Source organism: Salvia splendens, chromosome 15 (genome assembly GCF_004379255.2).
Source record: "Salvia splendens isolate huo1 chromosome 15, SspV2, whole genome shotgun sequence".
NCBI classification, from domain to species: domain Eukaryota; kingdom Viridiplantae; phylum Streptophyta; class Magnoliopsida; order Lamiales; family Lamiaceae; genus Salvia; species Salvia splendens.
Window position 1 is genome coordinate 13,255,399 of NC_056046.1, and position 121,391 is coordinate 13,376,789.

At 37.4% G+C, this 121,391-nt stretch overlaps 7 protein-coding genes and 1 non-coding gene across 14 annotated transcripts; 4 read left to right on the plus strand and 4 right to left on the minus strand.

Moving 5' to 3' along the window:
• The first annotated feature begins 2,241 nt into the window (after nucleotides 1–2,241).
• Nucleotides 2,242–9,247, plus strand: LOC121768280 (pyruvate kinase isozyme G, chloroplastic-like). Of its 3 annotated transcripts, none has more exons than XM_042164719.1 (12): nucleotides 2,242–2,676; nucleotides 3,229–3,480; nucleotides 3,872–4,037; nucleotides 4,766–4,900; nucleotides 5,011–5,121; nucleotides 5,211–5,299; nucleotides 5,952–6,014; nucleotides 6,786–6,961; nucleotides 7,384–7,486; nucleotides 7,951–8,102; nucleotides 8,741–8,849; nucleotides 8,948–9,247. In XM_042164719.1, exons 1-12 carry the CDS (start codon nucleotides 2,413–2,415, stop codon nucleotides 9,059–9,061), a joined length of 1,734 nt encoding a protein of 577 aa, XP_042020653.1. In that variant the 5' UTR covers nucleotides 2,242–2,412; the 3' UTR covers nucleotides 9,062–9,247. The 3 variants fall into 3 exon arrangements, with proteins under 3 accessions (XP_042020653.1, XP_042020654.1, XP_042020655.1); XM_042164720.1 differs by having other exon boundaries at nucleotides 7,954–8,102; XM_042164721.1 differs by having other exon boundaries at nucleotides 3,279–3,480.
• A 185-nt stretch (nucleotides 9,248–9,432) lies between these two features.
• Nucleotides 9,433–13,492, minus strand: LOC121768279 (protein NRT1/ PTR FAMILY 7.3-like). Its single transcript, XM_042164718.1, is given in 7 exon segments — nucleotides 9,433–10,604; nucleotides 10,688–10,872; nucleotides 10,874–11,196; nucleotides 11,199–11,244; nucleotides 11,313–11,530; nucleotides 13,180–13,291; nucleotides 13,374–13,492. Coding segments are annotated over 7 exon segments (1,776 nt in total). The 5' UTR covers nucleotides 13,398–13,492; the 3' UTR covers nucleotides 9,433–9,736.
• A 27,180-nt stretch (nucleotides 13,493–40,672) lies between these two features.
• Nucleotides 40,673–44,602, plus strand: LOC121768479 (probable methyltransferase PMT14). The gene is made up of 7 exons (XM_042165021.1): nucleotides 40,673–40,818; nucleotides 41,255–41,943; nucleotides 42,117–42,327; nucleotides 42,751–43,033; nucleotides 43,247–43,633; nucleotides 43,749–43,826; nucleotides 44,180–44,602. The coding sequence occupies exons 2-7, from the start codon at nucleotides 41,290–41,292 to the stop codon at nucleotides 44,415–44,417; spliced, it is 1,851 nt and encodes a 616-aa protein (XP_042020955.1). The 5' UTR covers nucleotides 40,673–40,818; nucleotides 41,255–41,289; the 3' UTR covers nucleotides 44,418–44,602.
• A 232-nt stretch (nucleotides 44,603–44,834) lies between these two features.
• On the plus strand, nucleotides 44,835–50,747 carry LOC121768480 (zinc finger protein 830-like). The gene is made up of 8 exons (XM_042165022.1): nucleotides 44,835–44,975; nucleotides 45,205–45,377; nucleotides 45,906–46,005; nucleotides 46,968–47,178; nucleotides 49,035–49,329; nucleotides 49,918–49,993; nucleotides 50,132–50,178; nucleotides 50,263–50,747. The coding sequence occupies exons 2-8, from the start codon at nucleotides 45,286–45,288 to the stop codon at nucleotides 50,441–50,443; spliced, it is 1,002 nt and encodes a 333-aa protein (XP_042020956.1). The 5' UTR covers nucleotides 44,835–44,975; nucleotides 45,205–45,285; the 3' UTR covers nucleotides 50,444–50,747.
• Nucleotides 50,748–57,612: 6,865 nt separating this feature from the next.
• Nucleotides 57,613–57,719, minus strand: LOC121769568. The gene has a single exon (XR_006043598.1). It is a non-coding gene; the product is annotated as a small nucleolar RNA Z279/snoR105/snoR108 (small nucleolar RNA).
• Nucleotides 57,720–67,088: 9,369 nt separating this feature from the next.
• On the minus strand, nucleotides 67,089–75,796 carry LOC121769198 (tobamovirus multiplication protein 2A-like). Of its 3 annotated transcripts, none has more exons than XM_042165923.1 (7): nucleotides 75,660–75,796; nucleotides 74,994–75,262; nucleotides 73,811–73,910; nucleotides 71,348–71,428; nucleotides 71,167–71,271; nucleotides 70,501–70,713; nucleotides 67,089–67,487 (listed from the first exon to the last, which is right to left on the minus strand). In XM_042165923.1, exons 2-7 carry the CDS (start codon nucleotides 75,230–75,232, stop codon nucleotides 67,380–67,382), a joined length of 846 nt encoding a protein of 281 aa, XP_042021857.1. In that variant the 5' UTR covers nucleotides 75,233–75,262; nucleotides 75,660–75,796; the 3' UTR covers nucleotides 67,089–67,379. The 3 variants fall into 3 exon arrangements, with proteins under 3 accessions (XP_042021857.1, XP_042021858.1, XP_042021859.1); XM_042165924.1 differs by lacking the exon at nucleotides 75,660–75,796 and adding an exon at nucleotides 75,376–75,653; XM_042165925.1 differs by lacking the exon at nucleotides 75,660–75,796 and adding an exon at nucleotides 75,332–75,653.
• A 1,793-nt stretch (nucleotides 75,797–77,589) lies between these two features.
• LOC121768205 (regulator of nonsense transcripts 1 homolog) lies at nucleotides 77,590–88,981 on the plus strand. Its single transcript, XM_042164615.1, has 29 exons — nucleotides 77,590–78,302; nucleotides 78,503–78,754; nucleotides 78,834–79,004; nucleotides 79,107–79,157; nucleotides 79,893–79,985; nucleotides 80,061–80,156; nucleotides 80,354–80,404; nucleotides 80,493–80,611; nucleotides 81,369–81,477; nucleotides 82,126–82,248; nucleotides 82,346–82,417; nucleotides 82,817–82,888; nucleotides 83,020–83,086; nucleotides 83,916–84,058; nucleotides 84,169–84,240; nucleotides 84,310–84,438; nucleotides 84,794–84,949; nucleotides 85,329–85,442; nucleotides 85,527–85,625; nucleotides 85,701–85,778; nucleotides 85,977–86,111; nucleotides 86,336–86,410; nucleotides 86,518–86,632; nucleotides 86,747–87,117; nucleotides 87,210–87,272; nucleotides 87,357–87,428; nucleotides 87,543–87,671; nucleotides 87,977–88,096; nucleotides 88,268–88,981. Exons 1-29 carry the CDS (start codon nucleotides 77,787–77,789, stop codon nucleotides 88,397–88,399), a joined length of 3,795 nt encoding a protein of 1,264 aa, XP_042020549.1. The 5' UTR covers nucleotides 77,590–77,786; the 3' UTR covers nucleotides 88,400–88,981.
• A 1,213-nt stretch (nucleotides 88,982–90,194) lies between these two features.
• LOC121768451 (lon protease homolog 2, peroxisomal-like) lies at nucleotides 90,195–99,735 on the minus strand. 3 transcript variants are annotated; one of them, XM_042164969.1, is made up of 17 exons: nucleotides 99,409–99,735; nucleotides 99,188–99,303; nucleotides 98,957–99,065; nucleotides 98,697–98,866; nucleotides 97,391–97,482; nucleotides 97,075–97,254; nucleotides 96,905–96,988; nucleotides 95,723–95,850; nucleotides 94,681–94,882; nucleotides 94,395–94,601; nucleotides 93,303–93,433; nucleotides 92,666–92,879; nucleotides 92,029–92,331; nucleotides 91,653–91,847; nucleotides 91,161–91,406; nucleotides 90,586–90,687; nucleotides 90,195–90,474 (listed from the first exon to the last, which is right to left on the minus strand). In XM_042164969.1, the coding sequence occupies exons 1-17, from the start codon at nucleotides 99,513–99,515 to the stop codon at nucleotides 90,391–90,393; spliced, it is 2,670 nt and encodes an 889-aa protein (XP_042020903.1). In that variant the 5' UTR covers nucleotides 99,516–99,735; the 3' UTR covers nucleotides 90,195–90,390. The 3 variants fall into 3 exon arrangements, with proteins under 3 accessions (XP_042020903.1, XP_042020904.1, XP_042020906.1); XM_042164970.1 differs by lacking the exon at nucleotides 99,409–99,735 and having other exon boundaries at nucleotides 98,697–98,891; XM_042164972.1 differs by lacking the exons at nucleotides 98,957–99,065; nucleotides 99,188–99,303; nucleotides 99,409–99,735 and having other exon boundaries at nucleotides 97,391–97,504; nucleotides 98,697–98,820.
• Nucleotides 99,736–121,391: the final 21,656 nt, after the last annotated feature.

Sequence of the window (121,391 nt, forward strand, 5' to 3'; positions counted from 1 at the left end):
GATTATTTGGATAATAGGGGAGAGAGCAATTCTAAGAGTGTCCACTATAAGGTGGACACGCCCAATAACCCCGCCCCAGTTTTTTGTCCATAGCCCCAGTTTTTTGTCTATAGCCCCAAAATTCTATTTCCGCCACTATAGTGGACAACTCCAATAGCCCCAAAATTTTATAATCAATTTTCATATTTAATCAAGTGTAATTTAAATAATCGCAGTGTAAATAACTAGAATACGAGGTAATTAGGCCGAATATTCATTGTATTGCATACTGGTAAAATTATACAACGAATAATGAGATGGAGGAAGGGGTGGACTCGATGCCCACGGTGGGGGAGATTGATTCCAACTCCAAGACTGTGACGGAACCGCATATCCGCCAAATCCCGACGGCTGAGAAGCATATCCGCCAAAACCCGACGGCTGAGATGGATTGCTGTCATATCCCGATTCCTCAGTGTCGGGTGATTCGTCGTCTCCTCGGTGCATTTTGTAGAGAGTGTTTTTGTAGAAAGTGGGTGTATGGATGTTGTGAAAATGGGAGTGGGGGAGGAGGGAGAGTGGTATTTATAGATATGAAAAACGAAAAAAAAAAATAAATTCAAACCATGCGGCTATCGCCGCGGCGGATTTCCGCCACTATAATAGCCGCGGCTATAGCCGCGCCTATACCATGCACGCCGCGTCCTCGCCCCACTCGCGGCGAAGCCTCGTCCGCCGCCCTCCACCCCTTCCGCCGCGTCCACCCTCGCGGCGGACACCCCATCCACTATAAGCGCCGCGCCTTCCGCCCCGCCATCGCCCCGCTCGCGGCGACCGCCGCGTCCACCTTATAGTGGACGCTCTAAATCAATGTGCAAAATACACGGCATATTCAAATTTTGTAGCAGTTTCTTTGATGGCAAAATGACTAAAATAGCCATACAAGCAATATGCTAACGCAGACAGGCAATCCGGACTCGATTCCTACAATTCAATCTCATCCATCCACTTAAGAAATCAGATGTTTATAATAGTAGTATTTAGGTTGTCATTATAATTATGGTCTCATCAGCTCATAAACCTTATTTATATACATAGGACAAGTGTGAGAATTAGAGTCCCACTCGTTTTTTTGTGTCATCTTTTCATTATGTTTTGTAAAATTAAAACCTCTTATAATATTATAAATTATACTACTAGTAGTAATACTTTTATTTTTCAAGACATGAAATGATATTATTTCAAATTTATAACCTGTAACAGTAAATCACTCACTATTAAAAATAAAATTAAATACTACTAATAAAAAATGATTATATACTTTGATTGGATGGAAAAAAATTCAATTAATGATTATAAACAAAATTAAAATTTGAAAACACTGCAAAAAAATGAAATTCGGTACAAACAAAATGGGTGTGAAGATGGTCCCAACTAAATTGTAAGACACCCACGGTGGGGCGGACGATATGCCGTCCGATGCCTCGAGCGCGCCATCATCCGCTACTGTAGGTGCGCGGACGATGGACGGTGCGTCGTCCTCGCCCGACAGATAGTCCGCGGAGGAAGCACGGATGATAGGGCATCGTCCGCGCCATCGTCCGCCCACCGTGGGCGACGCGGACAATGCAACATGTTTTTTTTTTTTAAATTCAAAAAATTCATTTATATAAATACCCCTACCCCACCTTCATTTGTAACATTTTCATTCGCATTTCCACTCTCAATTTACACTAGAAAATGGATTCCAGTGATTACTCAAGTCTCAATAGTCCGATGTTTGGAGGTGGTGCACGTTGGCCGGGTACACAACCTGGCGAATATCGGTCGTTCGATCCCGACCCCGTCGGCACTTGCCTACGCGGAGTTGGCAACGGCCTCGACGGCGCGGACGTTGTTGGACACACATAACGCCCTCTTGAAGTGTACGGACTCGGCCAGAGCCGAATACCTCCAGGGGTTGATCGATGAGCTGCGTTGGAAGTTGGGGCTTTTGTAGAGTAGTCCACTTTTTTTTATTTCTAACTCGTGTAATTTTTTTAATCAATGTAGTATTTGCCGTTTTATAGTTAATCGACACTTAAACTAATTAACAAAACAATAGTAAAACCTAAAGCGCAAACTAATGCAAACTAATTAAAAAATACAACCATTAACTAAAAAATGACAAATGCTACATTGGGGCGACCCACTGCAGGTGAAAGGGTAGGAGGATAAAATGCTGACGTGGTGGTGCATAGGGGGCGGGCTTTAGTGCGCGCCTTAGGGCGCCCCACTGATGCCCTAAACCAACCAAAGAGGAGTCGACGGAGAATCTTCATCTTCCCGACTCTGCGCCTGTGTGATTGCCGCCATTATTGCTCTATTTTTATACGTCGCTTATAATATATAACCGTTTTTTTACCTAGCTCACAATTCATAACCATTTTATATATGCTCTTTTTTGCGATGGCGACGACGGCAATGGCAACGGCGACCGTAAACCTGCCTCCTTCTTCCTCTTTCATGTCTTCAACACCTGATAGCCTCACGTCTTCCGGCAACACGGTCACCGATATTTTATTCCACTGCCAATTACCTAGACCACCACTCCGCCTTCGTCTCTCTTCTACCAGTACCCGCTGCAGCTATGACGACAAAGCTACGGACTCTGATTCCATCGTTACTGCCTTTCCGCCCAACGGTTTTGCATTCCCCGTACGTATTCAATTTCTCTCCGTACCCGCACCTGTGTTTTCATTTGGAATTTGGAATATTGGGTGATTTGAAGAAAAAAGGTTTATTTTCGACATTGGAGGAATTAATGCATGTGATTTGAATATTTGTTGATGATTTATGTCTATAATGGGGAAAACATGTTTAATTCATTAAATTTGGACGGTCTTATCTGATTGTGAATCAAGTTTACCTAGTTGCTCTGTTTATTTCGTGATCTCCTGAAGAAAGTCGATTACTCATCATGCAGAGGTACTTGTTGCATATATAACATTAGTGCATTGTATCTCGTTCATGATGCATAGCTGAATGTATAAATCTCTATTGACAATGACCGACTGCAAATTAGGATTGCCCAAGTTGCCTGCTCCGTCATTTACTTCCTCGATTTAATACAATAGAAAGTCGGTTCAGCTGTGCTAAATGTTTGAATGATGGCATGTTGCCATTGTATTACTGGCATCTCTTTAATTTTTTTTTCCAACATACTATGTGTTTATCCTAAAAGGTAACTTGAATTGTTCTGCGTTTCAGTCTATTGATAACAATTGGAGGCTGACTCGGGTTAATTTAAATTCTCAAAGGAAAACGAAGATCATCTGTACTATTGGCCCTTCAAGTAGCTCGCGCGATATGATCTGGAAACTGGCTGAAGCTGGAATGAATGTGGCTCGCTTAAATATGTCTCATGGTGATCATGCATCACACCAAAAAACTATAGATCTGGTCAAAGAATACAATGCACAATTTGAGGACAGAGTTGTTGCCATAATGTTAGATACCAAGGTAACGGCTGCATGTCTCAACGTTTTGCATCTGAACTATCTACTTATACAGAATCCTACATAGTTACTGGCACATAATAAAGGATAATCCTAAAATCTGTTCTCATGTCCATATCACTGCATAATTAGTTTATATTTTTACAGGACAACTTAAATATGGACCCAATTTTTTTACCTTCGTTAAGCATGATAATATGATTCTTTTTTGCATGTGATTGCCATAAGCTCGTCTTGAGTTGTCTACTTAATTTTTTCCACTTTTGCTTTTTCTTTGTACTTTCCTATTATACCATAAACAACATAAAATTGTTCTTTTTGACTCAAAATGTAAATCAGTTATAAAACAAAACATCATGATGAACTCTATATAAACCTTAATGATCTTCATTTAGGGCCCTGAGGTTAGAAGTGGGGATGTTCCACAGCCGATCCTTCTCAAGGAGGGACAAGAGTTCAATTTTACAATCAAAAGAGGAGTCAGTACAGCTGACACAGTTAGTGTTAATTATGATGACTTCATAAATGATGTTGCTGTTGGAGATATTATACTGGTTGATGGTGAGTACTATCTGTTATATGGTGAAGTCAGAAGGTGTACTTTTTTCAGTCATTTGCCCATATTTTATTCTTAAGTAGCACAGATGGTGTTTTTACTTTATATAGGATGTGTTTTGTATATAACATTGTCTGACGGGTCAAGATCTTGATCCAGTCACTAGCAAAATATCAAAAACAAAGAAAAATGAAAGAGAGAATAACTATAAATATGTCTTTATATATGAGTTTATGGGCACAGCCTCATGGATCTTGACCCATCAGACAGGACACAAGCTTTTACGCTTTTTATATTGATTTCTGTATACCTTCTGAAAGTTACAGTTATAAATTGCACTCGAACCATGTGAATCATCCTCCTTACATGCCAACAATAGGATGCATTAGGTATCTTTTATAATTGGAATGTTCTTTTGTTTCACTTCTATTAATTAACTAATTATATATTTATATATCACAAGAGGAATTTAAATATGAGTATGATATAGGGAGGAATGTTTAATGCCTTTTAGCTTTTTTATGCATTTGTAGAATGGGTATAACTTTTGTATAGAATTCATGGGAGTTAAGGTTGTTTGAATGTATAAGTGAGATTGTGCATGCAAGTTAATTGCATCACAACTGGATGTATGGGGTAAATATGATGCTTATTCTGCAGATAGTTCCATTGCAGTATCTATTGATTAGCTTTGTTACTAAGTAAACTTACTACGGGTGACTATCTTTTATAGGTGGAATGATGTCTTTTGCTGTGAAATCAAAGACAGAAAATTTGGTAAAATGTGAAGTAGTTGATGGTGGAGAACTGAAGTCAAGGCGTCATCTGAATGTGCGCGGGAAAAGTGCGACACTCCCTTCAATAACAGGTTGGTTGAGTTTTTCCAATGCTCTGATTTGTAAGTATCATTTTCTGTTTTTCTAATATACTTACCAGAATGGTAACTCTTCAACTGTGTGGCATTTGCAATTGTCACAGACAAAGACTGGGAAGACATTAAGTTCGGTGTGGATAACCAAGTTGATTTCTATGCTGTTTCTTTTGTCAAAGATGCCAAGGTTGTCCTTGAACTAAAAGATTATCTCAAACGTGAGTTCTCTGACCATCTTATCCTAAATTGTAGGATGTTTTGATTGCATGCTTAACTGGACTTAAAAGACCTTTTCTGCACTCTGCAGGTTGCAGTGCAGATATTAGTGCAATAGTAAAGATTGAAAGTGCTGATTCCATACCAAATCTTCATTCTATCATTTCTGCATCTGATGGGGTTAGTGCTACCTTTGTGCTAGAGGAAGTTGTTACGTTACAAGAACTGGAGACTAAGAAAAGTCTTCTCTACTTTACAAGAATTCTATTTACTGACGATAAATGGTTGATTGAGCAGATTAAGGAACGACATCTAATAATTACACAAAATATGAATAATTTCTTAAAGTATCTTGTTGGTGAATTAATGTTAAGAATTACATCTGTAAGATACTCCGTATTTGTTAAATGTGAGAGTGTAAGTTTGGAAAAGATTTTTGGAAAGTCAGAATAAGGTATTCTTTAAATTGGCTTATTCTTTTGAAACAGTGGAGTCAACACAGAAACTAATAGATCCTGCTCTTATGCCATCAGATTTTTTCTAACACTACAAATCTGTGGAGCTGAGATGTGTGAGTCGGTACTCTGTAAGATTATAACAGCTGCTGAAGTTTAACCCAATCACTTAATGTATAACACTGACCTAATTTATAGTACATTCCCATATCTGCAACCCTAGCCCACCACCCAACAACTCTTTGAGATTACTTGGATTCTTTTAAAAGTTAAATTCTTAATATTTTTTCTCTTAGTTTATCTGTGACCTCATCATAATATGTTCATATATTGTCTTAACTGTGGGTTTATTAATTCTTCAATAATGATGGTGATAGGCAATGGTAGCTCGTGGTGATCTTGGAGCTGAACTCCCGATTGAGGAAGTTCCCTTGTTACAGGTACTTAATGCTTAAGATGGAATTTAGTATTGCTCTTTATACATTTCTTGCTTGCTGTATTGTGAATTACTACAATGAACTTTCTCAAAGGATATAGATCTCCAAAATTCCACGAGATGGGAGAAAGAAGGCAAAACATGACATGGTTTATATCATTTAGAATCAAAATTTTAGAAGAGCAATTGATGGTCTGAAAAATTAGAAGAACAGTTTATCTTGCATGATTATAGTTCACTTATGCTCCTTTTTTTTCTCTTCATTGCATGTAGTAGTTTCCTCTTCTCCTGTTGTTCATTTTTAATCTTTCTGTTCTTCTGTAGTATACATGTACTCTTTACTGGTCCCAGTACTGTAATCAGGCTTGTCAAGAATCTAGGTATTCTTAATGCATATCAAAATAAGTAGAGTTAATCTTGGCATGAGCTAAATATTGCCTTCATTTTCTGGTAATTTATTTGGAGAAACAGCCTAAGCACTGCGTCAATGGGACTGAAGGTGTATTCAAGGCAGAGGCTTGAGTGAAAGAGGCACACCAGTCTTAGTTATTTTTATTGACCAATTCTTAAATTATTATTATTGTTTTGATTACGTTACAGGCTTTATGTGTTTCGCATGGGTCTGGTTAGGTTAAAGCATTTTCAATGCCAAGGCTTATGTTTTTCTGGATTATCTCAACGGCTTAGGCTGTTTGCAGAGCTTTCTAGTCTGCTGACCATATTTGGAGTGATAGTTCATTTAATCAGGTGATTATGATTCCCTATTTGTATACAGGAGGAAATCATAAGAAGGTGTAGAAGCATGCAAAAACCAGTTATAGTAGCTACAAATATGCTAGAGAGTATGATTGATCACCCAACACCAACAAGAGCTGAGGTTTCTGACATTGCGATTGCAGTACGAGAAGGTGCGGATGCGATAATGCTTTCAGGAGAAACAGCTCATGGGAAGTGAGTTATCTTGATCTCAGGGGACACACGCTTGAAAGTTGTCGCTCAAGTTCTTCGTTCGAATTTCCAGTTGTTATGTCGCCATTTTCTAAACTGCTGATGAAACTGATAGTTTAGGCTTGCTTGGGTTATCAGTTTATACCAACTTAAATGGCTGTGTTTACTGGAACTGATACTTCTTAGCAGGATATTGAATATGATCTAACTTCTACTTTCTTAAATTTACTTTCCTTCAACCAAACCATAATCTTATGAACAACTTGAAATTTCTTATTTCAATCATTGAACCTTGAATTAGCTAGCACCTTAGCAAGGCAATTTAATACATGATTATGCTATTTGTTTCTGTTTAAACTGATGAAAAAAAATAGTTTACTAATGCTTTATATTCTTCATTACATTATTTTTTATTTCCATATTAGATTTCCATTGAAGGCAGTTAAGGTGATGCATACTGTGGCCCTGAGGACTGAATCAAGCTTACCATTTACCAGCAGCTTACTAAGTGGAGCTGCTGCTTATAAGGTGTGTGTAGTTCTTAATGTCAGGATTTCTCTAGCAGAATTAATGGTAAATATTTGTAAATGAGATCGTAGTTTACGTGTTTTTGGTGACCATATCTCTAAGTTCTTTCCTTGATTTCTAACGGGATGTTACAAGTAGATCATTTTTCAGTCCATAAGGCTGGTCAAAGTCACAACCTTGGCCAGGCTATGAACCCTCCTGTATTAGCCAATAAATAGCCAGATAACTAATTTTTCCTCTTCCTATTCCTATCCCTCTTCTTGCCTTTCTCTTTGATTTTCCTCCTCTGTTAGCTTCTTGTTCCTCCTCCCACTACTCTTTTATTTACATCCTCTCCGAGCTCAAGATTTTTGTTGTGAACATAATTTAACTTCTAATTTACAATGTTTAAGTGGTTAGCTTTTGACTTGGCATTTTCTTGAGTTAATTTTTCTTAGTGTTTGAGTTATTTCTGTTTGATATAGCAGATCCTCATGAGTGATAGGTTTGCCCTTCATGCCACCGAAATGGCCAACTCTCTGGGTACACCAATCATAGTTTTCACAAGAACAGGTTCTATGGCAATAGCTTTGAGTCATTATCGACCATCTTCAACAATATTTGCTTTTACAAATGTGTAAGTTTTTATAGTATCAGCATTCCCTAATAACATGCATGAATTTTGTGATTCTTAACAGCTATAATTTGACACAACCATATCCTCGACGCCATGTGTCTATCTCTCTAGAAGCGTCTCTTGGTTCATACTCTGAATAGTCTTCCTTATGATGCGTTATTGCTAAGTTTCCTTTTGTTTTAGGACAATTTTGTTTTACGCCCAGCTTTGAAACTTCTCTGATCGAATGTTACCATTGCCAACACCAGTTCCATAATTTAAAGTGCAGTTGTATTTATGCTACCACCTTTGTCCTTTCTGAGTAATGATACAATAAACATCAGACCATAACTTTACTTATTATGGGGGCAATAGCAGTTGTTTTGGTGTGAGAATCCACTAGTATGGAAACTGAGAGGAGAGACTCGTAGATTAAAAAACATGAAAATGCGTATCTGATAAGATATCCTGGCTGTGTTCATGATTATGTAGACAATAGGTAGAGGTGGACTATTTTCAATTTATGCCTATGCTCATAGTCATAGATAAATTAATGCATTCAGAATGACTGGGCCTTAACATATCCATAAGCATCTACATTTCTGCTAAAGTGTCTATAGATATTTATTTGTTGGTAACTGAGCCTGATTTTCTTGCAGTGAAAGGGTGAAGCAGCGTCTGTCCCTTTATCACGGCGCAATGCCCATACATATGGAGTTTACAGATGATATTGAGGAGACCTTCTCTCAAGCTCTGAAGCTTCTATTGGTGACAAAATGATATTTTTATGATTTTTTTAGCTTGCTTCTTGGTTTGTTACTGATGTATACTGCAAGTTACATGTTTTTTTTGTATTTTATCTACAGAACAAGGGTCTTGTGGCTGAAGGGCAGTATGTAACTCTGGTCCAAAGTGGAGCACAACCAATTTGGCGACGAGAATCCACGCATCATATTCAAGTACGCAAAGTGCAGAGTTGATGCACGGATAAGAGGGAAATGAAGCTTCTGCTGTGTAGAGATATCGCTAGATAATAAATCTTCAGTTGAGCTAAAATCGGGGTAAATATGTTTGAATTTACTCTTACTATAGTAATAAATCACATTGTCACTGTTTTACAACGTTAATGTTATTGCTTGCAAGCTATGATATATGCATTTATAGAAGGGTGATTGGTGTTATTGCTTGCAAGTGGTGCTCAAATTTAAGGTGCTAGTATTAGTGAAATTCAAGACCAAATGTGATAGATTGGGATTGAGGATCTATCTACAGAGAAGTAGAAATAGCATGTATAGAAGGGTGATTGGTGAGTGTTGGAGATGATACCCTTAAGTTAGGTGCACTTTTCTCCTTTGGGAATCACTTTGCGAAGATGAGATAAATATGATAAAGAAGCTTAGTCAGCATCAAAATACACATAGACATCTGTTAAAGAAGTTGCATAATTATTTTCATGAGAGCAGCACATCAATTGTGGAACCAAATTAAAGAGCCTTGTCACAAGTTGCCCTTGATTTCAAGCCGTAGGCACGTGAGTCGCAGACGACGAATCTCTTCTCTTCTCCTCCAATTCTTGAGTACGAACAAAGCGTGACTTGGATAAAATCATCCCCAGATTGAGTGAGGCAGAGTTGCAGCACAAGTTAGATGATGTATTACACCTCATAATCCTCATCATCCTCCCCTTCACCCTTCCCTGTGAACTTCATGCTCTTGTACCATGACGCACACGCTATGTATATCATGAGATCAATGGCCGTTAGCCCTGCGAGAAGGAAGTAGAACCTCTCCAGATGCCCCTTGTTGAGGTTCCCCGGTATCCACCCGGGCATGTTGTCCACTGTCGATATCTTCATCACTATTGACACCAGCAGGCTGCTCACGTAGTTCCCCAGCGAGATGGACGTCATGCACAGCGCGCTCCCGAAGCTCTTCAGCCCATCGGGTGCCTGAGCGTTAAAGAACTCCAGCTGCCCCACGTACATGAACACCTCCGATGCCCCTATCAGGGCGTATTGCGGGACCTGCCAGAATATGCTCAAGGAGCTCGACCCTTGGCAGTGTTTGCAGTCCTTTCTTGCGTATTTCAGCCTGTAGCACTCGACTATCCCAGCCGAGACCATTGCCATCACCGCGATCACGAGGCCAATCCCCATCCTCTGGAGCTCGGTGAGCCCATTGGAGTCCTTCCTCACCCTGCGCACGATGGGGTCGACCACCCTCCTGTATAGGAATATGAAGAGGGCCACGCTGAGGATGTCGAAGCTGGACATGCTTGCAGCAGGGATCCGGAAGTTGGAGATCTGCGTGTTCATGGCGTCGCCCTGCTCGACAAAGAGGGAGGCCATCTGCGTGAAGACGACGGAGTAGATTATGGTGCAGAGCCAGATGGGGAGCAGCCTTAGTATGCACTTCACCTCCTCCACTTGGGAGATGGGGCAGAGGCGCCACGGATTGGTGGACTCATTCTGCTTCAGCTCGTCGAGATCTTGCTGTGTCACAAATGCTGCCCTGTCCAAGAATCTGCAACAAAAACTCATGTCAATAGATGATACATAACTTTATGTTAATAAATTTCGCTTGTGTTGAAGTGTGTCACAGCTTACTTGATCCCCTGCGTGTGGAGCATCTTCCGGCCACCGTCCTTGGACCCCTTGGTCTCGTACAAGTTGGCGTCCTCGCCCGTTGGGATCCTCACGCTGCACTTCTTGGTGGCTGAGACCAAGACCTGGGAAATGCGGGAGAGGGGGTTGCCACTGGGCTTGAAATGGCGGTAACGCTTGGTGCCCTCCGAGGAAGAGGAAGAGCGCGAGGGTGGCAGAGGCCGTGGAGGCCCAGAAGCCGAGCGCCCACAGGCCTTCGTCCTCAAAGTATCCCAAAATAGTGTTGGAGAAGAGCGAGCCAAGGTTCAATGCAAGGTAGAAGTAGCTGAAGAAGGCCACTTTCGAATATCCCTCAATCGGATCCTCTATATCGAATTGATCAGCACCAAATGTAGCTATGTTAGGCTGGTAGCCGCCATTGCCAAGAGCAATCATGTATATAGAGATGTAGAAAAGCCCCAGCTCCCAACTCGAATGCGTGTTGCATTTCGTGTTCTCGTCCCCACACCCCCGGGCTTGAGCAAGAACACCTGAGTTGATAATGACAAGAGCACTAAACCCTGTTTGGAGAAAATGGTAAGCAAAGTTTCTGATCATGTGAAGTATTTAAAAATAGAGAGATGCTTACAATGACAAAGATGGACTGAAATATGGCACATGTTTTGTATCTTCCCCAATAAGAGTCACTAAGGAAAGCACCAACAAGAGAGAATATGTAGACAGTCCCGGTCCATTTGCTCACGCTGTTAGCTGCTTCCGCGTTGTCTTGCTGCAGCACGCGAGTTAGGAACAACACCAGATTCACTCCCACCCCGAAAAATGCTAGCGTCGCTAGACCTTGATTCACTGCATATACATCAAATTATTCGTCAAACTAATTTATTTAGTCCATTTTCTTTCTCATTATTATTAGAGTGATTTCAAGAACACATCCATTGTTTGCTAATACTCACAAAGCAACATATCTTATGTTGATTTGGAGATTGTCAAGAGTTATTCTATTTGCTAGACTGATTTAGGTAATGAAGGTGGAATGATTATTCAATGTTCACGTGCAATTTTATCAACATTCCTTATGTAACATACTGCCTAGATTCGTGTAGAGAAAATAGTTTGCTTAATTTCCACTTGCTGCAAAAAATTAGACGTGAACCCTTTGCTTTAGTCTTTCCCAAAAAATACAAGCATTACAACTGACTATTGAAAGGTTCCCATCCCTTGGCTTTCCATGGATCATCACCCACACAAGAAAAAGACCAATATTATAATGTTTCAATTTCTTTCAAGAAATTAATTAAGGATGGTAGAATTGAACATGGGAGAGAGAGATGGAGGGAAAAATAACCTAACAAAACGACTATGATATAGAGGCTTTCCAAATTGACATCTAAATATTAAGATAATGAAACAGAGATGGGAATTTGGAAGTGCGGTATAGCTAATTGATGAAATTGACAAAGATCCAACTTTTTTTTAAAAAAGGAACACATTTTACGTCAAAATATTTAGTTTGGGAATATTTTATCTTTAGTGGAGGCATTATAAGATACAACCTTTTAAAACCTAATTGTGGTAATATCAATAAAAAAAATTAATGAAAGTTTACAAGAGTGATGAAGTCTTGAGTTCGGTAAAAGTGATAAGAGCGCATTTATTTAAACTAATTTAGTCACCCTTTTGAAAGGAGACTAATTAATTTGGAGAAAATAGAAAACTCATGTGATTCGCAAATAATGCTTAGTGCTGTCATCGATGCACTCATTATCATATTTTGCCAAAAAGCAGTGATATACTATACTCCCTCTAATTATATTAAAAAAAATAATTTCTACTTGCGATATATGTTCTGTTTAGTTGTCGATCATTTTCCATTTCTAGTGGTTACGAAAAAAAAACAAGAAAAAGCAATAAATAGATTTATCCCTTGAGTGAGAGAGAGAGAGAGAGAAATGCATAAGCAAGTTAATGAATGAGCCAAAATAGTGTCTTCCTATACATATGAACTCCTCCATAAATCCAAATTTAAGCCTTATCGAATAGAGAAGAACAAGTGGCACCTCCCCTCTTCATGCAAACAATTAGTCTTGGATTACGTGTCATCTTAGTCTGTTTCTTTTGTTACATTTTGCTTCATCTCTTTTGAATAAAATTTATTAGCAAGAATGTTACTCAGCTTAAAACGGTGAGTAAAATTTTAGTGGACCAGAATTGGCTATTTATATGCATAATGTTGATGTGGGTGTGATAGGATTTGCGTGCCACTACACTAGGACACTTGCAATCTCTCTTTCAACATTAATTTCCTCCACAACCCAAATTGTCAATTTCAAGAACGTCAATTTTGATCCATTTGAACTTATAGAATGTTTAGTGCATATGCAAAAAGACACAAGTTCTTTGATGTGAAAGTAGACCAAGATTGAATTCACCCTTTATTTTGAGGCATTACATATAAAAACTTATGCAAATATATGTGATAGAAGAGGTAGACTTACATAGTATGATGGTCCCAGCAGACCATTTTCCAGTTCGGTCTCGAATTGCTAGTTGTCCATGAAAATCAACACTTCCATCACATGTGTATTCTTCTTCCTTCAATTTGTGAGCCTAAAAATAAGATAAATCAAGTTATTATGCATGCTTTAGAATGTGATGCATATTGTGATGAGAGGAGGATATGATTAAACACCTTGGATAATTCTAAGGATCCCATTTGAAGGAGAAGATGAGGGATTGTGTAGTGAAGTTGTGTGAGTTAAGTTGATGGGGAGAGTTGTATATATGAATATTGTTGAAGAAGGAGTTGAGAATATATGGATGCAAGAAACAGGTAGGGTATATATAGAGGTGGGAGAGAGGAATGGAGGGCTGAGATTTAAGGATGAAAACATAATGGGAGTGACAAAATCCAGATGGCTCAGCATTTTGGAACACTGGTGTTGTCACACTCTACATATCAATTTACTCGATTTCAATTCATGGTATATCCAATAACATTGGATTAAAACCAGTCAAAAATTCCACTATTCCTCTAATTGTGGCTATATTTTTAGGGAGTGGGAGAGAGTGGGAGAAATTAAGTGATTCACTTTAATTAATTAGTTGAATTTAGTAGTAGTAGTAGTAGTACTCCCTATTAATTATCAAGAGTTTATTGCACCAAATAGATTATATAATTGTATTTTAGAAATTATTGTCTCATAGTATTAAACAAAACATAGTTACATGGTTGATAAATTAAAAAATAGGAGTATAATTTTTTCTCAAATAAGTGCAATTTTTTTTTCTCGAGGAGTTTTTTTTAAAGATGATATTTATATTGTTTTCTTTCAGGTGAAGATTATATGAAATAATGAAATCATTATTATAATCCTTTCATGGTGAATTTAATGAAATGTTGCATAAATTATTTCTTAGACACCCAAAGAATTTTTAGTGGTCTCTGGGGAAAATGGTAAAAATATAACTGAAAAGAACTAAAAAAGCCTACTCCTCATATTCTTAAAATGTATTTCATCATTTCATTTGATTTTCCATCTCTTGTAGCAATTCAATGTTCAAGAATATGAAATGAACATATTATGTAGGTGTAGAAATGACATGTTTGATTGGATTTGGACCTGAAGAAAACAAACATAATATCTAGGGGCTATAATCAAAATTTTATTGAAAATGTATTTTAGTGGTAAATAGTATAGGCTAGATTTAAATTGTTTTATTATAAGTTTTTTTGTCTTATTAATTTCCTTTTATCTCTATGGTGGAGAGGGACAAGCGAGCTCGGTTGAGCCACAAGGAATTAATGTTACTGTTTATAAGTCAACAAAAATATATGAGAATTGATAGGGGCTTTTTGCATGTACTATTCTCGCTAATAAAGTTGATTTTCTCCTACTTGAATGATAGTAGTATAGGAATGTATTAATATGACAATATTTTTTATTGTAACACCATATTACTAATATTGACCGTTATATCTGAAGATCGTGTGATTCTCAAGCTGCCACGTGGCCGCCTATTTTAATTAAATTGGAAGATAAAAAACGCTGAAGGGTAAAATTAGTATTCTCTATTTTCATTTTGTTACCAGATTACAGTCTTACTCTATGAACATTGCAGTGTTACTCTATGAATATTGCAGTGTTACGTGTCTGCATAATTCGTAATAGTTTTTTACCTTACCAGATTGCAGTCTTACTCTATGAACATTGCAGTCTTACACTATGAACATTGTAGCATTACACTATGAACATTGCAATGTTACGTGTCTGCATAATTCGTAATAGTTTTTTACCCTACCAGATTGCAGTGTTACTCTATGAATATTGCAGTTTTACACTATGAATATTGCAGTATTGCTAAGTAGTATTTGCAGTTTACATATTATCTAGATCTGTTTACCAAATTACCCCTACACAGCAATATCCCCTACATTATCCAGCAATCAAGACTCTATTTCAATAAATTAATCTCAACCGTCCATGTACCAGATCTGACGGATTAAATTAGTGGTAGGATGTCACTCTAACTATGGTGGCACCCTAATGCTCCCCTAGCTGTATATATTATAAATTCATAAGTAGCCGAATATGTCGCACAAGATTTATATAGGGACATTTTATATAGGGACATATAAAGTGAAATTTATCCATATGGCATAATTTATGTGCATCGAACTTCTCATAACGTATTATATGTATTATCGAATGTTGTAAAATCAAATGTTCTAAACATGGCCTTTTCATATTAGTAATAAACTTGTGCGTATTCACCATCCTCATTTCAAGTTTATTTATTTACTAATCAAAATGGTTATTTAATTAGAATATTGGATGTATCCAAATGTTTCTCTTTACATGGAATATTAAATGATAGTGTTCGATTTGATGGATTATTTACACAAGATTAGTATTTTGTTCAACAGATGTGCTCAGATACTTAACTTAATTCGAAACAATGGCACATAAAATTCATCTTGCATTAGCTTATGAGTCTCGACTTTCCCCTGTGCCAATCTTAATCTAGGATAATCTCGAGTCAATTCAACTATGATAATCTCGTGACAATTTAATATTGAGCAACTAATCGCCCAAGTAGTATTAAGTTTGATTGTCTATAACTATTTCCCTAATATACAATATAAAACTAAAAATACGATATATGAATATTCTAGAAAAAGATACTATAAAATTCAGAATAAATTAAAGATCGAGTGAGGCTAGAAAGGTATACTAGTACTCCTACAAGCTATCAACCACGAACGGATATGATTGAGCTGTTGCACCAGAGAATAAATATCAAATACCTAATTTTCTATCATTATTTGTCTCTCACGAGTACTATCATCTATATCAATAATAATATCTGTAAAGAATAGAAAGAAAAAAAAACAATAAAAAATTGGAAGATCCCGTATCCGTACAAATGTACAATGTAAAAGAAGACCTGCACTTTGTTTCACTAATTATAAAATCAGACACTCCCTCCGTTCCTCAATAGGAGTTCTATTTAGTTATAGCATGAATTTTAAGAAATGTAAATAAAAATGAGTTGAATAAGTTAGTGGAATAAGGGTCTCACTTATTTATAAAAATGAGTTGAATAAGTTAGGAAAATGATCAATACAAAACTTGATCTCAATACAAAATCCAGACCAAATCCTGACCATGAGATTTGACAATCCAATGGTCAATAATTAAACAAAAACACGGATGGTCATTGTAAAGTAGTTTTAGGTCATATTATAAACTTTGGGTTTGAGGTCATGTTAAGATCATTTCATGTCATCCTTACTATAATGACGTAAAATAAGCTTACAATGACCTAAAAATGACTTATGTATGTTTGGTTCTGCATTTTTGTATTAAGAATGGTTTTGCATGGATCAAAACCCTATATATATATATATATATATATATATATATATATATATATATATATATATATATATATATGGATGTATTCATTTCCTTTTTGGATCTTTTGTTTTATTGTTCTTTTTAATCTCAGCCCCACGATTTTGTCATCCGGCGGTTAGATTGATGTCACATGTCATTTAATAATGCAGCTTTTCAGTTGAATAATGCACACCGACTAATAATGCAAATTTTCGTCAAATAATGCAGATCATCACAACCCTCCAATTCAAGGATCCAAGGGTTGTGATTAAAAAGAACATTGGACTGAAAAGCTGCGAAGGGCCTTATATATATATATATATATATATATATATATATATATATATATATATATATATATATATATATATATATATATATATATATATATATATATAGGATTGTGATCAATACCGAACCACTTTTAAACCTTAAATGTCGAACAACATCATTATATGATAACATGGAGTTCATTATAATGAACTAATAACAAACATATAATGAACTTCAGATTTCTAAATTATGCATGATGATGTCATTGTTTTTAAATCTTAGAATTCCCTATAATGAACTACAAATAAAGTTGTAATGAACTCCGCATTACTATATAATGATGTGTTTGGCGTTTAGTTTTAAAACTAGTTTGGTATATAATACAACCCTATATATATATATATTAATTTTATAATAAAATGCGAGTGAAATAAGCTGGTGGAATGTGGGGTCTACTAACCATTTATGGTAAAAGTGAAATAAGACTCTTATTGTGGGACGGACAAAAATGGCAGAACATGACTTTTATTGTGGGACGGATGGAGTATTTCTACATCGACTGGCATATTGAATGAACTTCATAGTCCTGACATTATAATTTCATTCCCATGTTTGACATCTAAATTAATTATTCATTTTAGTATTTATTAAAAAATAAAATTTATTATTAATATAATAAATCGTAGTACTTAATTAATTTAATTTTGAAAATTTTAAAATTTTAAAATTATACTAGTAGGGGAGTATAAATTTTGTGTAAGTTTTTAAATTAAGCCATTTACTATCAATTACTAATACACAAAACTTTAGAAACAAATAAACAATATGTTTAAACTCGTCAATTGCTCTGAAAGGGTTGCAACAAAGATTAGGAATCTAAGATGCCTTAAATTTAAATTTAATAACACGATATAGTGATATAACTTTTCTAGGCAAAATGACATTGATCTAAAATTACCAATAACTAAGTATTATACACAGTTCAAATGTACACGTAACAATTTATATAATATATACTACTTTAAAACAAAATCCAAATAAAAAACTGATGTGCGAAATTAAATTGATCTATGATTGAAATAGCACGTGAACAAATTTGGACTACATTGTTAAGCTTGCAACTATATATCTACATAATTTTGATTTTAACATAATATAGTATACGTATATTTTTTTATATCAGCCATTCAGAATTTTTTTAACTGTCAATATTGTAGATATAGGATAGAATTAGACTAAATGTGTAAATGTTAACATTATTATTTTACATAATAGTACATGTGGATATTTTTATCAGTAATAAAACAGCTAATGACTTGACCTTTCAAGGAAAAAAGTAGATTGCCTTAGATTTTTGTCGTGTGTACATAATTTCCTCGAATCAAATACGGGAACACAAATGAAGTAGGTTTTGACATTAGAGTTGAACATAAATAAAAAATAGGTGAGTTTAACAGTAATTAATTAGGTAATTAAAATAATCCTAGTTTTTGTTTCATTGAGATATTAACGTTGGGTTGTCTTATGGATATAAAGTCGGTGAGAAACATCATGTACAGATAATAAATACTACAGAGATTCGATGTCAATAAATAGTTGTTTGATAAGGTAGGCAACACAGTAGGAACAAATTGCATCCATCAATACAGAAGTTCTTTAACAGCTAAATAAAACCATTTTTTAATAAACAAATTAAAACCATTTTTGTTTGATCAATTTGTGTATCTTGTTATCTGTTATAATCTGCAGCGATTTGGGGAATTTCTTTTCAAGTCTAACTTGAAATCTCTTTTACCGACTGATTAGGCTCTCCTGGATATTCCTTCTCTTTGGGAAAGTTTTAGTTTTACAATTATATTCGTACCTAAAATTATAGAATAATATCTAGGGAGATCGAACAAATTATAACTAATCTTAAATGAACAATTAGAGAATACAAATTTAGTTCGCTATAATTTATAGTAAAGGATTTAGTTTTCTATAATGACATTTTAGTTCAATCCGTGTTTTCAAATTCATGTTGTGAACTAAAACGCTTTTATAGTGAACTAAATTTGTGTTCTCTAGTGATTGCTCTATATCACCACTCTTAATATCTATATATTGGCTTTAAGACCATGTTTGGTTGACGGAAAAATTAAGTTGGCAAGGAAAATGATTCATGGGAAAATGAATCCCGGAAATATGATTCCTAATAACTTTACTTTTCAGTATTTAGAAAATATCAAGATTTTATATTTTATATTTGATTTAAACACAAAACTAAAAATATAAAATTTTTAATAAATTATTAATTACAAATAATAATTATATTATTATATTATTATTACGATGGATAGTTTAAATATGGATCATCATCATAATATACAATAATATAATTATCATTATAGTGACATGGAGTATTATAATCGTAAATTATTATAATAATAAATATGATTATTATTATTATTATTATAGTATTCTAGATATTATAATTAAATATTTAAAATTTAAAATTTCACTACGATTTTATTGACTAATTATTAATTTATATAATAATTATTTATTATTTATTATTATTATATGATTTATATTATATAATTATTCTTTAATTATTTAATAAATTATTAATTATTATTATGATAATAAAATTTCTATATAATAGTATAACATCAATTTAATTATAGTTATTTATTATACTGAAATTAAGTATGATTTATAATTTTAAAATATTGTTAAAAATATTGTATTTAATAATAATAATAATAATAATAATAATAATAATTACATATTGTATTAAATACATGTAAGAATCCTAAAACTGTGAAAAGAATATCTAAGAAAAGCTATGATTCAGAATCCTGTAAAGTTGTACTAACTTTCCTTGTTCTCGGGATTCTGATTATTTTCCAGTTTGATTATAAACCGAACAAACACATGAATTTAAAATGTAAGGAATCATATTACTTTCTCAGACAGAATCCTGACAAACAAACATGGCCTAAATGATATTTTTACTCGTACCAAATGATACTTTTATCTATAACATGATATATAATTGATAGAGTAATTTTTTTTAATGTAATTGATTTTTTTATAGAAATATATGGTACTTATTAATGCTACTTTTAATTCATGGAAATGATGCATTTAATAGTAGTAAATGTACTTATTTGATGATTTGGAATTGTAGATCGGATCGCAGATAGTGTCCGCATGGTGCGACCATATGCATGGAATTTTTTCTTGAGAAAAACATATATAGATTCCCAGTAACATTTGCAATTTGTTTCTTTCATTATGAGCATACTCGGTGTAGGTCTACAACAATATTAGGGCATCAATAACCTTTTAAGCACTACATTGTTGGCACTATCAGTTAACACTACATTATTCATCTATTTTTCTTGATTTGCATTTTTAATTATTTTATTTATGACTCTCAGTTAAATAAATTAATGAATAAATGAAAAATAGTAAAATTTCATTATATAGTTGAAAAAAAACTATAAAATTTTAAAAAGTTACAGAATTTAAAATTAAAATTATGAGAGAAAAAAAAATGGGAATGTGTGAAGAATGAAGTGAGGACCGTGTCTACTTACACGTGATCAAACTAAATTAGATTTTCAATTTTTTATAAAAAGTAATGTCGCATTTCGTTGGTCAAGCACACACATACACTTGTTTATATAAAAAATTATCAATAATGGTTTCCCGTCTAATGATCAATAATGGTTTCCCGTCTACTGCCTTGATGACTTGAACTCTCGACCTATCCCTAAACCCTTTAGAATAATTTGCAAATTAACACTGATGAAGTAAATTTTACTTGAAAAAATGACATAACTGTGCATAACAAGTAAACATATTTGAAAATCTTCGAAGATAAACTATACTTGACGTTCATCTGTCATACTACTCAAATCCAATCTAGGTAGGTTGTTATAGACAAAATCATTTAGATTGACTTCACCGCAACTAGCAAAAAAATATCTTTATAATTGATACCTTTTCCTTGGATATAAGCACTCCTTAAATTTTCGGTAAAAGTATACATCATTAAATGCATGTGTTTATGCTAGATTGGGTCTTATTGTTCTTGCCATATTTTACTTGTAACCATTTTTTTATGTTTAGTAGATTTTTAGTGTTGTGTTTTAGATATGTCCAGATTTATAATTATATGTTGTATTTTGTTACGTATAATTTGCATAGTATTGGAGTACTTGGTCCGTCAACTGTGAGACAGGCCATTTCAGAGTACCTGGTAAAAGAGATCTCGGTTAACAAGTGAACTTTGTGGGTGATTTTTACCGCTATTGAAGTTAATAATGAAACTGTAATGTTGGAACTATAATGTAGACAATACTCCATTACAAAAAAAATGATTAGCTCCATAATGTATATGATCAATGAACTTTAGTATGAGAAAAAAGTAATGGAAGTAGAAATAGTCCGCATAGTAGAAATTATGTAGAAAGATATCAGGTGACCTAACTGAGTGATGTGCAACAGTGCAGGTGTATAGAGAGAGCCAATGAGTGTGTGAGACTGTGGTAAAGACCAGACAACCTTCTAGTCATTGTCTAACCAATCATATTCTTCCTCTGACGTACCTAAGTTAGTTCTTCATTTATTTTCAACAATAATTTAATTAATTGATCTTAATGGAATCTGACTCGCAATTCCAGAAAATGACTACACAAGAAAGAAAAGGGAAAGATATGTGGACATACAAATTTTTATTTAGTCATGGCTCGTATCACCCATGCCTTTCATGATACAATGAAAATATGTAATAGTAAATCCAATAACTTATAATGCTACCAGTTGCAATCTCATGAAAGCTCGTCTGATTTTCTATAACCTAAATGTCCTAATTTTTCTATTTAGTGTCATACCACCATTAAACTTTGTTATTTGAGTAATCATTTGGCTTTCGTGGTTCAATCCTTCTTTTAGTGAGGGTAAATGATCAATCTTCTCTAAATTTTTTTTCATGCAAAAGCTCAAAACAAAAAATAGCAAGCAAAGATCCAACGTATAAATTTAAGGCACATTAAGACAATAAAAACAACAATTGACAAAAAGCATAAAAGCAAAAAACAATACTAAGCCAAAATCTAAAGACTGACAAGCTAAAGATTGCACATAACCTATCAAGAGGAACCCCAAAAGAACAACCAAAACAACACCAAAAAGCACCCCAAGCACCAAAACACCCCAAAAAGCAACCACGAACAATTGTAAAACTAGAAAAGCACGCATCCGAACTTCACCATCTCTAATTACCGGTTCGAATTGAGTAAAGGGTCCAAAGTCTCATCATTTGAGCGTTTACCCAAAAACGACCCACCTTTTACGTAATTACCATTTAATACTTGTCGTTTCATTTTTAGAATAAAAACGTCCAACAAAAAATTTTCAGTAGTTGAAATATCGACGTGGCAACTGAAACTACATGTCCATTGACTAATCCATGTGTAATTTTGGGATATGTAGTTTGGATACTCACGTGTAAATTTTCTTTTATGTTAATATTTTGACCGCCGAAAATTTGTTGTCGATAATTTTATTTTTAAAAATGAAACAATGTACATCAAATGGTAATTAGTTAAAAGATGTGATATTTTTGAATAAACGCTCCAAACGATAGGAGAAATTTGACCTTTTATCCCTTCGAATTCAAGTTAAAAAATTGCTTGGGGTCAAGAATATTGATATAAAAAAATTTTGAGTTGAAAATTGCAAATAAATAAAAGTGAAAGAGGGTTTACTCTTATCACTTTCAACTGTACTATAGATATTAGGTGCATCTCATTGTTGAGGAATAAGTATGATATGAGTTGTTAATGAGATATTGGACGGAAAAAATAGGTTGTAATTTGTTTAGTAACTTTGCCTATCGCAGTGAGGTCAAATGATAAAGAAAAATGATTAATCCCACAACGAGATCACAAAATTTGTTGTTTGAATGATGAATAATTGATGGAAGGAAAAAGTAATAAAGACGGTGTCACTTGTGTTTTACTTAATTCAACATTAAATAAAAAGGAAGAAATGTTGGCAAAAGTACCTAATTTTAAGTAGTTTTTTTATTCTTTAAGAAGCCATTTGTTCTGTGATAACAAACACCTAATAAGATTGGAATTATAGTGCTCTACACGTCAATTGTAATTTCAAAGTTGAGTTCTAGTCCCCTTAAGTTGAATTATAGGTGTTCTAGCTTACAATGTTACAAATAAAGAGCGATTTGGAGTATATAATTTTTATGTTAGCTTTAATTGATGTAACTTGTTTATATTATTAACATAGTTCACATATTAATATTGTATATCGAAATTAAAGAAGAAAGGAGAAATTTAAGAGGATTTTTTGGATACATTGATTTTGTTTATATTGTTAGCTTTGAGTTTAAAATATGTAGACATTTTTTTGGCTAATCCTAGTTATATATTTTCAAATTTTTAATAATAAACAAAATGTTTAAATAATTTGTAAGACAAATGCTCAATAAAATAAAATATGAAACTATAAATGTAAGAGCATCCACAACCGTGCTCTTGCCAACGAGTACGGTTATGGGCCCGACCCCACTTTTTCTGCCTGCTCTTAGGCAAGAGCACAACGCCCACAGCTGTGCTCTTCCGCAACGACGAGCACAAGGGTCTCACCATTCCATTATTCAATTTAAATAAAAACATTTCCACAAAATTAAAATACATTAAACATACCCGGAATAATATTACAAAATACATTAAAAATTAAAAATTAAATAATTAAAATCCTAAAAAATAAAAATTACATAATTAAAATCCTAAAAATTAAAAATTACATAATTAAAATCCTAAAAATTAAAATTTTCATAATTAAACTCCTAAAAATTAAAATTACATAATTAAATTCGTAAAATTAAAAAAACCCACTACTCGTTGCCGAATTTCGCCCACGTGTGTTTGATTAGGTATTCTTGTAGCTCAACGTGTGTTCGGGTGTCGCGCATTGTGTTCCTTGTTTCGATCCTCTCACCCACCGTCGTATGCACACCTCGGCGTGGGGGAGACCTCGCGGTTGAGCTTCCGGCTTCATCCTCGCCGTAGAAGCTAGCCGTCCTCGGTCCTTCGTTGGCTATAATCATGTTGTGTAAGATAATACACGTGTACATGATGTCGGCGATATTATTCACGTACCACAGCCGAGCCGGGGCCTTCACAATGTTGAATCGGGCTTGAAGGACCCCAAAGGCTCTTTCGACGTCTTTCCGCGCGAACTCTTGACGCTGCGCAAAAAGAACCCGTCTCGGGTCTTGCGGGTTGCTGAGCGTCTTCACGAAAGTCGACCACCTTGGGTAGATACCATCGGCGAGATAGTAACCCATGTGGTATGTATTTCCGTTGACAGTGAAGTCGATCGCCGGTGCTACACCATTCAACACATCATTGAAGAGGGTGAAGAATAGAGAACGTTCAAGTCGTTGTTGGATCCGGCAACGCCGAAATATGCATGCCAAATCCATAGGCAGTAGTCGGCGACCGCTTCAAGGATAAGTGTTGGGCCGCCACCTTTGTGGCCGCTTAAGTGTTGCCCCCTCCAAGCAGTCGGGCAATTCTTCGACCTCCAATGCATGCAGTCAATGTTGCCAAGCATTCCGAGAAAGTCGTGGACTGATTCGTGAAGACGAAGCAACCGTTGGCAATCATCGGTGGTGGGTGCCCGAAGGAATTCATCACCGAAAGCTGTACGAACGCCCTCGCAAAAATTTTTCAGACAAAGGATTCCAGTGGACTCACCGACATGCAAATACTCGTCGAAGAGGTCGGCCGTTTGCCCAGTAGCGAGTTGTCGGATGGCACACGTACACTTCTGCAACGCCGAGATACTTTGCCGACCGGCTGCATCTGGACCTGTTTGGAAGAATTCAACACGGGCGGACAATGTGTTGACAATACGCATAAACAAGCGCTTTGACATGCGAAAACGGCGCCTGAAGTAATCTTCCAGAAACCGCGACGGGTCGGCAAAATAGTCGGCAACGAGCCTTTCGTGGGCTCCCACCCGGTCACGATGGATGTAGCGGCGAGTTGATCTAGTTGGTTGAGGAGGAGGGGCGGGGGTATTCGCTGCGACATATGCTTCATAAGCGGCACGATGTTGTTCGTAGTATTCTTGTTCTTCGCGCTCCGCTTCCGCAATAAGATGGGTGAAATCCATTTGAGGTTTTGAGTGCGAGATGAAGGTGTAGATAAGTTGTATGAAAAATATGAATGATAGATGAATGAGAGATGATTTGATGTGAAAAATTGATGATGAATGTGTGTATTTATAGATGATTTTTGGGGAAAAAATAAAAAAAAAATTAAAAAATACAGAAAAAACGGGAAAAAACGGATATTTTTGGGATTGGGAAAATATTTTTTTTTATTTTTGGTATTATTTTCGATTTTAAAAAAATATAAAAATGATTTTCCAACGGATAAGCCGTTGGCCAATCAGACGCTGCCACGTCGCCTGCTCGTTGGCACGGACGTGCTCGATGCATCGAGAAGCGTCGTGCTAGCGGAGCGAGCGCAGCAACGGACAGCGTCTCCGTGCCGCTGGCACGGACGAACGGACGCGGCGGTGCTCACCGTTGCAGATGCTCTAAGGCAATTGTGGTGAAGCAAACCATATCCCAATCGGAGAATGAACAAGAGTTGCAAGCATATAAATGGGCTAACCCAACTCCATTAGTATGAGGCCTTTTGGGGAATACCCCAATAGCAAAACCGTGAGGGATTGTCTCAAAGCGGACAATATCATACTAATGTGGAGTTCGGGTGTGCACCACCGGGACCCAACAGTGGTATCAGAGCCCTGGTTCAGGGGCTGGGCCTGTGTGGCTCGGGGTTCGGTGGGTTGCGCTTGCAAGTTCTTCGATGTCTCTGCGTGAGCTCGACCAAGACTTGTGGTGACCTAGTGACCTGTAACATGGGGGCACAGACATGTGGTCTTGATCTGGTGGTCTTGGTTTGAGGGGAGGATTGTGGTGAAGCAAACCATATCCCACATCGGAGAATGAACAAGAGTTGCAAGCATATAAATGGGCTACCCCAACTCCATTAGTATGAGGCCTTTTGGGGAATACTCCAAGAGCAAAACCATGAGGGCTTGTCCCAAAGCGGACAATATCATACTAATGTGGAGTTCGGGTGTGCACCACCGGGACCCAACAGCAACAATTAATAGAACATGATAGAAGGAATCGCCGCCAACAAATCAAGATCACAGTAGAAGCTCCAACTACTATCCAGATTTATGCGTAAATCAACCCATGTGCGAATAGCTAGAAAGTGAAGTTGACATACAGTGGCGGACACACAACCAAGGGAGGAAGGGCTTAAGCCCTCCCCAAATTACTTTTTTAATATTTTGTATTTCAAAAAAATTTGAAATTTTTGAAAAATGACTTTTTGCTCTCACCAAACTTATGTATTTGAAGTCTAAAATGTAAAAGATTGAACAAGAAGGAGGGGCTTAAAGTTGAAATTATACAAGGAATTTTTAAAAAAATGGCTATCGTTGCTGCTTGAGGAAGAAGATGAGATGAGATAACAAGACTAATTAAATTAATAAGAATAGTAAAATTGGTAAATGTCAGTCCCCTACCTATAGGCTACGCCTATATCACATGTTCTACTTCTATTAGTACGCCTATATCACATGTTCTACTTCTATTAGTACTTTTTAGTGTATTAAAAATGTTTAATTGTTGCACTGTAATTTAAAAATGTACTAAACATGTTTTTACTACTCTTATAAATACAGTAAGTTCAAATGTTTATCATTTTGATTCATTAGTTATTTTAAAATTTTAAAATCTTTGCATCACTTATTATACTACTAATGATGTAGAGTTCACTACAACTAATACTATTTCAACTAGTTTATCAATTTTTGTTTCTAACTATACCAGTTTCATTTTAAAACTCGTGCCGCCATAAAAATTTCTACTTTTAACAGACGAGAGAAGTGTATGTTAACTAAAAAATTTATTGTACAGCCCCTGCCATAAAATATTTCTGCGTCCACTACGGTTGACATACCAATATTCATGATTTTAGTGTGTCCCATCTTTTTAAATCTCTGGTCTTATCTAATTTCTAACGTCGTTCAAGTTTTCAATCACTAATTCCAATGTAAGTTTTGGTATCAACCTTTAAAATAGGATACTTATCACTATGATTTAATTAATCTTAATTGAGATGATCATGTAAAAAAAACCTTTTATTATAACAACCAAATCCAAGCTTCGATGAATAAATTAACCATGACAACATTCTTAATTGTAAGGTTCAATCGACCTCAATTGCAAACATGCATTGCATTACATTACTCAATTTTACAAATGAAGTGAGATTAATTACTTTTTAGCTCTAAAAGCATTTAATGAAACTTCAAACAAGTAGGTAGTATTAAGAGCATCCGCAACGGTGGCGACGGTCGCCACCGCCGTCCGCGCCGCTGGCAAGGCGAAGACCCGCCGCCGCTGCCCTCGCGACGCGCCAGCGAGCAGCTGACGTGGCGGCACGGGATTGGGCAACGGCATAGCCGTTGCCTTCAAATTTTTTATTTTTTTTATTTAAAATCGGTTTTTAATTAAAAAACCCGATAAAAAATAATAATAATAAAAATTCACTTCCCAAAAAAATTATAACCATTTATTACCGTTTTTTACACTTATTTTTTATTTTTTTTTATTTTTTTCCCCCCAAAAATATACACTTTCATCTATAAATACCTCCACTTTCACACCCAAAAATTCACATCAAACTACACAATTCTCATCTTCATTCTCCAATATTCATTCTCATCTTCATTCTCCCATATCCGTTTTCATCTTCATTCTCTCATACCCTAACAATGTCCGGCCAAGGCGATGACAACCCGCCCTCTCACGGTTGGAACCCCCAATGGTTCGGGGGACAACCGTTTCCTAGTCCGGAAACGGAATATTCGGCCCCTCCTCTCACCCAAGATTCGGCCGTTCCGGGTGGCTACCGGCCATACCCAATCGATGACCAAGGTGCCTCCGAAGGGCGATAAGGGTGGACACCGGAGCCTAGGTCGACCGCCCCTTCCCAAACTCCGACTCCTCCTACTCGCGCCGGTGTCCGCACACCGTACACTCCGGCGGAGATGGATATATTGTTCAAGGCGTACTTCGAAATCTCCGAAGATGCGGCAGTTGGCACGAACCAATCCGGCGATCACTTTTGGTGGCGCGTCTCTCGCCGGTACAATGCAAACCGGCCGCCGGGAACGATCGAGCGCAACGAGAGTATGGTGCGCAAATGCATCGGCCGAGCCAACGAAGAAATTGGCAAGTTCAATGGCTATTTCCTCCAGGAGTAGCGGAATGCCGGGAGCGGCCGGAGCGAGGTCGACATCATCACTGCCCGCGCTGAGCACCTACCAATCCTTGAACGGTAAGTCGTTCAAGTACCTCAACGTTTGGCAGGAAACGCGGTTCCACCCGAGGTATGTGGGAGGCGTAACATCCTCCTCTAGCGGCTCCTCCAAACGGTCAAGGTCGGTATCCCCTATCCGACTCCGGCTCCGAAGAAGTGGCTAGCCAACTCGCCGGAGTTAACTTGGGTAGCCCCGACGCCGGACCAAGCGGTTCCCAACGCCGACCGCAAGGAAGGAAGAAGGCGGCGGCCGACCGCCGACGCTCCGCGACTCCATAGGCCCCCGCCCCCGAACCCGCACCCTATGTTCCACCTCCACCCCCGAACAACTCGTTGTGGGCCCTTTTGGCCCAACTCAATATGGCCGATATGTCAACTATGACCCCCACGTAACTTCAAACGCACGAGGACATGATATTGGGTCTCAAAAATAATTGGGGTTGGTGCCGCCGGATGCGTAGTCTTCCTCGGGTAATATTAGCCAATAATCATGTAATTTTTTATTTTTAGGAGTTTAATTATGTAATTTTTAATTTTTAGGATTTTAATTATGTAATTTTTAATTTTTAGGATTTTAATTAGAGTAAAGGCCAAAATTGGTCCTGAACATATAGTCATTTTACGATTTTGGTCCTAAACATTAACTTTTGGATTTTTTGGTCCTGCACATATGGACATTTGATCATTTTGGTCCTGCACATATGGAAATTTGATCATTTTGGTCATCCGTCAACATTTCGTTAAAAACTAACGGTCAACATTATCTTTTGGATTTTTTGGTCCTGCACATATGGATATTTGATCATTTTGGTCCTCCACATATGGAATTTTGATCATTTTGGTCCTCCGTCAACATTTCGTTAAAAACTAACGGTCAAAACGGCCGATTTTTTTACTAAAACAATGGGTTGGGTCGGGTCGTGTTTGGGTCGGGTTTGGGTTACACGTTAAGAAAAAAATAATTATTTTTTATTAATTAAAAAATTATAAAACTTTAATTTTTAGTTATTTTTGTTGATTAAAAATATTATAACGACTAAAACATGATGTTATTATACGATTTAAACATGATATTACACGACAAAATAAAAAATTACCAAATTAAAATAATCATTTTTTAATCAAAATAATAAAATTAAAGTATACTAATATTAAATCTATATAATAAAATTAAATAATTAAAAAATTATTTTAATAAAATCTATACTTTAATTTTATTAATTAAAAAATATTAATTAATTTTTAAGAATATTATGCTTAGATTTAACGAAAATATTATGCTTAGATTTTAAGAAAATATTATTTTTTTCTTAACGTGTAACCCAAACCCGACCCAAACACGACCCGACCCAACCCATTGTTTTAGTCAAAAATCGGCCGTTGACCGTTAGTTTTAACGAAAATGTTGACGGAGGACCAAAATGATCAAAATTCCATATGTGCAGGACCAAAATAATCAAATGTCCATATGTCTAGAACAAAAAAATCCAAAAGATAATGTTGACCGTTAGTTTTTAACAGAAATATTGACGGAGGACCAAAATGATCAAATGTCCATATGTGCAGGACCAAAAAATCCAAAAGATAATGTTTAGGACCAAAATCGTAAAATGGCTATATGTTCAGGACCAATTTTGGCCTTTACTCTTTTAATTATGTCTTTTTTATTTTATTGTAATTTGTAATATTTATTGTGGTTTTTTAATGAATTTTAGTATTATGGAAATGTTTTTGTGTAATTGAATTTTAAATTAATTGTGCTCGTCCTTGCGGAAGAGCACAGCTGTGGGTGTTGTGCTCTTGCCAGAGAGCATGCAGAAAAAATGGGGTCGGGCCCACAACCGTGCTGCTGGCAAGAGCACGGTTGTGGATGCTCTAATGAGCTGTACGCCATATTTTATAATATAAGTACAAATGTAGTCTCCTACTTCGAGACCAACAATCACCTTTCTACCAATGTACTATGATAGTTCAATCTTTGGCCAATTGCATTCCTATTGGGATGATTAAACATTCTCCAAGATCCATATATAGCATATGATCATCACAACCACGTGTACATCTCATCATTTTTGTCCACATTCTAGTAGCAATATATATTATGTATCTCGCCTAAAATACAAAATTAATAATTGAAATCTGGATGTATCCCTTTTAAAATTAGATATCCATATATATTGTATCTCGCCTAAAATACAAAATTAATAATTGAAATCTGGATGTATCCCTTTTAAAATTAGATATCCATATAATTCTACATATGGATGCACGCAAGTATCCATTAATAAAATACTATAGTCAAATAAATAATAAATTAATAGCTAACCTATTTAATACTAGGAAACTCGATAAAATTTAAAGACAATGAAACTGGAATAAGTGGTGTACTTTGGTGCAGCTTATGGCAATATGCAGACGTAACACAAACATTAAGAATGATGAATAGAAAGTGTAAAATGACTCTACATATTAATTATATACTATAGTATTATGATAGTGGATAATCCAGTTTTATAAAATTAAGCGTGTTTGGCTAGATAGCTGTACTTGATCAGCAAATCTATTTATGGGTGCCGCCTCCGCCTCCTCGCGAGCTATTTATGGGTGCCGATAAAACTCGCCGAATTAGGACAAGGGAAAGTCCGATCCCCAAATTAGGACAACGGAAAGTCCGATCCGAGCGATAAAACTCGCCGAATTAGGACACAAGACGAGTCCGGTCAAAGATGTTTATTTCATCAGACCAAAGACGAGTCCGGTCAAAGATGTTTATTTCATCAGACCAAAGACGAGTCCGGTCAAAGAAAAGTTCACTTCATAAGACCGAGGACAAACATCAACTTACCCCGTACCTTTATCCAGAATGCCGAAGTAATTCACTTCGCTTTCCGGGGGGGGTAGTGATGGAGTACGTACTAAACAAGCCCAACAGCAGTAAAGCCCATCAGCCTAAAGCCCAAGAAAGAGTATCAGTTCGGCATGAGCCCAAGAAAGAGTATCAGTTCGGCATGACTAAAGAGTATCAGTCCGGCATGACTAAAGAGTTCAGTTCGGCACAACCAAAGAGTTCGGCCCCAGCCTACAGCTCGGTAAAAGCCAACCAATCAAACTCTGCTCTCAGGTCGGCATCAAGCTCTACTCTCAGATCGGCAAAAGCTGCTCGGCAATAATTCAGCAGTTCGGTCTCAGTATTCGACCGAACTAGGAGATAGTGGACTCATGCAGGATTTCCACCTCCACTACACCCACGATCTATTTAGTGGTGTCAAGCAGTCATTAACTCATGCAGGATAGTGGACCCATGCAAGATCGCCACGATCTCCACGACATCCACTACCTAGTAATGGCTGCATGCCACGATCTTGGTTCAATGTATAAATAGAACCTAGATCAGATAGATAGGGTTAGTCTCTCTCGCTCTCTAGAGATCAAATATAAAATAGCAAGTCTGTATTGTAAGCTGTAGAAAACAGATCAAGCAATACAACTCTGCCCTCTTTTCTTCCCGTGGACGTAGATTTACCTCAGTAAATCGAACCACGTAAATTCATTGTGTCGTGATCTTTATTCTCTACCAGCATTCATCACCATCAAAAATTCGCGGATTCATCACTGGCGCCGTCTGTGGGAAACAGAGAACCAAATTTGTGATAAAGCGAATTTTGACCCTTTTTCCACCCCAAAAAAAAAAATGCATACCAGATCACACACTACCCGTAATACCGTTCGTGATAACCGTGAGGAAGCTAGTCCAGCTCGCAGGTCTGAAAAACGGCCTCGGGAGACATCTACCTCCGGTTCTCACGAAGAAGGAACAAGCCACTCCAGGAGAGATCGCACCGAGTCTTCCCAGCAGCCCGATTTAAATGAAGCTGTCAAGCTGTTCTTGGCCGAGAAGCAGGAGGAGTTCTTAACCTTCCTGCAGAAGAGCCAACAGCCGGAGAAGACAACGGCGGATTCTCCCTCCTCATCCAGACATGAAAGTCACTACCGCAGTAGTGACGTGTCTTCCAGGAGAAAGAATCCTCAACCCCGACATGTTCCTATTCCTCCTCGGTACCGGAACCACAGGAGAACTCCCTCTCCTCCGTACCGAAGAGATGTCGGGTTCGCCATGTACGGAGCATTAAAGACTCCGTTCTCGGACGATATCACCCGAACTCCTTTGCCGCGGAACTACCGGACACCGTCAATGACTTATGACGGGCTAGTGGATCCTCATGACTTCTTGGGACGCTATCAATATAATATGGCGAACCAGGGTCTCAATGAGGTCCATATGTGCAAGTTGTTCCCTGAGCTGCTCATCGGGAACGCCAGAAGGTGGTTCGACAGCCTTCCCCAAGGCAGCATTAGATCCTACCGAGATCTAATGGATGCTTTTCACAGGAGGTTCTTTCAGAAAGCGGAAGCCCGAAGCACTTCGGCTCAGCTGCTTTCTATACGTCAAGGTTGCGACGAAAAGATCAGCGACTTTTTGACGAGATTCCACAAGGAATGCCTACAAGTAGATGATCTCAATGATCTACTTGTCATTTCAGCATTCCAAAATGGAATCCTGCCCGGAGCTCTCTACAGAAAACTCGTGGAATGCAGTCCGCAAACAGCTCAAGAGATGTGGGACATTGCGGACCAGTTCTCCCGTGCCGATGAGGCAGACCGTCGAAAACGGTCTTTAGACAGCTCATCTAGAGGAGACGAAAAGAAGCCCGATCATAGCGATCAGAGGTTTCCTCGCCGAACTCCTTTTGAAAGAATTCAAAGGGCACCGGTACAAGGCAGATTGGGACCACGTCTCAATCCTGAGAAGCCGCCCGTTCAGTTCGTACCATTGAACAAGTCAAGAGCGGAAATTTTCGAACTGCATTCCGATATGTTCGAAAAGCCAAGGCGGATGACGAAATCGGCCGCGCGCCGACCTCAGGATCAATATTGCTCCTTCCATCAAGACTACGGTCACGATACCGAGGAGTGCCGACATTTGGCTGCAGGTATTGATGCCCTTGTGAAAGCAGGGACGTTAAAAAAATACCAAAGCAAGCAGCCGAAAAGGAACAAAAAGCAGGGAGGTGCGAACTGCGCTCCTCAGGATCCGAAAAGGCAACAGGATCCCGAAGACGATAACGAGCCGCAATATGATGGAGTAATCCTAACTATTGACGCTCTCCCTGCCGGGAAGACTAAATCGTCTCTGAAGTCATAGAGCAGAAAAAGGCTTTTGACGAGCTCAAAAGTTATTTAGCCGAGCTTCCAATTCTCTCTGCTCCAACAGATGCCGAAGTGATTTTCTTATACTTAGCGGCATCCGATCAAACCATTAGCGCGGTGCTTGTACGAGAAGAAGGCCTAAAGCAGTTTCCCATCTACTTTACAAGCCGAGCATTAAGAGGTCCAGAAACAAGGTATCAACCTCTGGAAAAAATTGCTCTGGCGTTAGTAAATGCAGCAAGGAGACTGCGGCCATACTTCTATGCTCACAAGGTATGCGTCTTAACCGATCTGCCTCTTCGGCAAGCTTTGACCAAGCCAGAAGCATCAGGCAGAATCGCCAAATGGGCCATAGAGCTGGGAGAACACTCAATCGAGTACCTACCTCGGAAAGCCATCAAGGGACAAGCCTTGGCAGATTTTCTTGCAGAGGCCAAGTTCGATCAAGCAATCCCTGTCATTGCCGAACAGAAAAATTCTGCCAATGCCGAACTAGCACAGCCCTTGGAATCCGAAGTAGAGCCGCCGGACTGCTGGAGCGGATTCGTAGATGGAGCTTCAAACAAGATGGGAAGTGGAGCTGATATTTTACTTGTCGCTCCCGACGGACACGAGGTAACCTAATCACTTCGGTTCCTATTCCCCACTACTAATAATGAAGCCGAGTACGAAGCCCTCCTGGCCGGACTCCAGTTAGCGCAAAGTCTGCTCGTCAAATCTCTCAAAGTCCATTGTGATTCACAAGTCATAGTAAATCACATGTTGGGTACAAATGAAGCTCGTGACGAGAGAATGAAGAAGTATTTGGACAAAGCGCAAAGCATCAGCCGAAGTTTCTCCTATTTTCGGATAATCCGCATTCCCAGAGCAGAAAATAGCCGAGCAGATACCTTAAGTAAGTTGGCCTCAGATCCGAGCTCAAAGGCGGAAGAATTAATGCATCGAAGCATTGGTGAAGCCGAGGTACATTCAGTATCCAGCTCGCCGAACTGGATGACGCCGATCTTACAGTATCTGGATCAAGGACAATTGCCCGAGGATAAGAGAGAAGCTCGGAAGATCACGTGCCGAGCACTTCGGTACGAACTTCATGAAGGAGTCCTCTTTAGAAAGTCTTACCTCCAGCCGTTATTGCGGTGCGTAGGGCCGGAAGAGACGGACTACATCCTCAGAGAAGTTCATGAAGGATCGTGCGGTAGCCACATCGGAGCCAGAGCTTTAGCTAAAAAAGTTCTGAGATGGGGATATTATTGGCCAACCATGGTACAAGAGGCAGTGCAGCTCGTCAAGAAGTGTACGAAGTGCCAAGTTCATGCAAATGTCCCAAGGATGCTGCAGACCGATCTATACACTATGCAAAGCCCTTGGCCTTTCATGCAATGGGGCATAGACATAGTGGGACCACTTCCTCAAGCTCCTCGGCAAATGAAATTCCTTATCGTTGCCGTGGACTACTTCACGAAGTGGGTGGAGGCTGAACCATTAGCTACGATAACGAGCTCAAAGGCATTGGATTTCGTCTGGAAGAACATAGCGTGCCGATTTGGCATACCCCACATCCTCATCTCGGATAACGGGACTCAGTTCACCGACAAGACGTTCAAGAATTGGTGCCAAGAGCTGAATATTCAACAGCGGTTCACTTCGGTCTCTCATCCACAAGCAAACGGACAAACGGAGGTAACAAATCGTATCCTGGTGAAAGGGTTAAAAGCTCGGTTAGAACAAGCCAAAGGACAATGGGTAGAAAATCTCCCTCAAGTCCTATGGTCCTACCGAACTACACCCACAACCTCCAACGGTGAAACTCCGTACAGTCTTGTGTACGGCACTGAAGCCGTGATTCCGGTGGAGATCGGCATACCCAGTCCCCGAACTCTAAATTTCTCAGCAGAAATGAATGATGACGGACTGAGAGCCGAGCTAGATCTTGCCGAAGAAAGAAGAAAATTGGCATGCATAAAAGCAGCCAAGTACAAGGAGCAAGTAGCCCGGTATTACAACCAAAGGGTGAAGAAGCTGCAATTTCAAGTGGGAGATCTCGTCTTGAGAAACAACGAAGTAAGCCGAGCAGAAAAGCTGGGCAAGCTCGAACCCACATGGGAAGGTCCGTATCGGGTGTCAGAAGTCCTCGGCAAAGGGTCTTACAAATTGGCTCACATGTCAGGAGAACAGGTACCCCGAACATGGCACATTTCCAACCTCAAGAAGTTCCATTTGTAAGAGACAGTCCGGTCAGTCAGTCTTGAGTCCTGTTCGGTCAATGTGCTTTATTTGGTTTGCTTGGTCTTTGTTTGTCTCTGTGCGTTTTGTCTGTGTGTTTTGTCTGTCTCTGTGCGTGTCGTCTCTTACAAATGTTACTGAGGTATCTTGTTCTTCGAAGGCTGATCCCCTTCTTAGAACATATACAAGCCAACGATTGTGAGTCAAAGCTTCTACAGAAGATACAAGACCACAATTCAGCTTAAACAAGCAGTTCGTCTAAAACGAGCTGCAATAAGCCAACGATTGTGAGTCAAAGCTTCTACAGAGGATACAAGACCACAATTCAGCTTAAGAATCAAGCACTTCGTCTGAAACGAACTGCAATAAGCCAACGATTGTGAGTCAAAGCTTCTACAGAAGATACAAGACCACAATTCGGCTTAAAAATCAAGCACTTCGTCTGAAACGAACTGCAACAAAAGTCCGATTCACGCGATAAAACTTGCCTGAATTAGGACAAGGGAAAGTCCGATCCACGCGATAAAACTCGCCGAATTAGGACAAGGGAAAGTCCGATCCCCAAATTAGGACAACGGAAAGTCCGATCCGAGCGATAAAACTCGCCGAATTAGGACACAAGACGAGTCCGGTCAAAGATGTTTATTTCATCAGACCAAAGACGAGTCCGGTCAAAGATGTTTATTTCATCAGACCAAAGACGAGTCCGGTCAAAGAAGAGTTCACTTCATAAGACCGAGGACAAACATCAACTTACCCCGTACCTTTATCCAGAATGCCGAAGTAATTCACTTCGCTTTCCGGGGGGGGTAGTGATGGAGTACGTACTAAACAAGCCCAACAGCAGTAAAGCCCATCAGCCTAAAGCCCAAGAAAGAGTATCAGTTCGGCATGAGCCCAAGAAAGAGTATCAGTTCGGCATGACTAAAGAGTATCAGTCCGGCATGACTAAAGAGTTCAGTTCGGCACAACCAAAGAGTTCGGCCCCAGCCTACAGCTCGGTAAAAGCCAACCAATCAAACTCTGCTCTCAGGTCGGCATCAAGCTCTACTCTCAGATCGGCAAAAGCTGCTCGGCAATAATTCAGCAGTTCGGTCTCAGTATTCGACCGAACTAGGAGATAGTGGACTCATGCAGGATTTCCACCTCCACTACACCCACGATCTATTTAGTGGTGTCAAGCAGTCATTAACTCATGCAGGATAGTGGACCCATGCAAGATCGCCACGATCTCCACGACATCCACTACCTAGTAAATGGCTGCATGCCACGATCTTGGTTCAATGTATAAATAGAACCTAGATCAGATAGATAGGGTTAGTCTCTCTCGCTCTCTAGAGATCAAATATAAAATAGCAAGTCTGTATTGTAAGCTGTAGAAAACAGATCAAGCAATACAACTCTGCCCTCTTTTCTTCCCGTGGACGTAGATTTACCTCAGTAAATCGAACCACGTAAATTCTCTGTGTCGTGATCTTTATTCTCTACCAGCATTCATCACCATCAAAAATTCGCGGATTCATCAAGTGCTATACACAAATTTTGTAGCTCTTCACACTCCTCAAGAGGGGACAAATTATAATCATTTGGTTAGGTCATTGCACAATCACATTTTAAATTATAATACTACAAGTTGCTAAAGTATTAACAAAATTGCCCATAAGTTTGGCGTATATATGGCACCAATAAAAGGGTCATGCAATATCCTTTTAATTATTATTATTATTAGATATCCTTATAGTGTCTTCTATGAGTATGTTAGTGTAACCCTAATTAATATTTTATTGCATTAAAATGTAAGAAAAATTAAGGATATGTATTTAAGAATAAAAATATAAAGCAGAGATAAACATCATAAAATATGGCTTTCCAGTTAATTTTGAATGATTATATTTAACATTAGCACTGCTAGCTCGTCCTTGTTCGTCTAGAAAAGGTTCATTACTTTGGGTTTCTAAAAGGAAACTGGCTACATCTATATTAATTCGATAATATATATATATAATAACATCTCCTAATCCTTTCTTTTTTGAAAGGCTCATCTTCTAATCCATAACAAATTAACATGGATGTGATGCTTAATTTATCATAAGTGATCTTTCCGATTATTGTTTTTACTTTACCTATCATGTGATCTTTGCCCCCAAACTCATTAATAATACTTACTAGTACAACTTTTAGGGATACATACTAGACTACGTATCATGCTTAATTATAATTTACTATTAGAATATTTTTAAAAATTCTGCATATAATCTTTTATAACTCAGTGCAATTCTAACGTACCTAGCTAATTAATTGTCATACAAATGGAAAAATACTACTCCTATATAATTATGTAGAGCATTTATACACTTTCACAACTTAATTCACAGTTAATCAAAATAAATCTTTTAATCTGCAACTCTCTCATTACTCCTTCCATCCCAATATTTAAGGATTAATACGTGTAGACATGAGTACTTGAAGAATAAAACTAGAGAGAAAAAATGTGTGATCCACATATTCAGTATACTAGTAGTACTATTCACTTAAAAATCTTCCTTTTCAGTTAGATATTAAATCCTTGTTAATGTTGTCATTAATAAAGTGATTCTTACAGCTAACCGAATTAAAAGGGGCAAAAAACTTAATTCTCGAACCCAAAAATCAGAGCAGATTCTCAATTTGTTGGTCACTTAAAAATTAGATGGGTGATCTTCAAATAAAGTCTCTGTCCTCATTCAAAATTTTCCTCTAAATTTAGTGACACAATTAATCTACTGTAATTAGTAATAGAATTTGGCAGTTTCACAGATCTAATTTACGATCAACTATTAATATTTATTACAAATAAGTATATGATTCAACAAATCAGAATTTGTAAAATATAGGAATATCTGAGAAATTGATATTTTAAAATCTAACCCAGGTCAATAATTTGGCACCCCGATTGTTGACCGGGATGGATCTAAAAATAAATTTAATTTATTGGGTAAGTTTTGTTATTATTGATCACTATATTGAGCCTATTCTTATAAATAAACAATTTAAGCAAGTATATACGTTTAGGCGTTAGGGTGTTCGTATGCATATTTCTAGGCCCATTCAATCTTCTAATAATAAACAAATTCCAATTGAAAGCCCATAACACTTTCGGGGCCCTAGAATCTGAGTAGGTTAGCTCATATATTTTATTGGGTCAAACAAAAAATAGACATCCAAACATCACTATTTTACTTCCGAACTGGGTAATAAGAATGCATTGTTTTAATCGCTGGATTTGGCTCATTTTTTAATCCTACTCAATGAAAGAACTTTTTACGTGAAAGTATAAAAGTAGTAAGAAAAGGGCATGTTGATTTTTCATGGGTCACTGTTAGTTTTACTTACGTACGATATACGGTCGAGTATATTTATTGGAAAAAGCGACTTCTTTTAATAAATAAATTTATGTACATGTCAAATTTGTTAATAACTTTTTGGCTTCATGGGTTGGCACGAATATTATAAAAGTATGATTCAGATTATTAACTTATAGCTTAAACCCAAAAGTATAGCTGAATGACTAAAATGATAAAATAATTGATTTCTAATGGATGGGATACTTACTTACAATACATGTCTTAGGTTGAATACCAAATGTAAAGAACGGATAAAAAAACAAAAATGACTAAATATAAACAATTACATCGTGAAAATTTAACTAAAATTTCATTATCCACTAATTGATTGACATAATCAGTTATGTATCGAAGATAAATTACATCACTGTTTTTTGAATTCTGATCTTACATTAATGAAAAATACTTATAAATGTTATGATGGCTGGGATGGATTCTAGTTACATCAAATTCCATAGAGGGTAAAATTTCTAAATATTCCTCCCTCAAATAGCAAATACTACTATCTATTTCTTAAAGTAAGATCAAAGATTAGTGGTTTCATAATCTCTGTGTCCATCCCATTAGACTCTTTATTAAGAAATTCAATCATTAGTTACCACAATTCCTATGCTCGAAAATTACTATGTCGGCAAGGACAATTAATATGTAATGCACCATAGCCTAGTTGAAGGGTCCCCACTAAGGCTTTCACCTCAAATAGCTATGCATTCAATTATGGATTTGAATTACATCTCACCTAATTTGGATATTTATTGGGATAGTTAAACTTTGACGAGAAATAAGCTCTTATTCATTAAGCTAACTATTGTTTAAATTGAATCCTATTTTATGGTTAATTCGACATAATATTAATTTGTACTGTCATCGACTACAATATGGATCTTTCAGCTTAATGCAAAATTACAAATAATATGAGCTATCTTTTAATTAATTATTTATTCATCTTTAAGATATCCAATATACGACTGTTAATTTAACATATTGTTATTTTAATTTAACTAACTTATTTTACCAAAAAATTGTCTAGTTCAAGATACTTTAATTAACTGTACTGGAATTAAATCATGCTAGAGTTTATGTACAACAAAACTTTGTCTTAAACACTCAAGTGAATATTATCAATCCGACCTCATTTAGGATATAATTCAATGCGATAACAAATCTAGCACCTTTATATATTAATTAGTACTAATTTGCATGACTATGAATAATATATTGAATTTGCACTATGTGATTGAATATGTTTAACTAAAATCCTTAGCCAAAAAGAATATTAGTAGATCCTTTTGTAATAACAGGGGAATCAATACATAGATATGGTCTGTAGGAATTTGATCAAACGAAAATCACTGTGTAATTCTTTTGATCTGTTAGTGTAATTAATCACACACACGTACATTATCATAAAATCCATCCTTAATTTACTGCATATGTACATTTCATTATCATAAAAATTGCAGCGTCGGTGAGTTTAAAAAAAAAAAAAAAATTCAAATCTTGAAATACAATTATGAATGGTGCAGAAGAGTGTGCCCCACAGACCGCCAATTCGTTGCTCTACTTAACAAGGTAGTGTCCCTACTAGCCTCTCTGTAATCGCACTTCTCTTCTTCTGCGTGTGAGTGAGTGAGTGTTTTTATGCTAAAAATATCTTCCTCAGTTTCTGTTTACAGACTTACACGGAGAGGGAAAGAGGGGGACCTCTTGCTTGTTTTCAGGTACTTGCAATTTTGAGCTTAAGCGAATTCTTGAAAGAAGCTGTCTATAGATTCACTTTCTTGCTTTTATTCATGATTCCCATTTGATTTTCCGATCTGATTGGGATTTGCTTGGGCCTTTTTGAACTAGGCTTGTTCTAGTTTAGCTTTTGCAGCAACAGTGATTTTTCAGTTACTTATTCTTGTTCAAGAATGCATTTTTCGAACTCAGATCTAATCTAATCAACATTTTACATGCTTGGATTGTTGGTTATACTGTATTTGAGCAGCCACTCTAGATGATTTGAGGTTTTTGCAGTTATGAGTCGAATTAAAGCTGGATCATGATTCAAAAGCTTATCAATTTTGTTTAAATCCTTGTAGTTGATTCAGTTCACTAAGTTACTAAGTTGATCTGTTGCATAATGTTTACTTATAGACATTTGATACATGGTAGGGACTAAGTTTCTTGATGCTGTCCTGAGCAAAAACATGGCAACAACACCAAAGGTTCATTCCTCGGGCAATAAAGGGAGGAGTCGGATTTCCATATTCGTCATCATCGCTCTCTGTTGCTTCTTTTACTTGTTGGGAGTGTGGCAGAAGAGTGGTTCTGGTAAAGGCGATGGTTACGCTATGGAGATGAATAAGCAGCAGGTGAACTGCAATTTCTCCCCGTCTCTGGACTTCGAGAGCCACCATAAGTATGTGGCTTCTGTCGAATCGTCCGAGCCCAAAGCCAAAGTGTTTGAGCCATGTGATGCTAAGCTCACTGACTACACTCCTTGCCAAGAGCAAGACCGGGCCATGAAATTCCCTAGGGAGAACATGATTTATCGAGAAAGGCATTGCCCGCCGGAGGAGGAGGAGAAATTGCGCTGCTTGATCCCGGCGCCCAATGGATACACGACCCCTTTCCCTTGGCCAAAGAGCCGTGACTATGTTTATTACTCTAATGTTCCTTTTAAGAGCTTGACGGTGGAGAAGGCTAACCAGAACTGGGTTGAGTATCAGGGCAATGTATTCAAATTTCCAGGAGGTGGGACAATGTTTCCTCAAGGGGCGGATGCGTATATCGATGAGCTTGCACGAGTCATTCCAATAGCTGACGGCACAGTCAGAACTGCTCTGGACACCGGTTGCGGAGTATGCTCTATATTCCCCTTTGTTTTACTTTTATGTCATGTTTTATTAACTCATAATCTTAGTCCCTATTGTCGGAGTAGGTGCCTTACTCGCTATGATGCCTATTTCTAGGCCTTGATAAGGTTTTCATTGGTTTACAATCAGTTCATTTATATCAGTTTTGTTTTAATTAGGTTGCTAGCTGGGGTGCTTATATGCTGAAGAGAAATGTGCTGCCAATGTCGTTTGCGCCAAGGGACAACCATGAGGCCCAGGTGCAGTTTGCCTTGGAGCGAGGCGTGCCAGCAATTATCGGGGTGCTTGGATCCATAAAACTTCCTTACCCGCCTCGATCATTTGATATGGCACAATGTTCGAGGTGCTTAATACAATGGGCTTCCAATGGTATGCCACAAACCAGGTGTTCTTAAAATATTTTAGCTTCTATGATATCATGTTAATTAGGAAATATATTTTTGAATATTTGGTATTTAAGCAAAAGTATTTCACATGATCAAGCTGAAGCATATATTTTGGAAAATGGAGGCTGGAAAATGTCTTTTAGTAGTTATAAGTTACATTCTTCTCAACATGCATCTTTTGACACTTTTACTTAACAATTCCAAAGTGTTTTAAGAATGATTTGTATAACTTGCTGCTGAGAAATTTTTAAAGACTGTAAGCTTTCACAAAGATATTTTAAAAGGTTGCTATAAATTGATGTGGCAAATAGGTTGTGGGTGGACCGAATAGGATATTGTGGCAAAAAGGTTGTGGACGGAGGCAGTAATTTATTTGGTCAAAGTTGATTTGTTTTTTGATATGTAGATGGCATCTACTTGAAGGAAGTTGATCGAGTTCTTAGACCTGGTGGATACTGGGTCTTGTCTGGTCCTCCGATCAATTGGAAGACATACTATAAGACGTGGAAAAGGACAAAAGAAGATTTGGAGGCCGAACAAACAAGAATAGAAGATTTGGCCAAAAGCCTTTGCTGGGAGAAGAAGTATGAGAAGGGGGATATTGCTATCTTTAGGAAGAAGATCAATGCCAAGTCTTGCAAAAGAAAATCGGCTAACTATTGTGAAGCCTCAGATGACGACAACTTATGGTTAGTTAATCATATCATAAACTTTTTACCTCACCATTTGATTTTGTTTTATTTCTCCATACTGTAGCTTTATAATGCGCCTAACGCTTCATCTGCTGCATCCTTACAGTGATAAGAATGTGTGATATGCTTCATTTTAATTGTGAGTTTATGATATGAGTTCTTACTGAACTTCCTTTGTTTACTTTTCTACTTCCCGTCACGATTCTCAAGGTATAAGAAAATGGAGACGTGTGTAACTCCCTTCCCGGAGGTAGAGAGTCCTACTGAAGTAGCGGGAGGAGAGTTGAAGAAGTTTCCAGCTCGGCTTTATGATGTTCCACCTCGTGTACGCAATGGTGAGGTTCCCGGGGTCACACCCGAATCTTACGAAGAGGACAGCAAGCTTTGGAAAAAGCATGTCGCAGCTTACAAAAAGAGTATTAGATTGCTCGGCACCACAAGATACAGAAACATTATGGATATGAATGCTGGCCTCGGGGGTTTTGCAGCGGCCATGGAGTCATCAAAGCTTTGGGTGATGAATGTTGTTCCGATAATTGCTGAAAAAACTCTAGGCATCATCTACGAGAGAGGGTTGATCGGCATGTATCACGATTGGTAATGTCCGTCCACATTTTTCTCACTTATCAGCATTTTCCAAAAAATGGACGATTTTTCTCTTTCCGTAAGAATCCTTGAGTTGAAGCTCGTTATATGTTTCTTTGTATTTTAGGTGTGAAGGGTTCTCTACATATCCAAGGACGTATGACCTCATTCACGCCAGCGGCTTATTCAAATTATACGATAACAAGTAAGCAATTCAGTAATTTCATGAATCGAAGTGAAAGGGAAAACATATACTTGAGCATGCTCACTCACACCTAAGTAGTCTTCACGCATATCATGTCGTACAAGAAATATAGGGCAGTTTCCTGTTAATAAAATTTCACCCCTCTTACAGTGTGACACAAGTTTTTGTGATCTTAGTCTTGATTGGATAAAATTGGTTGTCTCACACTCATGAGTCACGGCTAGTTTCTCTTCACACTTGAATGTTTTGCTCGAACATTTATCTCTCGATTGAAAATTGGCATGTGCCTGTGCATGTGTGTGTGTGTGTGTGTGTGATATACAGCATACTGAAAGCAGTTGTGAACAATGTAGGTGTGAATTTGAAGACATACTACTAGAAATGGATCGTATTTTGAGGCCGGAAGGGATGGTGATCGTTCGGGATGAAGTGGACGTGATAAACAAGGTGATGAAGATCGCGGGAGGGATGAGATGGGATGTAAAAATGGTGGATCATGAAGATGGCCCTCTTGTTCCTCAGAAGATACTGATTGCAATGAAACAATATTGGGTGGCAGCTGCTGCTGCCTCCAATTCTACTGATCGATGAGGTTATATTGCTTTCTTCAAGAGAGAAAGAGACACTTAAATTAAATCTTAGCAATTATTTACTCAATGAATTTTGGTTTATTTACTTAATTTATCACTATCAACTTGGAGGGTACCATGTTTGTTTATTCAGCAATTGTATCTATATTTGTTTCAAGTTAATGAACAAATAAGGGAAGTTACTTATTTACTGGTGCGATCATCTTTTCATGATTGAGAACTTTCAAGTTGTAACACACCTATTTGATGTTATCTGATTAAAATATCATTAGAATCGATCAATACAGAAGTTTTATGTAGTAGTAGTATATATTTTTAGATTCTTATAATTATAATACAAATATTTTTATTACTATAATCAACCAAGTTTTAATTATTAGAAGCCCGATACTAAGATTGGCTGCATCTTTGAAATTAGGCAAGGCCTGTCTGCAACCAAAATCGTAAAACCCCCTCTTCTTTCTTCTTCCATTTCCGGCAGTCTTCTCATTCTTCGTCTTAATTTCTTCCGACGATTCCTCCTCAAGGAGCGCGCCCTACCGCATCTCGCCTCCGCCAAGTATGCTCTTCTCTCTCTGCTCTTAACTAAGTTATTTAATTATTTACAGAAAACCAAGTCTAACATCTTAGCTTCAAAGGGTACAATTCTAATTTCAAATTGATCTTGTAATGGGTACTCTTTTTTGCTGTCACAAAAATGGCTGTATCAACCTATTGAGAAGAGCTAGCATACAGGAAGCTGCAAAACTTTTGGATAGAAAATGTGATACTAGGATTGTTCTTGGCAGGGAAACCAGAGACCTAACGTGAAACTTGACGCTAGTATTGTATTGTACTGAGTGTTTGGTGAAAGGAGAGAATTATTAGGAATGGATGCAAAAGCGAAGCAGAAAGCATCGTTTCGAGCGAAGTTGAGCGCGCAAAAAAAGGAAAAGCAGCGGATTGATTCTCCCCTTGTAAGGTATTGCGTCTGCTTGATTTGAATGCGGGTTTGGTTGTGTAATTTTAATGCGTGATTTATTTGTTGATAAATCAAGTACTTTTGTCATCAACCCCTGGATTATTTTTCACTTCTTCAAAATTGCAACTATGTTGTTTGTTTAGTTATTTAAGAATATGAAGAACTTTAGACACTTAATAGATTCAGTGGTAGTGGAGTACTTATTTTTACAGTGTTTGTCCAATTGCATTTTGATGTCGAGCATGGAGATCAGATGAAATTGTGAAATCTATGATTTGTGAATTTTAGTGATGCAGAGTGACGTACTAACTTATTGTGTTGAGAGAAAGTTGAAATTTTTTGGTGAGCTTGCATTCTGGTCCTTTGGTTCTGTTTGCAGAGTAAAGTCTTTGTGGATTTATCATAGTTTGTTAGGAATATTTTGATTGAAACTGCTTTTAAGTGATTGTGAACTTTGGGTTACAAAATATATATGCGCCTTTTTTATTAATTTCCCTAAAATGACGTCCTTTGCCATTTGTAATGCAGGTATAATGAACATGATCAACCCATGTGTAGAGTCTGTGATATGGTTATCAAATCTGAGCAGCTTTGGCCTGCACATCAAGCATCTCGCAAGCATCACGAGGTAAACTATTGTGATTGTGATATAAAGTTTTGATGAATTAATAATATAAAAATTTTTAGTTGAGCTGAAAGTATGAGTGTCATAAGAGAGGGGGCACCGTGCCGGGTCATTGGTTCAGTGAAGTTTGCATGTTTCTGCTAATAATAACCATTCATCTTATAGGGATATAAGCATGATGTGTGCTTCTAGCTTGCCCCCGTAAATCGTTTGGCATCAACATGCATCATCGATGTTCTTAACTTCGTACCTGCCATTTTATATATTGGCAAAGCAAGTTATGCTTCATGAAATGGATTACTGAATAATCTTTTTGAGATATTGATCCTCAAAGCACCATTTCAAGGGTAAAAAGGTAGAAAGTGTGAACCTCCCGCTTTTCAAGTCTTATGTGGAACTCACTATCTGGTTTGTGGATGTATAGGACATAATATTGGAGCATTGAGATACTTTTATGGTTTAAAGGTTTTGTTGGTTAGTGTTTGATGTTTCTTGTGTAATACTAGGTCTTAAGTTGATTAAGGTTTGACTTGTCCACTGGAGGATGAGAAATGGAAGACAATTACATAGTTCTTTTTTTTGTTCTACATCTCCCGAGGAAGCTCAGTCCCTCTTTTATTTTCTCACCGTGCAAGAGTAATGGTTGAAAATCTTCAATCCCATGTACTCACTTCATTATCCATTAGGATGTCAGCTTCTACGTGATTTTATTTTGTTCCAAACCTTCTTCTATACACACTATTTCATACGGGATATAGAAATCAATATTTCATCTCTTACACAACTTTGCAGTTGCATTTCGATTTAACATTGCCTGAGAACAATCAGCTTGCAATAATTTGCATATTTCTCCCTTACTTTTCATAGTTTCTGGGCCTTTAGAAGTGATGCTTTTTATTACTCCTATTAAAATATACTAGTTACTTTCACTTGAATTATCCTTCATCGTTTCTCTGCTTGTTCAGGCAGTTGAAAAGTACAAAGCTAGTGGTGCTGCTGCAAAAAATCGGGCAAATAATGCTAAATCTGAGTCTGCTAAAGATTTACCAACTAAACCTGAGTCATCCAGAGATTTGAATGCTAAACCTGAACCTTCTGTTGCCTTGCCTAAACAACGATCATCTACTCTGCCACCTGGGTTTTTTGATGATCATGATACAAAGAGACAAAAAATTGGTAAGTACTCCCTCTGTCCGCGAATAGGAGTCCCTTTTTTCATTTTAGTCCGTCCGTGAATAGGAGTCCCGGTTCACTTTTACCATAAATGGTAATAGGATCTAGTGTTGTCAAAAACGCGCCCGGGGCGCGCTCGGGGCGCGGGTCGCCATGATCGAGGCCGGCTTCGCCCCAACATGGGTGAGCCGAGCGAGATGCGTGGGGCGGCGTCGGGGCGCGCTCAAGGCGGTCGGGGCGCGCTCTGGACGGTCGGGGCGACTGGAGCGAGAGACGGAACTAGCGTAGGCCAAGCCCCCGCCGCTTACCTGTTGCCGTCTGCCCTGGTTCGCCGGTAGGCTGCATATTTTTTGCTTTTACACAGAAAAAGAAAGAGGGAGGGGAGACGAGACAGAATAGAGAATAGAGAGAGAGATAGAGGGTCAATAATTGTTTATTTCTATTGTTTATTGTTTATAGTACTCCAGCAATTTACATTGGGTCAGTTTACATTGGGAAACAAAATTACATTGGATCAGAGATAGGGATAGAGATAGAGGGTCAGCTTACATTGGGAAACGAAATTACTTTTTATTGTTTATAGTACTCCATCAATTATTGTTTATTTCTATTGTTTATTATTTGTATAAGTAATATATTTTATTAATTTCTTATATTTATAATTCTAATATAATATTATAGTACTCCATCAATTATTGTTTATTTCTATTGTTATTATTTGTATAAGTAACATATTTTTATTAATTCCTTATATTTATAATTTAAATTTAGGTTTATATAAAACTAATTTAGTAATCTTTAGAACATCACAATCTCTATTTATGGAGCTTTTCATTTTACCTAATTTTGTTTTATGAATTAAATGAAGAGAAATAAAATAATAATTTATTATTTCTTCCAATCTTTCATCTTTTTCCAAAATGATTCTATTATAAAATCCATTAATTAAATATTATAATAAGTAAATTGATTATAATTCCTCCAATAATTCTTTTCTACCCAATGTCAAAATTGAACTTTAAAAATATTTTTTTCCTGTTATGTAAATATAAGTATTTATATTATAGTGAATTATCTTTAATCATTATTATTACTAATATATAAATAATAAATAATTATGCGCCCCGATTCGTGGGTCCCTCGCCCAGGCGCCCCATCGCCCCGCGACCCGGGGTCCAGCCTCATCGCCCCGGACCGACCCGCGACCCTAACAACACTGATAGGATCCCATCTTCCACTAACTCATTCCACTAACATTTTATTTAAAACTAATATATACAAGTGAGACCCCTATTCCACTAACTTTTTTCCACTCACTTTTCTTAACATTTCTTAAAACCCGTGCCGTCCTTAAATGGGACTCCTAATGGCTGACGGAGGGAGTATCTATTATGGAATTTTGATGATTTCTCTTTCAGCGTCAGACCATTAGTAAAGTAAGTGAATAGTATACTTGTATTTGGCATCTTCGTATTTTAATCTTTACATCTGTAACCAAGGGGAGGCTTAATATTTTACTTTGAATGGATACACGACCTTTTGTGTACAAGCTATTGACATTTTGACTGTTCTGGCTTCTGATCAAGACATCAAGTTGAGATCTACTTTTGTTGGCATTGAAAGCTATGGATGGCTGTTTTAATTTTTGATTGATGATGGGCTAGAAATAATTTATGTGCCACATATTATGCAAACCAATGAAGTAACATATGATTTATATGAGAAAGGATTTTTAATGCTAATAACTGATGCAGAACAGGTTAAATTCTCGAAGGAGGATTGGATTGCTTTCTAGATTATGTTGATCAAACAATGTTTTCTGCCAATAAACTATATGTGACTTTCTTCCTTGTTTTCAGAAAGGGAACCCAGGAAGTTTGGAAACCCTGATTCAGTGGATGATTCTGTGCATATAAAGAACCAACTTGCCGAGGCTTCTGTCTCAGGGAATGCGATCAACGGATCATCGACTGCTACAACTGAGGACATGGGACAACTGGGGCTTCAGGCTGCCAATGATTTTAGGCAGGTGTCAAAACCAGCCACTGGATTAGAATCTAAGCAAGCCAAAGGAGCACTCCCTGCAGGATTTTTTGATGACAAAGATGCTGAATTACGTGCACGGGGAATCATACCTGTCAAGCCTGATGTTAAGTGAGTCCTGTTTTGGTTTGTTTTCGGTATCTGGTTATGATTAACGATTGATGGTATGGTGGTCTTTTAGAATATACTTTGCATGAGTAACTGCTTACTTAAGCATGATTTTTGTTTTTTCTTTTATGGAGTAGCACAAAATCTACAAATGTAAATTGTGGTGAAGAAATGACAATAGTTATGTTCTTAATTGAACCCTGCTAAGAAAAAGAGGCTTGACATTGGGAATCGCAAAATTTGATTTGATTCCATTGATTGTTTATATAGCAGTGATGCATAATTGCCTTAATTAAACTAAGATATCATCATGATTTTTTTGATGAAATCTTGCATTTCTTTGCTTACTTAATTCTTGGGATTCTATATGATGGCTTTTTCTTGGGCGATTTATGTGAGAATTCTGCTGAAATTAGTGCCAGAAATTTCTTGATCGACACGTGTAACTTATGCTGAATGTAACTACCCGTACTGGTTTTCATTAATTGAATTTGTTTGTTGAAGAGCACCATTTTGCTCTTGCATCTCCATTAACTATATGTCTTTCACGATTCAGTTTAACTAACATATAGTTAATTACCAAAATGGCAGGGATGAATATAAGGAGTTCGAGAGATTGATTAAAGATGATTTACAGGAGATAGATAATCGTTTGGAGGAAGAAGAGGTCAGCCTCCACCCTCTCGCCCTCCAGTAGACTAGATACAATATCTTGAAGTCAAATTCATAGACCGAACGACCCTATCATATGTTATGTGCATTGATGAGTTGTGCCATTGACATATTATTGTTGCTACTGTTACAGTTTGATGCAGCTGAAAATATTGAAGAGGAGGAGATGGTTGAGCAAAGGTAAATTATTAATCTTATTAGGATACAGGTCTATTGAGCCTGCAATGTAGCTCTAACAATGTTAGCTATCTTCTTCATTCATAGGAACTACGTTGATAGGGTTGAGATGTTAAGAAGGAAGAAGCTCGAGATTAGTGCTTCCAGATCTGCTATTACTCCTAAGAGTAAGGAAGTCGCACGCAAGGATTCCAGCCATGATGACTCGTCCAGTGATGATGAGGATGAAGAGAACTTTAAAGTCGATTGGAGAGCTAAGCATTTTTAGGCACACTTCCTCTCCGTTGCAGGTGATCATCTCCATGAGCATTCATGTATCTTGGTTGCTCTAAAAGCCTAAAAAGCCTTTCCTCTTTAAGAATGAAAAATCACTTCAGTTATTAGGGAATCGTAAGCTTGTCAGCATATCTTGCAGTAACAAATTTGCTATACATGGAAACTGTGTCACGATTTTCTGATATGTTTTTGGATGAAATTGCTTTTTTGGGAACAGATTGGTTACTTAGCATCTAGCCAACCGCCATGATAACCGTCTCAACGATTATCAATCAGGGTTTGAAAATTTTCGCTTATATACTTGATTAATTGGAAAATTATTATTTTAGTTAATATAATTGAATCAGTATATCAAATAGCTGGATGGGGAGCTCTATTGGTGTAGATGGAAATGCTGAGAAATGGGATAGTTTATCTGAATTATGCTTTTGCTAAATCAGTATAACCGAAAATCGTTAGTTAGATCGAGAGATCTGTGGCCTATTGAAAGGATCTTATGAATATTCCAGAGATCGATTGGATTCCATTAGTTACGATGATATGAACTTTTAATTGTTTTTGTATTGGGTTTATATAACCCTTTATCAGTAATTAAATATTTTACTAATATTTTAATTTGTATTTAACTTTTGTTAGAGGTATCAGACAACTTAGAGTCGAGGATTTGAATGGTTATCATGTTATGTAACTTAGGAATTTATCATGCTATTGTGTAATTATCATGCCGTGCCAACAAAAAATGTATTGTATTGCTATCAAGTTCGTGTTGTATCTGAGCTTGCGTAAGTTGAGTTTGTGTGGGGCATATCTTTAACAAATTGTGTCTATGTGCTTGACCTTATAGCATCGTATTGTGTCGAGTTATCGTATCAATCCGATAATGACTTGACACTTACGAATTGTCAACCCTAAATTAAATTCTAATTTGTAGGAGTCTAGATGTACAATACTTAAACAATAAGTAAATTTCACAAATTAATTTGCAATTTAATTACTACTACTATGCTACTACGATTGTTAAGTGTAGTTGAATATATGATACTGTTACGGACGTTCTCCGTAACGAGGCCGGATGGCTAACTTCTCGGAGAGATAAGGTGATCGAACCTTCGACGTGCTCGAAGGAAAGCTCACGAATTGCTGATTTTCGGACGTTCTCCGATGAACAACAATTTGGAAACGAAATATGATATTCTTGTTACTCAAGACAAGTTTGTGGAAAATAATATATTCATTGAATGAATAAAATGATAACAAGCTCTCCTATTTATAATACTAGAATACTACTACCCTAACTTAATGAACAAGAAACAAATATCTAAACAAATATGGGAAAGATATGATGAATAAGAGAAAACTAAATAATTAGAAGATCCTAAGAGATATGACCATTGACGAGAGTTGAAAGCAAAAGCTTTAGCAAGGCGTCTCCTCCTGGATCAAACATGTATCGAACAACTGAATGTCTCCATTTATCACCTTTGTCAAAAATCAACAAAGGAGACCCAATGTTGGCAAAATTCCATGCCAAAACGAAAAGCTTGTTCACGCCTCTCAGAAAGCTCAAACATGGCGTGTCATTGCGCGGAGGGATTAACCTCGCATCGGTGTCGAGCGATGTTGATCGAGGATTCAGACGTGTAGCATCCCTAACATGCAAATCCCCATAGATACAGGCAATCTCCTTCCCATGTATTGAAAAGGACGGTGCAACTTTATTTCCAACTAATGCACATAGATAAGCACCACCATTTTCACTAAAACAATTCTCAACAACATCGGGAGATGTCATTAGAGCAGCATCGAGAGATGCGACGACGTTCTTCACTTCCTCAATGGAATCAACCTCCTCGTCGCCATCTAACAATGTTTCTTCCTCTCCAGGGCTGCACGACGGAGAGATCATAGCTGGTGGAGGCAGTTCATCTATCAATCCGCTCTCCTCTCCGCTGTCGTCGTCGGGGCTGCAAGACGAGACTATTGGGGGCAGATTCAAAGATGGGACAACAGCTATAGCGGGCAGTGACGCTGCTGAACGGCAGTGGCTTGTCATGCTCCAGCAAGATGACGAGCGTTGTGGTGGTGGTGGCGGGACAACAATGACAGTTAGTTGTGAGTTGCTAGATGGGTCGCGGTGGACATCAGCGTCCTCATCATATCCATCAGAGTCACCATCATAATCAGGGTAATATATGGATGCGATCTCTTCATAATCCAAGTTACCCATCGACACCCAAGCGCCCGGCGGGTCCCAACATGATGGTTGGCGAGAAGACTCGTACTGCAGCTGCAGAAATTGATGAAGCGGGAACCCCCTGTACGTGGATGGCGGTCCATAGTCGAAGGGTTGATAGTGCTCGGGCAGTTTATAACGAGTTTGGTGGAGGTGGTACGGACGGCGTCTATCCGGCTGATATGGAGGAGGAGGTGGGTACCTATCCGACTGGTGGTGTTGTGGCCGCCGGTACGTAGGCTGGGTGTAACGTCGGTGCTGCTTGTCCCAATCAGCGCCGCCACGATCAGGAAGACCGTAAGGTGGTTCCGGATCAGGCCGTTGTGGCGGTCGAAGTTTCCCCAGTCGCCGGTCGTTCGCGTTCATACGCGACTCCAATTTGTCCACCCGTCGATCCATACTGTCGAGGCGTGCATTTAATTTATCAAACCCTATATGCAGCGCCGGCGTCGCTTCCCTCGTCGGCCGTTCTGACGTAGATGGGCCATGGTATGTTGACGTCATGAGTACCGGATGAAAGCACAAGTTGTTACGGACGTTCTCCGTAACGAGGCCGGATGGCTAACTTCTCGGAGAGATAAGGTGATCGAACCTTCGACGTGCTCGAAGGAAAGCTCACGAATTGCTGATTTTCGGACGTTCTCCGATGAACAACAATTTGGAAACGAAATATGATATTCTTGTTACTCAAGACAAGTTTGTGGAAAATAATATATTCATTGAATTCTTAAAGTGATAATAATAACTCCTATTTATAATGCTACTGACTTAATGAACAAGAAAATAAAGATATAGAAATAGATATGCAAATCCCTAATATATCTAAACCAAATAATAATAATAGAAAAAAGGATCTAAACAAAATATGAAAAAGAGGCTCGTATCAACTCCCCCGCAGTTAAAATCCACCTTGTCCTCAAGGTGGAAACCACGAAGCAAGGGCGAGAGACGAACGCAGAAGCTTTGGCGAGGTATCTCCTCCTGGATCAAACGCCCACCGAACAGCTGAACGTCTCTCTTCATCACAGCCATAAAAAATCAACATAGGAGACCCAATGTGGTCGGCAAAATTCCACGCCACAACGACAAGCTTGTCCATGCCTCCGAGAATGTTTGAATCCAGCATGTCATTGCGCGGAGGGATCAACCTTGCATCGGTATCGAGCGATGTTGATCGATGATTCATACTTGTAACATCACTGATACTCAAATCCACACAGACACCAATAATTATGCACCAACCGGTGTAGGCACTATCTCCTTTCTTGCCCCAACAATTCTCAACAATAGATTTGGATTGCACTTGAACAACATGGGGGAATGAGGCGATGACCTTCAGCACTTCCTCTGTGGAATCGTCCTCCTCTTCATATGCCTCTTCCTCATTCCTTTTACTTGAATCATGAAGACCATCATCGTCATCAATTTTATCCACCTCTATAGCTCGTACTTCATCATCTACTAATTTCTTCTCATTGAGCCGCAAGTCAACTTGATTCAACACTTTTGCATCACCCTCAATTCCCAAGTATTTCTCTTCACAAGAAACAAGCTTCGTAGCGGAGTGGAGGCTCGGGGAACGCAGGCAGGAGGGCGGGCGTTGGAGCAGGGGCTGCTTCACAGTCGTGGGCAATTCGAGGCAGGCCTCAGCTTGACGGAGGTGAGTCGTAGGATGGCCGCAGGATGGCGATCGTTGCTGATCCATGTGTAGCGGCGGGGGCGGCGCAGCAGGGGCCGGTGGCGCTGCGCAGCGGTGACTTGGCTGTGGTTGTTGGTCGAGCACGTGCTGTGGATGTGCGGGGGTACGGGGGCTTGGGAACGTGGGGTGCAGGTGCCGGTTCCGGGTTTGGGGCTGCTCTCGCTGCTGGCCAGTATACGCGCTAGGTGGGAATCGTGACGGCACGTCTGAATCAGCGTGAAGAAAGCCCCGGGGGCCGAAAGAGGGGCGCGTCGTGTGTTTTGATGCGGGAGTGTCCGATGTCCCACGATGCGTCGGGCCATAGAACAGTTCTGGCTCTGGTACCGGCTGTGGCGGTGGTTTCGGCAGCGGAGGAGCGCGAATCTCTCCCACACGACAACCAGATGTTCGGGAGGGCTGATCCCAGGAAGTCCGACGACGCCTCGATCCGGAATAGAAGTCCACATAGTGTTGTTGTTCGGACTCGTCCATCCCCAGGTATCGGTCCTGCGGCCTGTCCCAGCACGTGCGGTGCCGAGGCTCGGGGCGATTGCGGTACGGCGCCCGATGAACGTTCTGCTGCGGAAGACGGTCGTCGCGCCAATGTAATGCGCGGGCAGCGTCTCGTCGATGATGGATATCCCCACCACGGTCTCGTCGTCCGTGGATGAAAGGCCGGTGGACATCGTCTTCTGCCGCCCAAGCGTCGCGTGGGGAGTGATACCCTTCGTCATCAAGTTCATCCGAGAAATAGTGTGGATCATGTTCGGGCGCTTCCAACTTCTCCAGCCTGAGTTCCATTCTGTCAAATCGCGCCAAGATCTTCTCCAACCCGGTGGAGGAAATCGCGGCCGTTCCTGCCACATCGTGCGGTGCCTCGGTGGCCGCCTGGAAATCGCACCGCGGATATCGCGGCTGATCGTCGCCGCGTGAAGCGCTTGTGGACGCGCGGCGCGAAGAGTCTCCGATGAGGACATGTGCATTGCCTTCGGTACGGAGCCCCGTCGGCGGTATACGTTCATCCGATCCAGCCATGGCGAGTACGCAATGGCTGACGGCGGAGGGATGCTGAGCTCTCAATGAAAGCACCAGTTGTTACGGACGTTCTCCGTAACGAGGCCGGATGGCTAACTTCTCGGAGAGATAAGGTGATCGAACCTTCGACGTGCTCGAAGGAAAGCTCACGAATTGCTGATTTTCGGACGTTCTCCGATGAACAACAATTTGGAAACGAAATATGATATTCTTGTTACTCAAGACAAGTTTGTGGAAAATTATATATTCATTGAATGAATAAAATGATAACAAGCTCTCCTATTTATAATACTAGAATACTACTACCCTAACTTAATGAACAAGAAACAAATATCTAAACAAATATGGGAAAGATATGATGAATAAGAGAAAACTAAATAATTAGAAGATCCTAAGAGATATGATAGATATGATCGTATCAGATACATGTCTCATCTCTCATTGGATTGCGACCCGCCAGCTTCGCCACACTCATGTTACGCAATAAGAGAACCGGTTCGCTTTTTTGTGGTCTGTAAACAAAAATTAGTGTATTTATTTTTTGGCAATATGATTACCGTTCGTTGAGTAAATTTTGGGTTTATGGTTGTTGAGGATTAATTTAGCAGCTTAGAGCATGGGCCCGGATGGGTGCCGCATTGATGGGGCTAGATTGCGGTGCCACTGCAGGCGCGCGCTTACATCCCAACCGAATGGCCTGAATATCAAGTTATCAACCACGGGAGGGGCAGGTAGGCAGGCATGGACTGTTCTGAAGCCTTAGCTATTTTTTATTAATTAATTTAATTTTACTTTTTCCGATTTGTTAAACCTTAATTTTCTAAATTTAAAATTAGAAATTTCCTTCTATAAATACCTACACTAAAATGCGATGTCTCACCAAAATCTCAAAACTTTGATTTTCTATTTTGGCAATAAATTTAGATTCCCCGACTTTTAAATTGTGTAATTTAGAAAGCTAACTTATACACAGTTTAGGAATTTAAATTACAAATTGTTATCCATTTATTTTGAGTTTGTAAAAATAAATTTTTTAATAAATATACGTATGAAATTGAATCAAGATACTCTGCTCCGAAATCCTACTCTGACTGAAATACACCTCGATTCAGAAACTGTGATATGGCTGGATGAGAGTAAAACTTAATAAAAATGAAATATTAATTGTTTGGTGAATCAATAAAAGTCAAGGAAAGAGAACAAGAACAGGGAATCAGATTGAAAAAGAAAAAGAGGGCAAGAGGGATGAGATTGGTTACGATGAGAGCGCCCCTATTGTCGTAAAAACAGGCGGAGCAGACGCCCCTATTTGCGAGCATGGACCACTCAACACATCCCTTTCAAAACTTGCCTGAAGGATCATCCTTTTGTAATCACGCCCAATACCCTCTCTTTTTTTCGCTCTCGATGTGGGACAGTGGAAGGAATAATGCTAATGCATGCCTCTCATTTAAATCTGCTACAAATGAACTGAAACACTTTGATTTTATTAGTACAACAGTGATCTCACTGTCACACTACTTAATTACAATCTGGTTATTTTTATAAAGACTCAGAAGGGTTGTAACTTGTATTGTGAGATAGGAAGAAGGAATTCTATGGTTATTTTATAAAGACGACAAAAGGTCTGAATTAGATTTCATTTTAAATCTTTTTAGATTGGTTGTGAGCTGGAAGACTAGCTTACAATCAATAAGCCGAATACATTGCATTGATTAAAAAAAGCTATGAAGGAGAGTTTCTGGTGGAAAGGTATCCTTGCAGATTTTATAGTAGTTCAGAACATATGAATTGTGATAGTATATGTTTGGCAAAGCACCAAACCTTTCCTGGAAGGAGCGAGCATATAGACATACTACTACAATTCAGTGGAGAATGGACAATTAAGGATTGCAAAGGTGTCAACAGAGCACAATGCCTCTGACATGTACCAACTTCAAAATTCAAATATTGTTTGAAGTTGATATATAGACTTAATGAAATGTTGAGGCTTGATAGTATTGAAGAAGGTAACCATTTATTCATTGCTCTGCTCATCCAAGGAGGTAGGAGATTTGTTATGACTACTTATTTGATACATGACTAAACTATGCAAAGCGTATATTAGTCGAAGAGTTGTATAGTAACTTGTTTTGTGACATTGACTAAGAAAAACAGGTTAATATAGAGAAACAGATTCATAAAGAAAAATAAGTGTTACATAAACAGGACAAGAGGGATCAGATGGTTGAGTCGAGAGCGCCTAACTGTCGTAAAACAGGCGGAGCAAGACACCCATCTCGCATATTTAATTCTGCGAGGATTTACCACTCATCACATCCCCTCAAAACTTGCCTGAAGGATCATGATTTTCCACTAAACCATCATTACCGTTTTATAATCACTCCCACTGCCCTCTCTCTTCCACTCTCGATGTGGGATGAATGAATATCTGCACTTGATTGAGATTCTACTTCTTTTTTTCCACTGCTAGATATTTCAAAGAAATCGTGTGATCGTACGTTCGTATTAGCCTGAATCGACTATAAAATAAACAATATGTTTGATTTAATACGAACACCAATCATGTAAGACACATATTCTTTTTTGCCCAGGGGATCCAAATCCTAAGTTGTATAGTTGTATTAACGCGTTTGAAGAAACTTTGATAACCCGCCCGCGCTAAGCAAAGGACAAGCCATGTTGCCAACCTTCATCATTTCCATTGCCTTCAGAACCATAATGTAAATAAAGCAATTGAAGTTATACTACTCCATATCATATGCATCTGTACCATAATAAATCAGCAAAACCAAGTGTTGGTATTATGCTTTTAGTTACAATTCCAGAATAAGTAGCCAAGGATGTCTAAGAATTTTGAGCCTGCATAAAAATCTACCGGCAACAAATAATTTCAAGATTTTTTCATAAGACAATCGGTTTCCGGAACTCATCTTCTTACAAAATTCATTATTTCTTTGTAGTTAAATGACAAGTTTTTTTTAACCAGAAAACATAAGACTCACCGGTAGGCAACGCAATGAGTTGTCTGCAAAATTTGTAAGAAGGCTGAAGGCATAGGTAAATAGGTTGGCGTTCCTCCTAATTCAATTACCAATAGAATATCCATTTTCAGATGCATGTGATGTATATAAACACACAAATATACTACTCCATAAAAGCACAAACTCCAAAAGTTATAGCATAAAATATATAGATGAATTTAGGTTATACTACTAATTACCAAATTCATTATTTTAATGGTCAAGTCAAGTTCAACCTCCCACTCCTGGCGACCATCTTCTAGGCGCGTTGAGGCCGAATATGAAGCCTCGGGATTAGGCGTTGGAGCGATGCTAAGCCAAGATGGACGGGCAATAGCATTCTTTAGTGAGAAATTGTAAGATGCCAGATTGAAATACTCCACTTATTTATGCAATAATTCATGCATTGTATTGGAAAGATAACTTTGAAGTGTCCCAAGTAAGTTGGGAAAAGAATATGTGGAGTCCCAAGTATGTTGGGAAGAGAATAATATTTATAATGTGGAGTTCCAATAAGTATAGTTCCTAGGTATATTAATATGGAGAGTCCTATAAATACCTATGTACTATGTATCAATAACAACAATTCAAATCAATCAAAATGTAGTCTTCAAGAGTTCTTCATTTTTATTTTCCACATTTTACTTTTCAACACATTGGACCATTGGATCCATTACCTCCTACCTAGAGAGTTCGTATTATATTATGATCATGAGGCTTTGAAATACCTCAAATGCAGAAGCTCAACGCTCGATATGCCAAATGGGTTGAATTTTTACAAGCTTTCCAAGTTTTAATCAAACATAAGTCAAGCAAATCAAATCAAGTGGCTGACTTTGGATCGTCAACCTATGGTTCTCTCCACCATAACAACTTCAGTAGTGGGTTTAGAACTTTTTGGAAGAAAGAGCCAAAATTTTAAAATAAAAATTAAATGAAAAATTAAATTACAATTATAACTTTTTGGAATTAATAATATATGAGAAAGAAAAGAGTCAAATCCCAAAATAAACCGGCATGAAAAATTAAATTACAACTACAACTCTTTGCAAAGAAAAGAGTCAATCTCCCAAATTAAAAATGACATAAAAAATTAAATTATAGTTACAACTTTTTGCAATTAATGGCATGTTGACTCTTTCTTCCTCATATCATTAATTGCAAAAGGTTGTAACTGTAATTTAATTTTTCGTGTCATTTTTATTTTGGGATTTTGACTCTTTTTTACCGCATATTATTAATTGCAAAAAATTACTATAATTTTTCATGCTAAATTTTATTAATTGCAATTTCAAAAAATATTTGTGTTTGTTAACAGCGCAAACAAAATTTTGCATTTGCACCGTTAAAAATCACAATATGCAAGAGTTCATGATATAAAATTGTGCAAGAAGTCCAATATTGAAAATCGCAATCCTCAAGAGTTCATGACTATAGAATTCCATAAAATACACACTAACTTCAAAACTAAATTTGGCGATGATCGTTTCTTGTTAGTTTGGAGGATATGTAGGAAGTGCATCCTTCTTATCTTTATATTTTGTTATTGTTGAAATTTTTTATTAAAAAAAAGTTATTATGTGAATACTAGTAATTATATAGATTTATTTTGTTTCATAGTGTAATAAAGTTTGCTAAAAAAGTCTTTTCGATTCAATTGACCCTTTATATTCTTGTTTTATTAGCATTGGTTGTAAAATAAAGAGAAGACTAATGTGTTAATTAGGTAGAATGAAGGGAGTTGATTCTTCAAATCAACATATTCTTCTTATTTCTTCTATTGTTATTGATAATGAAACATATATGGTGAGTATTGTTTTTTTTGTACTAATATATAAATGTTGGTTGCCTATTCACTCCCCAATTTATATTTGATTATTCGAAAGGTTTTTTTAATGGATGAAAAATGTAGATATCTAAAATTTCTCAATTTAATGCACAATAAGAAAAGTCATTTTGCCAACTTGCGATTGTGCCTAGGTGCACACAAAAAAGAAATTATTCATTATAATTAATACCAGTTTTAAACCTCTAAATCTCCATTTTATTTATGTATAGATGATCAATATTTGCGTTGAACATGATATATGACATTTTAAAGAAATGTTAGAGAAGGCCACGCACCACTTCCTCCATGTTGAAGGAGCAATCAAAGACTGACGTCAAACATGATTTAAGGAACCAGTTTATCGCAATATTCTAGCAATTGAGGTGGGTAATATTTCCACACGAAGCACTTTTGAAGATGCAAAGTTGCTTAGGAGTTCAAAAAATGTTGATACTTAAAGTGACAATATTATGGAAACTACCATCATCATCAATTTATAACATTTGTAATACCTTTGTAAGCGAAAGAGGGGAGCGGTGGGAGGCGCGGTGCATTGTGGGGAGGCCGCGATGCAAGCGCCGGCCGGGCGGGTAATGAATTTCTAGCTACCAAATACCTATTTATTGTTCACACAAATATATGAGGATCTTATTTCAAAACCTTTTCTCTTGATCCATTTCCCAAAATCATTTCTCTTTCCTCACTTATATATAGTTGTATTTACATAAATAACGTAATATTGGAACTCCCCATTAAATGTTTTGATATAGTAACATTTTCTCTAGCAAATTAATAAAAGTCATTACTTCTATTTTGAGAACTGCCGCATTGAAAGATTGTTTTAATGAAAATGTTAAAAGACATTAATTTTAACAAATGTTTCAAGGTAAAAAAATCGGTAACTGCTAAAAATATTTGAACTTTGCACCAACTGTATAGTCTGTATTTGTACTAAAAAGTTATATTACATGAATTTAAATAAATTACAATGGCATTTTTGTGATTTCTCCCAAAACTTTCATGTTATATATGTATAGAGGTAAGTTTTGGAGAAAATAACAAACATGCCATTATGAAAATTTTTAATAACATTATTGAAGTTAAAATGTAGGAGTAGTATTTATTTTCATAATAATTAGAGGAAGTTGAAGTGATTTTTTTAATTTTAAATTTTGTAACCATGTTAGTAACAGCGTAATATACTAAATTCAAATAGATGTGAACGTTAAATTAGTAGTACTATTGAAATTATGATTCTTAGCATAATGAATATTATGATAATAGTATAAAATAAAATAAAAAGTAAATTCCACTTTAACTGCTATAAAATAAAAGCGTATGTTATAAAATCATGTAATAAGTGGGAGAGTCAAATAGTTTTTTAATTATTATGATGATGAATTGATGAGGAAGTGAAAAGGTTTGTAGAAAAAAATTGATTATTATGATGAATAAATGGAGAAAGTGAAAAAAGTTTTGGAGTAGATTTTGATGCTTTAATTTTGGAGTATAAATATGTAGCATCTGAGGGATACGAGATATGAAAAACAAACCAAACAGAGAATGGACATGAGATTGTGGTTCATACTTTATGATATTTTCAATCATTTGTAATTCTAAAAGGATGAGAAATTATAATCATTTAGCTTAGGAGTGCCTGAAATTGAACATAACAGAAAATGGATCGGTAACAAAAAGAAACCAAAATAAACTAAGCTTAGTTGATAGTATTTTTTTTCTAAATTGTAATATTGATAATTAAATCCGATTCATATGATTCTTTTTTCAGTTTAATTTGAAACCCCTACTAGTAATAAATTTAATTATCACTTCTTTAATATTTTACTGTTTTATAATTTGGAGTGGATCTGTGGTGGGAACACAATAGGGGCTATTGTGGTGCAAAACGCAGCGTTTCATATAATTACTCCATCTCCTTTCTTTTCATCTAAGTTTATATTTGTACCATCCATAAGTTAGTTGAACAATAATTTTGGTTTACACTTATTTATTGCACCACTCCCGTCTACACACTCTACAAAGATGAAATCGGAATAATTTTTCACTTTGCTGAATAGTGAACTTAGTTATAGTACTAAAATTTGTCATTTAAACTTATTTTAGGTTATTATTATAAATCAATGAATATTTTGTTATTTTAAAATTATAGTTAGAGCTTATACGTGGAATATTGTTATAAATTAATGTTATATTTCAATTCTAATTTATTTTGACTAAACATTCACCCACTCTGTCCGTAAATAGAAGTCTTATTTCTTTCTGGCATTGACTTTAAGAAATGTTAAGAAAAGTGGATGGAAGAAAGTTAGTGGAATGAGTCTCACTTATACATATTAGTTTTAAATTATATGTGAGTGGAATAAGTTTGTGGAATGTGGAGCCTTTTACCATTTATAGAATAATGAACCGGGACTCCTATTCGTGAATGGACCAAAATGACAAAACGAGACTCTTATTCGCGGACGGAGGGAATATCAAATTTTGAAAACACATTTCTGTAAGTAACTATACAAATTAGTTTGACACTACACGATAAATCGATAACGACCAGAACATGATATTACACTATTACACAGTTAAAGTGTTATAACATGGTCAAAACTTTACCCGATTTAAATCTAAACAATAGTACTAATATTAAGTAAATTATTATTAATTTAAAAATTCTAATTATTATAGGATAACTCAAACCCAACCCGAAATCACCGGGTTTTTACTGCGTCGACCCGATATGAACCCAAAATCCAGTAAAGCTTGAGCCAAATTCATTATATTCATTCGAATTTGTATCGAATTATCGTGTCATGTTAATAATTGTATGTCCTAATAATAATAGTTAAATATGTAAAATTTAAATGAGCATGCAGGTGAATATAAAATTATGAAATGTTAATTAGTAAAATAAATAATCCATAAATTTTAATTATAGTTCAATGGTAATGAATCGCTATTTAAATAAAATCATGGTTCAACGTGAACCACTTAAAATATAGATTACTAATTTAGTTGGATTAGTTGATGCAGCTTGTGTTAAAGCAATTTAAAGAGATTAAAGTTTGATGAAAAAGTTGAGACAAAAAGCCATCATTTTCTTTGTAGAATGTAGAGTAACCAAAATCATTATTTAAATAGGGGATGAAGCAATTGAATGAAATGTCAGCGTTTTGCACCACATCAGCCCCGGTTGTGTTCCCATCATAGCAGGGGATTCACTCCCGTATCATAATTGTTTTTCTTCACTTAGCGATTTCATTCAATTTCTTAAATGCTTCATAAATATCTTCAAGAAATCAGTCATTATCGTCATCATCCTGCATTCCATTATACCGAAGACGAATAGCAAAATAATAAGAATCTTGATTATCAATCTTAATACCAATGAGCCTGAAGAAAAAGATCTATTGTCATTAGCTCCCAAATCTTTTCAATTCCATTAATAAATATATGGAATAATATTTTCAATTCCTTCAATAAAATAGGTATTCAATTTATGTTCTAAAACGACTAAAACCTTTTCGCTTCAAATTCTCTCAATTATTATAATTAAACAAGCACTTATCAATTCAATTAAAATATTCATAATGACAATCATGTTCTTTTCCCCAAAACTTCCCTTTTATATATGTATATGTAATGTAATATGTAATGACCCAAAATTCTGTAACTCAGAAATTAGTTAAAATGTGTTAGAAATATGTTTATATTAATTTTTTGAATACAATATGGAGTATATAAATTTTGGAGCATAGGATTTTAGAAATAAAAATAAATTGAAAAGAAAAGGAGAAAGAAATAAGAAAATGGAGAAAATATCTTTGCTCTAGAACTTAGGTTATGTTTGGTTGTCAGGATTCTGTCTGGGAAAGTAATCAGATCCCTTAAATTTTAAATTCATGTGTTTGTTTTGGTTTTTAATCAAATTGGGAAAGTAATCAGAATCCGAGAACAAGGAAAGTTAGTACAACTTCCCAGGATTCAGAATCCTAACTTTTCTTAGGTATTCTTTTTCCCAGTTTTAGGATTCTTACATATTTAATGCAATATAGTATAGTTTTTATTTATTTATTTATTATTATTATTATTATTATTATGATTAATTACAATGTTTTCAAATAATTTAAAATTATAATTCATATCATTTCAGTATAATAAATAAATATAATTAAAATTATCATAATTATAACTATATAATTATAATTTATATATAATTGTTATTATTATTATAATTAATAATTTATTAAACAATTAAAATATGATTATATAATATAAATCATATAATGATAACAATAAATAATTATTATTATTTTATAAATTAATAATTAATCAATAAAGTTGTAGGGAAATTTTGAATTATAAAATTTATTCAATTATAATATTTTTAAATATAATAATAATAATAATAGTAATATTTATTATAATTATTATATATTATGATGAACAATCCATATTTAAACTATACATTGTAATAATATATATAATAATATAATTATTATTATTTGTAATTAATAATTTATTAAAAATTTATATTATTATTCTTTTTTATAAATAAAAGAATAATTAGTATATTTTTAGTTTGACATTTAAATCAAATATAAAATTTAAAATTCTGATATTTCCAAACACAGGAAAATAAGGTTATTAGGAATCATATTCCTGGGATTTATTTTCCTATGAATTATTTTCCTTGCCAACTTTACTTTTCCGTCAACCAAACATGGTCGTACGGGAATCACCATTCCCCACATTCTGAACTTTTTTTTTAACTCACACTCATACATAGACATCGCCGGAGAGACACACACACATTCCTCCGTGGAGCGCCGCCGCACCTCCGGCAACCACCGCCTTCCGTCCAACGTGGCAGCCCCTCCGTGTCTCCCTCTCTGTCTCGTCACATCTCTCCCTCCCTACGCACCCACACACTTACATCTCTCTCTGCAGAGGTTGCCCGACCAATTCCGCCACCACCGTCGCCGTTTTCCGGCAGCTATGAGTTGGAATTGTCTCCCCTGTGTTAAATTCTTCCCCGAGAGATAGCATGAGCAACGAGAAGGCAAAGGATAAACTGATTCCAGTAAGGCATTCTCGGTTTTAAGGTAGTGTATTATACATTAGATCTTAATTCCTTAATTAAGTTTGCATGATTACATATAGAAATATTGTGTGCTAATCGGTGATACGTTATGTGATCTGTTTATGTTGCTTATAACGTGAAAAATGTGAAATTTGGATATATAATGGTATTGAGAGAATTGAAAGTTATCTGTTTATTTGATATGATAGTGCAAATCTGTTATGTTAAAGATTGTTGAAAATACGCATTGAGATTAAAATAAGTATATTTTGATTGTGTTTATGCCCCGTGCATTAGTGTAGTCTGTGGGTACAATTGGCGTGCCATAGGATAGCACCGCTGCATTATCTGTGATCACTCGTCTTCTAGATAACCGAAGCGAGGATCGTCTGAAATCAAATCTGATCTGCCTGGTGTCTGATATAGTTATCTGTCTGTACCCTTAATGGGTGGTCTGTGCGGAGTCCTCTCGAGGACAAAATCTACGTCTGCATCTGATTCTGTTTTTGACCTGGTCCGCGTACCCTAGTCTGTCATTAAGCACTTAAAGAGGCTATATGTGTTTGAATATGTGAAAATGTTGGTAATCTGCATATGTGTTGCATATGTGTTCGTGACTTGGATATTATTATTATTTATTTTGTGTTTTAAATAATTGGTGTTATGCGATTTATTTTGTATTCTCATTATGTGATTCCGCGTATGTGACTTGTAAACCTTTTGGGTAAACTCCATGAGATCAAAGATTGACAAATAATTGTTCGTTTCTGATATATAATATATGTGCATGGATATAATGATGTAGGTTCTGGACCGTTTTCATAATTAATCATGTAAATTTATAGGTTGTACAACGTTTACTTAACACCAGAAATTAAGCTCTAATGTGAGTATACTACTGGGCTTGTTGAAGCTCACTCCCTTCTTTTCCCCCTGCAGATTAGATGATCAGACTAGCCCTTTTGTTATATAGCTGCTCAAGTCGGGTCACTAGCCAAAGTTTTGCGTTTGGGTAATTCTTTTGGATTTGCTAGTTATGGCATGTATATGAAGTGTAATATAATTGGAACATTTTAGTTATTTCATACACTTCTGGTAAACATGTATATTTTACAAATAGTTATCCAGGTTGTATCTATCTATATATAGACGTTATATTGCAGTTTTTCCGTTTGCCAAGTAATGGACAAATTAATTCATCTATAAACAAAAAAAGAATCTGGGACTTTCTGTTAATTTGATATTTGTACCAAAATGTGACATCGCTTATTCGATTATTAAATTATTCGGGTAATGGGTGTTACAATATGTATAGAGGGAAATGATCAAAACAAAAATGCATCTTAATACAGAAATGCATGCCAAACTGTGCATAATTGTGGCCCTAAGATTAGGTGATCCTGATGTTCAATAATTAACCAAAAATACGGAAGATCATTATTAATCAATTCTATGCCATTTTATAAAATTTGGGTTTGATGCCATTGTTAGGTCATTTTAGACCATCCTTTAATAAAATTACCTAAAAATAAATTAACAATGACTTAAATGCCCTTTATATGATTGTGTCCCAAGTTTTTTGTATATAGATAACCTATAAATAGATATAGATTATCCCACTATAGGCTAGCTTGAACATTTAGGATTAGAACTGAAAATTTATAAGATGATAAAATTTGAAAACAATCGACAAACATCCATGTTATCAGTCTAGTAGATTATATCACAGCAAGTCAGCAGCAATATGAACCCAATAACAAAATACTTCCAAGTAAAAGGAATACCTCGATTCACTTCACACAACATTATAACATATCACCCAAAAATCTGCCTAAAGTAACATGATGGCAAACAGCTCTTTCTGAAAAGTTGAGAGAAGCATTCACGGAAGGGCGAAACAACAAGACTTCAAATGAATGCGACCGACAAATCGTATTTTTTGTCTAGTACTGAGCTCACAAGATACAAAGATCTCACACCAGGTAATTACAATCCGGTTCAGAATAAATCAATTCGTGCAAAACCAAGCATCACCATCACATTATCATGCAGCGACTCCCTTCCTCAGCTGGTTGTGTAGCAGCTTGCGGGTGCCTGCCTGCCTCAGAGGGGTTGTATGTGAACTCTGAAGTGTCCAATCCATACTGTTTCACAAACAATGAATAAGTAACTTCAGATGCAGAATTTTAATGATAATATTAATATCATAATATTCACTTATACGAGTAATGAAATGATGGCATTCATATCACTCAAGGTGTTATTGGATTGAAAATAAAATTGATGGGAAGACACATCTGCAGGAGCGTTCAATGCATGACACCAAGGAGATATGTCTGGTTGAGGTTTAATCTACTCTCAAGACACAATCAAATACTGAGTTATACTATCTCACAATAGAAAGGTTCGTGCTTCATAGGTCGAGGACTATGAAATAAAAAAAGACGATTTTGCATATAAAGACTACTAACATTATGCATCAGTGCCAAAACTGCTAGAAAATTGATCACACTCCAAGATCTCTCATGTTGGGAGAATCAATACAACATAAAACAGACTTTAGAGACTCTGCATCATATGGATTTACAGCATGAATGAGCCAAATGCATATAAATATGAACTACGTACAAAGTTGTAGACAAATAAAAGTTCTTAGAACGTAATAATTGTAATTTGATTAGGAAAATTTTAAACAGACAATTATAGATAGTCTACTAACTACTCTTATTGCATACCTCGACTTAAAGCCTTAATGTTTGTCCTAAAGTTCAAGATCTGAAGGAGTAGCATACGCCCCAAATTATTTAGAAATAGAACACGTGAAAATAAATTGAATCATAATGAAGCTGCTACTACTATGGCTGAGACTTAGCCAACAACAAACTATTTTACAAACCAATGTAAACTTTCATCCAAAAAAAAAGAATACAAAATATATTAATAGTATAAAATTTGATTTAAGCATATAATAGTTGCATTGATTTTGTGTTGTAAAATTACTAAGTCGGTAGTAATAGCTAAATATATTACTGAACATACATAACGAAAATAAATCTGTCATTGGATTAATGGCACCAAAGTCTCAATGTTCGGCAAAAGTTACAAATTAGCCACAATTAAATCTATGCAATAACGACCTATAACTTTCAATCTGTGTGTTACTTAACATCCCCATAACACACTCAATAAAATTACATAACTTAATATGGCTAATGAAATATTTAAATTAGGCTTGTGAATTCGGGTACTCGGGGGTACACAAACCCGAAAATTCGGGTACCCGAACCCGAAATCTCAAAATTATCATACCCAATACCTGACCCTTATGTGAATTTGGGTACCTAATACCCGGTGCGGGTACCCGAACCTAACTCATCGGGTACCCATAAACCCGAAATTAGTATATTTCAATTTTATTCTTTTATATAAATTATATTGTGATGAGAATAGAAATTATTAAAAATAACGCAAGTCTAAACTTCAATTCCTATGCTTTAGCTTTCTCTAGATTATGATTCTATGACTATACATATACTCCCTCCGTCCCATAGAAATAGGTCATTTGGGATTGACACGGGTTTTAATGCATAATTGATAAAGTAAGAGAGAATGAGAAAAAGTAGTTGAAATTATGTAGTGAATGGTGGGACCCATAAAAAGATAAAGCAAATAGAAGGAGAAAAATGTTGTCATAATTGGATATGAGCTATTTATATGAGACGGACGAAAAATGAAATATGACATATTTCTATGGGACGGAGGAAGTATATAATAGACATTAGACAAATAGACACTACATAATTTTAAAATAAAGAAATTTTTGGCATAAATCTACATGTGATTAAATAAATTTACCCTACGGGCCATATGCCCTATACTAAATAAAAATATTTATCACAAATACATAATTAATCAGGTTTAATCGGGTACCCTAATACAGGTTTCGGTACCCTAAACCCGAAAAATCCTAACATTAACTACCAAAACCCGTACCCGAACCCATAATTTCGGATTTCGGGAACCAAAACCCGTCGGGTATTGGGTCGGGATTGGGTATACCCGAACTCCGCGGACTAAATTTGCAGGCCTAATTTAAATGTGGACATAATTTCATTTTTCTCAAGAGCATAATTTTGTTTGAGGACGTAGAAGAATAGAATAAGTTTCTTTCAAATATTCGTACTTTTCTTTCTGGTATTTCATAAAAAACAAAAAAACAACCTGGAATATTTCATATATCAGTCGAGCATGTCCCTTAGGCATTAATTGAAAGCAAGAGAAAACGAGGCGTGCCTTCAATCAGTCTAAACTAGGTGCCATGCTTGCACCTCTGCTGACCTAGTACTGAGGTATGCATGGTATGGTCTACAGTGGCATGAGAGGACTCAAACTATGGTACCATCAGTTCAAAACCACAATACACATCTGGGGCATTCCAATATTATGATTGTGAAGTCAAGACACAAGATACTACTAGTTCATTTCATGTAAGCATCTTACTTACCAATAGCAAATTCCTACTACAAATAGTTAGTAAACATTCTCAACACCAAAGGTTGCCAGAAGCATTATATAGTCTTAACTCCCAACAGATTATTTAGCAGACAACTACTTTTCTTTATTCTCATTTTCTGTTTGATATGGAACTTGGTAGAAACGGATCATGCTAGGAGTTATCCTTACCTTAATAACCTAAACTAGAATCATTCATGCTTTTCCATTGAGGAGGATGTCAATGGAAAGCATGTCATTTACTGACCATCTCTGACAAAGTTTAGTTATTTGACATAACTCTAAAATTAGTCTAATAAACATAACTATAAGACTAAAATCAAGGCATATCATGCTTACAAATTATGCCTTTCATTCTTTCTTTCTTTCTTTCTTTCTTTCTTTCTTTCTTTCTTTCTTTCTTTCTTTAAGCACTTTAGCATTGTTGATTGGGCAGTTCATTTAAAAGCTTATGTTGGTCGAGAAGAATATTAAGGCTTGCATAATATGTAACTGTCTCCTTTACAAGCTTAGGCCGGTGGAGAGGAGCAATGTTATAACCATTTAATTCAATATATCTTCAATATGAGTGTAATTGCAAAACATAATATAGATAAAAAAGTCAATGAACTATTTAATGTGTAAACCAGAAAAAAGAATTTTCACCTTTTCCCTCATACGCGTACTCCATGCATCATTCCTATTGGGGCGCTGGTCAAGGGTATTAGCGGCAGAGACACCAGTGGTTGGAACAGTTTGCCGATTAATTAATGGTTGTCGGTTCTGTTGCCTCGGTGCACCTATATATTCTTCGTCACTATCATAGTCTGCTGGTCTATTAGCAGCCCTTACAATGAGTGCTAACAAAAATATAATTGTCTGCATTCCCACAGTGATTAGTAAAATAAAAGAGAACCAAAATTGTTCAAGTTTTAACCATCTACTTAAGACAATAAAGTCAGATATTCGTTCCTGGAAACAAGGCCACTATGTCAACTCTTCGGTAAAATTGAGACGATACTAAGCAACATAATATCATCTCTGCCCCACATGCTAAAACTGCATGAGAAAACCCTTTTGAATTATACATATTACCTAAAGTCTGTGTGAGCAGAACCTTGGAGGTATCGTTCTTAAAAGTGGTAGAACTGTTATTACAATCACAACTAATGGTTTTATATCACCAATCGTTATTACATTATGGTGTTGTCTTTCTGGTGTCGCAACTAACACTGTCACAAATATCAGAATTACTTGCATATCAGGGAGCAATAATTCCAATTCATATACAAGCATATGTTAATGGTTAATACTATTCAACAGTAGTATTACCTCTAGTATGACAGCTCCAAGCGCAACCCACTTGACAATTTCCCAATGGTCCTCCAGAAATTCATATATCTTATCGAAGTTCCCAGTTTTGTCAGTTGGAATTTCCTGTACGCTTGGCTCGTGAATTAGATTTACAACTAATAAGTTTGATATCAAAGATAACCATCCCAATTCGACTAACCTCCCTCCACCTTTTGTCAAAGAATATAAAAGCAGCTGATCCCACCTCCACCAGTATCAACAAGACTATCAGTATTGAAAACTAAATTATCTTAAGGAACTCAACCATCTTTCATAAAACAAAGAAAGCATGACGTCTATTTAAGGAACTCAACACACTAACTTGCTTGCATTATTCTCCACACAGATGATTCAGATAACCAATATTAAGAAAAAACCTAGCAACCAGCATATGTCAGTAATACTTCTCATCAACTATGAAGGCATCATGAAATTTATCTACAACTGAAAACTGCCGGGTGAGGGATGATGATTTATAGTTAACAAATCACTATATTATGTAGACGACTTTGACAATCCCATGAGCATAAGTGATACGGATTGGAGGAGTGGAAATAGGGAAGTAGCTGGGCCAGCTGATGGAGGATTTGGTGGGCAGCGGCAGAATGATAGAGAATGAGATTAACGGGTTAGAGAAAGCAGCGGCAGAATGATAGAGAAGGAGATTAACGCCTTACTCTTAAGTATTAATTAGTTAGGATTTGATTAGATTTATTTACCTAATTAGTTAGGATCTGGTTTAATATTTTAGGGTTATAGATTATTATAAATAGAACTTAAGAATGAGAGCAGCGTATCTTTTGGAGAGATCAGAAATGGGACGGCGGTAGCCGTAGGCCTCTGCGGAGGATTATTGTGGCCTCCTTCGTGAGGATTGTTATTCTATTTGCTTCTTTCTTTCTGTCCTTTTTATCAATAAATTGAGATCTTATTTCCTTAATCAGTGTTCTATTGATTGAGTTGGAATTCAGCCTTTACTCCTAACAATTGGTGCGGTGAACGATGGTCAATTCTCGGGGAGATTCACGCCTAGACGGTTTGGAGAAGGCTACTAAAGAACTCAACGCCCAGTTCCAGCAGACGAACGTACGGATCTCCGCGTTGGGATCAAAACTCGACTCCTTGTTAGTTGAGATGCGCGCAGGGTTCGCGGCCCTCAACCACAAGTCCAGAGCAACGCCGGAGGACGATGCGTCCTCTGAAAATCGGGAATCTAATTCGGTGTCAGCCGGCATCAAATCAACGTCGCCAATGCCAACTTTTGATGGATCTGAGCCTCTCACGTGGCTCGCGCGGGCAAACCAATATTTCCTCATCAACAAAACATCATCGGATAGACGGGTCGACGTTGCCATGCTCGCCATAGAAGGACCAGCCAAGCCTTGGAAGCAATTGCTCGTTCGTCGCTGCCCCTCCTTATCGTGGGACAAGTTTGTTCAACAGCTCTTGCAACGTTTTGGCGATACCATCCCATCAGAAAGCCGCGTCACCAGCAATTCATCCAAGTACAACAGTGATGATATTGTTACTGTCCATGTTGCCAAAAACCAGCCAAAAATTCCACCCACATCCAGCAATAGTACTGCAACAGCAGCCGCAGTTATTAGCAGGTATCCTTCAGCAGCCATGGCGTCAAAGAACCCACCACATGAGGTTCCAATCCCCAAACTGTCTGTGGCCACAAACGGCCTTCCATCTAAGGAACATGAAGTTTCAATCCTTGGGGAGACAACATCAGTGTATGGTTTGAAAGTGCCTGATGTTTTAAAAGATCCATATATGAGAATAGTGTCTGTTTCGGCGCCATCATCACCTTCCCTGCCCTCACCGCCTGTACTCGAATTCAGCAGCTCATCTCATGATTCGTCGGAACGGCAGATGATGCATAGTGCCAAGGAATTGCGTTTCTCCAGGTCTCTATTCGGTGCTTCTTCACACAAGCCAGCGAATCAACTAGTACATCGACCACACCGACAGATTCACATCTACAAGCTTGAGTTTGAGCCTCCACCTGATCTTCATCTGCGAATTTGACTAGCCTTGCGGACTAGCCTGTTTTGAGGGTGAGGCAGTTGATACGGATTGGAGGAGTGGAGATAGGGAAGTAGTTGGGCCAGCTGATGGAGGATTTGGTGGGCAGCGGCAGAATGATAGAGAATGAGATTAACGGGTTAGAGAAAGCAGCGGCAGAATGATAGAGAAGGAGATTAACGCCTTACTCTTAAGTATTAATTAGTTAGGATTTGATTAGATTTATTTACCTAATTAGTTAGGATCTGGTTTAATATTTTAGGGTTATAGATTATTATAAATAGAACTTAAGAATGAGAGCAGCGTATCTTTTGGAGAGATCAGAAATGGGACGGCGGTAGCCGTAGGCCTCTGCGGAGGATTATTGTGGCCTCCTTCGTGAGGATTGTTATTCTATTTGCTTCTTTCTTTCTGTCCTTTTTATCAATAAATTGAGATCTTATTTCCTTAATCAGTGTTCTATTGATTGAGTTGGAATTCAGCCTTTACTCCTAACAATAAGCCATACAGTTTTCACCCACAAACATATTAATGATATAAAATCAAAAGAGCAGTAGGTTTAAGCATAGGGAATAAGTATTAGAAAGGATACACAAGTCAGGCAACACCCATTTCGAGTTGCCGTTCCAATGCAACCACAACAAGCAACAAAAAGAACAGCCACACCAATTCCAATGAAGAGATAAATAAACCTGCAATTAGCACATATGAAGCCAATATAATCATCCTCAGCAACCAAACGCCAACATACATGAGAAATATAATGCATTTGTCTTATTCACGCTCTGAAACGGCTTCTTAACAGGTCTCCAGCACAGCTGATGGAAGGAGAGGCAGAGACCTGAGCCCCACAACTAAGATTAAGAAGACCAAAAAACATACTGCCAAACATCATATTTTCCGAGCAAGTAAGTACTTGCATGAGTTGGAAACACAAGAAACGATATTGGATTTTAGAGAGTGGAGATTAATGAAAAACAATTGGGTTAGAAGGATAAGTATTCATCCTTAGAATGTAAAGAAGGAATATGGATAATTACTTATATTATAAAAAATCATAATCATGGATTTCATGAGAGCAGCAATCACAGTAACAGAGAAATTATTATCGTTTACAATCTGCTCATATAATACTGAAAAATCAGAAATACAAATGTTATATCCGTCTAATAAGAAAAGTAAAGTTTTGTTTGCATAAATCATATTATCTCCCATTCAGCACAAGATCATTTGAAAAATCTCCCAACAAATTGAAGACCCATACACAAATTGAAAATATAAATAAAATGTAAGCAGGAAACTTTAGGCATGTAACAATATGATCAACCACACTCATAAATACTATACTACTTTAAGATGATGCAGCTCCAAGCACTAGTAAAGGTGCCAGATCTCGTCATTGATTTGTATTAAAGGCAGACTATACATGGAGCAAAGGACAGAAGAATATTAATGCATGAACACTTTTTTATTATCTTGTAGTGTTCAGCTTGCACAAACCAATGAAAACTTTTAATATCTTATTGAGTTCAAGTCAATGTGTGATCACTTTTACAATTAATACTAGTAATTTAAATTTTCAGAGTAATCAATAGGCCAATTAATTCCACAAGTTTGATACTTGAACAGATCCCTTTGAGGCTTTACGCTATCTAAAGAATGGACCACAGTCACCACACAAAACGCATTCATACGGATGACTCCCATACTCCAAAAATCCATTACATATGCATTAGCAGAACATCTATAGATAGAGTTGGGTTATCGCTTCGTACCATGCCTTTGGCAGTTTGTCAAAAATATTATTGGCCAAAGACACAGCTAGCAGCATGGGCCGACCGAGCTGTACAAGCTCCAGACTTAACGGGGTAGGGTGCGCATCACCGCCAGAGGAAGCAATGTTCTTGTACTTCACAAAGAGGTATATGCCATATCCGACCATAGCCAAACCCACAACCATCAATAAGAAGTTCAAAAGCTTCAACATGCATTCCCAGAACCCCTTACATGCCATTATGTACAACTATCTAGCTCTCTTCACTTCCTGCAAAGCAACTCAATCACTTCACATAGGAAAATTCATTTAATAAAGAAGAATAAAACTTTGACTTACAGATGAATGGTTTAAAAGCCATAAAATTAGACCATGTTTCTCACCCCAAAAAATCTCACTTAGCCTTATTCAGCTCGTCACGTGATTATGAAATTTACATAGACGCATCCAAATTAACCACATAATATTTCAAGAAAGTGACCAAACGGAAAGATTAACCGACAAAGAACGATCAATGCATGTGAATTTTTCATCAAAAGGGTGAAATCTGCTGGAATCAACAAATACTAAAAATGCAACATTCATGAACAAGGATAGTGGCGATAGATCAGAAAAATCGTCTGAAACTGTCCAGTGGAATAGGAAATGAACCAAAGAGAGAGCGTACAAGAAAATTATTGCAGATCAAAGCATCTTGAGATAAAATGGGTACAGAGATCAATGGATTTAATATTTTGTATATTTATTAAAATAAATGAATTATGAATGTTGCTTTCACTCTGCCGACGCCAAAATTGCTTGTTTTATTTTTCCTTTAGTGGGCCGCGAGTATGTATACATTGTATTGTACTAGTTTCTATTTATTTTTATTTCTTTTTTCTTTTTCTTTTTTCTTTTTTCTTTTTTCTTTTTTCTTTTTTCTTTTTGCCCTTTTGTATTCGCCGCTTGTGACTTTCGGCGGTATCTCAATTATTAGATTTATTCAATTCAATTTCACATTATAAATGATAATACTAATAATAACAGATATTATTATATGTAAGGATCACTTATTATTGGATATTTGGTCATATATATGAGAATAACTAAGAAAGCGAAAGTGTAATACATGAATCATGACGTCCCATTTTATGTGATCCAATTTATTTTTTGCACGTATTTTGAGAAAACTATACTAATAAATAGTTAAAATTGAAGGAAAATAAAGTGAGAGAGAATAAAGTAATGAGATGGTCACATGAAATGGAACAGGGGCATTACTAAATGATACGCGATAACTCATGTATAAACTATTCAGAGAAAATTATACTAATAAATAGTTAAAGTTGAGAGAAATAAAGTAAGAAAGATAATAAAGTAAATGAGATGGTCACATGAAATGGAACATAGACATTACTAAATGATACACGATGACTCATGTATAAACTATTCAATTTTAAATTTATTAGTCAATGTAAGAATCACCTTAATATGAACGACATTATTAAATGTCCTCGGACGATGTTATGTTATCCGTTTGGAATTTGTGGAATATAATTAATTCCGCGGATTTACAAGTCTCATTATATGATTACGGAGTATTATTTTTCTATAACATTGCTATAGATAAAGGAAGTTTCAAAAGATTGAATGGGACCTGACATTTAGACAAAAACCTTCAGTGCTCATGTTTCTCTAAATATGCAATAATACATACGACGGAATCAGAAAACGAAATTTGTAGGGACGAATGCAAACAAGAGTTAATGATACAAAACTCCTTGAATGAACCTAAAGAAATAAAAAGAGTTAAGGTATGTTCTATTCAAATAATTATTTTATTTTCAATATAATATTTAAAAAGTTATTTAAAAATAAATACTACTACTACTACTATTCACTCGGTTCCATAGTAGTTGAGTCATTTTGTCATTTTGTTACGTTCCATAGTATAAAATCATTTATCTTTTTAGTAAAGTCACACACATTTCTTCTCACTTACTCTACTCTCTTTTACTTTATTCTTTCTTCATATTTCTACAATTTTTCTTAAGCTCCGTGCTGAAAAAAATGTCTCCGCTACTATGGAATGGGGGGAGTATAATATTAGAGTTAGATTGGTACGAGTTTTCATATCTTTTGTTTTGATTTTTGAACTAATGACATGTGTGTGTTTTATTAATGTTTTTATTCTTGTTTTATTTTTGTTATTATTATTTTATTTTTGTTTATCTTGTACCCAGTTTTTCACAAATATTTTTAGATATCGAATATGTGCAAACTACATGTATTACTATTCACTCTTAAAAATAAAATAAAAAATTGTAAAAAAAGAAAAAAACTTAAATTGCGTTTTTAAACCCAAATTGCTGTGTTTTAATGAGCAGAGGATAACCTACAAAGAGAAAAAAAACTTAGTTGGCATTTTTTTTTATTAAGTATCGGAAAAAATACACGTTTATATAGAATCATATAGATATATCTAGCTCTTATTTACGTTTATATATTGTTTATTAAGTATCGGAAAAAATACACGTTTATATAGAATCATAGATATCTATAATAGGTCTTATTTATGCTTATATATTGTTTATTAATCTTATGTCATGATTTAGCGCGTGTTTTTTAGAAATCAGTCCTCTTCCAATTTCCAAATACAGAAACACAGCATCATCAAATTCACCAATCACCGCGCTTAACCCCATTTCTCCTTCCCCACCACCAAACCCTAACCCTAATCCCCTCAGATTTCTCCCCAATCCACCACAATTTCGTGATCTCCACTCATACCTCGTCGATTTCTCGGGCAAGAGGCATGGACTCGCAGCCCAACAATCTATACGACACGGCGTCTCAGCCGGACACCGGCAACGACGCCTACACATTCCTCGAGTTCAATACTCAGGGCGAGGAGGACTTCGATTACTCCGAATTCCAAGAGCTCTCCCAGCCTATTCGATCTTCCACTGCCGCATGGCCCACGCCATCCGATTCTATCTCCGCCGCGGAGCTTCCCTCCTCTTCCGAAGCCTCCCACTCCACCGCCAAACCCCGCTCTGCGCCAAACAATAATAGCACTAGTAACAGTAACACCAAGGAGACTGGGGTCGTGGAGGCTTTGGCCGCCGGGATGAGCGGCCTTAACTTTGAAGACACTGGTGGTGATGACGAGGTTTTTGAGTATGGAAAGGGAGACTTTACTGAGCATGCTTGCAGGTATTGCGGGGTCACCAATCCAGCATGCGTGGTGCGCTGCAATGTTCCGTCCTGTAGGAAATGGTTTTGTAATTCACGAGGGAATACTTCTGGTTCACACATTGTCAATCATCTGGTGAGTCATTGTGAAGAAAAGTTGTCTGCTTGCGGATTTTGCCTTAAATAAAATAATGGGCTTTTGCTTAGTGCTTTTTTCCTATTTAGGGGATTAGTAGGAAGTGCCTGTTAAGCTTTCCTTCAATCTAACTTTTGTGAATCGTGCTGTTTAAGAAGTAAATTGGATCAAGCTAACGGGTACTCTGTGATCCATCACAGGTGAGAGCAAAACATAAAGAAGTGTGTCTTCACAAAGACAGCCCGCTGGGGGAAACAATCCTTGAATGTTATAACTGTGGTTGTAGAAATGTGTTTCTTCTTGGATTCATATCTGCAACAACAGAAAGTGTTGTTGTTCTGCTTTGTAGGGAGCCATGCCTTAGTGTTAATGCATTAAAGGACATGAACTGGGACCTGAGTCAATGGTGCCCACTTATTGATGATAGATGTTTCTTGCAATGGTTACTAAAGGTTAGACTTCCTCATATTCCCTGTCGTAATACAGACTTTATGTTCCTATGGTGAGCTTATTTAATTTTCTGAAAAATAGGTACCATCTGAACAAGAACAACTTAGGGCTCGACAAATTAGTGCCCAGCAGATAAATAAAATAGAAGAGCTTTGGAAGACGAATCCTGATGCTACCCTGGAAGATCTTGAGAAGCCTGGTGTAGATGATGAGCCTCAACCTGTGGTTCCGAAGTATGAAGATGCTTATCAGGTTCTTGTTGTGAAATACAGTGATATCTTATTTAAATTAATTTGTGCATCAGTGAAGTGAAATTTGTTTCCAATATATATTGATGTAGTATTTTCTCTACAGTATCAAAATGTTTTTGCACCACTCATTAAGCTTGAAGCAGATTATGATAAGGTATGACCTACCTCAACTTTTATGATTTTTGTACCGCACCAGAAGTCGCGTGTAAATAGTTGTCCCCTACTGAATAAATTCGATTTTTTGTTGTCTTTTCCCTGGCGAGTTTGTGTTCACACTTTATATGACAATTGTAATTTTTGGATATTTTACATTTCTCAAGTGATATGGAGTTACTAGTTAGTATCGATCGGCATTACATATTTTTTTTTTGGGGGGGGGGGTTGAGAAAGGTTATCATTCTATTAATTAAGGCATGGTTTCTGAGTTGGCCTAGAAAGGAAATGTGGGCATTTAGATGTGGACTGAAAAAGTAAAATCTAGAAAATTCCCTAATGGTGTATAACTAACAGGTTTATGAGATTTTTCTTCACTTTACTAGATAATTTTCTTTTTACTATCTTCACCGCATTAGACAGTTTCTTTCAAAACATAGTTTATTTATTGTAGAACCAGTTTAATCTTGTCGTGGCTTGGAATTTGATTGAGATGTGACTTGCAGCAGAACATAGCACATGCTTCCTTTCAACAAACACATGGCACTATAGAATTTTAGCTAAAGTTTTTGCAAAACAGAAACAAACTACACATGAGTTTTTAACTATTAAGCAAACAAGCTTTGAACATGAAATAGAGGAAAACTTTATATCTAGGGTTGTCCAAGTTGGAATCCTAAATTAGCTAGTGCATACACGCTAAGATGAATTCTCACTGTGTCTTATGTTTTGGCAGATGATGAAAGAGTCTCAAAGCAAAGACAGTATCACGATTCGTTGGGATATTGGTCTCAACAAGAAGCGCATTGCTTATTTTGTCTTTCCTAAGGTAGCCTCTCATGCTGTTTACTAAGTTCAATTTTCATGATACTTTTTGTTAGATAATGGATGCATTTTTCTGTAGGAAGATAATGAAATACGCCTTGTAACTGGTGATGAACTTCGACTCCGTTATTCAGGTGATGCAGCTCACCCCTCGTGGCAATCTGTGGGTCATGTGGTACGACATCTCATTCTGAATGACTCTAGTTTTCTCTAACAATGAACTTTTATGGTAGTCTAGTGTGTTTCTGAATTATCATAACCTGTCATGAGGCACACTGAGTTCTAATTTTCATTTACTTTTGTCTCGTATTTGATTTATTGACATATCTGGTTATCCTTTGAATGGAAGTTGCAATTTGTTTGTCATCTCAGATAAAATTGACTGCACAAGAGGAGGTTGCTCTTGAACTTGGTGCTAGTCAGGTGTGTAATAGCTCAATTGCTTTGTTTTTAGTTTTTAACATTATATTATGATTATAAAAATGGATGATCTGAATCCATGTTCAAGCAGGGTGTTCCTGTTGATGTCAATCATGGTTTTAGTGTTGACTTTGTATGGAAAAGCACAAGTTTTGATCGGATGCAGGGGGCTATGAAGACTTTTGCTGTTGATGAAACCAGTGTCAGTGGGTAAGTGGCAGCTTTCTTCTTGTGAATGTATTTCAGTTGGTAGGAAACTGCATCAGTTGTCTATGCTATTCTAAGCACTGCTTCAGAAAAAACTCTTATTCATGCTAGAGGAAATAAACAAGTACATCAGGTCATCTTTTCTTGGAGATGGAAGATTCCTGTCTATATTAGATCTTATTTCCTACCCTTAGAAAAGAAGCAGAGGTCTATACGAAATCAATCTAATAGGCCTCTAGCTGAATCATATTCACCACCTTCTTTCATGTGTCTGGTTAATGGGAAAATATATTTTAATACTCCCTGGGTTTGATACTTTCTGATATGCGTGGTACCCTGTGCCCAGAAAGCTCTCATAATGTGGTGTCCTCACCAAATCATTTGTTGGAATTTTGGGTGGAAGATGATGCTATTTCCTATGCCTAACTATTTGCAAGGGAAATCATAAAGTTACCTTAATGTGTTTAATGCTGAAATATCTCTGAATAATTTGACATTTGCAGAAACAATTACTCATAAGCATTTAGCCTTGCCAATGTTAAGTGTGGGGCCTAGAGCTCAAGCCCCACAATCTCCCCTCCTTGGTTCCTAACTCGTATTCCAGGGGATAGATGCTTTAAAAAGAATGCTAGTTCTGTAACACTGTCAAATCTTATGGTAGTTTTCTTAGTTAACTCTCTTAGGCATACAATGAATGGACTTTCTTGATCCCTGGCTAAAGTTCAAACTATCTGTAACTGATTTTGCTGCATGCATTCAGGTATATCTATCATCATTTACTTGGCCATGAAGTTGAAATGCAGATGGTTCGTAATACGTTGCCTCGAAGATTTGGTGCACCCGGGTTACCAGAGCTTAATGCATCTCAAGTATGGTCTTGCGCTCTTCCATATTATTTTTAATCTGGATTGGCTTTTGTTTTATATACTTTTCTTCGTGTTTATTGAAGCTATGAAAATGCATTACATATTAAGTTCTAGTTTTAAATAAAGGGATGATACCTGAATCACAATGCCGGGTGGTTGAAGTAGGGCACCCATTTTTATTATTATTTTTTATTTTTCTTAGAGATAGATAAGCACTCGTGGGAATAGCTTAAACATTCTTTGATAAGCAATGTTAAGCAAATGTGTTTTCTCTCTTTTAAATTATCTCTTATAAGCATTGTTACAGCTAGTCAGCTATATATGGAAAAGTTGACAGCAAAGAAGTTGATTGTCACTGTGTTGGAAGTGGTAGCATCTGTGAAGCAAGGGGACACCCCTCAGGTCCATATACTTGTTCCAATGACAAATACGAAAAAATGTCCCTGGGAACATATTTTATTTTGCCATTTTTATTCTAAAAAAAGTACATGTGAAAATACATGCCAAACCCTATTTTTTGGAGAAAACTGCCTCCTCTGCTTTCCTTTCGCACTTTGATGTTCTACAAATGGATGTTTTGGTGGTGTAGACTGGGCTGCGCTTTTTGTTTTTTTTTCTGGCAACAAAGTTTAATATTGCCAACCATTGTAGGTTTTTGCTGTCAAAAGTGTCCTACAGAAGCCTATAAGTCTCATCCAAGGTCCACCAGGAACGGGTAAAACTGTGACATCTGCTGCAATTGTGTATCATATGGCCAAACAAGGTCAAGGACAGGTTGCGTTACTTTGCAGCTTGTGCTTTCCGGAGAAGATACATATGCTTTCTCTGATGCTTTTTTTTTCATGTGTGCTAATGTTTGGTTTCCCTGTAGGTTTTGGTCTGTGCTCCTAGTAATGTTGCTGTGGATCAGCTAGCTGAAAAGATAAGCGCAACCGGTTTAAAGGTTTGAATATTGTTAGTCAAAATTGTTATTTTCCTCTAATGTTTTGTGCGCTGGTATGATGATGTATCACCTTAAATTACTCCTTCACTCAAATTCTGATCCCTAGGAACATGTGGAGGTTGGGTGAAATCTGATTGATTCACTGTACTCATGGTACCTCTTATCGTTCTTGTTAATTGTTTAGCAAGTTTGTTGGCTGATGTATCCTTGTTACAGTTTTCCCCCTAACCTTTGCATAATCCTCAGCCATATGCTAATAGAGACAAAGAGGGAATAAAGAGAGCGATTGAGAGAGCTAAAATAGATCTAATGACTTCCTTGATTGTGCAATGTTGAGGTTTATGTCCTTTTGTTGGCAGATTATTTATATTAATCACTCTTTTTTCCTTTAATGATAAGGTTGTAAGACTTTGTGCGAAATCAAGGGAAGCTGTTAGTTCCCCTGTTGAGCATTTAACCTTGCACTACCAGGTTTGTTTCATGTTCGATTTTTATCGTATATTTCAGCAGTTTTCATGGTAAATTTATAATTATGTTTTTGCCAATGACGCGGCCTGTACATATGTAAGTGGTTGGGCTTATCTATTTCTTCACACACACAGGTTAGACATCTGGATACATCTGAAAAGAGTGAACTTCACAAGTTACAACAACTGAAAGATGAACAAGGTTTGTTACATTTGTATCCTGATTTTTTCCTTCCATTTTTATTTTTTTTATTGTATTTGATTAATAGAAATTGGATTTTGTTTGGTATGTTTTTTTATTGTATCTTGATTGGTTTTATAAGAAGTATATATGGACTATCTGATATGTTTGAAGTTAATTGGATTAAGGGTTACTGAGGTTTCAGATGGTGAAAATTTGCTAATACATTCTTCTGAGTCCTTTCTCAACTAAGTAAAGGTGTTGGCTGGATCTTACATGTGCATGCTTAGCTATTACATCCAAAGATTGTGAATGCAAATTATATTTCCAATTTTTCTTGGTATTTTATATGCTCTTGTTTTGGATGGAGAAGGATGGGATAGATGGATCTTCTTAGTTATCAAAGCGACTTATACTTAATAATGTGTTCCCCGTTACTGTGGAGGAAGTTGGGGGGGGGGGGCAGGGAGAATATGGTAGCATGATCACCATCAGTCTTGTATGGAACCATCAAAGGAAATTGTGGAATGACTATATTCACATATTCTGATATTTGTCTTTGTTAATGTCATAAAGACCAAATGAGTATTATGGGCATAATTATATGAGAGCAAGCCAAATAAACTATCATTAGTCGTTACTCAGTTCAAAGATGCCTTCATTTTCCTTGCACTCTTGTTAGAAGGTATCTATGTTACCTATTATATGAAACAGCCACTTATGGATCATTGGCTTACTCAACTATTAGTTTCCATTATTGTACAAAATGCTTGTTTTATAGTTCTCCCTTCTTTCTTATGAATGTTATTTTTTATATTAGTTTTGTTCATGTAAATTCTAAACTTTGCAGGAGAATTATCCAGCAGTGATGAGAAAAAGTATAAAGCCCTCAAACGAGCAACTGAGAGGGAGATATCTCAGAGTGCTGATGTGATCTGCTGTACATGTGTGGGGGCTGGGGATCCTCGTTTAGCTAATTTTAGATTCCGCCAGGTACATTGCTAAAAAGTTGAAAATTTAGCTTGATAACTTACCTATCTATTGGGTAGTGGGTTATACAGTTTATCGCATTCACCTTGGGTTAATTTTGAAACCATTTTTAGGTTCTTATTGATGAATCCACTCAATCAACAGAACCTGAGTGTCTTATTCCGTTGGTTCTTGGAGTAAAACAGGTAAATGGAATTTCCTTTACTTTATAGTATTTGGTTATGTAGCTTTATTTTATAACAAGATTCTTGCAGGTTGTCCTTGTGGGAGATCACTGCCAGCTTGGTCCTGTTATTATGTGCAAGAAAGCTGCACGAGCTGGTCTTGCCCAATCTTTGTTTGAACGGCTTGTGATGCTTGGTGTGAAACCAATTAGATTGCAGGTGGTTTATGATCCTGCTTTGCAACTCTATCAAAGGAAGCATGTTTTCTGCACTGCTTGATTACTAAATTGCATTGTCTGCTGATTTTAATTATGCACAACCCCAAATCTTCTCATTCCCCATACTGGTCTGTTACTTCCTTATGCATACCTTATTCAGTCTCTTGAATTGAATCTGTGTTTGTGTTAATGTCATCTTCTCTGCTTTATATTACTTCGTACGTTCTCTACACACTCATATTATTGTGGGGGGGGATGAGGGGCACATGCATTTGCGTTGTTGATGCTTGGGTTACATGTATCCAGAAAAGTATTTGCCATCTTTCTGTGTAATAACTCGTGATTTTCCTTTCCAGGTTCAATATAGGATGCACCCTGCTCTTTCCGAATTTCCATCTAACAGCTTTTATGAAGGCACTCTTCAGAATGGAGTTACAGTAAATGAAAGGCAATCACCTGGCATCGATTTCCCATGGCCAGTACCAAACCGTCCCATGTTCTTTTATGTCCAGGTATAGCAGAGTAGTACTATTTGTTATGTGTTTTTCTCACTTACGGCATTTACATATCATACATTTTTTGTAAGGTTGTGAGTGACTGTGGATGCTCGTTTTGCTAAAAAAATCTTGTTAGATCGTGATATTTTTTGCTGCTGGAACAAAAGGATAACAGTTTTGACTGCTTTAATAACTGAAAGACCTTTTGCATGCTACGGGATAGCTTTTATTTTATAAAGATAAAGATTAAAGCATAACGATGATACTTAATCAGAGATGCCTTTTATATTCTCTATTTTCAGTTGTTGCCCTGTTGGGTTGATATACATATCTGATTGCATTTTCTTCACTTTCATCTTGGTTCTGAAATAACGTTCTTTTTTTACTTGTATAGATGGGACAAGAGGAGATCAGTGCTAGTGGCACATCATATCTAAATAGGACTGAGGCTGCAAATGTTGAGAAAATTGTAACCACATTTTTGAAGAGCGGTGTTGTTCCTAGTCAGGTTTGCTGAAGTTTCTATTTCTTGGATTTGCTGCTCAAGACTTATAAGTTAGTAAAATGATTGTTAAACATTGGGCTTTGGCAGATTGGTGTTATAACGCCCTACGAAGGCCAAAGAGCATACATCGTCAATTACATGTCACGAAATGGTGCTCTGCGTCAGCAACTATACAAAGAAATTGAGGTGAACTTTGATATCAAATGATTGTATTGTGGAACCTACCCAAAAATCAAGACTGATGATATATTTCTGTTTCAGGTAGCAAGCGTAGACTCATTCCAGGGTAGGGAAAAAGACTACATTATTTTGTCATGTGTGAGGAGCAATGAGCATCAGGTGGGTTTTAACTGTGGAATGTTTCAATGGTCCATGCAGATGGGATTGTTAAATTATGTTGTTTATTATGGGTTGGTTAAATTTTAGGGTGGCTGCAGGTCTGTGGATGATTGTAAAGTTGTTTCTCAGAATGTAAATAGCTTCATGGTGATTTATCATTGTCACTTGCCATTCTAATCTCATTCTGTGTATGTTCAGGGCATTGGTTTCCTCAATGATCCGCGGCGACTTAATGTTGCCCTCACACGTGCTCGTTATGGTATTGTCATATTGGGAAATCCTAAAGTTCTAAGCAAGCAGCCGCTGTGGAATGGCTTGTTAACACACTATAAGGTAACTGGTTGCATTGTATTTTACTCTTTGTAGTCATCCTATAGAAACTTGTTTTGGTCAAATGAAGTCATTGGTTTACATGGCATGATCATCCCTTCAGACTTGCTTTTATTTGAGTTAGCTCTCTGGACTTGATATGTTTGCAACTAATATTTTCCGTACTTTTGGGTTTGTTTCTGTGCAAATACTTCATATTTGTGACTTCTGGAATTTTGGTTCTCCAGGAACATGAGTGTTTGGTGGAAGGACCTTTGAATAATTTGAAGCAAAGCATGGTTCAGTTTCAGAAACCTAAAAAGGTATCTATTGGAGGTGTCATGGATGTTTTTTAAAATTTCAACTCTTTCCCCTATTTTTGGTTCATTTTTGAGGCACTTTGACATGGGCGTGTGGTTAATCTGTGCAGATATACAATGAACGAAGACTTTTCTATGGTGGCGGAGCAGGTATTGTTCCCAATGATACTTTTGGATCTGTTGCATCCAGCCAAAATACTGATCGGAGGGGTCCTCGCTCTAGGGGTATGTTACTTTAGGGCTTTGAGGCTAAATCTTTACTGTTGCCCTTTACAATTATAATAATTCCTGGAAATAGTTGTCCAACCTGGAGAAGCAAATGATGTTTTCTCTAAGCAGGTCCTTACATGTCTCATGGCCCAACTAACGGTGCCCATAAACCTGGTGTTCACCCTTCTGGTTATGCAATGCCTCGGGTGCCCATGCCTCCATACCATGGAGGGCCTCCATCACAACCATATGCCATCCCCACTCGTGGTGCTGTACATGGACCTGTTGGAGCTGTTCCTCAAATTCCACAACCAGGCAGCCGAGGATTTGGTGTTGGCCGTGGGAATTCCAGTGCACCCATTGGTAGTCATCTTTCACACCAGCAAGGTGGACAACCTCCTATTGGAAGCCATGCACCAAACTTTTTTCCGTCTATGGATAATGCTGGTAGCCAGCCAACTCTGGCTGGACCACTGTCCCAACCGGGTTATGTTTCTAGTGTATGTGTTCAGTAAAATTTTCTCCTGCATAGTTTTATAATCACTGCTATTGCTCTGAATAGAGCCTGATATATTCTGTTTCTGGAATGCAGGTGACAAGTCAAGGACCAAACCAAACATACAGGGATGGATTCTCCATGGGTGGCATGTCTCAAGTAATTTATTTAGCATCAACACGGTTGATTCATCTCTACATGTCTGGATGATTTCTTTATGCTTATTATTTGTTTATTTTGCAGGACTTCTTGAGCGACGATTTCAAAAGTCAGGGATCACATATTCCTTATAATGTTGCTGAGTTCTCCACCCAGGTACTTAATATCTATATCTGTCATCAGATTCATTTGTTTTACTATAATATGGAATTTCCTAACAATGTTAATGACTAATTTACTGTAATTCACTCATTCTATGTAATTTTGTAGGCTTCTCAGAGCGGTTATGCTGTTGACTATGTTACACAGGGGGGCCAAGGGTTTCCTGGGAACTTTCTTAACCAGAACTCTCAAGCTGGATATGCTCGTTTTGCCCCAGGGAATGATTACATGTCTCAGGTTTGAATATGATTCCTTTTTCCTAGAGAAGTTAAAAGAGTTAGACTGAAATAGTAGCTGCTTTGGTTGTTTATGGCTTTTTACCTTCATGATACGGTTGTCTTGTGACTGTTCACTTTAATTTTTATTCAATTTATATTTCCAAAGTCTGAAACTTCCAAGAAGTTCAGGTGGCATTTGGATTTGCCTTCTTTATCCCAATCATCCACTTGATGAATTTTTCCTTAGACCGCTTGCTTGTTTATTAGCTAATCAAAAATTGTACTTTTGTCTTCATTTGACATAAATTGCCTTGATTTGTTCAGGAGTACATGGCCCATGGTTCACAAGGTTTATTTACACAGGCACCGTTCAGTGATCAATCTCAAGAAGATGCTTCTCAAAATCACTTTGGTGTGGCCAATGCCAATCCACTTCAGTCGCAGGTATTTTCATTTCGTTCTTTTGAGTTAATGTTGGAATTTGTTTGACGACCTTAATTAAATCTCACTGTTGCGAATTTAGCCGTATTTCTCTCTCTCTTTTTTTTATTGCTAAAGCTCTTAATTGGACCTGGAGTTGGCATGTTATTAATAGTTTTGAATGTTTGCTTGCAGCTGAATCCCCTTTATTCACAACCATTTGCACACTACAATTCACAGCCACTAAATGCACAGAACTCTCAGCCACAGCCATCGTCCCAGCAGGGTCAAGGATCCCAGAATAACAAGCTTCACTACAATGGTTGATGGGTGTTTGGATGTTTGGATGTTTTGTTTTCGCGTACAGATGTCTGGTTTGTGCTGTCGTGTGTGGCATGTTAAAGATGCCTTTAGTGTTTCACAAAGATGTCGGGTAGATTTGATGACACAATCCTTGGTGGATGATTCTGAAATGACAGGATCAAATTTAGTTTTGATTGAGACCGAGTCAAGGCAACCCGCTGGGCTGTACAACTAGAGATTAGAAGAAAGGTAAGACCAATGGCCAACTACACGTCATGGACGCCAGCAAATGGTTCGGGAAGCAGAATCAGTGAATTCCAGTAAGTGGCCTCATCGCACTAAAGCAGCTCCTGCTATGATTTTTACAGCATGGCTGACTAAATTAATTCTCACATTAATCTCCCCCGACATGTAATTAGCTACTTGATACTCCTACATATATATATATATATGTTGATGACGATTATTTTATATCCTAAGTTTGGGTGGGTTTTTAGTGCTGTTTATTTAGTAGAGTTTGATGAATTTTACCATTCAGACTCTGCACCATGTTCTCATTGGGTACCAAATTCCAATGGTTGCAATACTCAAGATTTTAGTACCAAATTCCAATGGTTGCAGTACTCAAGATTTTTGGAATTTCTTATTTATTATGTGGCGTGGTAGGGAATTGTAATGTTTTTGCTTTTATCATGAGTCTTGCATTGAAAGATATTATTGATATTTTTGAATTTGAATTTGAATTTGAATTTGAATTTTTTTAGACTAAACTTAGTTGGTGATTGAAATTTACATTTATATAATCTGGAATTATACAAATTATAAGGTGTTGGAAACATCGTGCTAAGGTGAATTTGGAGAGAAGTTGTGGATATAAATAAATGGATTAGTGGTTGGCTAATCACGCAGATATAATTTTTTGTTATTTCCTTTAGTGGGCGGCTAATCATGTGAGAGGTGAACAACCAATACCATTAATAATTACTTTTTTAATTATTTTCCAATTCCATCTAAAAAAAGGCTATATAATGGTATCATGAAAATATAATATATTGTGTAATCTTACGTATGATTGTGGTAAACGACAATATAAACCTTGTGCCTAATTTGAAGGAGTAGCGCGGAGTTTCTTCAGTTTATCATTAACAATTTTGCCTCGAGTTAAAAGAACTATTTAATGTTATATTAATAGTTTTGACTTGCGCCAATGAGATAATCTAGATAATTTTAACTCGTAGTGATAAGCTTATTACAACAGTTTGAGGAATATACTTTGATCAATTTTTGTACTTTTTCATTAAAATTTACTTCCTCCTTCCAAACAAAATAGTTCCATTTGTGGCCGGCACGGGTTTTAATGAGAAATTGAGACAATAAGAGAGAGAAAAAAAAAGTAAGTAAATTAAGTGAAATAGTGAGAAAATGTAGATAAAATATGAGAGAAATTTTCCCGTTTTGGAAATAAAACTATTTTTTAGACATCCCAAGACGGCAAAATAAGACTATTTTTTAATGGATGGAAGGATTATTATTTCTCAATATAAACGCCATGTTAGCTTAAATTTTTACCAATTTTAACATATCAGCTTTAATTTTTCCAAAATTAAAAATAAAGGGAAAAACTAGAAAACCGTAGTAGTATTTCATTTCAAAATTAAAAGGTGTGTAAAATCAAAATTTGTCCAAAGTGTGGTGGGGCATGGAGACAGTTGAGCTCAAATTAATCTCAAGTTGCAGACGATGCTTATGATTCAGATTAATGGCAATTAGCATCCTCTTGACCTCTGTTGAATAAGTGAGGAACTTGCACATCATCATGTATAGCCAAATGAAATGCCCTTTGCATTTTTGTAAACACAACTTGCTAAATACAAGATGGAGTTACATGATTTTCCCATGGTAAATGTTATCACCATTTCCTAAAATACACTTTTAATTTACCAATACGTTCTGTCATCTCCATCACAGCAGTCGTGGTTAGAAGAAAATCGAGCATTTGGAAATGCAAGGAACTTTCACAGTTTTGAATACTTTTTCAACGGACAGCCACCCTCGAAGGCATGCTCCAACACATCCTCCATTCGCTTTGCAGGTAATATCTATTTCAAAATAAAATTATAAAGATCAAATATCAATGACAGGAACATTAACCAATATATGTCAGCACTTCCGGATAAGAAATTAACAAATAAGATGGTGATCAAATTTACCTTTAGTCCCGATAGCACAGCTGCTGGAACCTCGACTAAGTCTTTTAAGTTCCTCTCTGGAAGAATAACTCTCTTAATTCCATACCGATGGGCAGCTAAAACCTGCATACATTGCCGTACAGATACCAAATACTTAACGTAGCAAACAGTTGGATCAAAAATGTAGAGTGGGCGAAGTTCAGGTGGAACAATTTATCCCTAAATAAGTTAACCATCTTGATAGTGAAAAAAGCAATGAAAGGGTGGGGTATGACTATCCTGCACTGTACATTTCTGAGTCATTTAACACAATTAAGACAATCTAACTATCTTTCACTTTTATTTCTGAATTAAGTTAGGCGTATAGATATGCTAGGTTTCACTATCATAAATCCTATCCCACCCAGCTGAAATGGATAAAGGTTCCTTACTGCCCCAAGTCATTCAGATTATGAAAAATTAAGAAGCAGTTGGTTATTCGTTGATATTGTGACTATAATTGAATCCTAGAATGATTCAGTTGATAATACTATTATTCAAAACAGTCCCATAAGGAGAACTAGGAAATGACCTTGCCAGAAAACTAGCAAACATACCTTATCCTTCACTCCACCAACGGGTAAGACTAAACCTCTCAACGTCATCTCCCCAGTCATTGCTGTATCAGACCTAACTCTTCTATGACTGAAGAGTGAAACCAGCGATGTAACAAGAGTTACACCAGCTGATGGACCATCCTTTGGTACAGCTCCAGCAGGGAAGTGTATATGTATGTCTCTGCCTTCAAGGAGATTGCTTTCCTCAGCAGTAACCAATTTAAGCTCCGTTGCTCTAGCTCTAACCTATATACGACGAGAGAAGCACAATTATTGCCAACTGCCAAGTAAGACTTCACTGAAAGAATGCAACTTTATTTCCATAGCAAATGAAAATGTACACTGCATCAAATAAGATCAGAGTTTTTTGGTTGAAGTTATAAATATTGCAGGTAGGTAACAGAGGAAGTCATTGCCATTAAAAAATATTCTCAAAGAAGATACTTCCAGAGGTCCATGATATGTGCAATTGAAGAAAGTGGAGATGATTACCCATGTCATTGCTATTTGTGCTGATTCCTTAATAACATCCCCAAGTTGGCCTGTGAGACGCAAATCACCTTTTCCAACCATTGCAGTAGCCTCAACAAACTGAACCTCTCCTCCAAAGGCTGTCCATACTAGTCCAACGGATATTCCAGGAGTTGCAACTCGATCAGCAGTTTCTCTATCATCATATCTTGGGGGCTTCATCAATACAGAATCACGTCACTTCTTTAGTATAGTAAGTATAGTATAGTATAGTATAGTCTATTAGAAAGAAAAGAAGAGAATAATGGGAATGAAATCAAGCTGAACAAACAACATTTGATCAAGTATCGAACTTACTCACTCAAACTAATGATTCTAAGAAGAAATTACTACTTACCCCAAGGACTTTCTCCAACATAGCTTCATCCACAATGAAGGGCAAGGTTACCCTAAATGTATTTGATATTTCATGCTTGTTTACGCCCATTGGAATCACTTCCATTTCCACTTCCGCCTCACCAGCAAGCCTACCATCTAGCAATGGTGAAGCTAGTCGTTGGACATCTTTGCTAAGTGGCATTGAATTATGTTGTTCAGCAACTCTGACAGCTGCGGCACGAGCTAAAGCCGCCAAGTTTCTCTCTAGATTCCGCACACCAGCTTCTCTTGTATATCTCTGAATAACAAGTTGTACCATAGCCTATAATAAAACCAAGAAAGCCAGTATGACTTAGGAGTTAGGATCCATGAATATCTGGGTGGCACCATGACATTTTAATTAATTAACAAGAGATGGCTAAGAACTTAAGCGTAACAGATATATCCTGGTAAAACTAGCAAAGGAGACCACCACCGTTAGCATGAAAGGATTTATAATCTTTACGGTTCCAACTTCAAGTTAATCTAGATACTAGTCCAATCAACTTCTCACAGATCAACTTAATACCTATAAAACATGATACTAATGCCTCTAGGCTATAGCTAGTTGCACTTTGTGTATAATTCATAGAAATACTTGCATAATATTTCTATACCTCAGGGACTTGAAGGAAATCAAAACTCAAGCCGTGCTGATCAAGAACTCGTGGAATTAAATGCTGCATTGCAATCCTAAGTTTCTCGTCAGGTGTATATCCAGGAAGTTCAATGATTTCCATTCTGTCCAGAAGTGCCGGAGGAATAGGTTGCATTTTATTTGCAGTAGCCACAAACACTACCTTTGAGAGGTCAAATGGTACATTCAAATAGCTAAAAACTTTGATCAAGGATAACCACGGTACTAAGTTCTGCATAAAATTCTCAGAAAATAAACACAAACATATATTTGTGAAACCATGTATTCATGCATGTTTAATAGCAGTTATAGAAAGCATTTTTTATCTCTCGAAGGAGGCCAACAAGTGATTATATGGCAAAGATTATGTCCAATATCTTTTTTACTTCAATTCCTTATCACAAATCTTCCTCAATAGTTTAAAATTTTTAACCCTAACAAATACAAAAAAGAGAACAATAATACTAACATAAAATTTGAGAAATCTGCACACTTGGTGTGCTATGCAATAATAAGTCACACACTTGCTCATATCAAATTTTGAGAAGATAAATGCAGGTGTTTATCGGAATTTGGCTCTATATAGTTGAAACGAAAAATTGACAGCAGTAGGATACTGATCATTAAAGGTTTTGTTCTGTTCAGGATCAAGGACCTCAAGTAACGCTGATGCTGGATCACCCCGAACATCAGAACCAGTTTTGTCAATCTCATCCAGCAACATAACTGGATTGCACACGCCTACCTTCTAGAAAATTCGAAAAAAACTCTTCAATTCAGTAGGACGAAATAATACCAAATATAATTCATGAAGATCGAAAACCATAAGCTTTAATTCATAATCGGGCCGGGGTAAAACAAAATTCAATTTTGAAGCTAGCCTTGTCTTACTATATGTATAATAGAAAATAAATATTAATAAATATATCCAACATATTCAAGCAACTAAATTGAGGATTCATGCTAAACCACAGTACGGAGAACGGTATATAACAAGCAATATGTCAACTGAGCTTCTAGTTGTTTATTATATACTCCGTATAAGCATATGGAGTAGTATAATGGTAAATGCGCACATTAGTGGACGGCCAGATGCATGGAAGATAGACATCATAGATAACTTGACTAAAGTCCAAAATTGGTCCTCCACATTAGTGGACGGCCAGATGCATGGAAGATAGACATCTCTAATGACTAAAGTCCAAAATTGGTCCTCCACATTTGCCTGAAAACCTTTTTTGGTCTCACACATTAAATGTGATAGCTTCTGGTCCTAAATAATGGAATATGTTTCAATCCATATTTAATGGTTCTGTCAAAAAGTTAACAGTCAATAGCATCTTGACCAGATTAGTTACGTAATTGCATTCAAATTTTAAAAATTAAAAGGAGAAGAATGTCCTTATATATTTTTCTTTAATATTTATTTTTTTTAATTCAAGTATTTCTAAACTTTTACAATTAGAACTCGTTAATCTGGTCAAAATGTTGTTGACTGTCCGATAAATAACATACAATTAGGACCAGAAGTTATCACACTTAATGTGTAGGACCATAAAGTTTTTTCGAGAAAATGTAGAGGTCTAATCTTGAACTTTAGTCTTTTCTAATTATAAGTATCTTACCCCCAATAAAGAAATTAATTTTTAAGAAAAACATATGAGTATTAATGGATCACTATGATAAGATTCTAAGATACCATCACACACCTTAAGTCCATCAATAAGACGACCAGGCATGCTCCCTATATATGTACGCCTATGCCCTCTAATGTCTGCCTCATCTTTTACACCACCAAGGGATATGCGGACAAATTTTCTGCCCAAAGCCGCCGCAATCGATGAAGCTAAAGACGTCTTTCCAACACCTGGTGGACCAACAAAACACAACACCGGACCTCTTGCATCTGGTTTTAGCTGCACAACATATTTGCAGCATGATCATTTTGATATAATATTCCATGGAAATATCAAATTTGGGTAATTAGGGGCCAACCTTGCGAACAGCTAAGTATTCAATTATCCGCTGCTTCACCTTCTCTAAACCATAGTGTTCAATGTCAAGACACTCCTTTGCAGCCTTTAAGTCCAATTCCAGCTCTTCACTGGCCTTCTGCCAAGGTAGCTCTGCAAGAAGTTCTAGGTATACACGGGAGCTATTATACCCAGGTTGCTGAGGCTGCATTTTTTTCAGTCTCCTGATATAAGAACACAAGTAGGAATTCAAATGACACTCTTACTTTTCAGAACAATGTAATGTAGTAATAATGAGAAAAATCAAAAAAGCATGTTAATTTTTATAATGACCAACACGATAAACATAAACATTAAATAATAAAGTTAGGGTTTATATTCACTTATGACCAGACCCTTGCCCATACAGTGACATTTTAGCCTGACCTTCAAAACTTAGAAAATTATTGATTTATTTATTGATGATCAGCCATAAAGGTCCGGCCATAATGAATCATGGTTGGACCATATTTGTCTATCTTTTTCCCGTAAAGGTTGGAACATGTATCAGATGCCAGTACAGTGATGACTAATCTCTAAACTTAGACATAACAACATCATTTTAATACAGTTAAGTGTTAAATTTCCATCAACAGTGTTAATGGGCCATAATTGTAATCTAAGAGAGAAGGTGTAATTTTTCGAAGGTCATGCCATAAGTGAATATTAACCCATAATATTATGTAAGTAAAGCAAATCACAGTTTGAGTTAAAAAGCCAACCTAGAATCAGAAAGAAAAATGTTTAAGTATATTAACTAACTAGGGATCCATGATATCGGACATAAACCTAGACAAGCTCAAAGCCTAAGGCAATTCTTTGACAGAGTGAACTCGTCTTAGACAGATGTCAGGTGAGAAAGATTCAAATACTCACACTTTCAAGGGACTCAACAATAACAATACTAAACCTCAGGATCAAACCAAAGTGGAGAAGTCATGCACACAAAAATAAGTCACAGTCTAATAATCTTATAAACAATACAGTAGAAATATCTCAAGTAATTATTCTCCCTAATGTTATACCTTAGTTCTCTCTGAGCATGTTTCCAGACATTTGCAGGCATCGAAGCATCTTGCATCTTCCTCTCCAGAGCAGCCACATCATCCTCATCATCATCATTATCACCAAGTTCTTCCCTAATAGCCCTCATCTGATACATGTTCCAGAAAGCATTAGAGCATAGACACAGCATCAGAATCTACAACCCAACATATAAGGCAGTAAAAATTAAATACAACTCCCCCTAAGATCCAGAAACCAGATAAGTAGAACATTAGTCATTACAAATCATCAATCTCAACTTCAGTTTCAGTAACAATTGGAGTAACATCAAATGCAAATCCAATTTAGTTAGAGGTAGCAAACTAGTTTTTCAAAAAAAAATGCCACTTGTAACCTGCATAAAGTTTTTAGTTGCATGCTGCTGGAAGTTACAATATATGTAAAGCTTTAGACACATAACTCTTAACAAAGTTGACAAAAACGACAATTAGTTGCAACAAATTGGTAATCGACATGCTCCACTACTTTTATTTTTGGGTTGGGAGGTGGAGGGAAGAAACTAAAAATGCTCATCATTACACATGAGAAGCTAAGCACAAACAGAAAGTGTAAATGAGTTATGAAAAGATTTATATGAAACGTTTGATACTTATATCTGAGCAGAATAAAAAAGAGTAAATCATATTTGGCTTGACCTTTAATAAATGTAAAATATATCCTGATCTTTAGTGAAGTTGCAAACATGGCACAAGAAAAGAAATGGATTCAGAAATATGAGCTAGACAAATTCCTGCATAAATTCTCAGTTCTGTTTTAATTTAAGGTGTATTCTACCCATCAAAAATTCAAAATCATGGTTTTTTTCCTTGGCTGAAAAATATTAAATGAAAAACATGAAAAAATGCCTTCTCTCCCTCTTCCGCTTCCCTCCTTTTTCTTTTCCTCCCCAATTCCCAACCCTAAATATGCAGGAGCCACCTTCTTCTGGAAATTTCAAATACATTAAGAAAGACAAAATTCATATTTTCACAATAATCCTCCATCCACACAAACCATCCATTCCTCTGCAATATTTCCTGAATCCAAGACGTAAACAATTTTCAAAAAGCGAAGTCCATACAGTCAACGTCGAGGCAATCTACTCAAGGTGACTAAAACTTTACCCCCCCCCCCTACCAACACACACACATGATATTGCAAACCTGTTGACGGAGGAGAAACTCTTTCTGTGACTTTGACAATTGTCCCTCAACCTTTTGTGTAATCTTCTCTGCTACACGAATTGACTGCATACAGTAAAACAAAAAACATGAGTGACTCAGATTTACAGGCTCCTAACATTTTTAAAATTCCATTAGCTGAATCCAGATACCTGTAAATGCCTATCAACCAATTCTGTTGCTTTCGAAAGCCTCACTTTCACATCAACAGAATCTAGCATGGATAGCTGCTCTTCAAAGCTAATTTCAAAACTTGCGACAAAAATATCAGCCAGTTTGTGCACAGGAACTGTCTCCAGGAGAACTTTAGTCCTCCCTCCTGTTTTTTGTTTCTAGATACAGAAATTAAGAAAATTAGAGAACTGATATTTTTTTTAACTGGGGAGAGTCATTGAAATGTACATCCAGTTTCAGGTAGTTCATGATTTTCTAGGAATCAAATGTACAAACTGCAAACTCAAATGATACCTGCTCAAGTACAGAAATAAGCTCCATAGCTGTGGCCTTAAATTGTCTGGACAATGCTGTGAAATCTGGCTCTTGTTCCACTTGATCCATCTCTAGTAATATGATAAGGAGATTCTGAATCAACATTTTTACAAAGGTAAATCTATACCAAAGATGTACACATTTCAAACTAGATGACACCAATACAAATATAAGTTGGCTTTTCCAAGATGGCATATGTAGCATACGTATATGAGGAAAGGACTTTTATTGCAAGATGATGTATCACACATAATTCGTTGAACTCAGGTTCTTTATGCAAACGCCATATTAATGGGTTGGTTCATTCATTACTTTCCTAGCATTTATAATTTTACTGTCACTAATCCTCTATAATGTATACGAATCCCAATTGATTTTTAAGGAAAGCTGGTTGAAATGTATGATGAATCATTTCGTCAATTCCCTCTCCTATGCAACTGATCCGGTGATGTTATATTAGATGCCACTAAGTCAATCAATAATTGATTAGAGAGAGGGTCAGACCATATAACAATCACAAGGTGGGAATCGTGGGATGGCTGCCAAGTAGTGGAAATCGAAGGTACTGCGTCAAAATAAAGATTACTCAGAAAGTTCCACAAAGGAAGAAAAGACCTACTATAACCACTAACTAGACTAGAGGAGTTCCATGGGTGACAGGGGAAGAACCCACACCGCCATGATTTGAAGTTAAGATCTACAAAAACAAATGAGCTCCTCAGCTTTGATTTATTGCACAGAGTTCTTTCAGAGGGCTAGGGAACTGATCAAACTTAAAAATAGGTTGAGAGTTGGGGGAAAATATCTAGGGCTCAATTAGTTCAACCTTCAATAGGGGGGCACCTAACTCTACAAGTTTGTGGTGACAAAGGTTGGCAATACAACACCTTAGAGAGATGATCTTGTTACTCATTTTGTCACATTCAAAAAAACAAAGCCTAATGTAGTAGAGTTAACCAGATGATGTTTACAATTTCTTTCCCCTCTCTGCATGCAGTTGTTAATAGAGAAATCAGCCTCTTAAATCTTCTGGAAAGCCCAGCACAATGATAAATTGGGGGGCTTCTATATTTTTGTGAATGGAAGAATGCAAGACCTTCCATTTGGGATTGAGAGTAGATTAACCTAAGACACATAAAAAAGAGCTAAAGGATTTCATACAACTTCACTTCTTCTAAATCCATTTCAATGAGAAACTACCAGTTTGTTGTCTTCTGTGCACAAATACACAGAAGTTAGGAGAGCACAGATGTTGTTGTGCCTTTGAGACTTGAGTTATGCTTACCGAGTTTAGTCATATCCAGGGAGGTAATCCTGGCAGTGTAATATGTTCCTCTTGTGCTGAGCTCCTGAACACTAAATCTACACAACCCTTCAAGAACAACAATGTAAGTAACCCTTCCACTTGGTTTCTCTACTCCTCTCGACAGATGTAAAGCTCGAGCAGCAACACCCCTGGAGATCAAAAACAGAAATACCACTGACCAACAAAATTTAGCAATTTCAAAGTGCAAAAAAACTTCAGCTTCAGCAATATCAATATACCTGTTATGCCAGTGAATAGCTTCTTGGTTACTCTTAGCTCCGTGCTTGAGGGATTCAAATATTTCATCCTGTGTTTTCGAGCTTCGTTCTCCTAAATTATCTCCTATGCCTGAAATTACAGTTCTTTAGACCAGGTATAAGAATCACTCTCTCTATCAAACAGAAAGGTGATGGACTTCAAACATACAGACACCAAAAGGCTTTTTTTAACTCAGAAAGCACGATAATCACCTGGAGCCGGCGGGGAGCCGGCTGTTGAAGACTCCGCCGCAGCATCACGAACAGGCAGGATTCCGATCAGTCCTTTCTCCTCCCTCTGCCACAATTCCTGTTCCACCAACTTCACACTAGCACCACAACCATCCACAGGAACACAAATTTCTCAACCATATCAAGGAAACAGCATAAACAGCTCATCAACAACAAATTGAACATAAATAAATTGCAAGTACCTGCTGGATGAAGTGCATCGAATTCGAATAATCGCACCAGGAAGCAGTACTTTGTTCCGGAACGGAAGTATAGCGAGCCGCCCGGGCAGCTCCACCGATTCCGCCATATATAACAACTATAAACCGTAAATGAAATATTTTCGATGAAAAATTAATCAGAAAACGGTCAGGAACAATGAATTTGTTTATGGTGAGATTCGATGATATAAATTGGAAAAGGAGAAAACGGAAATATCTCAGTTAGATAATGAAGAGAAGAAAATTGGTAAGGTGGAGGTGTGGATTTATAATGTTAGGCGATAATGATCATACACAGTTGACACAAAACTATAGTCATGACTCACAGCAGACAATCCATCCATTCTCTCTCTCCCCACTTTCTCCCTCATCGTGGGCAATGTTGAAGGGTGATTTGGATTTTTTACTTTTTCAGATTCTTCTATAATTAATCAACCTTAAAATACTACTAATTCATCTTTCGAGAATCTAACCTAATCTTTCTTTGGTAAGTGTATTAAAATAACGAGCGAACTGCCTTAAAAGTCACAAACTTTTTCTATTTTTCAGTTTTTTCCACGAACTAAAAAATTGGCATATAATGTCATGAACTTTATCGGGTTGTTGGAATTTCTAATTTGACCCGACCCTAGAGTTTCCCGGTCGAAATCTTGCGCACGTGGCAAACCTGAAATCTGACGTGGAAAACACAGGAAATTCATTAGCCCTAAAAGTCACAACCTTTTCCTATTTTCCGGTTTTTCCCACGAACTTTTCCCATTCTCCCGTCGCGTTTCTTTTCACAGGAATTCTGTCGTAATCCAATTTCAATTTTTTCAATTTCAAACAATCGATTTTTGGTCAATTTTGATTGAATGTGCGATTTTTTGACTTGTTCGAAATTAGTCAATTTTCTGATTTGAATGTATGGTTTCAATCTCAATTTTGTTTTTTTAGAATAATCACTCTAGCTCCCAAATTTCGACCAATTCAACGTATCTTTCAACAAATTAAACGACTCCATTCCAAAAGGCCTTGTAGGAAAATCAAAGGAATAACTTCTCGACACTTCTCTTTGTGGGAAGCTTCTTGACACCGTGTGCCCCAAAACTCTGGCTATTGCCACGAGTGGCGGCGGCGAAGGGAAGAAGAAGCTCTCTAGCGGCGCCATTGCGGGAAATGCAATTGGATCTGTTTTAGGGCGGTTTCTCTTGCTGTTACTACTCCCTCCGTCCCAAGATAGGAAAGTGACTCCTCCGCCGGCGCGCAGAAGCCCCTCGCCGCCATCGTGCTCATTGTCGTCGGCACCGATTTGAGAGTGAAGTGAAAGGAGTTTGGGGATGAATTTAGGGTAAAAATGGGGGTGAATTAGGCTAAATTTGGGGATTTTGTGGGCTAAACTACAAGTAAGCTTAATTTTAACACGTCAGTACACACTCATCACGCTCTCAGCAACCACGTTAGCTTAAAAGGACACGTCAGCAAGACGATTTTTTAGTTCGTGGGAAAAACCGGAAAATAGGAATAGTTTGTGACTTTTTGGGCAGTTTGATACGTCAGCAGCCACGTCAACTTATACACTCAGCAGCCACGTTAACTTAAAAAGACACGGCAGCTTGCTTTATTGCCGGAAAATCAGTCATGGGAAAACGGCAACCGAATGTAAAGTTCATGACATTATACGCCAATTTTTTAGTTCGTGGGAAAAACTGAAAAATTGAAAAAGTTTGTGACTTTTAAGACAATTTGCCATAAAATTATTCAAATTTATCTTTCACGTGTATTAAAATTATTCAAACTTATCTTTTATGATATAGGGTTGCAACCCAGTAGTGTGCAATTAATCTCTAAATTTTTAATGCATAATTAAGTAGATAATTAAGTAACAGTGTATTATAATACTAACTTTTTAAAAATTGCTAACTATTAACACGGTATATTAAAAACAGGAATGTCAATCAATGGGTCGACTCGAATAGTTCGATAAAAATAGCAGGTTTGGGATGTTAATTCGTAACCCAGATACAAAACAGGCTAAATGAGTTAGCTCCTTAGGGTTGGCGGGTTAGACGGGTTGGCCCGAACGGGTTGTAGTTTTTATTTTCCATGTACCTAAAGTCGTGTTAATTTCTTAAATAGTAGATTACAAATTACGAAAGATACATGGAAAATAATGTTATGTTAATCGAAATTAAAGTGGCGAAAAAATAGGTATAATAACTGAAAATTGTGCTACATTACATATTTAACATCATGCTTTTAATTTAATAGAATATATATTATAACATAGCATCTTTTTAACCTTAGATGTCCAAATTTGATTTTAATAATTGCGTACTCCAATAATTATTTACTATTATGTGATAAAATTTGTTTATTAGTGTCCAAATACTAAACTTCATTTAGTCAATCATGTACAGTGCGATTTATGTGAACGCGTCATTTAAATCTATATTTTTTATAAAATGTATTTTTAGGTAAGTGACTTTTCATAGAGTCAATGTGAAATACAGGAGTCATTTAACTTCATAGTAGGACTGTAGGAGTATAATGTTCTATATGAAAAGAATTCCCAATTCTTAATTTCACCTTCAAACGAGATAATGATTGAAAAAAAGAAAACGAAAACTCTGCTATTATTTGTCAGGGTCCAGATAAAATGATGCCTACAAATTAGTCACAAGTTAAAAATGGTTTGTCAAGCTCTATATGAGTTATGATGTTCATAACTCAAATTAGTTATTTCAAGCTGTAATCTGCTGATGCTTATAACTAAGTTATGGTCTTCCAAGCTTTGGACTAGATAATTCTCAAAAGTTAGTTACAATCATTCAAAGTCGACATGAGATTATTCTAATAAATCATTATAGTCTTACAAGCTCTATATCATGAGATGATTCTAACAAATAAATTTTTAATTTTCAAGGTCTAGTTAGATATGCTAAAAACAATCATATTCTTTCATACATTAGATGTCGATGCTACTACTCTTCAAATTTCTTACGAGATTATGCTCAAAATTTCATGAGTCTCACTTGTATATATTAGTTTTAAATGAAATGTGAGTAGAATGAGTTAGTGAAATGTGTGACCCTATTACTATTTATGGCAAAAGTAAAGCGAAACTCCTATTCGCGGGCGGAGAGAGTATATATCAATAACAATGCTTCATATATCTTACCTCAATTTATATTTCTATTTCTTCTTATGAAATTTATCAATTAAAAACTTATATGCAATTTATGAAATGGAAACTTATACTATAAAAAAGATAATTATATTTTAGCTACCGACAAAAAATTATCTAGTTATATATTTTGAGTTTATTATAATTTGAACTGTACTAACAATTTAATTTGGTCAAATAAAATTAATTAAAAATATACATATACTATGAGTCTATTATTATAAACGATATAAAGCGATTATAAATAATGATATAAATATGATGACTTGTATTCAATTTAGATTTTTACGTTAGAAATGGTGAATATATATGTATAGCTAGATTGAAACCGACACCAAAATGCTCAACAATTTTTTGTTGAAGTCTTTTACTTATAGTATAAGCAAATACATATTTAAAATGTTGCCAAAACAAGTGAGTAAAGGAAACCAAGTGCAAAAATATCGTGTTTAGTGTGAAATCAATTATATACGTATAAGAAGGGCTGATAACATCATCACACGATTGTCATTGTGTGTAAGAGTTACCTACTTTAGTTTGAAATCAACCAAAAATATCCAAATTGAAGACATTCACTACTGATGAAAAGTCATTAGCCATCACACGCCGAAATGACAACTATGTTATCATATTACGTACACTAAAATGACATATTCACATACGTAATCATGTTATGTTAATGGTCTTAGGGCATCATTAACCCCTTCCCCATTTCCGGCTCCAAGTCCCCTCCATGTCATCATTCCTCTACAGTTGCGGTCCAGGCCCCAACTGCTGTAACCCTGCAGGTTGCGGCCCCGGCCGCAACTAATAAATGACACTATTCACAACTCCAACCTATTTTGAACGTAAAATAAAAAACACTGGAAATTTATAACACGGAAAATTTAATTTCATCGAATACTGCAAAATTACAACATAGAAATTTTAAAACTGAAAAAAATACATAAAAACATAACGTCAATGCTGGAAAACGTTGATGCGAGTCCAAATTTCTTCGATTATATCGGCTTGGAGGCGAGTGTGTTGTTCCTCTTGGCGCATCGCAGCTGAACGGGCCATGACATTGCGGATGTCGTGAGGAAGGCCCTGCACGGGCGGCTCGGTGACAACGTAGTTGCTCCCGGTGCTGGCGAGCGGATCGTCGCTCCACAAAGTGACGTTATCTTGCTCGTCCTCAACGATCATGTTATGCATTATGATACATGCTTATATTGTGTCGGCGATGTTTGACCGCTACCAACCACAGACCGCTCCCTTCACGACAGCCCACCGCGCTTGGAGGACTCCGAATGCACGCTCGACATCTTTCCGAGCCGCCTCTTGCCTTTGGGCAAACATTGCCCTCCGATCTGTTGTCGGAGCTGTGATAGTCTTCACGAACACGGGCCATCGAGGGTAGATCCCGTCTGCCAGATAGTACCTCATACTATACCGACGATGGTTGGTCGTGAACTCTTCGTTCGGTGCTCGCCCAGCACACAAGTCGTTGAACAATGGAGACTCGTTCAACACATTAAGGTCGTTGTTGGACCCCGCGACACCAAAGTAGGCACGCCAGATCCACAATCTGCAATCGACAACGGCCTCCAACACAATCGTGGGATGTGTGCCCTTGTGCCCGCTAGTGTATTGTCCTCTCCAAGCCGTTGGACAATTCTTCCACTGCCAGTGCATACAGTCGATGCTTCCAAGCATCCCCGGGAAGCCGTGGGCCCGCTCGTGCATGTCGACCAACTTCTTAACGTCGTCGGTCGTTGGCTTTCGCAAGTACGTATCCTTGAATGCTTCGACGACTGCCCGACAGAATCTAGCGAGGGTCCCGGCCAGTAGGCTCGCTTACATGGAGATACTCATCGAACATATCTGATGTAGTTCCGTAAGCGAGTTGACGAATGGCAGACGTGCATTTCTGCAACGTCGATATACTTTCCCGGCCCACAGCATCGGTAGTTTGGCAGAAATACGGGTCACGAGCTACAACTGCGTTGACAATGCGTAGGAACAACGGCCTCCGCATCCGGAATCGGCGACGGAACATCTGATCACTCCATCGCGGATCTCTAGAGAAATAATCCGTGAAAAACCGCAAGGCAGCTTGTTCACGGTCTCGGTGAATATACATCCGGGTACGTGGTACCCGAGTTTGTTGTTCGTTCCAAGCTTGAATAACAGCTTGGTAGCGTTCAACTTTGTCGTTGATTTCTTCTTGGATTGCCGGTAGCGCCTCTGCTAACGACCGGGACATTTGATCTTCGAAGATTCTTTGACGTGGAGGCATTTTTTCGAATTCTAGGAAGAGATTTGAAGTTGAATGTGTATGAAAATGGAGTAGTATTTATAGAAAAAAATTTTGAATTTTTTTAAAAAAATTGGTTGCGGCCCGGCCCGAGGAGCGTGTAACGCTGGCCGGGACTCTACAGTTGCGGCACGTCACCGTGCAACGCCGTCCCAGGCCGGGACGCGGGACGCGTGACTGGCCGGGAATGCGGCCACGGGACCGGCCTGGGCCGTGACTCTCCTCCGTGCAACGCTCGGGACGGGCCGGGACTCGTGAGATGCGTCCCGGCCCCTTGCGTTAAAGATGCTCTTATATCATTAATTTACATTATACCCTTCGTAGTCTTCATAATGTTGCTTTCACCTTATTTTGGTATATAATAGCATACCCTTCAAATTGACGTGATTAACTTAGGTGACCTTTATTACAAAAGTTTAGATAAAATCAATTTTCTGCAACCTTATATCGGTATATGATAGTATTATAAAATGAAATGATTAACTTAGATGACCTTTATTAGAAAAGTTAGATGAGATCAATTTTATGTAACCTTATATCGGTATATAATAATATATCCTTCAAAATGATATGATTAAATGGCCTTTATTAGAAAAGTTACAGATGATCAATTTTATGTAACCTTATATCGGTATATAATACTATATCCTTCAAAATGAAATGATTAACTTAGATGGCATTTATTTGAAAATATGTATAGAGAGAATTAGTTTTATGTAATTCTTAACTTGCAAGCCTCTTATCAATAGTTTTTAATGTTCTCAATGATAGTTTTTAGGAAATATTTTGTCTAGTCTTCATAAGACAACTAAAAACACATCAATTATCTTGACTTAACAAATAAGACCAATTAGGTGGGGAAGCGCGCATCGTGGCACGGTGTGATTAGTGTTTATTGTTTGTGATTTTTTTAATGATTATATACTAGTTAAGCTGATTGTCTATTAATTACTGTCATGGTCTCTGTAGCCTGCACAATTTAATGGCGTGCACAGCCGACCAACTCAAAAAAAAAAACTCCATGATCAAAGTTTAATATATTTTATTTAATAGTAATAGTCATCCAAATTCGTCAATGATGTTCAAAGCCACATGTTTCACTAAAATAAGTATTATTTTCTTATTCTATTGACATTGTTTTTAACGTAACCAAAAGACGTCGGTTAATTCACGAATGTGATAAATGAGAAAAATTGTATCTTCATGAGTTAATATTACAATTTCAAAAGCTATGAGACTCACAAAATGTGATAAATGAGAAGAATTAAAATTTGGTGATTTAATAGTATAACAATTTCAAAAGCTACGAAAGTGACGAGAATTTGACCAAACTTTATAATTTAAATACAACTATCCCTTGATTTAATTTCTTCCAGGATAAAGCTATGTGGCCATAATGTGGCTAGCCATAAATAACATTTAAGTAAATATATGTATTTTTGGATATTAATAATTTAATTGTCTCATTTAATGCTTAATTCAATTGACAATATTACCCTTAGCCTTAGTCTTTAATTGTAGTTTCTTTTTAATTCATTTATTCCATTCTTTTTAGAGTAATTTGTTACTCAACTTTTTTACTACTTAATTTTTATTTTTATTATAATTGTATCATCTTAATCGAGTAATAGTTATTTTAATTTAGTTATTACTGTACTCCATAATATATTATCAATAAGATGATGATGAAGTTATCTAATACTATAGTAGTAATATGCTTAAATTTTTTTTATACTTTTTTCAAATGAATTTAAGGTTATTTAAAACTATCAATTCAATATAAAATTAATTAAAACATCTATTTTAACTCTGTATCGATCCAACATTTGAATATCAACTCAATTTAATCTTCACATAGAAAATTGAATTAAGAATAAATTGATTTAATAAGAGATCAATCAAAACTTCCCTGGTAAAAGTTATAGGACTCATTACTTTAATAAGTTGCTTAAAAGTCAAACGTCATTTTTGTCCATTTTTCGTAATTATCATTTTGGGATTAATTCAGTTAATGTAAATTGAAAAAAAGAGAATTTGAATTTGAGTATTTGTTTATAACATAAAGACTCCTTGCAATTTTGTCGTAGAAGTATATTGTGTCACTTAATAATATTTATAAATATAATGTCCTTATAATTTATTTTACTTATGTAGTATTTAATATTTAAGGGTATATTAGTCTTTAAAAAATTGCTACTCTCTAGATGCATAAATTTCATGAATTGTACATTAATTACACAGAATTTTAATAATTTTTTAATATTATAGCTGGCCATAATGTGATCATTTAGCACTACTCTTTTTTCTATTGCTAAGTACGACAACTGACTCTTGAGAAAAGTAGTATTTATGGCCCAACAACTTGCTCAAACACTTGCTGTAAATACCTATATTATTAGATAAATTATGTATGTGGAGTATAATATATGTATGAGGGAAGTAGCTAGATAACATGATAGAGCGATAATAAGTAGGGTGAGAGCCATACATATTTACATTCCAATCAACTCATCCTATTCGCGTGGACATGGTTACCCCCATTGACTTAAGCCCCTATAACCATTAGCCACACCTTACCATATCATGCATATCTGTCTATCTCCTTTGCTTTTCATTTTGTTGAATTAATATGTGGATATAGTATTATAAAACTAGGGCTTCGTTCCATTGGCATGAAATTTAGATGGTGAAAGTATTCACTCAAGTATTATTTTATTTTCTTGAATCAAATGATCAGAAATTTTTAAAAATCCGCATCGATAAACTTAAACTCAAGACTTTTAAAATCAACCTTAGTAATAAACCATTGTACTACCATAATGGAAATATCATAACTATACATTTAGTTGGGTCTAATGATGGAAGACGTGTCTAGAAAAACATATCTCCATTATGAATTGTAATTTTTGTGGATAAAATGATGGAAGACTCTTGGATAACAACTCGTAGAGCAAAGAACATGGAAATGTGTGTGTGAGTTGGTTAAACAGTAGAGATGGTAATGTTCAGGTTTCATGATCTTTAAATTACAATTCATTTTTAAAATAAAACATGGAAAGGTACAAGTGATTGAGTGACAATGTACGATTTCAACATTGTGATTGAGTGACAATGTACGATTTTAAAAACTCAATTTTTTATTTATTTTTTCAAATCATTAGGCCCAGTAGAGAGTTAAAACCCAAGCTTCCAAAGAATTGCATCTTTGGACTACGGATTTTTTGATAGCTTATGCTTGGGCCCAGACTAATTTAGCCCAACGTTTTACAAGTTTGTTTAGACTTTTATATGGTACAGTATATTAGAATTTAAAACTTTTTTCTGATTATAACTTCTAACTCAATTACAACTCTTTTTTTAAAAAAATTCAATTACAAATACTTTGTAAGCGAATTAAGATACACACTTTTGCAATATGGCAATCCCAATATATCATTATACTAAATTCCAATTGCAAGCATGAGAATGTCTACAACAATGGTTACTTAGTCGGTGATTCGGGAACTATATGTCATGAGGTTGAATTATTTACGATTATCGAGATTAATTTTGTTATATGTGAAGACCAATGTCGTAAACCAAGACTAATAATACCACATGACATTGTCCTAAAATTGGTTATCAAACCCCTTATATACCAAATTGAATAACATTCATTTTATATAATTCATTTAATCGAATACTACTAGTGAGTAATGAGATAGGCATCCACAAGCTCACTATACAAGAGCCAATTTTTTTCCAAAAAGTAGTTCGAAAATGTTGGGTGATGAATTGGTACGTGTGTGGTTCCGGATTTCCACTCGATCTGAGAGCTTGTCTCCGAGTTGATCATCTATTTTTAAACGAATTGGCTCATCAATACCTACAATATATACTATAAATACGAAGTACACAAACAATATACTTACTGTAGGAAAGAAATCAGGAGCATTACAAGGAATTGATATAGAGAATATTTACCTAGGATAGAACACAATTAATATAAATTAGGTTTACCTTTTCTGTATCATTGTGTAGCCTATAAGAGTAGGATCTCTGTACATTCAAATCATCGAATAAGAATTATATTCATACCCGTTTCTACATGGTATCAGAGCAGGAGGCTCGAGTTGCCCATTGGCTCAGAAAAGTTTTCATCACAGCCTGATAAACCAATCTCGGCCTTTTTTTTCAACCTAAACCAAACCAGAGATATCCCAACCTGCAAATCGAAACCATGTCAGACAAAGAGGATGTCCGATTCAGAGCAATCGGGGAAACTGAAACACAGCAAGAATGTCACCGTGGCGTTCAAGCTCAATGGAAAGAACTACCCGTTATGGTCAAGACTTATGAAAGTCAAGATCGGAGGCCGAGGGGCCTATTTGCATATCAGAAAAGATCCCCCAGAACCCTGACGATTGGGAAGAAGACGATCTAGTGGTGTTTTCATGGATCGTTGATAACATTGAGAATGAAATCATTGCCGACTTTGCTCATCACCAAACGACGAAAGCTTTGTGGGACAGCCTAGCCACGACATTTGAAAACAAGGTGGACAAGTACCTCATATACGACCTGGAAGATAAAGCAATCACAATCAGACAAGGAGAACTGGACTTGGAGACGTATTACCGGAGAATCAACGGGCTATGGATCAATATCGATCGTTGCCAGAAACAGCCCATCACTTGCTGCGATAAGGGCGTAAATCAGTACCGAACACATTCAAACGAGAAACGATTGTTCAAGTTTCTGACCGTGCTAAATCGGGAGTATGATTCCATCAAGCGAGAGATCCTCAAAGAGGACCCCTACCCATCAGTCGAGACGGCGTATGGATGGGTGAAGACGGAGGCGGCTCGACGGAATATCATGCCACCGGCGTCGTCTTCCCCAACCGAAGCCGTCGGCAATTACGCCGGAGACACATCATCTGGGGGAATTGGGAGCGGGTTCTCGGCCCAGAACCAATGCGCACCACTGCGACATGGACCACCGCGACCCGCAGCTACCAGCCGACCGGGGAACCGCCAAGACACGTCAAAACTCTGGTGTTCACACTGTGGCCGACAAAAGCACACATATGAAACATGCTTCAAGAGGTTGGGGTACCCGGAATGGTGGGAAGAGAGGCAGAAGGCGAGAGCATCTCAATCCCAGGCTAAATTGGCCGTGGGGGTGAACGAAGATGGAGTACCGAAGCAAATCGGTACCGGAATTAATGGAGGACAGGGGCCGACAGTGAACTCGGACGTCCAACCCGGCGGCGGCAACGTACGGGGGGCAGGCAATTTCGCCGGACGAACAGCGGCGACGGGAGGGTCAGACGGAAGGGGTCGCGGCGCGGATGGAGGTAACGGGTTTGGCTATATGCCAAACCCTAGCTATTTTCCCAAATTAAATCCTCCACCACATAACTTTCAATTATTACAGAATGCACCCCGAATTTTTGCAAAGGAACCCCCTGACCCTTATAAATTCGATACAGACCCCAGCCTCAAACCAAAATCCCATTTAAAGCCCTATAGTCATAGAAATTGCATACCAGCCCCAATTTTATGTGATTATGTGTCTAAAAACCCATTCTCACCGCTAGAAAATATTTTCGCTGCATTACATGTTGATAGAATAGCTGATATACATACTCGAGGGTGGATTTTTGACTGTGGGGCAACTGACACTATGACTCCAGAAAAAAATGATTTTGTTGATTTAAGCTGTGATGTTGATAAATCGTATATTCGAACTGCCATTGGGGAACTAATTTCAGTTGTTGGATCTGGAACTATTGAGATATCTCCCACTCTTCGCCTCAAGAACTGTCTCTATGTTCCTACTTTGTCTCAACGGCTAATGTCTATTAGTCATGTCACGAAGGAATTAAACTGCACGCTCCTAATGCATCCTGATTTTTGTATCTTGCAGGATATTCAGACGAGGAGGATTCTTGGGCGTGGCACTGAGAAGCAAGGACTCTACTACGTGGACGAGATAGCTCAACATGGTAGTGCGATGCTAGCTCACGGATCCACGAAATAAGAAACTTGGCTTTGGCACCGAAGACTAGGACACCCTTCCTCGGGTTATTTTAAACTTCTTTTTCCGAACCTTTCTATTCCTGCTGATTTTTCTTGTGCGACTTGTGTTTTGGCCAAGAGCCACAGACAGTCATTTAAACCTACGAATACTAGAATGAATTCCATGTTTTCCTTAGTACATTCTGACGTGTGGGGTCCTGCTCCGGTTGTGGGTGGGAATGGTTTTAAATACTTTGTGGTATTTGTTGATGATTGCACTAGAATGACATGGGTTTATTTTTTGAAACACAAATCGGAAGTTTTTGACAGATTTGCATCCTTTTTCAAACTTATCCAAACACAATTCCACACTACTATTAAAACCCTTAGATCTGACAATGTGAGGGAATTTGTGAATCATGTCATGACCCAATTTTGCACAGAAAAAGGCATCATCCACCAGACCTCTTGTCCCTATACACCCGAACAAAATGGGGTAGCTGAAAGAAAGAATAGAACGATCTTAGAAATGACCCGAGCCTTAATGATTGAATCCAAAGTCCCGAAATTGTTTTGGCCCGAAGCAGTTTCCACTTCCATCTACCTCATGAACCGACTCCCCACAAATATCCTTCGAATGAAAACACCTCTTGATACCTTGTCCAAAGTTGCCAAAATTCCCGATTACCTGAACCTATCGCCTAAAGTTTTCGGTTGTACCGTCTATGTTCATATCCCGAAACATGAAAGAACCAAACTTTCCCCGTGTGCAACCAAATGTGTCTTCGTAGGATATGGGTTAAACCAAAAAGGCTATCGATATTTTGATCCTCAAACCAAAAAGGTCATCACTACTATGAACTGCAATTTTTTGGAAACCGAATTCTTTTACCACACCCACCTTAGTAGCCAGGGGGAGAATGATCCAGGTAGTACTAGTGACTATCTAAGTTGGGTTGTGCCATTGTCAAGCTCTTCGATTGAGGATCTAACAGAACCAGTTGTCACTACCGCTGAGCAGAGTCATCTCAACCACCAACCCAAGCACCTCCTCCGACGATATCCGAGGTAAACCCCAACTCAGAACAGTCTTCTATACCGATGTCCACTGACCAAGTTGAAACAGAACCTCAAGAAAAGGAGAATGGCATTGATGGAGACACTGGAAGGTATATTTTCCCACAACGGAGTACGAGAGGGATACCGCCAAAAAGATATTCCCCAGAGAAGATAGGGAAGAAAAGCAGATATGGGGTTGCCAACTTCGTGCAAGGAAATCTATCTAAAATGGCAAGAGCGTTTGCGGCTGCATTATATGAAGAATAAGAGATCCCACAAACAGCCGAAGAAGCAATGCTCACTGAAATGAAGGCTTTAATGAAGAATAACACGTGGGTGAAAGGCGAGTTGCTTGAAGGTGCGATAACTGTCGGATGTCGATGGGTGTTCACAATCAAGAGAAGACCGGACGGAACAGTAGACAGATATAAAGCTCGGCTCGTAGCAAAGGGATATACTCAGATGTATGGCGTCGATTATGCTGAAACATTCTCCCATGTAGCCAAGATTAACACGGTAAGAGTGTTGTTTTCAATCGCCGCAAACAAGGATTGGCCACTTCATCAGTTCGATGTAACTAATGCCTTCCTCCACGGAGAATTACCGAAACCTGTATTTATGGAACCCTCTCCCGGGTTTACTCAAGAATTCCAGAATGGTGAAGTCTGCCAATTGAAGAAGACGCTTTACGGCTTAAAACAGTCACCACGACCCTAGTTCGGGAGGTTCACTGAAGTGATGAAGAAATATAGGTACAAGCAGAGCAATTCAGACCACACTCTGTTCCTCAAGAAGAAAGAAGGTAAAATCACATGTCTAATTATATACGTAGACGACATGATTATTACAGGAGACGATGAAGGGGAAATTAGCGAGTTAAGAAAGAACCTGTTCAGAGAATTTGAAATGAAGGATTTGGGATTGCTCAAGTACTTTCTGGGAATAGAGGTGCTACGGTCAAAAAGGAGAATCTTCATCAACTAAAGGAAGTATATATTGGACCTATTGGCAGAGGTTGGGATGATAGATTGTAAGCCAGCAGATACCCCCATAGTTCAAAACCATGGGCTATAGTTGAAGGAAGGTGCAAGACTGACAGACAGGGGGAGGTACCAGAGGTTAGTCGGAAAACTGATCTACTTGTCCCACACAAGGCCGGACATAGCCTATGCAGTAGGAGTAGTAAGCCAGTTCATGCATGCACCCCAAGAAGAGCATTGGGAGGCAGTAGTGCGAATAGTTCGATACTTGAAGGGAACAGTTGAACACGGACTTATGTTTGAGAAACACGGTCATATGGAGGTTCATGGTTTCACTGATGCTGATTGGGCTGGCAACCCAAATGACAGAAAATCTACTGCCGGCTATTTCACCTTCGTGGGAGGAAACCTTGTGACATGGAGGAGTAAGAAGCAAAATGTGGTAGCACTGTCCAGTGCAGAGGCCGAATTCCGAGGAATCAAGAGTGGATTGACGGAGATACTATGGCTAAGAAAGCTCATGACAGAGCTAGACCTACGACCTGTACAACCATGTAGGTTGTTTTGTGATAACAAGGCGGCAATCAGCATATCCGAAAATTCAGTTCAACATGATTGAACCAAGCATGTGGAGGTGGATAGGAACTTCATCAAGGAGAACATTAAAGCTAAGGTGGAGGAGATGCCGTATGTCAAATCTGAGGATCAGCTGGCGGACATTCTGACGAAAGCTGTGAACTCGAAATCATTCCGAGAAGTATTGGGCAAGTTGAGTATCGGAAACCCCGTCACTCAACTTGAGGGGGAGTGTAGGAAAGAAATCAGGAGCATTACAAGGAATTGATATAGAGAATATTTACCTAAGATAGAACACAATTAATGTAACTTAGGTTTACCTTTTCTGTATCATTGTGTAGCATATAAGAGTTGAAGGGGCTGGCAGCGGAAGCGTGCGTTCAAAACGGATCACATGAATTTGATCTATTTAGCAGATTATTTAGACAAAATCTATTCACGTAATTATCACATGTATCATGCTCATAACTTGAATTAAAACATGCTTTAGCACATAAAATTCCTAAAACATGCTTACTACGGAATTAGCCAATTTACCTCGTTGATTCAATCAAGAATCGATGATGGCTTGCTCCGTCTCCACGTGAAGATCTTCAATACAAGACCTCGGATCTTCTGACTGGTGTCCCGGACTATACGCTGATATTTGTGTGGGCAAATCTCACCAACGTACTAGGACTCGAATAATGGAAGACAGAACTCAGCTCACGGAGGGAGCACAATTTTCGAAAACTCTCTCAAGAGGGGGGGGGGGACGAAAATTTTGTAAAATAATTGTTGTGTTTTCTGTCTCCTTTATTCTCCTATTTATATAAGTCACATATTGGGCCCAGTCAGGGATCTAAGGAAGAATCTGGAACAGGCCTCACCCAATTAGCTTTTTACTAATCAAATTGAACCCACAATTTAATATAAGCTTATATTGGAATATTACAAGTAGCCACTACAGAAGTAATATTGCACTGTCTTCCAAATCCGAAATTACAAGTATTCCGGGTTTCCTTTAATTGTATTTGATTTATTTCTCGCGCTTAAGATGGAAACATCCATTAATTAATTAATGTCTGTTATAGACTTAATTAATTAACATATTTCGAATTCCAAGAGTGGACTTAGCAAGAAACTCTTATTTATTATTCATAGAGTAATCAAACTCCAACTAGCTAGGTTCCGAATAATAAAACCTCGTTTCGAGCTCCTCTTGTGGATGTTATCAAACGAGACTCTCATCGCGCACGTTTCAACATAATAGCAATCCTAGCACCTCTAGATAATGATCACCACTACCCAATATACCTGGATCGTTGGGTTACGAAAAACCCGCACCTTTGGTAAGTCAAAGTAGTGGATACTCAATATCGTATGCTCAATGCTAACGTACATTGATTAAGAAATTAATTCTCAAGACCTCGTCTTTCAGTAGATAGCATAAAGACTCGTCTTGCTGTTAGATCCATTCAGTGCTATACCACACCAACGTCATCTTATTTCAATAAGGTTTAGAAATAATCGGACTGACATTGCAACCTTTCGCGATAGGTAGTCTAAGCCTATCTAGGTTGTGAAATTCTTATTTTTCTTTGTTTATAACTGACCGTGTTACCTTAAATTGGACGACGCCCACAACCGGTCTACTAAAACAAAGACTTAGACTTTGTTACGTTTGCTCATACATTTAAATATGCAATAAACAACCATTAAATGTAAAACATAACAACATTATGACAAAAATAATCTGTTGCATTTATTGGAAAATAACCATTAGAGTTTTACAGTATCCAATCACTCGAAAGGTGATTTCTAGTATACAAAACCCTAACAATCTCCCACTTATACTCAAAACAGCTTTCGAGTATACAAAATAGTAGTGCACACGTCTAAATTTCTCCCACTTATACTGAAAGCGAGTTGAGGTCTTGAATGAGTCGAACTCTCATCCCTTCAACGTGGCTATCGAACGGTTTTACCGCCAAAGCCTTTGTAAAAGGATCTGCCAGGTTGTTCTCTAACGTAATCTTGACCACTTTTATGTCTCCTCTCTGCACTATATCTCTAATGATATGATACTTCCGCTCTATGTGTTTGCTCGCTTTGTGAGCTCTTGGTTCTTTCGAGTGTGCCACAACACCAGAATTGTCACAATAAATGGTGATGCTCTTGGGCAGATTCGAAACCACACCTAAATCCATAAGGAAGTTCTTGAGCCATACAACCTCTTTTGCAGCCTCCGAAGCGGCCACATACTCGGCTTCCATGGTCGAGTCCGCGATGCATTTCTGCTTCACACTCTTCCAAATTACGGCTCCACCTCCTAAGGTGAACACATATCCTGAAGTAGATTTTCTCGAGTCATGATCAGCTTGAAAGTCTGAGTCAGTATATCCCAAAGGACAGAGCTCGGCTGCATTGTAAACTAGAGCATAGTCCTTAGTCCGTTTAAGGTACTTGAGTATGTTCTTTACGGCAGTCCTATGTCCTTGGCCCGGATTCGACTGATATCTTGCCACCATGCCAACAGCAAAGCAAATATCTGGTCTAGTACAAAGCATAGCATACATGAGACTTCCAACTGCCGAAGCATATGGAATCCTTCTAATTGCTTGTATCTCAGACGGCGTTTTAGGGCACATCTCTTGAGATAAATGAATGCCATGTCTAAAAGGTAAGAAACCTTTCTTGACATCCTGCATGCTAAAACGACTAAGTACTGTTTCGATGTAAGATTCTTGAGATAAGCACAACATCTTCTTATCTCGATTCCGAAGAACCTTGATCTCGAGGATGTGTCCCGCGTCTCCCATATCCTTCATCTCGAACTGGTTTGATAACCATGTTCGAACTGATGACAACATCTTTTTATTGTTTCCAATTAGAAGAATGTCATCTACATATAAAACTAAGAACACCACATTCCCCTTTATCAACTTTCTTATACACGCAGCTTTCACTTGGGCACTTTTCGAATCCAAACTTGCAAACAGTTTGATCGAAACATTGGTTCCACGATCTGGATGCTTGCTTGAGGCCATAAATGGCCTTCTTAAGCTTCCAAACCATGTGTTCTTTGCCCTTTATGGCATATCCTTCGGGTTGTTCCATGTAGATGGTCTCCTCAAGACTGCCGTTTAGAAATGCAGTCTTAACGTCCATCTGTCATACATCCCAATCCATATAAACTGCAATAGACAACAGTATCCGGATCGATTTGAGCATGGCCACTGGGGAGAAGGTCTCATCATAATCGATGCCTTCCTTTTGGGTATACCCCTTGGCCACTAGTCTTGCTTTGAAGACTTTAACTCGTCCATCGGGTCCACGTTTACGTTTATATATCCACTTGCTCCCAATGGCAGTACAACCTTCGGGTAGGACGGACAAATCGTAGACGTCTTTGTCTATCATAGATTGTAGTTCCGAATCCAATGCTTTTACCCATTCGCAATGATCGATATCTGTTTGCGCCTCCGCAAAGTTCCAGGGATCTAATACATTGCTGTCCGAGGAGTGATCCATAGATTCTCCCAAACTAATGTATCTGTCGGGCTCATGTGAGACCCTCCCACTGCGGCGCGGCACTACAATATTTTGAGTAGAAGTTGAAGTTTCGGGGATTGTTTGTACACTTGGTACTTGTTCTTGGTTAATGGAACTTGTGACTGAAGTTAGCTCATCAAGAGCCACTTCACTGTTGGGTTTATGATTCATTACATAGTTTTCCTCTAAGAATGTCGCGTGAGTGCTCACAATGACTTTCTTATCTCGGAGACTAAAGAATTCATAACCTTTCGTTCCTTTGGGGTATCCTATAAACAAACATACCTCCGTCCTAGATCCTAGCTTAGTTGGATCCTTTTCCAATACATGAGCCGGGCAACCCCAAACCTTGAGATGTGCTATATTGGGCTTACGCCCAGTCCACAACTCATATGGAGTTTTAGGTACGGATTTTGATGGTAAATTGTCTAAAATGTGACTTGCGTAAAGCAAGGCATGTCCCCAAAATGAAATAGGCAGACGTGCATAACTCATCATCGATCGAACCATGTTTAATAAGGTCATGTTCTTTCTTTCAGCCACGCCGTTCTGTTGGGGCGTGCCCGGCGCAGTCAGTTGGGATTGAATTCCCACTTCCGATAAGTAGTCCAAAAATTCGGCACTGAGGTATTCGCCTCCACGATCAGATCGTAGGCATTTGATATTCTTCCCATGATACTTCTCCACAAGAGTCTTAAAGTCTTTAAACTTGTCAAAAGACTCTGACTTGTGACGCATCAAGTAGACATATCCAATTTTCGAGAAGTCATCAATAAATGTGATGAAGTATCGAAAACCACCTCTTGCCTCAGTTGACATTGGTCCACATACATCGGAATGAACGAGCTCAAGTACTTCCTTGCATCTATTGCCCTTAGCCTTAAAAGGCCTCTTGGTCATCTTGCCTTCTAAGCATGACTCACACTTATGAAAATGTTCCTTCTCTAGACCTTTGATAAGATCTTGTTGAACAAGAGAATGGATCCTCCTTTCATTGGCATGACCAAGTCTAAGGTGCCACAAGTACGTTTCGTTCATTGAATTTGAAGGTTCTTTTCGTTTCTTTGAAATTTTCGATGTTGTATTGAGTTCTGATTTGCGATTATTAAACTGTGTAGAAGTGATTGTGTACAGATTGTTTTCCATGATACCACGACAGATAAAAGAACCATCTTTCTTAATAACGCAGTTGTCATTAAAAGAAATCGAATATCCATCATAAACCAATTTAGAAACTGAAATTAAATTTCTTCTAAAAGAAGGTATCAACAAAACATTCTTCAAAATAAAAAATCTATCACTACTAAAACGCAAATAAATGTCTCCCACTACAACGGCCGCCACTTTGGTAGTGTCGCCCAGCTGGACTTCGATCTCACGATCATGTAGCCGTCTTGTCACCTGCAATAAGTCAGGATCAAAACAAATATGATCAGTGGCTCCTGTGTCAATAACCCAAGTGCAAATTGATGTCGAAGTCAAACAAGACTCGACAACTAGAGCCTGGTGCATACTTGTAGCCTTGCCCCGTTTAGGACAGTCTGGCTTCCAATGCCCCTTTTCTCCACACTTGAAACACTTCCCCGTGGGCTTCTTGTTAGCCCTCTTCTTCTTCTTTCCCTTAGCTATCCTGGTCGGTCCTGAGTTCGGTGCCTGCCTTTTTCCTTTGCTAGGCTTTAAGCCAGAGGAACGAGGTGCCGAAATCATCATGACCGCCTTAGCCTGGACCATAAGGTCCTCTGCCGACTGGAGTTCAGTCAACAGCTCTGCCAAGGTGTAATTCCTCTTGTTCATCTCGAAGTTGAGCTTGAACTGTTGGAAGCTAGGGGGAAGACTTTGAAGGATTATCGTTACCTGGGACTCGGGATCGATTTTCCCTCCCAAGACCTCAATTTGGTTGAGGTGGCCCATCATCTCGAGGACGTGGTCCCTCACAGACGAGCCTTCGTTCATTGTCTTCGACATGATACTCTGAAAGGCTTGAGACTTCGCCGTTCGATTCTGAGTACCAAAAAGATTTTTGAGATTCTGCATAATCTCGGCGGCTGTTTCCATGGCTGAATGTTGATGCTTGAGTACTGAAGACATAGAAGCCAACATGTAGCACTTAGCTATCTCATTCGCCTTATGCCACCGTCTGTGTGCATCTCTGACTCCTGCCGCAGCGGTAGCCGCCGGCACTGGAGGTCGCGGGGTGGTGAGCACAAAGATGTACTCATCTGCTGTGAGAACGATGTCCAAATTTTGTTTCCATTCTATGTAATTTTGGCCCTCGAGTTTATTTTCTTTGAGAATTGCGGAAAGAGGATTGAATGACATATTGACGATTTGATTTGCACTGCAAAACAGAGTATTTTACTATTGTCATAAACTTATGTAAGAAGTTTGATTAGATTAACCATAAAACTTTTCAAAATCTTACAGCTGTAAAATTAAAATTTTGTACCCTCCAGAGGAAGTCAATACGCATTAAAATCTTACAATTTTACTGGTCACAACACCGACGAATAGTCCAGAGACCACAGAGTGGCATGGCCGCCTAATGTTGCCTAAGCAAGACCACCGAATTTAGCATTACAGAGTCTCATTTCTACAACACACTCCCATAACAATGCTTGTGTGCTGCTAACAAGATCAAGCTATCTCATAAATCATGTGTGAACTTCCGAATCTCGCAGTTTCTTAGGATTATTGTCCCCACAGAGCAGGTGGCGATAATATTGGAAACTACATTCTAGTTCATACTATTTATATTTGAGAAGTCCGCCCTCATGAACTTGCTATTTTCTTAGGATTATTGTCCCCACAGAGCAGGTGGCGATAATATTAGAAAAAGGCTTCATAAATTGCAGACCAATTGATGGAGACCATATACAAACGTTGAGTTCGTAATTATAGCTTAGACATTTTGGGTTATGGTTTTACTTTAATTATCCTTAGCCTTGAGGCAGTTTAAGGCTTAATTAAATTCTGTTGGTATTTAATCTACTGGATAATTAAATCTTTTATTAATTGGTATCTTCCATTAGGAAATTATTGTTCTAGAATATAATTCTTATTCATGTCTACTATAAGGTATGTCTAAAATAAACTAATTATTTAATTCTTAATAAGACATGAAAAATTAAATTCAAATTAATTCCATGTTCAAGATTAGGAAGAGATATTTCATTATTTAATGTATTCATACATATCTATCCTTTTTAGGATCTTAGATATATAAATATTAGGAAACTACTAAATTATTCTTATCCATATCATCTAGGAATCAAAATATTATTATTTATTTCCATAGATATAGAAAATAATAAAATATTCCTTAAATCTAGATAAATATTAGGAAACTATTAAATTATTCTCATCTATATCATCTAGGAATAAAATAATATTATTTATTTCCATAGATATAGATAATAATAAAATTATTCCTAAAATCTAGGTAAATCTTCCAAAAAGATTTTATTTCCATTAAATAATAATGTTTTAATGATATCTTTTAATAAAATAATTAAATAATCATTAAAATAATCTTTCATCGTTATCTCATCGTACGAGGTTCGCACGAACGATGAACGACGAAAATCCGACAAGTTCTTCGTCGGACCACGACGCGCGAAGCGTCTCGGCCACCAGCGCGCAGGTGGCGCGCCAGCGTCTCGGCCGCCTGGCTCGTCGGCTGTCGCAGCTTCTCGGCCAGGCGCGCACACGGTGGCACGCGCCTCTCGGCCAGCTGCTCGACGCCTGTCTCGGCGTCTCGGCTCGTCGGGTGCCGATGCTTCTCGACCAGGCGCTCGCACGGTGGCACGCGCCTCTCGGCCAGCGTCTTGGCGCCCGGCTCGACCCTCCGAGCCGTCGGGTGTTGCGAGCTCTGGGCCAGCGGCCCGCACGGTGGGGCGCCCGCTCTCGGCCAGCTCGGACCTTCCGCCTGGGGTTCGGCCCAGTGTCTCGCGGTGTCTCGGTGGCTCTCGGACGAGCCACCACTCCGCGCCAGTCACTGCCGTGTCGACCTTGACCCGGGTTCCGTCTGGAGCGTGTGGTCTCGGCAGGCGGCGCGCACGAGTCCCCACTCGTTCGCGCGTCACCCCATGATCACGGCTCCCGGCTCCCACTGTCTCGACATCCCTATCTCGATCGCACGTGGTGCGTTCGAGCAATTCAAGTTCTTTAATTCGATAGTTCTTGAGTTCATCATACATAATTAATTAAACAAAATACCAAGAACATGCTTCGCAATCAAATAACACATGCATACATCCAATTCGCGAAATTTAAATCCAAATAATCAGAGCCAAAGACTGGCTCTGATACCAGCTGAAGGGACTGGCAGCGGAAGCGTGCGTTCAAAACGG

Excerpts from the sequence above, each read along its gene's own strand:
- LOC121768280 (XM_042164719.1), top strand. The coding sequence starts at position 2,413 with ATGCTCTTTTTTGCGATGGCGACGACGGCAATGGCAACGGCGACCGTA. Across the intron at positions 2,677-3,228 it reads CCAACGGTTTTGCATTCCCC|TCTATTGATAACAATTGGAG; the intron begins GTACGTATTCAA and ends TCTGCGTTTCAG. Across the intron at positions 7,487-7,950 it reads GTGGAGCTGCTGCTTATAAG|CAGATCCTCATGAGTGATAG; the intron begins GTGTGTGTAGTT and ends TGTTTGATATAG.
- LOC121768479 (XM_042165021.1), top strand. The coding sequence starts at position 41,290 with ATGGCAACAACACCAAAGGTTCATTCCTCGGGCAATAAAGGGAGGAGT. Across the intron at positions 41,944-42,116 it reads CTCTGGACACCGGTTGCGGA|GTTGCTAGCTGGGGTGCTTA; the intron begins GTATGCTCTATA and ends TGTTTTAATTAG. Across the intron at positions 43,827-44,179 it reads TTCAAATTATACGATAACAA|GTGTGAATTTGAAGACATAC; the intron begins GTAAGCAATTCA and ends TGAACAATGTAG.
- LOC121768480 (XM_042165022.1), top strand. The coding sequence starts at position 45,286 with ATGGATGCAAAAGCGAAGCAGAAAGCATCGTTTCGAGCGAAGTTGAGC. Across the intron at positions 49,330-49,917 it reads CCTGTCAAGCCTGATGTTAA|GGATGAATATAAGGAGTTCG; the intron begins GTGAGTCCTGTT and ends CCAAAATGGCAG. Across the intron at positions 49,994-50,131 it reads ATCGTTTGGAGGAAGAAGAG|TTTGATGCAGCTGAAAATAT; the intron begins GTCAGCCTCCAC and ends CTACTGTTACAG.
- LOC121769198 (XM_042165923.1), bottom strand. The coding sequence starts at position 75,232 with ATGGCATGTAAGGGGTTCTGGGAATGCATGTTGAAGCTTTTGAACTTC. Across the intron at positions 73,911-74,993 it reads GACAAACTGCCAAAGGCATG|GTTTATTTATCTCTTCATTG; the intron begins GTACGAAGCGAT and ends TGCTAATTGCAG. Across the intron at positions 67,488-70,500 it reads GTACGCGTATGAGGGAAAAG|TATGGATTGGACACTTCAGA; the intron begins GTGAAAATTCTT and ends TTTGTGAAACAG.
- LOC121768205 (XM_042164615.1), top strand. The coding sequence starts at position 77,787 with ATGGACTCGCAGCCCAACAATCTATACGACACGGCGTCTCAGCCGGAC. Across the intron at positions 80,405-80,492 it reads TTGAACTTGGTGCTAGTCAG|GGTGTTCCTGTTGATGTCAA; the intron begins GTGTGTAATAGC and ends ATGTTCAAGCAG. Across the intron at positions 86,411-86,517 it reads AGTTTCAGAAACCTAAAAAG|ATATACAATGAACGAAGACT; the intron begins GTATCTATTGGA and ends TAATCTGTGCAG.
- LOC121768451 (XM_042164969.1), bottom strand. The coding sequence starts at position 99,515 with ATGGCGGAATCGGTGGAGCTGCCCGGGCGGCTCGCTATACTTCCGTTC. Across the intron at positions 95,851-96,904 it reads AGTTTCTCCTCCGTCAACAG|ATGAGGGCTATTAGGGAAGA; the intron begins GTTTGCAATATC and ends AACATGTATCAG. Across the intron at positions 90,475-90,585 it reads CTGTGCTATCGGGACTAAAG|ATATTACCTGCAAAGCGAAT; the intron begins GTAAATTTGATC and ends ATTTTGAAATAG.